Below are 121318 nucleotides of genomic sequence, written 5' to 3'. Positions count from 1 at the left end.
TCTGGAGCTCCGGGCCAAACTATCACTTTTTAAGCTTAAAATTTAGAACTAGCAAACCCACTTAGAGAATTTCACTTTTTTACTATAGTAGCACTAGATTGGGTCACACCAGTTTAAGAATTGTGTTTGAAGTTCACATAGGTTTTACTTCCACAGAGAAACATTATAGATAATTTTCTGTGTTCCTCTGTAAGAAGCAGGTGAAACCAATAAGCATTATTTAATGCATTGTAGTTTTTTCCCCCCAACTTTGATTAGGAATATTTATCACATTCACTCATCCAATCACTGTTGGTTTAACTTTGTTTGGGAATGATAAGCTTACAGATGATGAAAATTTATTATAGTTCAGATGGCTATTAGTCCAGCCGTTTTACTGAAAGAAAAATAAAAAAAATTATTTGTTTATTTATTTATTATATCTGCATTGAACTTAAATCGAGAAGAAAAATCTCTCATAAAAAAAAAATTAGTTGACCTTACTAATTCCGCCAGTATCCAACTTGTCTCGTTTGTAGTTACAATAAGACTTCCCTGTGATGGCTGATTACAGCCATCTTGTGTTGTGTTACAACAAGGCGACAATATGACAATGTGGTTTGGTCATAATCAGCCCCTATATGTCCCTACTACTGCCAAAATCATTTCCATGCTAGGGATGGACTTCTCTGGTATATGTAAACTACTGCTGAAACTTGTAAAGATATAGATTGACTCTTTGGAATTTATTTCATATCTAGCATGGCAGTTTAAAGAAATGATTCTTTTAGAAAGTTACAAGGTGAATAAGACCAGATGTTCAAGAAAGGTAAGTGTCATCTTCATCCACAGCTCACGTCTTGGACAATCAAATAAGTAATATCAAATTTGAGAATAAGAGCAAGGTTAACAACAACAGAAACACCATACATTCTAACAACCATCTTACATTTAGTATTGGCCAATAAGTTCATTGACTTCAGATTGATATAAGAAAATCGATGGACCATCAAAATAACTTGGGCTATGGTAATCTAATTATATATGCAATATACTTTTTATGTAAACAAATGGAATTTGATAGTTTTAATGAGTAATTCTGGTTCTGTTTCGCTTTATGTTGGTGAAAGTGTATCAAATAGAATTGATTATTTCATCGTGATAATATTGTGTTTCCAAGTTATAACACAGACGTTTGTAGCAGGTGTTATATACGTCTCTGGTTATAATAACCCTGCATTTGCGCTCTTAGCACACAGTATATGGCAAACGTAATTCAACGAGTTGTCTCCCTTCGTATAGATTGAAATCCCGAAAAAAAATGTTAAAATTATCAATTGTAGTAGACTTCGTTTGTAATTTAATGTAGATTTTTTTAACCACTTTGACTTTGTGTGAAACCAAAATTATTTAATTTGATAGAAAATTTCTGAACAACTGCAAACAGCACTGCTTTCTTTTTTTAATTTTCAATAGTGTACACTTTCAGTGTTTTATCAGCACGTCTCTTCTAATCAGACGAACCAAACTGCCGTCAGTACGGAGCACGTTTCTTTTATATCTACAGTTTAAGAATTTATTCATGAAATCAAACTTTAACGTTGTTTATTTTCAACTTACTTGCTTTAATTGCTGATCGTTATGACTACTTGATATACCACTGTACTAAAGAGCAGAACTTGTTTCCGATGTTTTGCTTTAATTTTCCATGTTTTCCCTCTACCCTGTTATCTCACTAGACACCCGCCCGCATATAACGTTCTATCGACTTTAATAAATAGGTGTGGTTGATAGAGCGGTTACGTAAATTAGGAATCTGCTAATCTCATTGAAAACGGTATCATTTTTGTTACCAGATGTCCTTAACTTGATAATGTTAGAGATATGTCTCCCGATGAAATGAACCCAAATATGTCAGAGAATGAAAACCTGAAATCTTAATAGTTTTGTCAGCTACAAAATATAAGAATTAATAGTAAAGAAAAAGGTTTATCCATATTTTTATAAAAAGAAAATATGCATTTCCGTCAAATTCCGTTTTAATGGGAATTGTGCGATAAACATTAGAATTTGAATTTGTCCAGAAAATATTTGAGGTTCTTCAAAGGTAACATATTTGAAAAAAAAAGCGCAGCCAGAAATCATTTGTTTGTAAGATTTAAGATAACAGATTTTTTCATGGAAAAGTCCCACAATTTAATTGTTCTCGTTAAAATCAGAGGTAAACTATTTGTGTTATTGGTGGTGGAAATATTTCTCCCTCCCCTTATTTTACACCAAAAGGCCTATGTTTGTCACAGATCCAGCTCAATGCACCCTTCTGGAATTATTCCTCCTCGTTGAGAGGGCTCTTTCATTGAAATCTGATGGGGAAAAGGGAAATAACACCCCTTCTTTTCCATCCACCCATATTTTAAAACCGTAATATGACAAAAACAGGAAAATAATGTTTATCACTTACACATGTTACTAATCTACCTGATCATTCTATTGTAGAAGATCATCATACAATGCACAAGACAATAATGTATAATTTTAAAATTTACAGCATTGTTAAACTTTGTATAAGTCACCTCCCGCTTCACCGGAACAAGGGGAATTACATAAATATGTATATATACATTACATAGTATTACGGTAATAATTCCGTAGAAAACTATCACACACTGTTGTGTGTTGTATAGCTTAAAATTGTAAGACCCACCGGGACATGTCCAATAGACCCTTTGACACAAACACAAAATTTAACCATATCTACAAAATGTCCATTGATACATCAATACACTTGTACAACAACGTCATGGACTTAGAATTCATTCAAAGTCCGCGGTATAACCGCAAGTACTGATCACAATAACTAATTAATATTCAAATGAGATAATTACCTATTTTTTAAAAATTTATAATGAAATAAATTGTGGCCGGCACCTGTGCATCTCCTCGCGGAGTTAGTTATACTCGTGTTCTCACATCTCCAATAACACAATTTTACAAGGTCACTTCCCCAGGTGCACAAACTGCATTTTATTAGTGTTTTTTGTTGACCCACGGATCCAACGTTTAATTCTAAGACATGAATAATTTCGTACTCGTTCCACGTTTCTTTAAAAACTTTCTCAGGTGTACGTTTTGAATAATAAATATTCATGCCACAACGTCATAATGAATATTCAGTAGGCAGTGTACCGTGAAGGCCTGCCAGTCGTATTTGACATGGCGGAGAAATGATGTCGGCTATATTCTACGTGTGGCTATTTCTAACCATTACACCAGGTTTTGGTGAGTATATTTTCATATTTTAACTGCAGTTTATGTCTATTTTATATTACACATCGAATTTTATTACGACGTATGTCTATTATAGAACTATATCCGAATATCTCTGATTGAAACTCGCCTCGCGAGACGAGGTGCTCGCTTTGTTTACAAGCGGGTACGGTGAGTTGAACCGAGCACTACCAATCATTCGATGGTAATGATAAGTGTACGTCGTTTACATCCGATCTAAAACTATCACGGGATGCCAAAATGTATATAGAATATGTAGATATTGAAAATTTTCTATGAATTTTTATTTTGAGTTTATGAATTGGAGATAGACTTCATGTCACCACCCCGACGTCAACGATCTGACCCGTGTAAGCGCTACATGGAAAGTACAGCATGCCATTATACTATTACTGTAACGCCGGGCATTCATGTATCATAGGGCTTTTTGAAAATTAGAAATTAATTTCAACAAAGATTTAATGAAACTAGGGAGAGAAAATGTTATAATTGTTTTAATATTAATTTAGATTTTAATTTAATAAATACACTGCATAGTGAAACACACCAAACTGCCTGGTTTGTAACCTGTAGGTACGATGTAACTATCTCACAGAGTGGTATCCTCGTTCAAAACAGTCAAAATATGTCAACTTATCAGATCCAGTTTTAGGTGTAACAGATTCGCGATATTGTCCAAGTTAATGCTCTATGGATGATACTACAAAGATTGTTTAAATATGACCTTACAAAAATCCTAAAATTCTCACATTTATAAAAATTTAACGAAAGGTAACAATGATGATATTTTGAGTTTTATACTAAAGCCATTTTTTTAGTTGTGTTCAGATTTGATCCAAGATGAAGGTCCAGCTCATATATATTTTTAGAACAGGAGTCTAGACATATTTCCCCCCATTTTCTTAATAAAAAATATGGAAGAATTAAAACAAAATGAAAAAACTTTACTGAAAATGAAGATGAAACTTTGGATCTTTAGTTTAAGCCTTTATATGAAAAAATTAATTTAATTTTTCTGTATCTTAAAATCCATACTCAGACTATTGGACTGTAAAACTATGCTTTATTGTCTATCATTATATCATGCTCTGTCTGTAGACTGCTGACTTCTCTAATTTCATCAGGTCAGCTTGATGTTGGTCACATTATGACCTGCTTAGATCGTGAAAAATGCTTAAATAGCACAGCATTTCTTTGGGTTTGATTATTTACCAATGTTTAAAAAAATAAGTATAAACTTTTGGATCTATTCAATAATATTCAGCATATCCTAGAATATCATGGAAATTATTTCAGATGTGATAACTATACATCATAATTGATTATAATGTCTTTGATGACCCTTTAATGCACCCTGTCACCTTTGATTTTTGGAAGGCTATGACCATGTATCAGATAATTAGAGGTTGGCAACACCAGTCTGTTATCTAGTGAATAAGTGACATAGGTCACTAATGTTATATACCCTGGAGAGTTTTCCATTGGCTGTTATCAGTCAGTAATTGGTTGTGATGTCATAATTTGAACAATGATATTATGTCATGTTCTGAAAATGGCACCACAAAAATGGCACCACAAAATGGCTGCCTCCGTTTGACTCTGTTTTCCACATTTTGGCTTCAAAACCTGTTAAAATATAAAATTTTCAAGTTATTTCATAAAAAGGAACTTAGATTTGTTTTCCTTTCTTGAAGTTTTAATTTTTGCTTGCCAAAGCTCACAAAAATAAAAACTTCGAAGATTTGTTTTATAAATCTGAAGTGAATGACAAATCATTTAAGATTATGTCTATTGTGTGTTTATATACAGGTACAAGATTCAAGTACTTTAGAAATGTATCAATTTTTCAAATCTTGATAATAACAAAAGATCATATTATTAAAATTTGAGAAAGGTCCATTTAGGTGGAAAATTACCACCAGAATCACATTGGGTTAGGAAGCATTATGAAAAGGAACTCTCCTGCTTAGGTTACTTTTATCTGGTGTCTGAGAATCATACTTATCCTGAAAGTAAACACAGGGGGCGGACTTCTGACTGAAAAGTCAGGGTTGGACTTATTTTACTGGACAAAGTAATTCCCCATAGTTGATAGTCCTTCATGCCTAGTTACCTTGGTTTTCTAGCTTTGTGCTGTACATCTGAAACGAATGGAAGTAACACTGGACAACGGGGATTCAAGGGTTGGCTTACTGTAGATTAAATACATAACAGATAGATTCTGTAGACAGACCAATCTGTATTAAAATTTGTATCATTTTAATGACAGCTTTTGCATAAACAGGTTAAAGGTCATGGTGGTCTTGACTTGTTTCACAGTAAATGAACCAGATATTTAAAATGTTACACGTAAAAAAAATGCACAATTTGAATTTTTCTGCCAGTGATAAATTGATCATCCAATGATAATATGTGTTTCCTTTACATCTGTTAATTCGGCATAATCTTGTTTTCTTAGATATATTTATACATCAACTTCGGTGCAATGATTTTGAAACTTGACTGCTCTCAGTCAGGTAGTTTTGGACAGGTATGGTTGGCGCTGTTGAACTGCCTGTTCCAAATATTCTGCAGTTCAATCTCGGTCCCGATCTTTATCTGAAGTTCTTGTAGGTTCAGCTGTCTGTCTCCGCTGCTGACCAGAAATCAACTTATTTACATTCTGTCCCTGTCCAAAAGGAATATTTAAAAAACTTGCAACTAAAATATCAAGTACATTTACTTATTATTGTTTAGAAGGACCTGAAATATATTTAACTGTGAATAACCCCAGGGAGCCAACATACAAGTTCTGACTCGGTCTACTGAATAGTTATAGGACAAACGACATATACTTCACTTTTCTTAAATCTCATGTTAAATAGGGAATGTTATTTGGTTGTTCTTTTAGAAGAAGATGTCCCGATGTCCTAAAATATAGATGAATCGCTGGGGAGTATTACAGCGACAGGATTATTCTGAAAAGCAATAGATACATGTTTGCCTATTACCAGCCTTGACTTAGTGCTGAATAGGTATGGTATCAGTATTGTACTGTTCACCATTCCTAGTTATACTTAATGATAATTAAATGTGCTGTACCATGGCAGCAGGAAACAAGCCGAAGAAAAAACTTTTAAAGTACGAAAATTGACTGTGATGTCACAGCTGAATTAACCTCACCGAGATTGTTATTAATGTGTAACACAGGTGTTAAACAGGTGGAAGAATGTTTTTTTGTTTGAAATTAGATTGTCAAGACATGTTTCCATGGAAACCTGGAATATTGGGTTTGTCTAGGTAATGTTGGATTAAAGGTAGGATTACTTTCAATTTCGTTCATATACTTTGCAATTAAATTTTGTTTTTACCAGTAGGAGCTGGGTTTGATTAAAAAAAAACTGAAAAAAAACTGTAATTCGATCCATGAGCACCTGTGAAATGCAAGTCAATATATCTACATTGATGTTATGCATTTGTACTGCAAAAAGTTTCAGGCTTGTAGGTTTCAAAACAACACCTGCTAGAAGTATGGCCTTCATCAATTTATAATTAAAGGTTTTACTTCTCTTCAGGTGTTTGTATACAGTTATATACTGTTTGTGTAGAGTACATATAAACTGAAGTCCCATAGTATATTCCTGGTCTTTATCAACTGGACACATTATCAAATTGTATGTTATTGCAATTACCAATTTGCCATGAATGTTGTTGGAACTGAAAAATTTGAGTCCTGGATTCATGCTCTTTCTGTAAGAGTCAGTAAAATTTTAGACACCTTTTCTTTGTAACCGAAAAGTTGCTCTGGACCTGCTAGAAAAAAAATCCTCCAAAAATCACAGAGTCCATGAAACAATTTTTTACTTTACCTGTGCCCATTCCTGCTTTTTGTTGATGAATATATGACATGGCTAGACTTCAAGGAACATGTTAAATTTCATATCATGTTTAATTGCTTGATAGGCCAACATCAATTCAATTTTGGAATTTGGAATTGTGCTCCATCAGGTTATAATATTTATAGGAATTTGTTGGATAAATTTCTGCTTCATGATTGTGATTAGTATAAATGATATTATTTTAGTTACCTGTGATAATAGATATAAAATTGTGAGTCGTCAAGATCTTGTGCAGAAAATTGATGTATGTATGTGTGAACTTCCCCGAGAAGTAAATGGGATAAACAACCGTATTTCTTCTCGTAGAGGTATAGGTCTGCATTCACTTGTGAGGATAAGGTTTTACATAGTCCTTTTAAGAGTAATGACCTTACAGTTGGGATAAATGCCTGCATTATTCCTTGTAAGAATCCAAGCTCACAATTGCATGACTATCATGAAGAAGGTCCTGCTAACTTTTGCCAAAAGTTCACAAGGATTGAAATTCTTGTGATGCACAAAAGATGTGACAGTTTTTGTGAAGTGCACAAGTTTTGACCTTCTTATGAAGCATACAAGGAGTGACATTCTTGTGATGTATATTAGAACTGACATCCTTGTTAAGTACAAAAGATCTGACATTCTAGTGTGAAGCATACAAGAAGTGCCATTCCTGTGAGTACATAAAGTGTGACATTCTTGTGCACACAAGGAGTGACATTCTTGTGAAGTACACAAGGTGTGACATTCTTGTGAAGTACACAAGGTGTGACATTCTGTGAAGTACACAAGGTGTGACATTCTAGTGTGAAGCATACAAGAAGTGACATCCATGTGAAGTACACTCGAACTGACATCCTTGTGAAGTACACTAGAACTGACATCCTTGTGAAGTACCCTAGAACTGACATCCTTGTGAAGTATACCAGAAGTGACATCCTTATGTGGTACACAAAGTGTGACATTCTTGTGAAGTATACAAAGTGTGACATTCTCTTGAAGCTCTTAGGGAGTGATGTTCTTTTGAGGTACACTTGGAGTGACATTTTTGTGAAGTACACAAGGAAATTGGCATTCTTATAAAGTACACATTTTCATGACATTTTTGGTGGAGCACACAGGGAGGGAATTTTCTGCATTGGACAAGTAGGGACATTTCCTATGAACTATGTATGATCATCCTTGTGAGATTGGTTATGGGATTAGGTGTTTTTGCCTGATCTTCTACTTCTATTGAAGAATATCTTGTTTTTTTTTATATATAAATTTTTGAATATTTTCAAGTAAATTTTATTAATCAAATGTATGTTACAGTTAGGTATCATATGATCATTTGCAGAATAAATCTAACCTTGTTTAATACACATCAAAAATTATTCTATAAAATCACGTTTTATTTCCTTTTGGTTTATGGTGAAGTTTAAAATCATTTCAACAAGCCCTTCTGAAGATTTATTTATAGAGGTATGAAAGAGGTTTGTGAATAGCGTAAATAGTCAGGTGCTGGTCTGATCAAGTAGTCGTCTTCAGTAGAAACATTTGTTGACATTAGAATACACTGTTTGATCAGTATCATGTGGACAAACACGTAACAAAGAAGGACCATGTTTGCATGAGGCAACCCTCTCTCATGGTGCTTATGTTCGTTTGTGCAATGTTCCTGTTTAGACCGTCACACTTATCAAAAGAAGTGTTCAGGTAATTTCGTAAATGTAAAGGATACATGTCATTTTTAAGTGTGACTGACAGATACTTCATATCTTTCAATATGTCTGGTTCATTAAATTTGTCTGGTGTATTTCCAAAGCTTTCTCAAATTTTTAAGAGCCAAGGATGTCTCCAATTGACATATTTGCATGTACAGCAGAATACTGATTTGTTTGATTTAATTCCCATAATAGCAGGTGCTTCCCCCGGATTTTAGGAGAATAGGTGTGGAATTGGATGATATTATCTATTGATTCCCCTCCCCCACCTGCAACACCATTCACTTCAACTTAAAAATGTTTTAAAAAAAGGATCAAGGTTCTTGCCTTATTGGTAAATTTCAGATTTCGAGAATGAATGACCAGAGTTTTAGGATGGGTGGGACTCAAATGGGAATTACTGAATATAATGTATTAAAAAAGCAGAAAGTTTTAGGGGAATTAGGACCTGGTTGTCAATCATTACAAACTTTAAAAATGCATTAACATTGAGTTTAAATTTATACTTGACCAAATAAAAAAGAAAATATGATGTGATCTCATACTTTGAAAAATAGTATGCAGATTTTACATGTTAGACAGCTAGCAATGTCTAGGTTGAAGCCTTCCCACGAAGGACTTTGTCTTTACGATTATATTCTGTTTTGTAATCAAGAATACAGCTGGGCTTGATCTGTCTTCGACTTCATTCCACATATTGCTACTCCATTGTCCTTGGTGTGTGTTAGGTCCATCAAACATCCCTTCCTTAGGAAAGTGTGCTGGGACCATCAAATATTGTTTCAGCTTGGCTTTCTAATCACTAAAAGTAGCTAACATTCTGGTACGACAAACAACTGAAAATTGTGATAGATGTTGCAACTATAGTCTAGAGCTCCATCTCCTAATTTCTTTAACATATTCCTCTACTCCTAGCTAGAGAGAGGAGGACGGGGTTTGTCCAAAAGCAGTGTAAGGACTTCAGAAACTTAATTTCTTAAAAAATCAAATGATTGAATTTAAAAGAAAATATGACAATATATACCTTAAATATTACAAGTGAATTTTAAGCATCAAGGTTCCAAGGTCAAGGTTAAGGTGATTTGAACTAGATGTAAAACAATTGTCAGATATATATATTGGTATTTAAACCTAGATCGTTCTCTAGCGGTATATCTGTCTTTTGAACATTTGAGAACTTGAACAGGATAATGCAATGTTTCTGTCATGATATTTTTATCTAACACCATGAAATATTGTCAAAAAGCAGCTGGAATCAAATCAATTTCCAAACTTAGTCTGTCCTAAAAGCTGATTAAAATGTATAACTTCTTCTGTGACATGTGCATTTGGATTTTAGTTTTTTTTCGTGAAATAAAAAGAAATAGTATGTGCATTATAGATCTTCAGAAATGTGAATTGCAGAACAAAATTTTCACTGATTTAAACTTACAGAGATTTTTAGGTAATATTTTGTCTATAACTGTTTGTAATGACATTGCAATATTACAAGGATATTAAAATATACCAAATGTAAAAATCATCCATTCTAAAAATACAGCTGTAAAGGTGTGAAGGAGGTGGATACTATTTTTCATATTACTGCAGATTAATAATTAACATTTCAAAATCTCTAAACAATTTTATATATATGTCTTTATCAAAGGTATATATTTAAAAATTACAATGACAATTCTTACTTTGAGTTGGAATCTATATAAAGAATGCAGATTTTCTGTTTTTGATATTCTGAAAAAAACCCAGCTCATTGACTAAATATGATGTCGAAAAAGGAACAAAAAAACTTCATAACATTTTTTTAATAAAAGACATTAATGACCCCTTTCTTTGCTCTCAAATATGTTTTGGTTATAAAGTTTTTGAAGAGTTTAACAATTTTCCGACAATTGTGAGATGGACAGCCTCTTTTGTATCTAAGGAGATTCCAAATTAAAACCCTGTTTGAATCATTTGTAGTAAATTGTTTCTCTACAATGTAATGTAAAACTATTAGAGGAAGTATGATTTTTCTAATTACTTTTAATAAAGAAATTAGCATAAAGTGTACATTTGCTTGTAAAAAGTTCTTAAAATTGTAGGAAATTCTATTTAAGAAAAATTATTTTTACTTTTTGAATAAAAAAATACTAAGTGATTACGTTATGTAAATGTTATAGCCACCAAAGCTATTTTTTGTGAATTCTATTTCAGAAACATTGATAAATTCATTGTTCAGGAATCCCAGAATTACAAATCCTTCTATGCAGTCTCTAAAACAGCAAGTTGATAGTTATGTAAAAATAACGTCATCTTATAAAATTATAAAAATTTGACAAAATGTTGTTTTAGAAAATCAAGATTAAGGTCTGCTGTAGGACAATAACTTTGTATAAGATGTATCTACATTCAAAAGCAAGCGTTTACAGTTTTTACCTTATCTTTATTGTACTTTATTTATAAGTTAATATCTCCATCTTATCAGTACCTTTTGTTTTTATTTTTTCTCAAATGAACACCATATACCATATAGTCCATGTTTTTTGTGAGGACAATGTTTTTTTGCTATACTGCAGTCTTTTTTGGTGATTGCAAAAAAATTTAATCTCTGAAATAATGAGACATGTTTTAGATGTTTTTATACATCCAGATCATAATATTTTAATTTCATAAAACACAATTTGATTGTTTTAAAGGAAAATCATGAAAATTTTGACCTTTGAAAATTACCAGCAGTACATATTATGGATCCAAAATAAGAATAGGTCTGTTCAAGCACTTTTTATCTAAATCTCTAGTTGTACTAGGTACATTTGTATTTTGAAAATTTCAGAACACGAAACAGGAAAATACAATGTATCTGGCATGATATTATTCTCTAAAATCAGAAAACATTGTCAAAATACAGTTGGAATCACATCATTTTCCAAACCTAGTCTGTCTTAAAAACTGTTTAAATATATATATGACTTTTTCTGTTGTGACATACGTCTCCAAAAATTTTTTTTTTCTAAATGAAATGAAAACAGAAAAGATTTATGTTACAAATCTTGAGAAATGTGAATTCGCGGAACAAAAATTTCAGTGATTTAAGTTTACTACAGAGATTTCTAGGTGATATATAGTTTACAGCTATTTGTAGTGATGTTGTGTAACAGTACATGACTACCCAGTATGTAATAGAGAAGTACGTTAAATCTTCTCAAGTTTAAAACCTACTGATATTGATTTGCTATTCTATCACGATACAGAGAGGGTTAAACTCATATATAATAATTATTTTAAACGGATATTTCTTTTGTGAAAGTAATGTAAACATCAAAATTGATGGAAGATTAATGTTTTTGTACAGAAACATGAACAGTTGATCCTATAGATGCATGTGTATCACACACTGCTGGATAAATTTCTGTTAAATTCTACCAAAACATAATTGTCCTGTGGTATATTTTGATAATTTTTTATATAAAATGATAAATCAATAAGATTGTTCAGTATGAAAATATAATGTGCATGGTACTTGTTTGAGAGAGAGCGGGAAGGGAGGCAAAGGCAGAGGGGGAGGGGTTGAAGGAGGTTGTGGGAGGCTCTGATGGTGGTAATCGTGATAGCTCAGTCCCAATGACATGGAACAAAGCAACATCAAGTTAGGTTCTGAGGTATTTAAATTGATATCTTTTGGCATTTGGTGTTTGTGTTGGTGTGTTGTGCCTTCAGCAAGATGCTTTATCCTAATTACTTTGGAAACCATGTTGTGGGCCTTCTGTATGCTGTTCAATGAAATAGTCACCAGCTACTGTAAGGATGACCCTGGTTGTTGATGGGAATAAATAAAGTATTTAAATAAACCATAATAAAATTAGCAGTGTCATTGAAAATCAAACCATTTAGGATTCCTTTCACAATTAATTGAAGGCTTGCAGCTTACTTACACACAAATGAATTGTTAGATTGATATTAGTAAAATTAATATGCTTTTTCCTAATCAAACCATTGTCATGTTGCCTAGGTGCTGCACTGTTTTTTGTCACCAGATAAAAAATACCACACAGATTCCTGCATCTTCAACAAGGTGATACAGAACTTTCGTCCAGACATATTTCAAATATTTAAAGAGAACAACAATGACAAAAAATGAAAGTTTGATATGGTTAATATGAATTTCAGTTTGTTATATATAATAAAAAAAAAATCTAAAATATTTGTTTATTGAGGTGAAAATCATGCTCAGATTTGAGGTATTGTTATTGAATGTTTTAATGTATAAACATGACAAGTATGGAAAGAGAAAACTGATTCTTATCAGAATATCTCATATGTTGATATTACATCATATATCCCAGAGAAAAGTATCTGTGTTCAACATGATATCCTGCAATAGTACTTATGTTGATGAATGTGAACACCTGGCTCCTTTTATTCAAAGGTTGGTGAGCTTATAAATTCTCTCTTACATTAGTTGTTACATTACATGTTTACAGTGTTGTTTATAACTTTGATTTGGTTTATAACAAAAAAAAGTTCTTTTAATAAATTTGTTATTTCATAAATTTGAGTTGTTGGGCATTAGCCAAAGATTCTACTTGTTAAGTCTATCTTTTCCAGGTGCTGTAAACATAAACATATGTTAGCAATAATCTCATTGTCTAGTACAAAAAATATTACGCTGAAATAAGATTGCACCGATAGCAATTTCTTAATGTTAATTTCATCTCATATTGGATGTAATGATGTACTAAAATTGGATTTTGCTTAATTAGATATGTTTTTTGGGAAACAGAATTCATTCAAGAAGGGAAACAGTTTTAATGAGGTCATTGTAAGGTGATATAAGGACATAAACTTCGAAATTTAAAGAGGAAAACATATTTTGAAGTTCTTAAGATTTTGATTTAACAATTGGTTTTAAAATATTCTGAGATTTGTCAGTTTGAAGTGATCTGGTAAACGTTACCACCTCTTTCTGTTGAGACTGTGAACAGAAAGTAGTAGGTTTATTTTGAGGTGTAATGAAGGGTTTTAAACAGGAGAGGTGTGAGGCAGCGCTCCGACATGTTATGTAATATTAGCATTTTACTTCTGTGATAAAAAGGAAACGTGATCAATATAACCTGTAAAATCGATATCAATATATAATATGTTAAAGCGTCTTTCAATTTGGCAATGTTGTGAAACCTAGTCTCTCTGATCATGACAATTGATTTCAATAGATGAATGATATAAATGACAACAACTGTAAAATTATCTTAATATGCTTAATCATCAGGGGGTCCAACATATTTGGTATATATACAAATCGTGCATAATTTGGTTTGTATGTACACATATGGCAGCAAATGTCTGCTTTGTAGGCTAGTGGTGATTAAAACATCACAGAATTCTCACTTTGTTAAGATATACTGGTAACACGGTGACAAGATTTGGCTTCACATTTAGAAGGCCAGTTATTTTCAATTATGAAACAAATTTTATGACATTGCTTATGATATTTTGCTTTTTGTATTGTATAAAATGTTTCTACTCCTGAAGAATTAGTGCAAATAATTGCAAGGAATTTCCTAAGAATAAAACATTTCTCTGTCCTAGAAGTAAGGGGAGACTACTCTCATTCAATTTGCTTTCAAATTGCAAAGAAGCATAAAAATAGGTACAAATTTTTTTGTGATTTTGCTATTAATTTGTTGGATGTATATATTGGCCTTTGTTATCACTAATTGATGCTGCTGTAAAATTTCAAATTTGTCCGCTTAATACACTGTAATACACTGAAAACTGCTTAATATCATGTGACATTAACTGACATGACATTAAGTGGTTTCCACTCTATAGTATTATACATCCCTGATATATAGCATATTAAATCCAAGCTTGTTACATATATTTAATATAGATCTGGGAAACAACTTCTGTAGGCATGACAACCATACCAGACTGCCTTGTTAAATTTGAGGTATTAGTTACAGCCTTTTGGGTCAGGTTTCTGACGCAAAGAGTTTAACATGCTGTGACTTTTCTTATCAGTTTAGTCAAACACCTTATTACTTTTCCATTGGTACATATGTACATGTAATTATACAGAATGTTATGAAGGTTTGGAGTACAAACAATATGTGTTATCCATCAGGAAGAGAGTGGTTTTCATATCTCTTCTCCTCTAAGCAAAGCCTTCTCATGCAGTAGTGAGCAATATGTCCAGTTTCCTCGTTCCACAAAGCTTGGTGATGTCAGTTAAAACTTTAAACATATGTTCAAATCATGGCCATTATTAGATATAATATATTTGTAAAACATCGTCTAATCTTTGTTCTTCTTACTTGTCCTTTACTTTTCGTAGTCTCATGTTATTTGAGTTGTCAACTTTATTTTTTCCACTGGGTAAAGTTTAATATGATGCAAGTAGCCTGGGCTTCGTGAAAAATGTGGAATTATTGAATCTCTTATGAGGATAAAAAGTAAAATCTAATGCTATAAATTAGTATTGCTGATTGTTCAGGTGTCTTATTGTCCATTTGTCTTATTTTCCGTGTGTCTGATTAGTTAATTACAGCCCTGTTTTATATTTAGAAAACTTCTTCACACTTTCCTGTATTATGCAGCAAGTATAGAATGTACCATCATTCATATATCTTAAGAATATTCTTGTACCTATTTCCAGTTACTATTTGAGAAGTAAATTATGTACATATACAAGATTTCCATTAGCCTGTTAATTTGTGAGGAATGAGAAATCATAATCTTCAATGGAAGCCAAATTAACTGAATTTTTATCACATGATCATTTTCTATGTCTGCTTTATATCTATGGTCTTTGTTCTACCCAACACAACTTAGTTTGGAGGGTGTACTGGAATCACACTCTGTCTGTTTGTTTCCTCCTAATCTGGTGAACCGATTCCAATTCATAGGAATAGAAAGGACCTTATGTAGACGTGCATGCAACTTTAGTTAATGTTAACTGGTAACTGTAATAATAATGGCCATTACTCCTTGATCATTCAACAGATTTTATTATTTGACATGGCAAATGGTATAACTGATTAAAACATAGCGGGATACATGAGGTGTTTAGAAACAGTTACTATGGCAACATAATTCTGGCCTCAGTTTAATAAAAATTTAGATACTTTCCGATTTTGACAAACTGTGGTATATTTGGGTAAATGGATTCCAAATTTCCCTGTTTGGGTTTCATGTATTGTAATTAAAACAAGGAGTCAACTGACTAAAAGTCAAGGTCACTGTGTCAAAGGTCAAGGTCAACCCCCCTGACCCCCCTTTTATGTCTTCATGTCCTTAAAATGTAGAGGTCACTAGGACTGAAACTAAAACCATGATGAATGAACTCTTTGCATTTGCAAGAGGTATAAGTTATCCTCAGGATGACAGATCTAGTTAACTGTGACATCTGTAGGGGGTATTAGTTATCCTCAGGATGACAGTTCTAGTTAACTGTGACGTCATCTGTAGGTGGTATTAGTTATCCTCAGGATGACAGTTCTAGTTAACTGTGACGTCATCAGTAGAGGGTATTAGTTATCCTCAGGATGACAGATCTAGTTAACTGTGACGTCATCTCTAGGGGGTATTAGTTATGCTCAGGATGATAGTTCTAGTTAACTGTGACGTCATCTGTAGGGGGTATTAGTTATCCTCAGGATGACAGTTCTAGTTAACTGTGACATCTGTAGGGGGTATTAGTTATCCTCAGGATGAGAGTTCTAGTTATCTGTGACGTCATCTGTAGGGGGTATTAGTTATCCTCAGGATGATAGTTCTAGTTAACTGTGACATCTGTAGGGGGTATTAGTTATCCTCAGGATGATAGTTCTAGTTAACTGTGACATCTGTAGGGGGTATTAGTTATCCTCAGGATGATAGTTCTAGTTAACTGTGACATCTGTAGGGGGTATTAGTTATCCTCAGGATGATAGTTCTAGTTAACTGTGACGACATCTGTAGGGGGTATTAGTTATCCTCAGGATGACAGTTCTAGTTAACTGTGACATCTGTATGGGGTATTAGTTATCCTCAGGATGAGAGTTCTAGTTAACTGTGACGTCATCTGTAGGGGGTATTAGTTATCCTCAGGATGAGAGTTCTAGTTAACTGTGACGTCATCTGTAGGGGGTATTAGTTATCCTCAGGATGAGAGTTCTACTTAATTATGACGTCATCTGTAGGGGGTATTAGTTATCCTCAGGATGATAGTTCTAGTTAACTGTGACGTCATCTGTAGGGGGTATTAGTTATCCTCAGGATGAGAGTTCTAGTTATCTGTGACGTCATCTGTATGGGGTATTAGTTATCCTCAGGATGATAGTTCTAGTTAACTGTGACGTCATCTGTAGGGGGTATTAGTTATCCTCAGGATGATAGTTCTAGTTAACTGTGACATCTGTAGAGGGTATTAGTTATCCTCAGGATGATAGTTCTAGTTAACTGTGACGTCATCAGTAGAGGGTATTAGTTATCCTCAGGATGAGAGTTCTAGTTAACTGTGACATCTGTAGGGGGTATTAGTTATCCTCAGGATGATAGTTCTAGTTAACTGTGACGTCATCAGTAGAGGGTATTAGTTATCCTCAGGATGAGAGTTCTAGTTAACTGTGACATCTGTAGGGGGTATTAGTTATCCTCCGGATGATAGTTCTAGTTAACTGTGACGTCATCAGTAGAGGGTATTAGTTATCCTCAGGATGAGAGTTCTAGTTAACTGTGACATCTGTAGGGGGTATTAGTTATCCTCAGGATGATAGTTCTAGTTAACTGTGACGTCATCAGTAGAGGGTATTAGTTATCCTCAGGATGAGAGTTCTAGTTAACTGTGACATCTGTAGGGGGTATTAGTTATCCTCCGGATGATAGTTCTAGTTAACTGTGACGTCATCAGTAGAGGGTATTAGTTATCCTCAGGATGATAGTTCTAGTTAACTGTGACATCTGTAGGGGGTATTAGTTATCCTCAGGATGAGAGTTCTAGTTAACTGTGACGTCATCTGTAGGGGGTATTAGTTATCCTCAGGATGAGAGTTCTAGTTAACTGTGACGTCATCCTCAGGACATCTGTAGATTAGTTATCCTGAGAGTTCTAGTTAACTGTGACGTCATCTGTAGGGGGTATTAGTTATCCTCAGGATGAGAGTTCTAGTTAACTGTGACGTCATCTGTAGGGGGTATTAGTTATCCTCAGGATGAGAGTTCTAGTTAACTGTGACATCTGTAGGGGGTATTAGTTATCCTCAGGATGAGAGTTCTAGTTAACTGTGACGTCATCTGTAGGGGGTATTAGTTATCCTCAGGATGAGAGTTCTAGTTAACTGTGACATCTGTAGGGGGTATTAGTTATCCTCAGGATGAGAGTTCTAGTTAACTGTGACGTCATCTGTAGGGGGTATTAGTTATCCTCAGGATGAGAGTTCTACTTAATTATGACGTCATCTGTAGGGGGTATTAGTTATCCTCAGGATTTTGCAGGTTATGATGTCACATGATCTGTTTTACATTATATTATCAGTGATAACAAAAAAATGTTGATGTAAAATGTATTAAATTCTTCACAGAATAAAACAAGAAGTGATCGTGTGATAAATACAGTATTAAGGATTTTGTCGGGACTGATCTTCTTTGTGCCACGTTTTGTTTCTTATAATAGGCTATCCATACCTCTATACCATTAGTACATCTATTGTATCCCCAGCTGCAGGTATATAAAAACTGAAATGCAGACACATATTTTCGACCAAGCACATGTTGAAAACATATCTTATGCAATACATAACATATGTGCAGCAGACTTAACAAAGGTTTATATTTTATGATATGTTAGCCGAACGAGTCTGTCATTATGGTTTTGTAATAAACCTTTGATAAACCAATGCCTGGAAATAGTAAGTCCATCATCAATTCTGTATTATTTAAGTAGTCACTTAATGTAAGACAGTTGATTTCTTTTAACATGTTTTTCATCCTGATTTACAACTATATGACTTAGAAAAAATTGAGCTTTTCATTAATTCTTTTCATAATTGACAGTTTTGTTTTCTTTGATATATAATTATTTTCTTTGGTATATATTTAATATTAACAGTTATATAGAAATTTTATTAGATGTGTGAATGCATGAATCTAACTATACCCTAAACAGGTAAAGCCACATGTGCATGCCTGCCAATAAGTGGGGAGGTGCAGTATTTTGTAATAGGAACTCCTTTCTGCTGAATTACAGTTTGTAGTTACAGTCTTATAAAGGGAGATTACTGACTCATCACCATCAAATCCAGGAGTAACACCAATAAGGACAAATATTATTCCGAGATCAAACATATTTATCGTCACAAGATTACAAGTGCTCCCCAATAATGTGTTTGGCTTATGGAATAATCAATACTTCAGCTTTATTTGGTACATATTTTCTCTTTCCGAATGTTTTATCTGCATGAAATGAACCTTACAGATAAAATAATTCGCAGTGTTTTTGTGTCTGATATGTACTTTACGTACAGACACATATCCTAAACCATACCACCGGTATATATGGTTGTTTAATTTACAACACGTGAGTTTCATCTTTTGTTGGATTTGATTTGAAAGTACCTAAACCTCTCAGATGTAGCATTTGGTACAGGAACACCTGGGGTTCCTCTCGTTAACAAAGGTGTTTCAAAAAGTTGAAGGGGGAAAGAAGAAGACGTGAAGCAGCCTAGAGCGTGTGTATCAGATCTAAGTCGGTGTGACATGTCTCTATATGAAAGTAATCCCATGAATTACTCGCCTTCAAAGACTACACCAAGATAGGGACAAAAGATCATCAGACCAGGACTAATCCCTACACGACTCGCACTGACTTTCATTAAATTGGTTTACACTTGGAAGTTTTATGCGAAAAGTGACGATCTGAATGAAGATGAGACCCAAACAACCGGGAACACAGGGGAAGGCGTTTTATCGTATAAGCCTTTTATACTTTCTGATTTATAAATTTTATTATTGATGCATTAATCTGGTTTTCCTTCAATTCTGAATTCAAGACCTCCGGCCAGTTTTTATAATACATCAAATTTGAAAGTCATGAACCTAAGAGGTGTGTCCGATATGAATGCTTACCTTAAATTGTATGTACCATTTAATTCAGGAGTTGGGTATGTTTATGACTACCAATTAAAACCCTATTCTTGATTGAGCATTGATGTTTTTATTGAATATGTGATTAAACTTCTATACAAAATACAGGTATACTGTAATAATGGTGCTATACAGCCTATAAAGATAGGATACCAATTTAGCAAACATTGTTTCAACCATAGATTTTATATCAAAATAGTAACAGTATGATCAGAAATGACCTGTAGTGTTGAATTTTCAAATTGGGTTATCTCTGGTATGTCTGCTTGTTACTTGTTAGATATACAGGGTTTTGATGATCATTCCAGTTCCAGCAGCAATATCATAATAAATATGACACAATACATCTTTCTCGTCAGATTGTAACAAATATTTTAAAGCCATACTGCTACCTCTGTGTGGTTAAAAGCTATGTATTTCCCCACCTGTCATTGAGGAGTGTGATGTCACATGGCTCCCCCTCGCTGTCATTGAGGAGTGTGATGTCACATTGCTCCTTCCTGCTGTCTTTGGGGAGTGTGATGTCACATTGCTCCTTCCTGCTGTCTTTGAGGAGTGTGATGTCACATTGCTCCTTCCTGCTGTCTTTGAGGAGTGTGATGTCACATTGCTCCTTCCTGCTGTCTTTGGGGAGTGTGATGTCACATTGTTCCTTCCTGCTGTCTTTGGGGAGTGTGATGTCACATTGCTCCTTCCTGCTGTCATTGAGGTGTGTGATGTCACATTGCTCCTTCCTGCTGTCATTGAGGAGTATGATGTCACATTGTTCCTTCCTGCTGTCATTGAGGAGTGGGATGTCACATTGCTTCTTCCTGCTGTCTTTGAGGAGTATGATGTCACATTGGTCCTTCCTGCTGTCATTGAGGAGTGTGATGTCACCTTGCTCAGTCCTGCCATCAGTTGGTACTATGATGTCATGTGGCTCAGTCCTGTCACTGATTGGTTTTATGATGCCACCTTGCTCTGTAGTGCCATGAGTTGGTATATATAATGATATATATATAAATATATATTGGTATATATAAATATATATATATATATTGTGAGATATCACATTTATGCTGCTACAATTTGGCTATATATTTGAAGCTGATACTGACATTAAATCAGTCTTGGTACCTTCATAGACATTTTGGTCGAACTTTGTGAAACTGATTAAAATATCCTTTCAGAAAATCAATAATTCTTATTTAATTGGATGCTTTGCATGAAGCAATTACTGTTTTTTTTGCCTCCAACAAACAAGCCATAATTGAAAGATCGTAATCATGGCAGGAAAATAATTAGAAAACTGCACTGAGTCAATTCTGCAGCCAGTTTATGCAAATAAAACTGTTGAATAATGTAATTATTGTTTGTACCACTGAACTGCTGATGTCTCTAATTACTTGTTGTCTTGATACAAGAAATGCTGCAGTTCTGTATAACAACACCGCCTAATTTGGAAATTCTACATGTTTATAGTTTTAATTTACTGACATATGTTGTAAACTGTATTTCATATGTCAAAATATAATGAGATACATTTGTATTCTCTGAACCACTCCCTGCTCCCCCAAAATTTAAAAAGTAATAATGGCATGAAAAAAATATAATGGAAATGAGAAGTTTAAAATTGGATTTTCCTGGGTAATAAATAAAATGAAAATACATGTAATTTGAGACTTGTTATAATGAGATTTCAGGTAAACTTAATAGCTTTTTTTTTACCTGTATTTCCTTTTCTTGTCAAGTATTGGTTTATTTTTCATTAACACTTGTCAATAGAAGTTTTTTACATTTCATTAAAGAAAAGAAATATGGATCATAAAAAAATACAATGTTTAGTTTCATTTCTCAGAAGTTACCAAAGGAATGAAAGTTTGGGCTGGAATCTAATATGGGTTAGTTTTCGTACAGTAAGCTGTGAAACTTCAATTATATTAATCTATGGGATATGGGTTATGAACACACTTACTAACTGCATCAATTGAAAATTGTGAGATATAGTTAATAAAGTTAATATAGTGTTATATCAATATCACAATCTGAGACAGCAAAACGTTTTACCGTTCTCGTGGAATGGCTTAAGTTATTATCCCCCATGATCAGAAGGGCTTATATTACAGTTCTGCTGCCCATTTTTCATTTTGTTTCCATTTCAAGACAATGACTTCAGTTCCTTTTAGCTGATCAAACTTAAACAATATACACAAGTACTGTCACAAAAAACAGATAATTGGTCCAGATAGCCATTTCTTGACAATATCAATGCCAGTTCCAATAGACCATGAGGAAACAAAAATATATACACAAAGTGTTTTTAGGTCATCTGACTGAAGGGTCTGATGACCTATTGTGACCGCCTTTTGTCTGTCGCGTTCATCGTACGTTGTCCATCTTAAACATTTTTAACTTCTTCTTAAGTTCTACATGTCTCATTGAGCTGAAACTTACCTAAAAAGATCGTGACATGATCCTGACCAAAGTTTGTTAATTTCGGATTGGTTCTAAATCCAACATGGCCGCCATTTTGAAAACACATTTTCGACTTCTTATCAAGTTCAAAATTTGAAGTCTTGTATTTTATGTCAGATGATTGTTAAGGCCCATGGGCCTCTTGTTATTGGGAGTGCTTGACAGGGATTGATTTTCAGGTCAAAAAGTCAAGTGTCAAGGTCACTGTTATTATAAATAGTTCTTTAAAAGATGTTGCCTAATAACTTAAGTTTCTTTTGGTATAATTAACTAAATTCTTGATACTTCACTACCGACATTACTTGCTTTCTTCAATGACCATGCTTTTAATGTTAAAATGTCAGATAATGTCAAGGCCATTTACTTTAGATAACTGATCAAAATTTTGACTGTGTTAAAGGGTCCTTGTTTTATTGTCATTAATCATCTTCTCTGTTACCTTGGTTTAGGATCTGTGTATCACAGTGGATATTCAACTACATATACATCCATTAAAGCATTACCTCAACAGGTGACCAGTATTGTGTTGTCTAGTAATTATTAAAGGTTATATGTAGACAAATCTACTTGTAATTTACACCTGGGCTGAAGTATTGTTATAAGAACTTGTTTTGGAGGTTTTAAGGTAGGTGTACTATTGACCACCTGTACATTTGAATACCTGTTGATTAATTTGAGGTGTATTGTAGACTTACACCTGGGTTTCTGATACAATGTGTATTTATATAAGCCCAGGCGTGAGTACTGTGTTATTTCTGGTGCTTACAGCTACCCTGAGGAGCCAGGTGTTAAATGCAGACACAGGTACAAAAGCCCAATTACTCCGTGACAAAGTCAGCTTTGTTCTCAAGTGTCCAACACGTACAACATGGCAAACTTTCCCCAGCATTAAAAGCTTAACACATGATTGCAAACATTCTGAAGCTGATTTTTTTTCCAGAGAATTCAAGGAAAATTGGAATAATTCTACATCTATGGTCCTTTAATGGATATTATCAGTCCATGGACTTGTGATTTCAGTAATTTTATGTTATGTATTTAGGACAGAAGGTTTGTGTTTATTCTTTTCCAAGCTAATCAGGTTTTGCATTTGGCCACACAAACATTTTTCTCTGCTGGTCACCAGAACTATGGATGTTGTTTACTGACCAAGCATTGACCAGTGAAACTATTCACATGTAAATGTTTACAGCGGTCAGGAATATGGACATTGTCCACATTTCAAACTCTTAATACATTATCTCTTACGAAAAGTTATTTTTTCTCACACCCGTTTTAAATCAATTTAAAGCAGACTGGGAGATTGTGAAGGCTCGGAACGTTTAAACTATTATCCTGTAACCATTTGAATGTTTCGGTGAATGTTTACTTAAAGATTAGTGGTGATCCCCACATCAATTCTGACACATTAGGTGTTGAAAGCCCATCTGGTGATTTATATAAGCAGGCCTGGTTTCAAATGCCTGCAGAGGGAAAACTAACATGAAAATTTGCCCAAACTCTTTTACTTCGATATATGTAAGAAATCTAAAATTTCTCCCTATGTTTTCCCATGAAAGTATACTTTAAAGGATATCTTATTTTTAAGTGAAAGTTCACTGAAACATCTTATTTATAAATTTCTGTTCTTCGTGTTTTGTCTAGACAGTTTAAAAAAAGAATTAGGAGATGTTATTAATGTAATTAAACAGTGAAAGTTGTGACAACATGGGATGTTTTCAAATGAATGGGCTATGTACTAGTCTGAACTAAATATAAACAATTTCACCATGAAATATCAAAATTTAAATGTGAAGGAAAACAATTGAATCAAGAATGTGTTGTTGTAGATTAGTCATATTCATTGTAAAAAATTGGTTCAACTTTTTCGTAATTAATTCTGCAAATGTTTGATAGCTATACAACATGTTGGTACTGTATATACATGTGATATGTACCTATTCAATAAAGAGCCAGTTATAACATTGCTATAGAAATGAGAAAAGAATCAAATTCTAGTGTTTCCTAATTATTAAAGCATCACATTTTAGTCGGCATTCACGATATCCATAAATGCCAACTGGAAGCAGTTTTATGTTTATATAATATCTTTTTGTCATTTAGGGATGCAAACTCAAATTGTCACTTACAATATTCCTATACCCTTAACTGACATAGGTAATGTTATAAGTATATCCATGATAGGATAGAACAGAGAAACAGCAGAACTGTGGCTCTCTATGTTTCATATAGCAGTAATTATATGTTTCATATATCAGTAATATTGAAATAAAATCTTTTGATATTCAATAGAGATCTCATAATGACGTGAATGTCATTTTAAAAATCACTGATCTGTAAATGGTTGTATTTGTTTAATAATGTAGATCTAGCCTTCTGAAGATTATTTTTTTTTGGGGGGGGAGGTGGGGAGGAGACGTTGGACCCTGTTCCCATTGAAATTATTTTGTATTAAAGCCACTTTACCAGACTTTAAAATTTGATTCTGGAAATTTTCTTCAGAATTCATCAATTTTCTTCCCATAATGTAGTTAAAAAAATGCAAAACATTTAGAAAAAAAGGGCCGTTAGATGACTGACGACCATTTTCAACTTGTCCTCTGAAGTGTCGATTGATCTCTTGTCTAAAAGGCATGCCTGAGAAGTCTGGTAACATTAAAGATCTATTTTGTTCCAAGTTTGTATTTAGCTGGTGATATTGGTCATCGAAATTTCTATATATATCATAATTATGATTCCCATAATGACTGCTTCTGTTGTTACAGCTATATTGCTGGAGAAGACACTTAAACACAGCATCTTAATAGCCAAGGTACAGGCAAACACAATTCAATTAGCTTGTTACAGCATCTAAAATAACCTGACTTTTCTGCCATTTTCTTGGGATAATTCAATATAGTTTTTCCATCGGGCCATTATCAGGAAAAAAATTAGCTGTTGAGATGTGGGAGTTGGCTTGTGCCCAGTCTCTAGAATGTACTTGTACTTTTAGGTAGGGTTGGGTCATCTTTTAATGGGTTGAGGTGAAAATGGGTTTTTAATGGAATTCTGAATGATTTTAAGCAGCTGGAACCTTTTGACCTAATACTGTATACATGGGGAAGACCAGTAGTTAAACCTTTGCCGTTTCGACCTTGTTCAACTCTATACATGGGGAAGACCAGTAGTTAAACCTTTGCCGTTTCGACCTTGTTCAACTCTATACATGGGAAAGACCAGTAGTTTAACCTTTGCCGTTTCGACCTTGTTCAACTCTATACATGGGGAAGACCAGCAGTTTAACCTTTGCCGTTTCGACCTTGTTCAACTCTATACATGGGGAATACCAGTAGTTTAACCTTTGCCGTTTTAACCTTGTTCAACTGTATACATGGAGAAGACTTTTGAAATAGTTGAACGATTACCGTTTCACCTTTATCAACTGTTTACATGAGGAAGACTTTCGCAATAGTTTAACCTTAACTGTTTCACCTTTATCAACTGTATACATGGGGAACACTTTTGCAGTAGTTTAACCTTTGCCATTTCACCCTTTATCAACTAAGGGAACGTAAAAGTTTGAAGTTCGAATGTACATATATGTTTATTTCGGTGAATTTATTACTGAATTAAAATGTTTCACACAAAAGTAAAATCTTGGTAAAGATTGGGAAAGGGGAGGGGGGCTATTTTTGAGTATGTAATGAAACCATGAAAAATAGTCATCTCAAAAAATAATCATGATTGTCTTTGAAGATACATTCATTTTGTTTCAACAAAAATTTGAACTATTGAAAATAACAAGTATTTATTGGTATATGCATGTAATTTTGCTGAGTAGCAATAGAAAAGGGCAGGCTTGTAACCAGACATTTGTTTCTGCTGGCTAAAAATTAAAAGTCAAATATTTGGTAGCTTACAGAGGTGATACACCATACAGCTTGTCTCCTATAGTTCATGTAATATTTTTATGCCCCCAGATCAAAAAATTGGGAGCAAGTTGATTTTTTTTTAGTCTGTCAGTTTGTTGTCTCTTGCCAACTGTTATCACGTTTTGACCATGTGACCTTGACTGTGACCTTGACCTACATTTAAAATATTTTAAGATTGGCCATAAATATTGAACTAAAACTATCAATGAAGTCATAAGTGTAAGCTACCAAATATTTGACATTTAATTCGGCAATACATATTTAGCTAGCAGTAAACGAATGGCTGGTAGGATGCAAACATTAAATTTCTTGTTTCTGGTATCATATACCATAGAATCATAAATTTATGGTGGCTCAAGTTTTGTGGGTTTTTTTACAAAAATATACCTTTATGTTGGCACTTTGTTTTCACTTGCTAAACCCACAAGTCCTAAGAATCATGTCAATTTTCATCTGCTTATTATTTCGTGGACATAAACCACAAATTGTATGAAAATGAAAAACCCATGAAAATTAATGATTTTACTATATATATATATCGCAATTTCAATATAACATAGAGAGAACTTAGCAATCCTAATGGGTGGTCCAATTCCAAAATGATAACAATTTACTTGTTGGTTTGCTATTCAGTGCCACGACCTGTACAGGTGCATGTTTAAATTTAGACTGTTTTGACTGCAGCAGATAGATAATGTAAGAAGACTGGCACAAGTGTACAAGTGTCTCGTTAAGTCTAATGGTATTGTCCCTCCAATAAATGTTGTTAATTGATTCTTTATAAAAAAAAGTTTGGCCTATTTTCCTTTCAAGACATTGAAGGTTTTAGTAACAGGTGGGTCTGTCATTAATTCAAATATATTCATACCCGAGACCATTACATCTCTGCTTTGTTCGAGACACGTCTCAAATTTGTAAAAAAAAAGTTAGGTTTTAATTAGGGGGAAATGATCTTCTCAAGCGATATTGATGTGTTTGTATTTTACATTCAATCCATTCATGGTGTTGTACTGAGATTTCTAATACCTAAAAATTATAGCACAAAGCTTTTCATAACATTTTACGGCTTGTTAAAAACAGGAAATTTCGTTTTGATCAATGGGAGAGAAAAATGTACACTTTTGAGTGATCCTATTAACACTAAGATAGAGTTTGGAGATTAAAGGTTTTTATGTTGTGTAGTTTTACATAGAACTTCTGTTTTCAATAAGTTTGGCATCAAGAGCTATCGAACCTTCTATTGAAGTGATCGCTCTGTTGCAGACAATCACACTGTCCGAGTATTGTTGATTTAAACGTGAGCAAGTATAACCTTTTAATAGATGTGTTATTAGATTTGATTGGAAATAAAGTAATTTTGAATTAATGCTAATCATTGAGATAGGAAATTACGGTAATGTTAGTTTTCTTATTTAAATTGAAAGTAAATCAAATCTATTAACTTTTAAAAAAAATTGATTGAAAGTTGACTGAGCTTTAGATGATGTGTTTGTGTGGAACAGAACAAATATATTTCTTCACTCTGGACAATGGCGATCAGATGGAAACTTGTAAACATAATACGCTGGTGCCTTCATGTCTCATCTGAAGTACTCAGCTTTGTGAGGCCAACGCATCCCCCAATTGCCTAGCGCGGCAGAATTGATACAGGTTCTCGGGAACAACACTGAGGACTCGGATCGACAAGTCGCTCCCACATTCTCTCAGCTACTTGACAGTGAAATAAAACATAGCCAAACAGGGTGGAATATATATAAAGCCTGGGCATTGATTTGCAAATAGGTAAATCAATGGGAAATAACAACTTAAGAATTAAAAACCTTGGGACATGCTGTTTTTTGAATACATTATTTTTTCTTCCTTTTTTCTAAGGAAGTAAATCCATCCATGAAAGGCGTAACTAAGCTAGAATAGTTGTCACTACTGGAACAATTTGATGGTGCTTGTTGTTAAAGCGCCTTGATCTATCTGATTTTCTCAGACGTGGTCGAGGGATATTTGTAATGTGGATACAGAGAACCGTGAGCTTGATTATTACATTATATTAAGGCTATATGCCACTCAACATATTATCAACTTCCTATTAAGAAAACTGAAAGCTGTCCACAGATTAGGATCGTTAATGTCTTTGATATTCCTAAGAGGCTTATAATTAGATGGCTTTGTTTGGGCATGGACAAAATAAAATCTGATTTACTATATGTAAGCTATGCTGGTTTATATACACTCCTCAATTTTGATCATAGTTCTACAAACAAAGAATCACTACCTTTACATATACTAGATAATATTTGTGTCAAGGCTGTAGTAGTTGATATGGAAAATCCTTTATCCCTTTCTTTCTTAACTTAAAAAATTTATGTTAGGATGTTGTTTGTTTGTAATTTTGTTTTGACCAAGGCACAGACGTGATCAATTTATAGTGGTGATTCATTTTAGTAGCTTCCTTACTGAACAACATGAGAAAGGTCCACCACATTCTATCTAAAGCAATTAAGGTTTTTAAAGTTTAATGAATTACAAAACCGCAAATAATACCACAGGACAAACCATTATTTAGCAGGTTCTTAAAAAACACAATATCTACTCCACACATATTTGAATATAAAAGGTTTCTGAGATAAACGATGTCACTGACGTAGACGTAATTTAGTGTTATTTAGAGACAAATCCTTTAACGAGACATCAAATTGTTTATGTAAAGTAATGTATAGATGTAAACATATGTAATATAAATTTTACTGTGGTCATTGTTTGGTTCTGGTATATAATTTGGTTGACAGCAGTATGTATGGGACAGAGCTTCTGAAATAAGTGTGCCTACTTACTTGGATATAAGTGATTATTTCCTGAATGGATGAGTGTCACTTAGGAAGACATTAAGTTATATACTATAATTATCCTGCCTTGCCTCAGATTCAAAATCAAGTAGCTTATTATGGGATAGTGTAAAAATGTTTAGCTCACCTGGCCCGAAAGGCATTAGGCATATCTTGTCTGTCATCTGTCGTGTCAACCTTTTCCACAAATTGCTACTAGTCATGAACAACTGAGGGGATCTTGACCAAATTTGTTCAGAAGCATCCTGAGGGGGAAGAGGAACATTTTTTGTATAAATGATGTGTCCCAGCCCCCCCCCCCCCCCCCCCCCCCCCAGCCCCAGGGCCTGAAGGGTGGGCCCAAAAGGGGAAATTTGGCTAGTCCTTTAAAATCCTACTCCTCCTTATGGAACGATTGGATTTTACCAAAATTTGATCTGAATCAGTTTTGCATAAATGGTTGATCTCGGCCCCCTGGGGTTTTTGGTGATTTTACAATGGATGGTAAGATGTAATGAAAGAACACGATTTTTACAACAATTTCTATCCGGGCTTCAGCTCATGATCTTGGAAATATATAAGCCCTCTTACTGAGAAACAGTGTAAGATGCTACCATTGTAGGATTAGCTTTTTTCCTCAAAAAAGAGAGTTTGGATGTTGTTTTAATTGGTCAATATATGATAGTCCATAACAGAAATTGTCACATACAATGTTATGCATAATAAACTTGCCATATTGCATTTTTGTGTTGTATGTACCACAGATTCAATATCCCCTGACTAATGTATTTGATGTGTAGTACTTAGTACTTACAGGAACTTCTGAAATCATGTGACCCTGTTGTCTTCTGTATTTCATGAAGTCATGTGATCTTGTTGTCTTCTATATTTAATGAGGTCATGTGATCCTGTTGTCTTCTGTATTGCATGAAGTCATGTGACCCTGTTGTCTTCTGTATTTCATGAAGTCATCTGATCCTGTTGTCTTCTGTATTGCATGAAGTCATGTGACCCTGTTGTCTTCTGTATTTCATGAAGTCATGTGATCCTGTTGTCTTCTGTATTTCAAAAAGTTATGTGACCCTGTTGTCTTCTGTATTTCATGAAGATGTGATCCTATTATGATCTATAATACAGGAAGTCATGTGATCTTGTCTTCTGTATTACACTGAAGTCATGATGGCTCTGCTATGCTGTGTAATACAGGACCTCATGCAACTGTTCTTTATTGTTTAACATTATGTCATGTGACCTTGTTTTGTTCTGCAATACAGGAAGTCGTTTGACCTTTTTGTGTTTTGTAATACAAGTAGTCATGTGACAGAGTTTTCTTCTGTACAACTTTCTCTGAGAGTGCATTATGGTACACCAATAACATATCTGTAAACGGCTCATGCCACTTCATGATTCTTGAAAGATGTATTTGTGTAAACTAAAGTATTTCATAATTTTTCTGTTTTGTAATTTGTGTATTTATTTTGAAAATAAATGTTTGTTTATCTGGAAAATGACTACATTAGTTTATATGATTATAAAGGTTATATTATCGTGGAAAAATTAACTTTGAGTAAATAGCCGCGAACGGTCATGTTTACATTTTGATACTGTCACTTTTCAACTACTAATGTGTTGATGTACTGAGATATCAGTGATAATTAGTAGTAAATTGGCTACAATATCAGCACATAACCTCTTAAAAAGTGCAAATGATGTTTTCTATGCTGATCGATGGCATACAAAACAGTCTACAGCTGTGGCCTTCATTGGTGCAGTCAAGGAAGCCACCATAGTTTTGCACAATGTCCAACTTTGACCCTAACCGCGAGGTCAACTATTGGTAGCTGTTTACTGAGGTTTATTGTGACTGTTAAGGAAAGACAACTCTTGTAGAGATTGCTGTACAACAGGAAGCCATTGTGACCCTGTAGTGATCTATAATTAGTGCTAAACTTACTGGTCGTTGTGTCTCCTATATTCTGCTCTGGTGTTCAGGGTAACCCATATAAAATCATAATTTGAAAAATCGTAATTTATATTTAATTATTTCTTGTTGTTTCTTGACAGGTCACAAACTTGGCCCACCTGATGATGCTAACCTGACTGCCTTTGCTGATCAGGAGCCATCTGAGTACAGGTGTGCATGCCTCCCGAAGAATGATAACCAATGTGACAAAAATGGCCACTGTATGACCATGAAGGGAGCCGGGGTAAGTTATTATGGTTAGGTCACTGTGAAGGGGCCGGCGTTTCTTAAAATTAAAGTCTTTATCATAATGACGAGAGTGTGATAAGTTTTATCACTTAGCGTAGATTTTATAAATAATAAGTGCAGATCTGGTTAGGAATATCCTTTTTTACCAACCTTGGTTTTGGAAGAAAATATAACCAGAACTTTTAAAAAGTTACATAATGTACTGGTGATATTAAAGCTATCTCGCTATGTCATTTATAGTCAATATGGGCAGAGTCTATTGAAGTCTTTTCTGAAATGAATTCTTCATTATGGACAGTACTATGCTTCAGGTTGGACAACCCTTTTGATGATGAACCCTTTCTGTTTCTATATCCAGGGTTCTGGTTTTCCTCAGCTAATATCTCCTTGAAAATATCTTGTATGAAAATTCCTCAAGGAATTTCAGAACATCCTAGCCGATGCCTTCCTCCTGTTCCTTGAGAAAATTTTATACAAGCCATTTTTGAGGAGATATCAGCTGAGGAAAATCTCGACTTGAGGAAATCTCAAGTTGAGATGTTTTATACAAGTGGGGCCTGATATCATAATAGTCACACCATGGATGGTATTTTTTTCGTTTTAGATAATGCATCTTTTGAGTAAGTTAATATACTGGCATTGTCACACAAATGTTTATAAAGGGCAGTCAAATAGCTTTATTGTTAACTGGCATGTTAATGTGTTACTATGGTTTTGTCTTTTTTGCAGTGCTTTACCAGCAGAAAACTGGTTAACAGTGTGGAAATAATATCTCAGGGTTGTGCACGAAATGATGAAAACCAAAATATGAACTGCCAGGGTCGGCGTCGTAAAGGATGGGAGATGGAGGGTGTCATTGCTATGGCATGCTGCGTCGGTGACCTTTGTAATGACCCAATACCCACTTTCTCGTCACACGAGTTCAAAGGGAGTGATCCAGGTAAGAGACTAAGCATCTAAATTTTTTCCAAACTTGTTGAGAATAAAACCTGCTTTAAAATCATTACGATAAATAAGCTGTTGCTGATAATAGTAAATGGGAAATCTTAGTTTTTTATCACTGAAAATTACATGGTGAGTCTACTTGGATTAAATACATCACATAACTACCATGTGAAGGTTTATATTGTTTCAATAGCATCATGACACCATCAAAGATAAGGATGTCGAATGATAATATTGCCAAATAAGATTTTATTCCAGTCTAAATATTTTCATAAATATTGGCTAAAATATAGATGTGTTTTAAACAGAACATTTCACTTGTATCCATTTCATATGAGATTTATGAAACTCTAATATTTCATTTTATCTCTCCAAAGTCTCGGAAAATGGAAAAATCTCAGACTTATTTTTTACAAACCTTGTATGAATGAAAACTTGATTAAGATTTTCTCCATATAATTTATGGTTTACTCAGAATCATCATTTCTCCCTACATGTTTCATTAATTTAGTTGTTAGGTCAGATCAAATAATGACATATGTACATGTCACAATTAACACACAATGTCATATTCCAGTAGTGAATAAGGAGGAGGAAAGCAGTTTCCATTTTGAACTGTTCCTAGCAATTGGTGTTCCCATTGTGATTCTTATTGTGGCCTTGCTGGGAGTCTGGCTTTTCTTCAAACACATTCGTAAGAGGCGCCGGGAGTTTCATGAGAATCTGCGTGTTCGAGAGGAACTTTTGCCTGAGGAATACGGAGGCATTCGTGCGACCCAGGTTGGAGATAGTACACTAAAGGTAAAAAATTATTGTTAATAAATTCAGCCCTGAGGATTTTTTACGACGATATTTCTGTTTTTGAAGTATATGAACAGATATTTTAGAAATAATGATACTTTTTGGTGACTTCACTGTTTTGCCGAGTATGATGAGTAAATAACTAATGATGAGTATCTGTTGATATTTCAGTTTACTTTTATAACTCTCTGTGCAGTTTGAGATGAAATTGATATCTATCACATGATCATTGTCAAACTCAAGTTTATATCAACAGAAAAAAAGATGTTGATCATAATTGAATTGAAAACAAAATATTTTGTGTCCAACAGGAAGTATATGATCAGTCATGCACATCAGGAAGTGGTTCAGGTTTGCCTTTCCTTGTTCAGCTGACCGTGGCACGACAAGTGACCCTGGTGGAATGTATAGGTATGGATTGATTGTATGTCTCTTATGTGACAGGGGAAGCAATTCCTATTAAAATAGACATTTAGATGATTCAGTGTGAGAAGGAAAGCAACTCATCTTAAAATAGAGGAAGTAACTTCAATCAAAATAAAATCTTAAAATTTGAAATAAATGAGGGATTATATGACCGAATTCAGTGTTATAAGTAGCAGGTGGAATAAAATTTTCCTGAAGCCAAACTGATTTCAAAGCAACAACTCAGATTCAAGATAATATTTTTAATTCTTTGAAGTGTGATATTTTTTTTCTGCTCTAACTTTTAAGATTTATGTTTAAGACCTATATCACATGAATTATTGTGATCATTGGTGGTATTCACACTCAGCAACCTTTATCATAATAAACTTGTTTTCAATAATAATTCCATTGATCTTTCTGTTTCCTGTATTACTACAGGAAAAGGAAGGTATGGAGAAGTTTGGAGGGGGCGCTACCACGATGAGAATGTAGCAGTGAAGATATTTCTGTCACGTGATGAAGCCAGTTGGTCAAGAGAAACAGAAATCTACAACACTTGTCTGTTGCGTCATGACAACATCTTGGGATATTATGCATCTGATATGACCAGTCGTAACTCGTGTACACAGCTGTGGTTGATCATGCATTACCATGAGAATGGCTCTCTGTACGATTATCTACAACGTACTATCCTTGACCATGAATCTATGCTTCTTCTGATGCATTCAGCTTCCGCAGGACTTGTCCATCTCCATACAGAGATCATTGGAAACCAGGGGAAACCTGCGATTGCTCATCGGGACATCAAATCTAAAAACATTCTTGTTAAAAGTGATGGTACATGTTGTATTGGTGACCTTGGACTAGCTGTGACACATTCACAAGAAAACAACAAGATAGATTTGGGACGGAATAATAAAGTAGGAACAAAGCGTTACATGGCACCAGAGTTGCTGGAGGAAACATTGAATCCTTATTTCTTTGATTCATTTAAAGCAGTCGATGTTTATGCTTTTGGTTTAGTACTATGGGAGGTAGCTCGGCGTTGCACAATTGGGGGTGAGTGATTTAGAATCCTTGCTATTGTAGAAAAGTGAAAAAGGTGGTGTGAAAAGAAGACTTGTAAATTGTGAATGTAAATCATATAATTGCTGTGTTAAATTAAATGTTATGATGATGAACATGTCAGACTAGGGGAGATAACTCTGTTTGCTTTGTATAACATCCAAATATTTAGTTACTAGTCATACATGTTGCACAAGTAAGCTCTTCAAATGCGAGGGACGCAAGCATTAGTATTTTTTTTTTAAATAAGACTAATCATACACAGTGAACATTAAGACTGGCTAACCTTTGTTTTAGTTTTGACACAGTCTAAATATTTACATTGACTAACATTTCTCTCAGTTTGACACAGTCTGAATATTGACTAACCTCTCTCTTAGTTTTTAAACACAATCTGAATATTTACCTTGACTTGCCTGTTTGTTTTGACATAGTCTGAATATTGACTTACCTCTCTCTCTTAGTTTTTATATGTAATCGGAATTTAATACCTTGGCTAACCTCAGTCGTAGCTTTAACATTGTCTGAATATTAACATTGATCATCTTCTCTTAGTTTTGACATAATCCTAATATTTACATTTACTATCCTGTTGGGTTTGACATAGTCTGAAGTCACCCTCTGTGTAACCAATTAAATATTGTAAATTGAAATGCTGACATGTAATTACACTAGATATGGATAATATCAGGAAGATTAAAATGTTACACTTTTTAATTTTTTAACTCTTTCTTTATCTATGACCATCAAACATTACTTTGTAATTAATGGCAGAAATAGATATAAAAATCTATGTTGCTACATGTTCTTTAGGTATAACAGAAGAATATAAACCTCCTTTCTGGGATGTGGTGCCGTCGGATCCTTCATTCGAGGATATGAGAAAAGTGGTGGCTGTGGATACACAGAGGCCAATGGTGCCAAACAGATGGACGTCAGATCCTGTAAGTAACTAATTACATTGTAATGGTGATGTTTACAGTAACTAATTACATTGTTATCATGATGTTTACAGTAATTAATTACTTTGTAATCATGATGTTTACCATTACTAATTCATTGTAATCATTATGTTTACATAACTAATTACTTTGTAATCATGATGTTTACAGTAACTAATTACATTGTTATCATGATGTTTACAGTAACTAATTACTTTGTAATCATGATGTTTACAGTAACTAATTACATTGTTATCATGATGTTTAATAACTAATTACTTTGTAATCATTTTTACAGAAACTAATTACATTGTTATCATGATTTTTTTGCAGGAGATTGATTTTAATAGATTTTGTTAGTATGTTAATCCCTAAATCCATATGTCCACAAACTGTTAGAATAAGTGTATGTGGATTTATTAAGCTATATTTATCCACAAAATAAAGTGTTCATAAAGTTTTTGTCTCACAACAGTGAAAATTGAACCCAATGGAAGTATTTGATTTTACAGTAAGTTAAACCATGAATTCAGTAAATAGTCATTCTATATGGTGTCAACATTTAGTTGTTTGTTAGCACTATCTATAGCTCAAGTATAAAAGTTGACATGTTGTCCTGTTAGGTCTACATTGTAGGTGAAATTAAAGTCAATTAAGCTTTTCTTGTGTTTGTTTACAATACTAGTGTATGTGCCAAGTTTGAGTACTCCAAAGCTAAGGATATACAATTAACATGTAGAAGTTGTTTAAAAAAAGCTTTGACAAGAAAGAAGGTATTTATATGTCATTGTTAATAATATTAAATGTTTTCATCAACAAACACTTTACAAATTCAGATATTTATGTGGTATGTATGTTTTCTCTTCCAGATTATGTTGCAGCTCTCTAGACTTATTCAGGAATGTTGGGCACAGAATCCCAAGGCTCGACATCCATCACTACGTGTGAAAAAATCTCTCGCTAATCTTATGTACACACCAAAGAAGGAACTTCTACAGAAGATACAAGATTGTAAGGAGTGCAATAACTGCTGACATCACTCATGATGTCATCATTGTATGTGCACATATATATATATTACAGCATCAGTTCATGTGCTGTATATCCTGTGATGTGAACAGCAGCTGCATCATTTGTGTACAGAAACTGTTGTGTCATTGGTTTATGTGAAATAACAGCTGCCAGATTGCATCAGTGCTATATTTGGTCAGAACAGTGTCTTCTTGAAGGCAGTTGCAGACATGCTGATCGATAGTTTGTGTGTTACCTTGCCGTTTTCATCTGCAAATAGCTGTATGATTTTGGGAAATGGTACATTCAGCACTGTTGAGCAAGAGAAGTTTTAAAATATCATTCAGGTTTTCAGAATGAAAATTTGACATTTGAGATCAACATTGATTGATTTCAGTTTTGCAACACAAATTCTGACGACAACAGCAGGATCCAATCGGTGATACTAGGAGTAGACCTTAGGGTCAGGACATGAAGTTTAATTTAAGATTTTTCCTACTTGAACAATTTGTGTTCAGCAACAGAAAATCGTGACATCATCAAATGACATCTTTAATGACAAGTGATGATATCAGATAATACACAAACATAAGAATGAGCTGGATTGAAGATCTGAAATCAGACTGGGCTTAGTGACGGTAACATACAATGTAGATGGTACATCAGAATCAGTGTTTCCAAGAGAGACAAATGTTATCAATATTAGTGGATCAGGGAAATTATCTTTAAAATTTCTTGCCTATATTCACAACAGGAAGATGCATTCTGGGTAATTACTTGTTCAAGATAAGTGGATTGTTCTAACTTATCACACCTCCACTTCTTAATTGAATGTTAAATTGCCAAAAGTAAAACTTGTCATTGAACATTATAGATTAATATCATTTGTATACTCATCATATTGTATGATTCATGATTATGTTTTTTGTTTAGGTTTTTTGTTTCATTGTTTTATATACCATGTATTTATAAAGCTTGAGTTGTGAAATTACATTCATGATTTTTTTGGCGATTGTTTTCTTCTTTTTTAAATAGGGCTAACTTTTCTTGTGTTATTCAAACTTGTGGTTTTTTCACCACCATCAGGTAATTCTTTTTAACAAAATTGAAGTGTTGAAAAGATTTACATGTTAAAAATTTGGTAAGAATATCTACATTCTGGTAATGTTAAATTACAGAAGAAAATTAACCTTTATTTATCAAAAAAAAATTTGTATTGCTTTGTCTCAGTTCATTAACATAATAGAATATATTCTATATTATTAGTTTGATACCATAATGAATATCCTGAAGATTTCTCTGAAAATGGACACGAATGATATCCTAAAAGTTTCATTTACAATGAAAGATATTTTCACTTCACATTGTACATCCCCACTACAAAAGCTCTCTTTTGTATATATAACATTATGGAAACAATAGAAATTAGGCAAACTTCCAAAATCATTTATAAAAACTGATTAAGAGAAAAAAAAAACCCAAATTGTTGGTGGGTGGGTATGTTTGTTAGTTTAACTCTGTTGATAATATTTCATAGATATTTTACAATATTTTAATATTTTGATTCAATAGGATCCCTTTGGTAGCAGGCCACAAGTTCATACAAGCCCTAGCCTCTCTTCATCCTTTAAATCAAAAGATGAGGATTGACAATGCCCGTTTTCCATAAGGTACAAGTTTGTTTCCACAACAGTTTCGATTTGCCTTAAATTGTACAAATGTCCTGCCAGTCATAACATCTAAGAATTGTTCAGCTTATTTGTAAATAACATTGAGATAATACATTTCATTGGCAGCTTATTAAATGAATGTTCTTTTAATAATTGAATTGTACTAAAATATGTTCATCACATTTTTTTCATCAATTCTAATTAATCAATCTGTTCAATGTAAGATTTATTTATAAATCAAGAGGTTATGTCCCTTTGATGTTTCATGGAGATCGTTGTAAAATCTCTCAATCCTAGCAACTTGAAAACCAGATTTTATATCAGTATACCTGGTAATTTATAGTTATTGTCATTAACTGGTGTGGAGACAGATATTAATTAAACCATTTTGAAGGCAATCCTAATCGGCAGGTTAATAAATATCGAGGTTCACTTTAAAGATAACAATAACATTACTGATAAAATGGAAAAAAATGAGAAATTATTAAGAAGAAATGACATTATTTTTAGATTCATAAACAAGTCTCGTGACACAACATGGATATAAATGGCGACTGAAATCAGTATAACAAAATATTGACCAAATATGATGGCCATCAGAAAACACAAATGTGAACTTAAACCTGTCATATAATTACAAATTCTACCCTGGTGTTGTTTGTGAACCCTGATACCATTTTACATGTATGTTTGCCTCCTGCATATTTCACCACTTGGTATCAAAATATCTATGAAAATGCAGGGACTTAAAATTTGAAAAGTAAATCTTTTCTCGATTAAAGTTAACCAGTTCATTTTCAATTAAATATTCGCCATTTCAATGCATGTTTTTGCTTATGGCAGATATAGTGACATTACATACCATCCTGATATTGCTTATCAAACAAAAGATCCCACAATATCGTTTCATATTTTTTGTATATTGTTTGTAAAACACTGAATCATCCAGACATTGTTTTTAAAACAAATATTTCTCATTGTTGTGTTGGGCTTGTCATTTAATTTCCACAGGAAAATTGATTTCATTTTGTTGATTTTATCACCCTGAGAACAAGCCAGGGTCTGAATGATGAAGAGTCTCCTTTTAGTTGCTGGAATAATTTTTGAAAACCAATTAATTGACTATCATATTTCCAAGGTGTCTGTTCTTCTTCATTGTATTTCATCCTTATCCAATGATATAACCAAACAGCCCTTAGTTTCCAGTGATGGCAATGATAAATGTAAATGGACATAAACTTAACCAGTTGCATTTCAACCTGAAAAAAAGATACATTAACCTAACAATATGCAGTTTCCAGTAATAGTAATGGAAAATGTAAAGGGAGATAACTCTATAACAGTTACAACGACTAAAACAGATAAAGATTTATGACCTTAATTTAAACTTTTTTATCAGCCGTAATGACTGTAACATAGAAAGAAACCAGAGTATTGGGAGGAAAACATATGATCTGTGACCACATATATATATTTGTAACATATAGATATTTATTGTGAGATAAAGAATTTTTGCTGTCTTTTAGTATATTATGTAACCTAGTGTAGCATGTCATTATACAAACATGTAAAACGGAATTCATTTTAATACCGAAGGTAATACAATTGTATTTGGTTTTGAGTCAGGATAAGAAATATTGACCGATGTCTTTTATTGATCTTTCAAGTTTTAAACTATTTAGTTCATTTTTCTTCCCCAAGGCGTTCTAAACTCTCATTTTGGTTTTGGTTGTGTAAAACAAGATTGATAGTCTACATCATCAACCAATTTATACAAACATAGAGGTTTTTCAATTTAATAAAAAATTCTAACACTTTTATCAACTATAAATACATTACAGTCAGTTCTCAATTCCTCAATGGTCTGAAAATCAGGATAATATTGGTGTTTATATATTACTGAAGTCTGGAAAGAAACAGTGCCAGATAAAGTCTAAGTAGAGCCTGTGTTTTTTCTGACTCAATGCGTTCTTTTAATTTGTGTACAAATAACCACAACTTCAAAAGTTGAGTGATGTAGATTGGTATGTGTCAATGTGATGTGATATAGGTATGTATAAAAGTGATATCAGTTTTGTTTGTAACTTTGTTGAGAGCTTGTGTGACCTTACACTTACATGTGTAAAAATGATGTAAATTAAAAGTTATGTTAGCTTTTTTGTTAATGAATTAAATGAACTAGTATATGTGTAAACTTGAAATGGAAATATGCTTGAATGAGTAAAAGTATAATGTAGTGATAAATATGATGTACTGTACATAAAATCATATTTCCTTCAATGTGATGTTTGACTGCAAAGCCATTCAAAATGACCATAAATGCCATACAGCTGGCATTTATAACACCCATAAATGCCATAACAGTCCAATGCTTAGTCATCCCAATTTGTTATGTCATGAAGGATATTTCAATAATATTTATTATATGATATGATATCATCAATGCTACAATGAATGTAAGATTATTTTGAAAGAGTTTGCAGACAAAATAAAAAGTTTTAGAATCTTTAGTGAGCAGATACTGATTGTTATGGTATTTGTAATATTAATGCTAATGACATTACTATCGACACCTGGCAAGAGCAGATAACTCTGCATTACAAAAAGACCGGGATTGGACAAATTAGATTGGCTGTCAGATTGAGGGGTCTATTGATTTATTGTATTGGTAATCACTTCTGTGTTGACATAATATTGTGAGATTCAGAATACTGGCATGAAATGCAGGATTATTAAGTGAGTGTGCTTAGGTAATAGTGCTTTGTGTATCAGTAAAAGTTACAGGTTTGTTTACCTGAAAGGAATAAGAAAATTGTAAGTTGAATGAGTCGATGTATCTAGGAATGGTAATGAGTCTGGTGCGTTAAAATGTTTGCTGTGATGGAAATTACAACAGTGTAAATGATGTATTTTAGATCATATGGTCAAGTCAACCATCTGAACTGTATGATATATACCAGTATATATTGGTAGCCATGATGTACACTGTTAAGTTACTGTTCAGGATCTCAAAGTCCTCAGTCAAGTTTTAATCTTCATCTTTTGGTTTCATGTTTTTTACGTACGTATTATGTACTGTATTTATATTGAAATATGACCATGATGCCAACATATGAATTCTGAATCAATGTCGAGGGGATGGGCTTTCTCTTAGGACAGTGAAATAATAACATTTGTAACTAATTCTACTTTTTGTGAAATAAGGTAAAGGTGCCAACATTTGACTCAAAATTGGGAGGAGGGTGGGCTTATTGCAGAACCGTGAAACAATATCTGTAATACCACTGAACACTATTGATAGGTTGATGACTGAATGTTACTGATTATCTAATAGTTTAACCTCATCTGATAGAATGATGGATTGTAATTTTTCAGCAAAATAAGTCAGTCTCCTTAATTTGAGTCAGAAGTAATTCATTGTCATCAGTGGCCTATATTACAGGATAAATACAATAATGCTTATTGTAACAAGAGAACTGTAGTCCTTGATTCCTCTAACTCAAACACCAGATACGAGACATTTTGATACGACAGAAAATGTCTACCATCTGGTGTTGGGGACAGCTCACACATGGTGAACTATTGTGTGAAAATATCAATATTAATTTGCTTTTAGCTCACACAAGGTGAACTATTGTGTGATTATTTCAATATAAATTTGCTATAAGCTCGCACAAGGTGAACTATTGTGAAAATATCTATATAAATTTGCTATTAGCTCACACAAGGTGAACTATTGTGAAAATATCTATATAAATTTGCTATTAGCTCACACAAGGTGAACTATTGTGTGAAAATATCTATATAAATTTGCAGTTATCAATATGATTTGTTCATGATGTTGTGTTTTACTGTAGGTAAAATACATTGCTATGTTTTTTATCCTCGGAAACAGGTCCCCTATGAAACATGTTGTAAATATTTAGTTTGAGCAGTGAACATGCTGAACAATGTCAGCATCTAATAAATAAAATGTTGACATCAATGGCTCTAAATAATGAATAAAATCTTACAATTAACATGTTTTAGTTATTTCCTGTATGAGAAGCAACTTCCATTTGTTAAAGTTGCTATTTGCGATGGCAAAAGTGTGAAAAATAGATACGCATCCTCGATAATCCAGGGGTTGCACTCACTGTTGCTGTCTCCACACCTGGAACATTTCATGCTAAAATTGAGATTTGGTTGGTCTAGATAGGGTTTCAGGAGAAAACTGACCAATCGCTGACAGATACGTTCCATTGAAGATTACAAAGGAGCAACGCTCAACTTTAAATCTAGTACAACATAATGTTATGCAACCTAGAGATTCATTTGTTGTACATCAAAGGATCAAATTTGATTTCTCATCTTAGCTACAAATTGTCCCACATTCTGCTATGAAATGTTCCAGAAATGCAGATGTGAATCGTAACCCCTGGTGTATCGAGGATGGTAAAAATACACTTATAATATCATCAACAATAGTCCATTTCATGACTTCCACTAAAAATACATTCATGATAACCAAGATGGCCACCACAGATGGTCCTAACTGAAATTCATTCAGACTGTGTTGCTTTGAAGATGGCTGCCTTGTTATGCTACTTCAGAATGGGTGTAGTTGTATGGAGAAAGGACTCCTGTTATGACAGAAAATTGGACCCGAGTGTCACATTCAACAGGGCAACCATCTTGAAGATCATATCATTATTTCTTCTGAATAAAAATTTCAACCAAAAATTATGCTGCGACTCCTTAGGAACAATATAATTACCAACATGAACACTTCTTGTTCATTTCTTACCAACGGGAAACACCTGTAAATCCCACTATCCATTTCTTTGTGTATTGAAGTTTTAACGAGTAGATTACACACGATATCATTTACATGTACATACGTGAATTTAGCCTTCAATGTAGTTCATCCCTCTACAATTTAAAGCAGTATGTGAATAGAGAGAAACTATTGAGGTTGACTATAGAGTTTTTGTATAGTGTAGTACCTCCAAACCTTTGACTGCCATCACTGCTGTCCCTCAAGGAACTGTACCACAAATATGAAAGCCCTACCTCTTAATGTACAAAAGTTACATTCAAGGTTAAAGATGACGGACAAATAGACAGAACAAACACGATATGCCCACTATCTTTCGATCCAGGGGCATAAAATTTTGTACCAAGTTAGACACTTGACAGGGCCAGCAACATTTCTTTGTAAGTCCAAAGGAGCGAAAAGGCTTACGCTGAATGGTAAACCCTGCTGGTGGGCTTCTAGTCCCCATGGTTGGCTGTAACTAATACAGTGGCACAGTTGTTTGCAACATTTATTGAACTACATGGGACTATTGACCTCGTTTAGATTTTGGATTTCTTTCTATCAATTTTGATTTCCACAAGTTATCTCCTAGGTTTCAAAAATTAGGTCCTTGGCATCATGAGTCATAGAAAGAAGAAGCAGCTGTATAATGCAGTTCAGTTAATTTGCTTGGCTAATTTATTTAATGATGAATTGGTGTTGAAATGTATATTCATTCGTGTTTTTTGTATAATCTTTACCACTACCCTTGTGATTTCTCATCTAGTTATCTCTTTATTTGTTAACATATTTTTTTATAACACCACAATTCTACAAATTAAATACTGTCTTTATCTTTAGTTCATTTTAACCAGGGACGTATCTGTTTTAACTGAGAACTGCCAAGAACAATGTTTAATTCTGTTAACAAATGAAGAGTGGTATGCTAATTATTCTCTCTGCGTTTTTAATATCATTCAAACCACCAAGGTAAAAATATCAGATATGTGCATGAATTATAAAGAAACTGGGCCCAATACCTTCTGTTTTGGCCTGTGCTGGATTTTTTTCAACAGTCATTCCATCATAGCCTACTCGTTAGATAGATTCATGGGGATGTTGAATTTTATCTTTGCATGCATTTATATAATAAGATGCAAGACAAGGTTTAATTTGGTTAAGGTCCATCTTTTTCTCTATAATTTTGAGAATTTTCTTATCACAAAAACATGATTAAGATTGTCCCGGAGCTTTGTCTATCATCAGTGGAAATTCCAACTTTGCGGGAATTTTCACGAAAAAAAAGTGCAGAAACCTTAACCAACTGTACCAAGAAATATGACCTATCAAAATGAAACAGTTTACAGTTTTACAATGTATTGTTCCTATTGTTGCAGTGTTATTTTATGTCACTTAAAAGCAACAGCATCACATAAATGTGTTCCCGATTCGGATTTCAGTGTAACCTTACAATCTCTCTTACTTAATTAAACACAGTAGTAAAATCTTACTTTTATTTCAGCCAGAGACGTATATATCCGTCTCTGATTTAAGCAGACCTCCAAGTTTATTTCATGTTCTTTGCTACGATCCTGAAAGAAGATCTATCATTTTATTTTAATTTCTTCACCAGTATTTCAAGAATCTGCTCCATTCATCAACAGTAGAGTCCGCCTTGATCGACCCTTTATTAAAATTGACCGACCACGAGTCGGAAAAGTTTTAGTAAAGCTTCAGAGTTTGTGTCGGATCGTTTAAATTAACAACACATGGCAGTCTGACTTATATTGGTGCACAATTTAAAGTGAAATACCCATTAGTATATTTGTACGCGTACATAAATATATTCTCGAAATATCATTAACGATATCGCTTTACCCTGCACATTTCCGCATCACTTCTAAACTCCTCTTCACATATTGACGAAGCGCGTGACCATGGTGATTTAGAAGTCACGTGGTATACAATTCAGTGACGTCATCTTTGTTTACATCTCCCGCCATCTGTCTGAAAGATGGTCCGTGATAGATTTTTGACTTGGATTGGTAAAACCTGAGCAGAAATGTAACAGTATGTATTTAAGGTTATTTGCTTCTGTAAATATGGAAGACGTTTTGCACTCATAAGTGTAGGCCTACATTTTCTCTGAATGAAAAAAGTACGATAGCATTGAGTATCCTCGATCATGCCTTACGTAACATGGTGATGTTTATCTGTAAAATAAACAAATAATATCTTTAAAACATTGTTTTCAGTGCTTTCGTGTATTCTCCTGTTTAAAGTGTCGAACTATTTAAAATACGAATTTAAACACGATTTAGTTAGAGATCATCCTACACCCCGAGGCACTAACTAAATAACGTATTGCCATTTCAGATTTATTGCGAAGGCTATATAGCTGTTGTAGGTATTATCCGTTCAGGTTAGCAGATTAGTGTTGTACTATAATAACATGTAACAAAGTACATTATGCATGCACTTGATACTTGTCTTTTCCATGGTCGCTCTTCCATTACAATTTAACGTTACTTCAGAATTTGAATTACGTGGAATTTTGTCAGTGGGATAAATGGTCAATGTTTATCAAATTGAAAATAAATACAATGCACTTAGCTAGCACTTGAGGATTAATGAGTAAATTTTTTGTGTATACTGGGGATTGATTTTACGGATTAGTCTTTTAATACTTTGCTTGTATTGTAGGGTTTTATATTAATCAAGATTAATTTATTCCTCAAGAATTTTACTGTTCTTTATATAGAATAGTTCAAAATGGCATTGTCTTGTTGTTTTAAAAGTGATGTTATTTCAACATATTAACACTGTGAATCCTATGGATATGAATTATCAGTGGGATTTTTACACGACCAGCCAACAAGGTATAATATTATATATAAAACAGCATGTTAAGTACTTAGTGTTATTACTGTTAACCAGTAGTGTATTTAGCCTATTGAATGCCATTTATGATCACACTGAAAAAATTGATTATGAAATCTTTCAATTTGATGATATGATTATTGATACAGATGATCAAGGCTGTATGTTATATTATATACAGCCTTTCATATGATAGGCATATTATGTATATGATTTTGTGGAATGAATTATTTTCTTGTGAGTAATAATTTGTACATGGACAAAATTGGAAATATAGTGGCATTATGGGTCATCCTAGCTAAATAAGGGGCAGGTTGCCTCGAATATTTGACAATTCGCAGGTCTGAACTGTCAATATTACTTCATTGATTATATATTATATATATATATATATATATATAAACATATTCAGTAGATACCTGTATGCAAAGTTTTGATACAATTCATTGCATTGAAACATTCAATTATTACTTATTAAACTTTTAATTCCTTATCTCATGCACTTTGAAAATTTAGCAATTCAAATTTTGTAAATTTTATAATGTGCTTGGTATGTAATATTTAATTCTCAGCTTTAAGTCCTTTATATGTGTGAGGTCATGTTAATTTACATTTTTCCTTTGTTTATGATTGGATGAAGATATCAACTTGAAAAGTTTTATACTTTTTAATTATATTTACTAATTGAGAATTCTTTAATTGATTACATTTCCCAAGTTGTATGTCCAAACTTCAATTATGCATTGTTGTGATGGTTTTAAACCTGTTTTGATATTAATGAATAGTATTATAGCATTACATCACAACTGTCAAGTTCCTGTCTTTTTTTTTACTTCTTGAAAAAAAAAATTTACAATGGACAGGGAAGTGTTTGTTTCACAATATAATTTATAATGTAATAATTTATAGCAATTAAACACTGAGTGCAATATTAACCTGGAGTATGTACTTTACCTGTGATTGAATGTGAATATTGTACTAGAGGGCATTTCCCGATAAACATTAAAATCAATTCCAGTTTTAAAATGTGTTAACTATATCAGGGCTATGTTGGCTGTGTAACTCAATTTTAAATTTCAATTCCAGCTGTGTTGTTCTGTTAATTGTGTGGACGGTGGCTAAGGTGAAAAAATGGTGACCGAGAATATGGATGGGGCCAAGTGGGACAAACTGAAGAAATGGGGCAGTGTCCAGGAGGAGATAATACAGAAACTACAGGCCCCTGACAAAATGGACCAGAACATTACTCTCAATCATGGCCCACAGGTAGGTGTAGAGAAAAACATTCCTATCTGGTACAGCAGTTCAGGGGAGATAATCCAAAAGTACAAGCCCCTGGTGAAATAGACAAGAATTCATCACTAATATTCATGATCCAAAGATAAGTATTAAGGGAAAGATTTTGAACTGATACAGTTATCAAGGGGAAACAATCCAAAAGTACAAGCCCCTGGTGAAATAGTTAAGAATTCATCACTAATATTTATGATCCAAAGATAAGTATTAAGGGAAAGATTCTGAACTGATACAGTTATCAAGGGGAGACAATCCAGTAATTACTTATATACCCAGAAGGCAACATTTAGTTATATTAAGACATCTGACTCGAGGTAAGGGGCTGCATGGGCATTGTTTACAGGCAACTATTGAGGGGATGAGCATATTGAATTTTTCTGCATTTGTTTTGGAGAAGAAATGTGAGGAAATCTCCTGTTACCAACACTTTTTTGAGACAGTGGTAATGATCATGGAACACAACAAAACTTATTCTTTCACCTGGTAGGCACATTGTACAATCTTTTGTAGTTGTTTCAAACACTTCAACACTTATGACTGGTTGACAAATTTTTACAATATTTGTATGTCTACATAAAATGATCAATATGACCCACAAAGAAAGGGTTCCTTTAAAACAGTTTTTAGTTCTTTACTTTTCCATCAATTACATGACACTGTATTTGCACTCTACAAAATGCACATATCTAAAGTTTGTTTGTTTGTTTTTAATTTCAAGATTTACCATAAAATGCGACACCCAGGGAACATCAAATGTATGACTCATTTTCCATCGAGTAGCGGTGACATATTTGTTGCACACTATTGTTTTGGCACAAAAGATCAGTTAAGTGTGTGGACAATGGATTCCAATGACAGAGATTCATCAATTACTCAGCAAAGGTATACAAGACTCCAGTTTATGTTTTCTAAGCCTGACTGCTTATTAGTCTTGGCTGGGGTGTGGATATAGTGTTATTGTCACATCGCATCTTGATAGTCTTTCAGCTGATTTTGATGGGTATTTTACCCCATAATATAAAAACATCAAGCTCTACATCTGACAAGATTCTGGTTTAAACTGCAGATCCAGGAATTGTGCAAAAATTATTTAAACTTCAACATAATATTTCAATGAAGCTTTGCAATTTGGCCTTCATACTTGAGGTCTGGGTTTTCTTTGGTGGTTTATCAAAAGTAGGTCAATCATACTTGCATTTTGACTTTTGACCTATATAAAAGAATAATTTTTCCAGGCTATATCTTCTATGCTGCATGTCACCGGAACTTTATACTTGAGGTATGGGTTTACCTTGATGAAGCAGTGTGGCATTGGAAGATTATAATTTGCTAAAATTTTGTAAAAATGTATTTGCTCTAACCATGCAGTTTTTGACCAATGTTACTGACTAGAGATTTCATGTATACCTTAAGATTTGACTTTTTTCTTTCAAATTCTCTGAATTGACCAAACCAAAATTGAAAATTTTCTCACCCTCCTTTCCCATAATTACACCCATTAAAAGTCATTCTACTCCCTGAAATTTTTCAGTTTATCAATATGATACAGAATTATCTCAGTTGCTAAAAATAGCTTGATTCTAATAGTGTATGTAATCGCTCCCATATACAGTAACTCATTAAAATGAAGATTTAATTGATAATTAGTCATATCATTTCTGTATAATTTGTTTGCAGTTGAAATGTCTTATTAAGCCAGCCATTAAACAAATGTCTGAAGTATCCTTGGCTTTGAAACCAATCAGGAAAAATTATCTTATCCTTTTTATTTCATGGTTTTTCCAGTGATTACTTGGGTTTTGCTAACAAAAACATTACAAATTATGCTCTAGAAACCAAAGAATGGAACATCCTGTAACTAACATATGATTGCAAGGTCTTAAAATGTTACTACTATCCACTTTTGGTGCATTCTGTCTTTATACAATGTATGTACAAGACATTCACAACATGATAATTTAAAAACAAATACCATAGATCTTTCAAGTTATAATTAATATAATAATTACCGTTGTGTTTTCAGATTTGAAATCCACAGTGAACTAACGTCCCTGATGTATGTTAGTAAACATAGGGTAAGATTGATCATTGAGTTGATTCACTGTAATGAAAGAGATTATATATCAACATCAGGAAACTAGCTCATACCTGGTAATCTGTGAAATGAGGACCGACGGGAAAATTTTTTCAAAATAAAACATGAATGTGTAATTGAATTTCAATATTATGTATAGAATCTATTATCCAAAAGAACAATTAGATTGGTTTTTCAAATACATTTTCATTTGTGGTTCATATACTATTCTGGTCAATGGAGGGGAGGAGGACATAGATATAGGTTTTACTCTTTTCTTCATTATTTAGTGTTCACTGGCTATGTATCTTGTCTTATTGAGATATTTTTATTTAGACCAAAGTCTCTGATTATACATAAGAATATATTTCTCATTTGTAGGTGTACCTTGGCTTTTCATCCAAACTGGAACTACATGTTTTCACCGATGCCAGTAGTCAATGTCAAGAAAAAGGCTTTGTTTCTTTATCTTCCACTGTTCTCAGGTAACTTCAGTTGTTGACGTCATTATTATACCTGTTCCTTATTAGTGTAAGAGTAATCTCCCCTTGCTTAGTTAACTCATTGAGAAATGCTTGTTTGATCTATTTTAGGCATGTGCCTTTAAAAAATTCACATGAAATTTTTGCGATGTTTACAAAATTCCATTAAGATAATTTTCAAAGGCATGTGTTGATTAGTTTTTCATTTTCTTTTTAAATTCATGAATTCAATGTATACATTCAAATATAAAGAATCACAATTTTAAGTTTTACTTATGACCTTGACCTTTCCTATTGTAGCATGGCATACAACCGAGAAATGGATGAGGTCTACTTGGGAAGAGTTGGCAAACTGGAAAAGTGGAAGGTCACCGGATCAGAGGTTAGAAGTCATCTTCAAGACTGTAGCAAAACAAATTAAATAAGATATAGGTTAAGATATGTTTGTGATCTAGGTGATACCAATTTTCAGTAACACACTTTGATGAAATTTCTAAAGTCATAAGATTTGTGTCAGTTGTTAAGGTCACATTTTCACTCTCATAATTTGATCAAAGAGAAAAATTCTGGGTTTTGCTTTATCCCTGTAGGTTTTCAGATATTTTGAGTGAACAGAGCTGACAGCGTTATGTTTATCTAAAGGCAAGCAATAGAGATGGTTTTAATCAAGAGAGAAAAATATCAGATAAATATTTGTTAAGTTTTTGTTTCAAACCTAGCTTCTGTAACATTTTCAGCATGCAGCCACTGTGAGTCGGGTGCTAGAATTTGAGACAGACATTGGACCAGACGAGGTGTGTATAGTTAAAGTATAAATACCATGTAACACTCTACACTGTCAATGTCATTAAGTAATGTAATTAAGGTTATAAGTTACCTGACACTTTGATTTGTTGAAAGAGTTAAGGGTATATGCTAACTTCCAGTGTGAATGATGTGAAGAGTTGAGGATGTGATTATCTCCCATATTTACTTGGTAAATTGCTTGCATGTTATACCTAAGAAACTTTATTATCTCCACATCTATCATTCCACAGCAGTTTCCAAAATGAGTGTTTTCACTTTAACAGGTCTTGTATAAAAAAACAACAATTATCTGCTGAAGGAATTTCAAAATAATTGGCTTCTGTCTCTAAATTTCTAACGTGTATTTAGTGAAAAAGGACACACTGTAAAATTGATGATTGATATTTCAGTGGGTGATTGATATCAAAGTGGACACAAGGAACACACAGATACTCATTCTGACCTACCACAATATATTTGTCATCAACTACGAGGTAAGTATTACCAGAGATATTCTTCAGTGTCATGAGGTTTATACAATTTAAATTCATTTCCCTCCTCTGTCCACCATCACTTCAGCAGACAAATCAAATTATGAATTAAGCTAAACCTTTGTGCCAATTTGCCCAAAAATTGATTAAATATAACATGTAGTTTGGTAAAAAAAGTTTCAAGTATGGATTAACAAAACCGGGAATATTGTTTTATTTTGAGACAAGTCATAATTTTGAGTGTCAATATTGCTTTTGACATGGAAACCACTGTTATCTCTAATCAAGCTTTGAGCAATAGTGGCCTGGTATCAAATGTGTGGAAGGAGTTTCTCTTTGATGAGGCTTAAATTTTGCTCCTGAAAATACTTCTAAAAGTCTTGCTCTCACAATGTTAGAATTTCCTGCTCCTTAAGATATTAATGTAAACCTTGTTTCTTTGATACAAGGACTCCCTATCCTCTATGTCTGGGATGTATATTATTCTCTAAATAGCAGAAAGTATTTCTCAAGTCTTTTGATATTGCTTAATATAGAATAACACAAACAAATGTAATGAAACAATAAAAAAAAAAACAAGAGAAGAACAACTGACATTTATTTCATACCCAGAAAGAAATCTTGGTCACATGACTCTTCGGCTTATCTGTTAAAACTACAAGTTTTTGTGTTTTTAATTTGTAGACACAGAAACAAACTCACCACCTCCAAAACAGGCATGAGGGGTCTCTGAAATGGTAAGTAAAAGTACTGGATAGAAGACAAACAGATTGACTGTAGATTGTAGGGCAAATGAATTAGTGGCGGTGGTGGTGGGATAATGGGACTAACAGATTAGTGGTAGCTGGATATTGGGAAATACAGATGAGTAGTTACTGGAAAGTGGAACACATAGAATGAAGTTGGTTTAAAGATAGTGTGGATTGTGAGACCACAGTTTAAATGGTGGCTGGAAAGTTGTACGAAGTTGAAACTGAAGGTGATGGAACAGAGAGAAAAAAATAGGTATTGCTGGAAATAAGGGCAATGAAATAAGTGAAAAATAAATATTAAGATAACTTGATCAGCACTGGCAGGAACAAACAGGCTAGTTTGGACGAAATGATTTGTGGAACAAACAGATTATTGACGAGATTAAAGTTTCTATGAAAGTATTACTATACTATATATTGTCCTTTACATGTAGCATTTTCACACTTACAGTACACTAGATATGTAGGTGAAATACTCAAATTATGCTTGTAGAAGAGCTAATTGTTATGATAATTATTTTTTTATCTGCATATATTTTTTCAGTTGCTCATTCTACAAACAGAGAGAGTATTTCATCACAGGAGGAGGCGATGGTACAGTGAAGGTGAGTTGTCTCCCCTACTTTTCTAAGTTTCCTTAATAAATCTGCTGGTTTAATGTGATGATTATATGAAATAATGTTTATAATTCAAGAACGATTATAATTGACTGTTGTAGGTGTGGAATGCTGTAGTATTTACTCAAGTACATGCCTTTTATGGTCACAATGCTGCCATTACAGGTATGTAATTCTATATAGACTCATGTTTGTGTAAAATCTGTAAAAATACTTCAGAATTTGATTTAACTTGACTTATTCTTCTTTTCAAATTTGTCGGATGAAAATTTATCTTAACTGCAGATGTTTTCTTCAACAATAAATTATTTTGGGTTTGTTTCACTTCGTTCAAGTTTTTGCCTTTTTTAACAGGTCTAGCTGTCCATAAGACAGACCCCTTACTGTTTTCCTCTTCATTAGATGGCAGTGTTCAGATTTGGAGAATGGATAATTTTTCTAAAGTAGGTATATTGTTATTAAGAAGGTATCATATTGTACATGTTAATTATAAATAAAGTATTTAGTTCACATGCGCAAAGTGCTAGGTGAACTTCTGCCAAGGTGTGGTGTTCTTCGTCCATATGTCTGTTATCAACTTTTACAGTTTTCAACGATGTCTTCTCAATAACAAAGAAGTCATCTTTTGCTGGTAGATCCCTGGGATGACACCACTAAACTTTGTGAAAATAAATTACCTTGATCCTTATTTAAGATCACAGGGGTTAAATTAGTTGAAACATTGAGACAGCTTGTTCTGATAAACTAAAAGGCCTAGAATCTCCTCAATAATCAAAATATGTAGAATCCTGACATTTGGCTGGACACATATTCAAGATCACAGGGGGTACAAAAATTGTTAAAATAAATCCCAACAAAGTTTGTGAAAAGAAATGACCTTAACCTATATTCAAGGTCGCAGGGATAGAATTGGTTAAATCATCAAACAAAATCTTGTGATTTACTGAAAGGCCTAGAATCATGATAATTGGTTGGTAGGCTTATAGCTGTATGTCAGTGATGGCAAATGATTGTTTTAGTGAAAATTATTGAAAATATACCAGGTGGGCAATACAGACCTTTTTGGCATCTTGTTTCAACTACAAACTGTTACTTATCGAATGGTTCTGTTAGCTTTTTTGGAAGACAGAATAAAACTGAAAAAATATGCCTTGAAAATACAAAAACACAATAGTTTATTTTGTGTTTCAGATTGAGTGCTAACTAAATAACATATCTCTTTTGAATCTTGAAAATTTAGAAACACAAACTGTTACAGCATTTGATTTTCATTTATTGATATTATGATTACTAATTAACAATTTCTAATTGATATTTTTACAGTTGATGGGGTTTGATTTATCAGAGAAAATATTTAACTTGAAACTCCTATCAGACGAACAGTTCTTCTGCCAGACAGAGAAAGAAATAAAAGTTTTTGGTCTTAATCAGGTATAAATTAATTTCTTATATCTTAACCATGTTTTCATTTATCTAATATACAGGTAAAACCTGCAGTATTGAAGATGGATTCACAGTCTTTCTTAGCAACATCTAAATGTTACAGTGCTGTATCAATACAGTGAAAAACCATTTAATATCAAGTCTTATTTGTCTGGAGAATAGTGATAACAAACAGAATGTGACATTAAAAGTTGAAACATTTTTTCCGTTGTTTCGACCCGGAAGTGAACTATATGAGGCACCAAAATGACTTGTTCTTGTTTAAAGTCAAACATATGAGATTTTCCTTGTTATTTTAATCTATGTGATTTTTTTATAACTATTTTTTTTTCCAAATATGTATGCTGCTATCATGTGCAAAGTAAGATAACATGTCTAAAAGAGTGTTATCAAATTTAAAATTGTTTTTTCTGTTTAAAAACTAGATTTTTATGTGGATAAATATATTATGAAGTTTGAGAACTAAACATTGTTATGTTGAATGACCATACTCTATTGAGTTAAACACTTTTGTAAAAATATATTGATACTGGATTTCAGTTCTATCACCTGTTTGCCCCAGTTGAGTCGACAGTGAGGAAACTTTGTCTGTGTCCAGGGAAACGTCGTCATGGATTAGCCAACCGGATCATCGCTTCTACTGAGGTATACTGCTAATACTGCTTCATCAGTCGAACGTAAAAAAAAATATTAAAAAAAGGGGTAAGTCTTTTCCTTGTTGATCTAATGGCATATTCTGTCCTAATGAGCATTATTTCATCAATGGAATGTGTAAAAAAAAAAAGAATTATTGAAAAAAGGATCAAGACATTTCATTGTTGGTCTAATGGCACAGTTGTAACGTTTGTGTATTTTTTTTGTGAATGGCACTGCCTTATTGTTTGTGTATTTCATTGAGGGGGCATATAGCATTGCCCAGGTCTGTCTCATCCTGTTCTGTCTCAATTCAATGGTAGCACCTAGTGACTTAATTATTTGACAGATTATGGTGAACCATATAAAAACGGCAGTTATGGGTATACTTTGGACTTGGTTGTAATTCAGGGGCTAAAATCACGCTTGTGATATATAGAAAATTATCAACTGGTTCACTTAGCACTTCATTGTTTTATGGAATTTGGTCAATATTTATACAAATATCAATTATGAGTGGTTTTTTAGGGTCCCAAAGGTCAAGGCCATTTTTAAAAAATGATCAACTGATTCAATTTTAACACTTAACAACTTCATTCTTTTATATAATTTGGTCGTATTTTATGCAAAGATCAAGTGTGATTATACTTTGGACATTCTTGTGTTTCAGGGGTCCAAGGTCAAGGCCTTGGCAGAGGGAGCATTTGTATCTTATAGACATTTTCTAGTTTAAATTACATGTACACTGAAATGTCACATATTTTCTATGTAATCTACATCGTTTTAGATCAACCTTGACCTTATTTTTTGACTTTGTTTGCAGGATGGCTCAGTACGTCTGTTCTCACCACTTACTGGAGTGGCCTTGACCTTAATCTATCCCATGCCATCCTTCCAGGTAAGTGACCTTGACCTTAAAGTATTCATCTTTGATGTTGATATTTATAACTTGAATGTTGATATTTACATCTTAAAAATGTATATTATGTAATTATAAAATATGATTTTTGTTAATTTTTCTCAGATTCTAACGTCTTTTGCCTATAATAGAGAGAAGGATAGACTGCACACTGTTTTAGAGAATGGGGAAGGTGAGTCGAATATTTTCATAGAGAAAATGAAAGCAACCCAGATATCTGATGCTGGTTTTCAGATTTCAGGTGATATTAAGGTTTACCAGTCTTGATTGTTACTTATCTGAAAAATAATAAAATGATGTAATTTATACTTTTTCGACTGAATTTTAATCTTACTGGATGTCGAGTCATTATGTTTGGACAATACAGCTGTGATAAAAGATCTATTTCTGTAAATTTAATTTTTGTTATGTTCCCCCCAAATTTTTGTCCATCTTTCCTTTAGTCTGAAGCAGAAAAAACAAAAAGCCCACTGTTAAGCAAGGATCATGAAACATGGTGTATACTTGGGATCATACTAAAGGGATGTGCAGTGGATCACCATCAGCATCCTCAACCCCTCAGAGTTATTGCCCTTTGTTGAAATTTCATGACTGGAGCATAACTTTGCTTGTATTCAGCCTATGATTATGAAACTTGGTGTATACATTGATCATAAAAAGGCAATGTACCAATATTACAGCCTCAACTCCTTAATTACACCATTATTGTCCTTTGTTAAACTTTTGCGTCATGGGCATAGTTTTTCTTGATACTAGAATCATGAAAGTTGTAGTATACATTGTTTATGCGAAGAGAATATGCAGTATACTAAATTCGGGGACCTGCAACCTATGAATTACAGAATGATTGCCCTTTATTAAAATTTTGTGTTCATATATTGATATGCTTGTTTTAAATACGCTTCAGCACAACTTCAGCACTAATACTTTATTTCATTGATCCCTAAACAAAAGTGTATATCTTGTACCTTTTTTCTGTTTTACCATTCAATATTTCAGTGATTGTGTTCAATTGCCGTTCCAACCCTTGTAAGGCAGTGGAAGTTTGGCAGTCAGGATTTACTGATGAAAAGATAACGCAGCTGTTACAGGTGGAACTGGTGAGTCTTTCTGTAAAAGTTCTTTGGATATTGTTGTGGTTTTAACCAAAATTTTAAAACAAAAGGGACATATTTTCACAGAAGTGATGAATTGATTTATTTCGCTAATTCTTTAGTTTTCCTGGTATTTTTTTTTATTTGTTTTTGTTACACCCTAAAAAATGGGAAGAAATGGAATCCCTAAAATAACTTGTAAACGAGCTTACCATAATTAGTGTGGAGAATTCAGGCTGAAAAAAAATCTTAAGCAAACGTAATTACATTACATCCAAGGTTTGTAAGCTGTCAATGACTTTACATCTAAGAAGTTTAAGTGTACAATGAACCACATCTTGTACTCCAAAATGACAACATTGTGTTTATTAGGTGAATTGACTTCTGTAGGCTCCAAAGAGTTTGTTCAACTAAACAAATGTCCTGAACACTTGTTAATTTTTCCATTAACAGAGCTACACTGGTCAGAATGGTGAACAGCTGACAGACATTGTCATATTCGGTGGTCAGGAAAATGGCCAGGTCAGTAACATGCAGCAATATACTAATCTCACAAAGTACATTTCTTATCCTAGTCTTAATATCGATACCTCCATTCAGTCTTAAGGCCATCTGTTACATCTAATTATTGGAATTTTTTATGTCTTGCCATTTTATGCATGGCATATAATTTTGCCTTCATTGGTACCATTTCAAGTGGCATTCCCTATATATTTACCCTTAAGTATCAAAGCAACAGGTTCTTCACCTTGTAATATTAAGATGATCAAGATCAGACCAGGTTAAAGGGTCAGAGGTCATAGATTCCTAAATAATCATGATGTACATTTAAAAGTGATTCTATGGATGTTTCCTGGGTGGTAAGATGTAAGGCTACTAAATGTGATGGATAAAATCGTAGCTACAATTCTTAGATTTCTTGATTAACTCTTTGATTTTTTTTTATATTTCAAAAGTACCATAGAATTATAATTTATAATTGTACAGCTGTCGTTATTGGATGCCAATCATTGTGAGATGGTACTGAGTGTCCAGGTACACAAGGGAATGGTAACCTGTATGGAGAGTGTCACAGAGATAGACCCTACTGGCTACCAGTTGTCAGAGACCAGCAAAACTCTTGTTACTGGTGGCAATGATAACTTTGTAAAGCTGTGGAAGATCAAGGTATCAGCTGGCAGGAGAAGTGACTATATCTCATTGGAACCCATTCTCGAGGTAACTTTTCATATTCTAACACACTACCATCAGTCTGGACTAAATCCTTTGTATCATTCTGCACTACCATGAGACTGGACTAAATCCTTTGTGTTCTATCACACTACCATCAGACTGGACTAAATCCTTTGTATCATTCTGCACTACCATGAGACTGGACTAAATCCTTTGTAGTCTACCACACTACCATGAGACTGGACTAAATCCTTTGTGTTCTATCACACTACCATGAGACTGGACTAAATCCTTTGTAGTCTACCACACTACCATGAGACTGGACTAAATCCTTTGTAGTCTACCACACTACCATGAGACTGGACTAAATCCTTTGTAGTCTACCACACTACCATGAGACTAGACTAAATCCTTTGTGTTCTACCACACTACCATGAGACTGGACTAAATCCTTTGTAGTCTACCACACTTCCATGAGACTGGACTAAATCCTTTGTAGTCTACCACACTACCATGAGACTGGACTAAATCCTTTGTAGTCTACCACACTACCATGAGACTGGACTAAATCCTTTGTGTTCTACCACACTACCATGAGACTGGACTAAATCCTTTGTAGTCTACCACACTACCATGAGACTGGACTAAATCCTTTGTGTTCTATCACACTACCATCAGACTGGACTAAATCCTTTGTGTTCTACCACACTACCATGAGACTGGACTAAATCCTTTGTGTTCTACCACACTACCATCAGACTGGACTAAATCCTTTGTGTTTTACCACACTACCATGAGACTGGACTAAATCCTTTGTGTTCTATCACACTACCATCAGACTGGACTAAATCCTTTGAATCATTCCACACTACCATGAGACTGGACTAAATCTTTTGTATTCTACCACACTACCATGAGACTGGACTAAATCCTTTGTGTTCGAACATACTATCATGAGACTGGACTAAATCCTTTGTGTTCTACCACACTACCATCAGACTGGACTAAATCCTTTGTGTTCTATCACACTACCATGAGACTGGACTAAATCTTTTGTATTCTACCACACTACCATGAGACTGGACTAAATCCTTTGTGTTCGAACATACTACCATGAGACTGGACTAAATCCTTTGTATTCTACCACACTACCATCAGACTGGAATAAATGCTCCATCTTTCATATTCTATCACTGTTTTGCATGACTTATGTAGAAAAATTCATTCCATTTTCAAACTTGATCCAATATTTTCAGACTCAGTTAGGAATCCCTCTCATTAGGATAAATTAATATCATTTCTTCATGCTGTTTTTTTTCTACCAACTATTACCACACTCTGCTATGAAAAAATGCAGAAAAAAATTCTTTATAATCCAGGGCTGATATCGACAGACCAATGATATATTGATGCTCTGGGTTCATCATATCTTTGAATTAAAACTTTGAAATCATCATTGACGTTTTTCAGATTCCTTGTGGTAATATTCCTGACCATATCAGCATGTATGAGAACACCTTGAGTATAGCAGTCACAACAGGTACACGCCGAGGGTGAGTATTATGTGTCTACTGACAATCACAACAAGTACACGCCGAGGGTGAGTATGACCAGTGTCAACTAACGGTCACAACAAGTACACACCGAGGGTGAGTATGAGGTGTTAACGAACAGTCACAACAGGTACAGGCCAAGGGTGAGTATGAAATGTCAACTAATGGTCACAACAGGTACACACCGAGGGTGAGTATGAAGTGTTAACGTACAGTCACAACAGGTACAGGCCAAGGGTGAGTATGAAGTGTCAACTAATGGTCACAACAGGTACACACCGAGGGTGAGTATGAAGTGTCAACTAACAGTCACAACAAGTACACACTGAGGGTGAGTATGATGTGTCAACTAACAGTCACAACAAGTACACACCGAGGGTGAGTATGAAGTGTTAACGAACAGTCACAACAGGTACAGGCCAAGGGTGAGTATGAAGTGTCAACTAATGGTCACAACAGGTACACACCGAGGGTGAGTATGAAGTGTTAACATACAGTCACAATAGGTACAAGCCAAGGGTGAGTATGAAGTGTCAACTAATAGTCACATCAAGTACACACCGAGGGTGAGTATGATGTGTCAGCTAACGATCACAACAGGTACACACCGAGGGTGAGTATGAAGTGTCAACTAATAGTCACATCAAGTACACACCGAGGGTGAGTATGAAGTGTCAACTAATGGTCACAACAAGTACACACCGTGGGTGAGTATGTAGTGTCAACTAACAGTCACATCAAGTACACACCGAGGGTGAGTATGATGTGTCAACTAACAGTCACAACAAGTACACACCGAGGGTGAGTATGAAGTGTCAACTAACAGTCACAACAGGTACACACCGAGGGTGAGTATGAAGTGTCAACTAAAAGTCACAACAAGTACACGCCGAGGGTGAGTATGAAGTGTCAGCTAACGATCACAACAGGTACACACCGAGGGTGAGTATGAAGTGTCAACTAATAGTCACATCAAGTGCACACCGAGGGTGAGTATGATGTGTCAAGTAACAGTCATAACAAGTACACACCGAGGGTGAGTATGAAGTGTCAACTAATGGTCACAACAAGTACACACCGAGGGTGAGTATGTAGTGTCAACTAACAGTCACATCAAGTACACACCGAGGGTGAGTATGATGTGTCAAGTAACAGTCATAACAAGTACACACCGAGGGTGAGTATGAAGTGTCAACTAATGGTCACAACAAGTACACACCGAGGGTGAGTATGAAGTGTCAACTAATAGTCACATCAAGTTCACACCGAGGGTGAGTATGATGTGTCAAGTAACAGTCATAACAAGTACACACCGAGGGTGAGTATGAAGTGTCAACTAATGGTCACAACAAGTACACGCCGAGGGTGAGTACGATGTGTCAAGTAACGGTCACAACAAGTACAAGGGATGCTGGAAAACTGGACTTCTATTTGTGCTTCTTGTAAGTACAGATACTGTTCAAAATAATAATGGGACAAAGCAACATGGTAGTACAGACACCTAAGCCAACAGTATGGATGAAATTAATTCAATTTTTTGGTATATTTTTGGGATTAAAACTTGAGAAGTCAAGATCTTTTTATACATTGGCTTGTTTACTTCACTCAGAATTATATATTTTTTTTAATCAAGCTTTTTCTCACCTTTTCTTTAAAAGACTATTTTTTGGATGAAATTGTAATTTCAGTGAAAATGGATGATTGATGAATTTTCTAAATTTGCCTCTGATTTTTTATAATTGAATGCATCATTATTTAAACATAACAACGGCACGTCTGTAATATATTATGGCGTGGTGGTGTTCGTCCATCAGTTGTAAAGCTTTATTTGTCCCAAAGTCTCCTTCCATTGTTACACTTAATCATCATGACATGATGTTGTGTTTTCCTGAATGACACTTTGATTTGATTATTTTTTTCTGTTTTGGAAGAGTTACTGTGAACTTAAATTCCAGTGTATTTAGCAGTTTAATTGCAAAAGTTTAAAAGTGGAATATGGGAGACATGTAATCATACATAGTTCTTTTTTGAGAAAGTGGGGTGTTTTCTTGTTATAAAACGTTTGAGGATCTTCTTTCTGATGTTACAGGAAGCTGTTGATGTATCGAGTGGAAGGCGATGAGACGCCCCAGTACACGCAGCTAGAACATGCTGAGGATGAAGACCATGATAAAAAGGTTCTGTATACATCTGGATCTGTAGAAAGACATTACTTATAAATACTTGTTATCTTGTTTCTTCAATTCTGTTCTGCAAATGAATTGAAGCTGTTTTATTTCATGCAGACAGAACACATTTATCAAGTAGTAAGTCAAGATGACCAAGAATTCCTCTTGCAATAATCTCAGTTAACTAAGAAATTTCTTGGCAATAATTTCAGTTGACCCAGAATTTCTGTTGCAATAGGTCAAGTCGGCCAAAATTATTTCTTGCAATAAGCCTAGTTGACCCAGAATTCCTCTTGCAATAAGTTCAGATGACCCAGAAATCCTCTTGCAATAAGTCAAGGTGACCCAGAATTTCTCTTGCAATAAGTCCAGGTTGTCAGAAATTTTTTTTGTTCCAGAATTGATCATGCATTAAGCCAACATACAGATAATGACCTGTTGTCGGGGATGGGGACTTATTGTTAGATAAATATGATAAATTTTACACTAGTATTTGTATATTGAATACACTGTATGTCTGATTTTTGCTGTTCTTTATGATAATTTTCAGCTAGAAATTTAGTCCGCATGTGAATCTAAACTTTTGCGTTAGAATTTGAAAAACAAAACAAAAAAAAAAGAAAAACGAAAAAAACAGAAAAAAAACTAAGATGAAGTAAAATTTTGGAAAATGTCTGTTCTCTGCCCTCCACAGATAACTTCTCTGGACAAATGTCCTTTACTGGGACTCTTTGCTTCCTGCTCAGAAGATGGCTATATCAAGGTAGGCAGTACATCAAATTATTTTGATACTGAGGTGTTTTACGATCTTTATACCTCTGATTTGTCTGTCTCCACCATTTAATGAGGAGTTATATTGTTACTTGTGTACGTCCTACTGCGTCTCATTCCGATTCATTGTCATAGCATGAAAACCTTTCAACAGATTTCAAGGTTAAAAGGTCAAAGTACGCATTTGACAACTTCTGCAAATTCATCAGAATGAATGCTTGAGAGTGGGACATTCCTGTCCTACAAACAAACATTTTCCTAGATGCTTTCAATAATATTTACAATAATACTTTCTTATTTTTTGTATTTAAAGTAATCATAAGGTCATCAGGTGATATGGTTGATAAAAATGCTCACCTTTCACCTAAATTCCGCAGTTAGACAAATTGTAACGGGTCATTTGAGTACCTGATCATGTAGGTTTTCTGTGTTGTGAGTTCCTTTCACAAATCGACCTCGTCTATATATCTACATCAGCAAACAAGTATTAAGAATTTTATGTTACTTGTGTTGCTACTGCTTCAAAATGTATAAAGTTGGATGAATTTTAAAAATTACTTTTCTTTAGATATGGAATCGCCACAATCAGCTGATCAGGGAGATGGTATTTGGTGAACCACTGTATGGCTTGTGTTTTGCCAATGTCCGTGGTGATCTCCTGTTTGGCTTTCAAAGCCACGTGTGGTAAGTTTATCATGTTCATGGTATGATGTATATCATAAAAGAGCAGTTAAGAACTGTTTTTTTTTTTTTTTGTTTTTTTTTCTCAGAAGAAAAACTGAGAGATTTTCTTCACAAAGGTACAGTTTTTGATTTGGGAGATTTTCTTCACAAAGGTACAATTTTTAGGGTGATCCTACTTTTTGGACCCGATCACACGCTGCCCAAATATCTGATTATCAAGTAGGTTGGATCTCTTTGGACAGTTTGTCTTACTTGATGAAATAAGATAAAAAAAAGTTTCAAAAATGTTTTAAAAATCTTAAACTTCTCTGAAATTCTGTTATACACTTTAATGTCTTTAGTTCCAGTGACTTGCTATAATCATTTTTATGCAAAAAAAAAAAAGTAATATTTTGAAATATTAAATTAAAGTATAGGTTAAGCAGTGTTATAGATTAAGCTAACAACACTTTAGATAAAATCCTGATTGTAATCGGGGATATAAGACTATTTGAGGTGATTTGATCACTGACAGATTGACTTGACCACAATAGAGCAGAGGTCAGAGGTCACGTTATACCAGGTGCTAGCGTGTGGCTGTAATAAGTAATACACACCGTTGCTCACAATTAACCATAATTTGATATTTCTGTGGAATGCCTTGTTAATCAGAGTTGTTTTTTATTTTAATTGTATACAGAATGATATTGGCATGGTGTATTAGAAGGATTCATTTTACCATTAAACTCCATAAAAGGAGATTTGATTGACATACATATCGCAGTACCTTGACCTGTTATTGGTTTTATTGAGATAGATGTTTAAAAAATCTTTTCCAGGGTTATGACAGATAAGACAAGAGACGCTTTGTCTCTGAAAACATGACGGATTTCTATAGATCAAATTTGTTTTTAAAAGGATTTGTTAAAATAGTGTCCAGTTTGTTTTCCAACAGATAGAACAATGGATTTGTCAAATTTGTCTGTGGCTATAATTTCAGTATTCTAAAAACTTGGAGGATTTCTGTGGATCTGACTTGTTTTTAAAGGATTTTAAAATAGTGTTTAATTTAACTTCCGACAGATTAATGACAATGAGTATGTGAAAAGGATTGTTGACGGGTTTTGTTTGTCGCCATTGGCTATTTGAATTGGAATATTGATTCAGAAATTTTACATCCGGAATGTCAGTAGGATTGTTTGAGCTATTCGGAGATTCCATTGATAGCTGGTACAAAACTTCTGGATGAATCTGTTGAGATCAAAATAGATATATTCAAATCTTACTTTAAAGATTTCAATCATTTATTAATTTGATCTCGTTTTGGATATAAAGCACGGTGTCTTGGATTAAAACATGCTGTAGTTGGATTATGAAATAGACAACATTGCAGGATATTGATTTTTAAAACAAGTAGCAGGTAAGATATCTAGCATACTTAATTTATTGTGAAACATAAATGTTTATATTTTTGAGTCAATTGAAAATTTCAGATTGGTACCTATCAGGAAAAAATGTTTCAATTCATCTTAATACATGTTTAATTTTTAATTGTTTCCTTTATTGACCTAATCAATTAGAGCTCTTCTCTGTTAAGATAAATACTGATTATAACAAACCTCTCCACCAAGAGGCCAATCAGAAGAATTCTTAATTCATAGTCAAAAGTAATAATTTGGAGAGCATACGAAGGACCTCCTGCATGAGGTTCAATTAAGTAATCACCAGCTATTACAAGGAGACTCAAAATGACCCTTTTTATGATGCAATGAAACAAACATTTAATGTAGCAGAATGACTCGCCCTCTTCCCATCCTTTGTAAGCTTTTTCATGGCCAAGAAGCGTACCTCATAAATATATCATTTGCTACCATTTGTTCCACAATTTTTAAAAATAAATTTAGAATTTTTTTTTTCACTAAAAAGTAAAATTGGACAACTCTATCTTATTTAATCAGTTTAAGACATCTTTAGCATTGTCAGGTTTTTGTCTCACATGTAATGAATAGATAAGTTAGAGACATTAAGGTGTCCCTTTTTTGGTGCTGACAGTGATGTCTACAAAATTTCACATTAAAGTTTTGTGTTTAGATCCATTGCTGAAAAAATCCAACTTTACCAAACTTGGTTTATAGCAAAATCACAAAGTAGACACCTCAACACATCCATCATTTACAAAATATCGTCCAGATTTTATGGTCCAGCAACTCTGAAATAAAGGACGTTGAGAAGTGGAATGTTCCACATTTGGCTGAGTCTCTAATTAAGTACAATCAAACTGCTCTTCTTGTCAAACTTTGAAGCAGATTAGATTATAGGTGTTATTTTGTGTTGCATTTCTGGGATGAAAACTTCAGATTTATAGAAATCATTATATTCCTATTCCCTTGAGATTTAGTTTATAGTCATTTTGAAATAAGTACTGTAACATATCCGATCCGTTTTACTCTACCTTTTGTGCATATTTGTGGAACAAAAATGGCATATCAGTATGTGGGTAAATTATCAGAAATTAATTGACAAAAGTTTCATTCCATGTTTTACAGTGCATCAGTATTTTAAACATATGATGATAAACATATATTGTTTAAATTTAACTCGTATTTTTTAAATTATTCTATTCCATTTTTTCTTGGAGGGGAGGGGGTATTTTTCTTTTCATTATATTTTGTTTTAAATTGATCTCACTAATAAAACAGGAGAGACATGTAATTATGTGTAATTCTTGTTACTGGTCAACAGTGTTCAAATTTGAAGGCAAATCTAAAGCACTTGTTTACAGATCTTTACACATTGTACACGTAACATTCTGTTGAGGATCAAAGATTGTCCACAAATAAACAATACATGTTTACCATTATTTAACCTGTATAAAGGTGTGCCACAATTCCCAGACATGTAGTTGGAGCCACTGACTCCAGGGAGGTCAGAATAGTTTTAGAAATAATAATTATGTAAAGTTTCAATTTTCACACAACAATATCATGATCATATGCATCGCTGCTTTTAAACTGTCAAAATAATAACTTAGGTGTCTGTTCTTCATAAACAATAACACACAGATTCTTTAACCTATTAATGATGACAGATGACAATATTCAAAAGAATAGAAACAACACACATGTTATATGAAATTACACTTTATTAAAGAGCTCATTTATTTGATTTTTTTTTCTAGTTTATGAATTTTAAATTTCAATTGTGTTTCTTTTGTGGAATCTTTACTGTTTTCTGATTTATTGATGCATAAAACAAAACCAGAATGTAAACGTCCACGAGAGCAATAAAACGTCCATTAATTTGTATTATTTATTAATATTCTTTGACCTCGATTATTTAATTGTACACTGACTAGAGTATAGCGTTTCACCATTGCTCAGTATATACAATGCATGCTATTGGGGATAGGTTTAGTTGTTCTATATTTAGGCTTTAAGTCTTTAGAAAGGACTTTAAAACAGAGGACTGCATACTTATATCAAGTTGTCTGTTTAATTATTGTGCTAATAAGCGTAAGAGATGTATTGAAATCATAAACAAACAGGGCTAATTTTTCTGCAAAATAATTATTATGTAATTATTTTTGCTAATTTAAAGATCATATTTTTTTGTTCAGTTCATGATTTTTCAGAAAAATGTCTTTCATAACATTAGAAAAGAAGAACCATGAAAAACATTATGTTTTGTGACTATGAAACATTGAGATTTTTGATAATGATAGATGCCATATAATAAAGGATGCTTAACCTAAGAAAAGAATGACATTTAAATCCACACATTAACATAAAAAATTCATAAATTGCATTTTGAATTGAAATTAAGGAATTGACAAATCAACAATGCCTACATAATTGTTATAAATTGTTGAATTTTGTTTTTTCAGTTCAATTCCCCTGACTACTTATTTTCCACAAAATTACCTGGAGAGAATAGCATTGCTTGACTTCTTGGTAAATATGATTATTTCTACTGTTTTGCATTACATTGTAATTAATGATAGTTTACACATTTAAAGCTGACCTTAAGATATTTAGTCCTTGGGCATTGTCAACAACTCCTGATATTGGCAATATGATGACCTGCTAACGTCATGGAAAATGCAAAAATGACATGGTATTTCTTTCATTTTGATCATTTTTAAAAATTTCCAGAATCAATTTTCTGATGTTATGTATTCAAAATAATTGTTAAACATCAAATAGAATATCATCTGAATACATCCAGATGTGTTAACTATACAACAGAATTGATTATGTGGCGACCGTCCTTCTCTGCAAACTTTTAAAACACTCTTGATTTTGAAAGGCTATGACTTCTATAGGTATTCGATGACTAGATGTTGTAACACTGCTTTGGTAAAGATAGTGGAGTTTTATTTCACATTGTCTGAAATTTTAAATATGAACTATCAGTAGAAATCGGTCATTATTCAGAATATTTATAATATCTAATTAGAGAACATTATCAATAGATGGGCTAGGAATATAATCTTCTCTGATGTAAAGTTTTAAATACGTAATCTCCTTCACAGAAATGTAATAAAATAGGAGGCAGTTATACAATAATTGTCATTATGGTTTTAAATTATTGGATGTTTTCTTGTGTCGGGCAAAATATTAAGATTGTTTGATATTTATACATACTTATGTTTTTGACTTATGTTTGACACTTTATTGATCTGTTGTTTTATAGGATGACCTGAGGGAAAATGCTATAGTGTACAACAATATTGTCAAACCCTGGTAAGTACAATTCTTGTAAAACTGCAGCAGTAAATAATAAAGATTGGCTATAGCCCTGTAATAAATAGATTTAAAAAAACTCTGTTTGATATAAATGTTAGTTATTGGTCATATTCTTACATGACTTGAGTTACTTCCTCTAGCTTAGTGTAAGATCTCCAGAGTAATACCTCTGTAAGACCATGATGAAGGATATGGACTCACATTTTAATGGTATCCCTGTTTTAGGTTCGACCCTCAACAACTGCCACGATACAGCACCACTTTGTCCCAGCGAGTGCAGGAAAAAACCAAGAAGGACAAAACATCAAAACAGTTAGTGGTTAAAGACCTTGAGGCTCTGCCTGAAGATACCGCTGTACAGGAGAGTTCTGAGGAAAACAAGATTGAAGGTCAGACTGGAGAAAAAGAAAATAGTAAGTAAAACTAATTACTGTTAAATTGGATATCCTGTTTTCATTGGCTGCAAATTATGGGATAGATTTTTAAAAGAAATTTTTTTGTAAGCACTTGATTTCCTGCATAGAATGTAGCTATAAGAAACCTACCACACAGTTAAGACTGACCTTATTTATATCATATTCTACACAGTTAAGGCTGACCTTGATTATATCATATATACAGTTAAGGCTGACAGTTAAGGCTGACCTTGATTATATCATATATACAGTTAAGGCTGACCTTGATTATATCATATTCTACACAGTTAAGACTGACCTTGATTATATCATATTCTATACAGTTTGATTATATCATATTCTACACAGTTAAGACTGACCTTGATTATATCATATATACAGTTAAGGCTGACCTTGATTATATCATATTCTACACAGTTAAGGCTGACCTTGATTATATCATATTCTACACAGTTAAGGCTGACCTTGATTATATCATATTCTACACAGTTAAGGCTGACCTTGATTATATCATATTCACAGTACACAGTTATATCATATTCAGTACACAGTTAAGGCAGACCTTGATTATATCATATTCTACACAGTTAAGGCTGACCTTGATTATATCATATTCTACACAGTTAAGGCTGACCTTGATTATATCATATTCTACACAGTTAAGGCTGACCTTATTTATATCATATTCTACACAGTTAAGACTGACCTTGATTATATCATATTCTACACAGTTAAGACTGACCTTGATTATATCATATTCTACACAGTTAAGACTGACCTTGATTATATCATATTCTACACAGTTAAGGCTGACCTTGATTATATCATATTCTACACAGTTAAGGCTGACCTTGATTATATCATATTCTACACAGTTAAGGCTGACCTTGATTATATCATATATACAGTTAAGGCTGACCTTGATTATATCATATTCTACACAGTTAAGACTGACCTTATTTATATCATATTCTACACAGTTAAGGCTGACCTTGATTATATCATATTCTACACAGTTAAGGCTGACCTTGATTATATCATATTCTACACAGTTAAGGCTGACCTTGATTATATCATATTCTACACAGTTAAGGCTGACCTTGATTATATCATATTCTACACAGTTAAGGCTGACCTTATTTATATCGTATTCTACACAGTTAAGGCTGACCTTGATTATATCATATTCTACACAGTTAAGACTTACCTTATTTATATCATATTCTACACAGTTAAGGCTGACCTTGATTATATCATATTCTACACAGTTAAGGCTGACCTTGATTATATCATATTCTACACAGTTAAGGCTGACCTTGATTATATCATATTCTACACAGTTAAAGGCTGACACTTGCTTTAATAGTTAATTGATTTGTGAACAGATAACTTCGTAAGAGAATCCATGATATCGCTGACTACCAATTTAATGCAAGTTAACGATTTTTTGGTTACTTACTGCTAATGTGTTCTTTTTAGTTGTTGTCTTATTTTAGCCTTGATGCACTGAATGCATTGCTCTAAAATATAAGTATACTAAGTACAGTGTCTGTATATTGATTTTTTATCGCAACGTTTATATATGCATGATTCATCATTAGGCTCATTTTCCAAATTGTGATCAAATGCTAAAATTAAGTAGGTTTTATCTGTGAATGTACTTAATCAATGCCAAGGTCATGATGTCAGTTTGACATCAATTTATTTTTGTTTTTTTCTTTGTTTTAGAAGAAAACAATCAAGATGGAGATGGAATTAAAGAAAATTTTGACATTGATGAAACAATAAAGGAAGAAAATAACGAAGATGATTTAGATGGAGGTAAGTTTGAAGGTGATGGATTGGAAAGTGTCACCTATCTAAAACATAATCACTTCATCTGCCTGTTATTGACTGAATTTACCCATGTAATATTTTTGCATATACATCACTAGTGTTATATACCCTAAAACATTTTTCATTGGCTGCACCAGTCAGAAATTGATTGTGATGTCATAATATATGGACAATGAATTCAAAATGGCTGCCAGCATTTGGTTTTGTCCCCTGCATTTTTACTTTTTCTGAATTTGGTGATGAAAATTATTTAAATTTATTTCCTTCTTATATGAATTTTTTTCTTTTTATGAAAATCATCCAAAGTTTAAGATTTCATAATATCTCATATGAAAAAAACCTGAGTTTAGACCTAAAATTTATTATTGAGAAATGTGGGAAAGGTGGGAATGATAAGTAATACGCAAAATGTCACTTGTCTAAAACAGAACATTAAATGTTTTATCAAAAAGTCTTTAGATGGAAGTAAACTTTGAATGGGGAATAAGTAGCAGGTAATAGGGAAGTGCCTTCATTTTTTTCATATATTCATTTTCCAAAAACAAATTAATTCAAATTTCAAACTTAAGATTCTTAATATTTCTTTAAACAAATTCAATGGTTACTTCATTAATGAGATGACACTCACATGTCATTTCTAAATGATTTATACTAGTTTTAAAAATTTCATTTTTTAAAAAATTTGTGTCAATATTTCCTGAAGATGATCAGATTGTGCTAACAAACCACTAATCAGTCCATTGTGAAGAATAAATGATAGCATGAAGCCTTAAACGCTTACACCATATGATCAGGACTAAACAAATTCTTGATTTTGTTTTCCAAGGCACCTGTAGTACTTGACACTCTGATATACTGTGTGATTACAGTGCATACATCCGGTAAAGGTCATAAGTTATCTTTGGGACAACATCCCATAATATTCAATCATCTTCCTGATAATCAGTTCTGGAAGATATTAGGCCAAGCAAACTGTTTCTTAGCTTATCATTAATAGCTTAACAGCCATATTTGATTACAACAACAAACAAAAAAAAGTTCCTGAAAGCTTCTTGCCATACACACAGATATAGTTTGTAAATATTTGGTCTCTAACTCCATTTGGAGCAGAGAGAACCTTTGATGGAGGAGACAGAGGAAATACTGTTAAAGGTTTGAAATCTTCCATCTTGTGTTTTGATAAAATTGAGACTGGCTTATCCTACATTAAGATGAGGACAATTTAATTTCCCATCATAAAACAGTGTGACCTCTAGGGGAGAGATAAGGACCACTATTGACTAAAGGGTAAAAACAGATGTGTTAGTAAATATCAAGTATTGAATAAAGTAACTTAATATAAAGTACGGAGAAGCAGATGCCAGAAATAGAAAGTGTTTGTAATTTTACAGTGGTCAAAATATTTTAGGATTTCTGAAATATCAGGAGGCCCAATGGTTTTTTATTTTAGTATCATTTAATCATAGTATTTGAGATCTACACCTAATCATATGAATGTGGTTAAAGGGTCAAAGGTCATTTTTGACAACATATGTATAGAAACTAAGTCTCATGGTAACCTATTTCAGCCCCTTTTGTCCGGTGTCGCCCGTTGTCCATCTGTACATTATTTACATTTTTGACTCCTTACTTTAATGATATTTTGTCAGAAACCTGCCTTATCCAAAGGTTAAAGAGAATTGTACATGTTATGATGCTCATCCTCCAGGGACCTGGGCGATGGGGCCAAAAAGGGGTCAGATAGCTGAAATTGAAGAAAATATTCTCAATACCAAAGTATGATAGAATCAAATACTCTTCATGGATGGAAGATTCTTGTTGTGCTTTACCAAAATTGTAAATTTCATGTACGTGGAGTTTCATATTTTATATAGGAAAATTATATTTTTGAGCTTAATTTGTTTATTTTTTACTAGAAATAGTCTAAACTTGGTCAGAATGATTAGAATAAGATGATAGTTTAATGCACATATTCACCTTGGCTGACCCCCAGGGGCTGATGGACAGGGCTGAAAAGGGTCAGGTTGAATTAAATTTCAAATATCATCCTCTGTATACCCAAATATGGTTATATCAAATGCTCTTCATGGGCCAGAAGTGAGCTGGTTTATGATTGAAATGAGCGTTTACTTCCAAATCTGCAAAAACATGAAAATATGAAATAAGTTATCAGCAGTAATAAAAGATATTTTGTCAAGGTTTTTAGAAGCAACGAGAATTAGATAGCAACAGACATTCTTATTGCCTTGGCCTGGTATGTTTAGACTAAGATATCAATGTATTTGTCATATACATTACACTATAAACACACCAATCAATTCTACATACATCATTATAAGGAACATCAGTGGAGATTTTACCGGCCAGAATACTTAAGCTGCTGGTGAAATATACTACAACCAAGAGGCTTGAAGTAGTTACACTGTCCTGCTGCAGAATCAAATTATCATAGGACGGAAAATCTTCAAAATGTCCAGGAATGTGATGTGTATAATTTGGAAGATTCTGTGAAATATTGTGATTTTATTTTCAGAAAAGGAAGGAAATACTTTTATTCCCTTCAACTTCTGTGTAAAATCATTTAATTATTTATGGTACATGGTATATAGACACATCCAACCTGTCGTAGGAGAATCGTTCGTCGTGTGACAAAGCAATGCTGTACCTGCATGCTTGTCAGATGATATTGTAAAGGTAAGGGGTCGGAGTGGAGATATATGGATAGCTTTTCCATTGCAGTCGTGTCTGATACATTTACATCAGATATATCGTTATTGATAACTGTTGTTTTCTTAACTTTTAAAAAAGAGAGAAATAATTTGGCAAAACAAAGTTTAACTTAGCAATGATATTTTTTATGCTTTTTCTACCAGTTTGACTTGTTTTGAAGCTTTTCCCCCAATTCATCAGACATATTTCAAATATTGCTTATAAGAAAGTCTTTAGATTCATGAATATTTCTTTTGCTCAGGATATGACTGTGATGGAAAATTTATGCACCTAATCCAGAAGTAATTGTTTGTTAAGTGCAAATGCAATCAAATATATTAAGTTCTAAAATAATTCTAATTTTTTGTTTGTTGTTGTCCCTGAACATGGAAATTTTGAAAATTTTGACGGGATTCAACCAATCTCTTTCACATTGAAAAGAAATTTTTCCTGGCTGTATTTGGAAGAGTGAATGCCCCCTTTTTTCATAATCTTTAATAATTAATATTGTCCAGAGATCTCCTCTCTCAGTTTTATTTTCATCTTGATACGCTATATGACTATAATATGAAATTTTGTTTACCTGAACAATTCATCGATTCAATAATTTTATAAGAGTTGTTACCCTTTTTTTTCTGTTAAAGTGAGGTAATCATGTAGTGATCATTGTTTGAAATTGAAAATGCTACAGTACAGTTCTATTCTTTAGGGAGCCAGCACAGTACTTATTCTATAGGGAGCCAGCACAGTACTTATTCCATAGGGAGCCAGCACAGTACTTATTCTATAGGGAGCCAGCACAGTACTTATTCCATAGGGAGCCAGCACAGTACTTATTCTATAGGGAGCCAGCACAATACTTATTCCATAGGGAGCCAGCACAGTACTTATTCTATGGGTAGCCAGCACAGTACTTATTCTATAGGGAGCCAGCACAGTACTTATTCTTTAGGGAGCCAGCACAATACTTATTCCATAGGGAGCCAGCACAGTACTTATTCTATAGGGAGCCAGCACAGTACTTATTCTTTAGGGAGCCAGCACAGTACTTATTCTTTAGGGAGCCAGCACAGTACTTATTCTATAGGGAGCCAGCACAGTACTTATTCTATAGGGAGCCAGCACAGTACTTATTCTTTAGGGAGCCAGCACAATACTTATTCCATAGGGAGCCAGCACAGTACTTATTCTATAGGGAGCCAGCACAGTACTTATTCTTTAGGGAGCCAGCACAGTACTTATTCTTTAGGGAGCCAGCACAGTACTTATTCCATAGGGAGCCAGCACAGTACTTATTCTTTAGGGAGCCAGCACAATACTTATTCTTTAGGGAGCCAGCACAGTACTTATTCCATAGGGAGCCAGCACAGTACTTATTCTTTAGGGAGCCAGCACAATACTTATTCCATAGGGAGCCAGCACAATACTTATTCTATAGGGAGCCAGCACAGTACTTATTCTATAGGGAGCCAGCACAGTACTTATTCTATAGGGAGCCAGCACAGTACTTATTCTATAGGGAGCCAGCACAGTACTTATTCTATAGGGAGCCAGCACAGTACTTATTCTATAGGGAGCCAGCACAGTACTTATTCTTTAGGGAGCCAGCACAGTACTTATTCTATGGGTAGCATACAAAGTACATTTTACTTAAATTCAGTCTGTGGACTTTATTTGAGGATGTGGATCAGCATAATTTACAAGTTTAGGTAATTTATATAGATGGGCTTATTACCAGGATAAAGGGTTTTGTTAGGTATAAATATTGTTATTTTTCCAGATTAAAATCTCCATTACTGATGTTCTGTGTTATTTTTATATATCAAACTTTCACAGTATATCATTAGACTAATTCATTATAATCAAACACATTGTTCCTTACATATCAGATAAAAAAAATGTACATTTATGAAATACTTAGAATTGACCAGCGTTCATGTGCAGTGAGTGTGAAATTGACAGGGTTAGGTAGACCAGCATTTTATACTTCCACATTACGTTACTGTGTCAGTGTTTGTCTCAAAGATTGCATGTAAGGCCGCGCCTGTTCCATCAAGACAAGAACACAATGGAGACTTATGTGAATCAGATTCTGTGTATTGGTCTCTATTTCTATGTCAACTTGATCAACATCACAAACAAATATTGCTTTGTTTATTATACAACAGTCATAAAACCTCACTCCCCTTTGTAATATAATAGGCTGGACGAACTATATCAGAAAGACAGTCTATTGTTCAATAATGGGGGTGGTGGTCAGAATTAACTTCTGGGGCTGGTTACTTTCTCTTTTATCTTGATAGATTTAGAATAAAAAAAAATGGTGTTTCATTTCATGATAAAATTAGTTTAAGATTTTTAAAAGCCAATGGGAGTGTTGTATTTTATGAATTAGTCATATGTTGGTTTTTGATTTGAGTTTGTTCGTCTAAAATGATGGGACATGCTCTTACCTAACAGCTGTGGCATGTAAATTGATGGAATATTTTATGTAATGAAGGATTTGAAACATATTCCTGTTGCACTTTAGATATTGATCTAACATACATGTAGATAATCTGTTGACATTGGTGTCTGTAAAGATAACATTTTCATGGATAACTTGTGAAAGTAACTAGGAATATTATTGTGAATTGGATTTATACATCTTTAGAGACATCAATCAATTTAGCAAAATGTTGATCAGTGGAAGAATTAATGCTATGCATAACACATGCGAGTACCATGGTAAGTTGGAGAAATTTATTTAACTTTCCTGCATGTTACCTGGGGGGATGGGGGAGGGTGGGGGGGGGGTCACCAAACAAGCACATTTTGAAATTCATTCCGCATCTAAAATCAAAATTTAGAAAGAAAAAAATAATAAATAAAATTGTTAATATTTTAATGGCATGTGTTTAGATAAATTCATCAGTTATTCCTAATTTGTTAACAAATGCCATCTGATCTGCCATGCTTTATGCAATTTCTTAAATACATTTATGCAAAATTATCTTTAATTAATTATTTATTTTACAATTTGAAAAAGGGGACACAAATTTTCTCAATCAAAAAAGTGAGCGAGAAATATTTTATTATCTTACAGTTCAAATTAATACATGTTTTGAAAGTAATTATAGCCTAGCTTTGCTTGTAAGTTTGATAATATCATGTTGAAATTTTCACAAAGTATAATAGATTGAAAGATTTAACAAGATATTTTCAAAAATTAAATTAGAGGATTAAGAGTTCTTGTTCATTTGACTTAAATAAAATATTTTGTCTGAATTGTCCCGTGGTTGTAATCATCAGGTGTATTATTAATGGATCAATGTTTAAACATTCCTGATGTTTTAATTGGTCAATGTTTTAACATTCCTGATGTTTTAATTGGTCAATGTTTAAACATTCCTGATGTTTTAATTGGTCAATGTTTTAACATTCCTGACATTTTAATTGATCAAAAGTTTGTCATTCTTGATGTTTTAATGGATCAACAGTCTTAATGATTCAGTGTATTAATAATGATTTTGACATTCCTGATATTTTCAATTGATTTATGGTTTTAATGAGTTGGTATATTATTTCTGGATTCAATGGTTTGACATCTTGATGTTTTTAGTGAACTAATATTTGGAGTCTGTTTAATGGATCAATGGTCTTGACATTCGTGATGTATAGATTATAAATCAATGACATGCCTTCTTTATTAATGGATCAAAAATATTCCTGACGTATTTATGGGTCATTAACATTGTATTTATGATGTATTTAATGGATAAATAGCTTTGTGTTTCATATGTTTTTAATGGACAGGCAGATCACTCTTGTATGTGCATTGTTTGGTAAATGGATTTTTCCTGTCGAAAAAAAAAGAGAAAAAGACACCTCCAATGGGTCTGTTAAACATCACTGGTGTTACATGCAATCCTCATCATGGTTTTTATTTTTTCTTTCTTCAGATTTTGAATTCAGTGCTGAAGTTGAAATAGGATCACCTTTTGAAAAGCCTTTGTCTAGAGCTAGCCAATCACAGAGGAGTATGGTGTCACGTGACAAAGCTGGGAGTCGCACAGACAGAAAAAGTGAGTAAGACTTCTAACTTAAACTGTGAGTGTTGGAGGTTTTCATTTGGTCTTGCCAGATCTGACATGTTTAATTCATTATTTATAAGGGTACCTTAACATACCTGGGGTCAAGATGATGTGATAAAATGAAATCATCATTTAAGTAACAGGGTTTCAATAGTTGACAGTATTTAAACAGGAATTACAAACTGCTTCTTCCATTCTTCTTCAAAGTAAGAGGACGGGCTTATTATGGCACAAACTGAGGAACCAACACATATATCTTTTTACTCAAAGTCAGGTTTGGGCTTATTACAGGACAATAAGCCAAGAAGTCCACACATAACTTCATACTTGAAGTCAGTAGTGGGCTTATTACTGGACAATAAGTCCAGGAGTCAGCTAATCACTTCTTACTCAAAGTCCGATGTGGGCTTATTAACGGAACAGTCAGCTTAACATCCAACATATATTACTTCTTACTTACAGTAAAAAAACAGGAATGAGCTTATTACAGAATAAGCAGTGGAGCCAACACATCACTTCTTACTCAAAGTCAGAGGAAAGTCTTATGGATGGTCAATAAGCCAAAGATCCAAAGCACATTATTTCTTACTCAAAGACAACTGACAGCCTTATTGTGGGTCAATAAGCTGAGGAGCCATCACATTACTTATTACTCGTGGTCGGGTAGGGTTTATATGGGACAATAAGCCAAAGATCGAAAACACATAACTTCTTACTCAGTTAAGTGAACAGCCTTATTATGGGTCAATAAGTCGAAGATCAAAAACACATAACTTCTTACTCAAAGTCAGGGGGTGTGCTTATCATGAGAAGATAAGGTGAGAAGCTTTTACTCAAAGTAAAAGGGTTAATTGGCTTAATTACCACAGAACAATAAAATGATATTGATTTATAATTTGAACTTACAGTTTTGTGTGGATGGGCTTATTACCACCCATGAACCAGAATTATTCCTAGCAATGATCATAAGATATATTTTTATCCATTTCAATTATTTGACATGTATTTATGGATGTTATTTTTCTTCTTTGTTATAGAAAGCATCATTTTGTGCTTCATCCTCATTAGTTTCATCATAATCACATGGAGGTCACATGATGATATACATGTATTTTTACTTTTAGATTATTATATCTATGACATCACAATTGTATGACATCACAATTGTGTGACATCACATCACAATTGTGTGACATCATAATTACTCTCTACCAAGTATAGTATTTCTCACCATTATATGATTCTTTCACTTGCCTCTTTGTTTGATAATAACAATGGAATTCAATGCCTGATATCATTCGGATTATCATGGCAAGGATTGTTTTAGCTAATGAATGGATAACATGGATTAATAATTAATATGGACCTCAAAGTTTCAATGTCAATGTTTCATTCACAGGTTTATATAACCAGTAGCATTACATCACCCTCAACAAAGGTGTATAATTGTTATACAAACCAAAAATCTAATGTCAAAGTAGCATGTGTGATTTGACATTTATTGAAATGAATTATAAATAATCATTGCTAGCTTTAAGGTAACAGTATGTTCCATTAATTGGTTGCTACAGACGTTGTTTACTCTACAATTGTTCACACCAATATTTCCCGACCACATAATGTGGCTTTTATCAGGTGAAGAACTGTTCATCCGTTCACTGATAAAGTATAAGGCTGATTAAACTGTGACCACACACATACACACCCTGTCGCTTAAAACCAGAAACATTTAAAAATGGTGATATTGATACTGTTGTGTCACGCTGTCAGTCTGTGTTGGGTGTAGAATTAAATGTTGCTTTCCGGATGTCAACACCTATATTTGGTTGTTAAGAGAGATTTAACAGTCAGCTTTCAAGCCTGTTTTTTGTCACTGCTTATAACTATGAAATAAATTGTTTATGCTATCATTATTGTGAAAAAAAACCCTATGAGACTGACATTCATCAAGAATAGGACGGTCAAAGAGCACATAATTTCAGAGTTTCTTGGTCAGTCCAGGGTAACAGGAAAATTAGATTACAGTGTGGCCCTGTTAAACCTAATGCAATTTCTATATCCTTAAGACACCAGTCTGGCCCTGTTAAACCTAATGCAATTTCTATATCCTTAAGACACCAGTCTGGCCCTGTTAAACCTAATGCAATTTCTATATCCTTAAGACACCAGTCTGGCCCTATTAAACCTAATGCAATTTCTATATCCTTAAGACACCAGTCTGGCCCTGTTAAACCTAATGCAATTTCTATATCCTTAAGACACCAGTCTGGCCCTGTTAAACCTAATGCAATTTCTATATCCTTAAGACACCAATCTGGCCCTATTAAACCTAATGCAATTTCTATATCCTTAAGACATCAGTCTGGCCCTGTTAAACCTAATGCAATTTCTATATCCTTAAGACACCAGTCTGGCCCTGTTAAACCTAATGCTATTTCTATATCCTTAAGACAACAGTCTGGCCCTGTTAAACCTAATGCTATTTCTATATCCTTAAGACTACAGTCTGGCCCTATTAAACCTAATGCTATTTCTGTGTCCTTAAGACTACAGTCTGGCCCTGTCAAACCTAATGCTATTTCTGTGTCCTTTAAACAACAGTGATACCCTGCTACTTCGACTATAGTGTGGCCCTGCTATTTACACTACAATGCGGCCCATTCAAACCTAATGCTATTTCTACACTCTAAAGACTGCATTGTTGATAGTTTCTGGTAAGGCTCTGTATTACTTCATTGTGTTGATTGGTCATAAATATGATTTGTATGATATATATAGCTTAGTCAGAATGATTGCCATGGTAACCTTAGGTGGAGATCTGAGGTTCATGGTTTATTTACACTTTATTCTAATTGATCTGAATAGTGTATGATGGGCCTCCTGTATGTTGTTTAGTGAGGTAGTCACCGGCTATTTCACAAAGACTCTATCTCAAACTGACCCTGGCTGCTCACAGAGTACCATACAAACAACATGGTTCTTTATGACTTAAGTTTGACTTACTGTGTTGATGCATTGATGTGTACATCAGGTTCCATGTGACCTTGTGTAGTACGATTATTTTCAGCTACATACTTACTGTAGCCCTGTGTATCCTTGATTCGTTACTGGACCGTTAAGTTTGAATTTAAAAGTTAAACAAACAAACATTATGAACTATAATCACTGTATCACTAATTATAAATACTACATTGCGTGCCAGAACAAATTAGTTTATAATCGATCTTTGGTAAGTCCGTAGAGCGGAGCTGGAGAAATTTACTTTTGACTTTAATATTTGTCAGTGTTATTGTTCCTGTTATTTTGTCCTAGAAATATTGCATTTTGAAATTTTTATAAATCTTTCCTCGAGATGTTCAGTGAGGAGAAAGCTACTTAAATTAAAGAATTTGTTGAGAAAAATGAAGCATGATTTACAAAAACCTGACTGTGTATGGAAATCAGTAATGGAGTCATGAAATGTTGTATTTAAAGTTCAATAATGAAGTAATTTAACACCAGTGAATTATGATGGATATTTGATAAAGAGCTCAGAACTGTAGTGTTTATACACAAACCCTGCTGGATAAACTGGTCATTGTTTTGTCATAGATTTTATCAGATTAAACTGACGTACGTTGATTTGTTGATTACAGCTGTGTTGATTATTGTATTCATAAACGAAAAGTAATTAGAGGCATAAATAAGTTGATCTAAAAGCCATTGACTATTTCATTGGAGAAACAAACCCACTGAATCTGTTTTATACAGGTCTGTGTTAACCTGGGTGATCTGGTAGACAACAAGAAGACCAGAATGGTACAATTTTTGTCAAATAAATGAGGGCAGCGTTGAGAAATTAATTGTCTAGTATTCTGAAATGACATTGAAGAAAGTCTATAACATGCTGTTGATTGAAGAATTATTACAGTTCTTCAGTTATCAATTGTCTGAGTGTTCAACTTCTTTATACACCATAGAGGTGGACATATAGAGTTACCCAACTTAACCTATTTTGTCTTCCAGTCCCTCCAGAAGCATTGTAACTCTAGAAAGTTCATTTCTCAAGGCATTTTTATCAAACACAAAATGTAACTATAGCCAAAGTTTATGTATTTTTTAAGGAAACCACAGTGAGGGGACCAGTCCAAATCTCGATGAACTGTTGCCATGGGAACGAGAACTACTGAAACGTCGTTCCAAAATCATTCCAAAAGATGGTAAAGATGAATTTCATAGATTCTTATTAAAATGTAGGTTAAAGTTTCACTGTTTTGGGTGATAATGAAGTGAATGGCAGCTGCACACCAGGCTAATTATAGATTCATTTGAGAAAAGAACAAAAAGAGAACTTAAAATGTAAAGAATCACAACTTCTTAATAATATACTGATTAGAATCTTCCACATATATTGTTTTGCAACTTGAATGTATATTAAAAAGTGTGAATATTAGTAAAAATGTGATTATTGTAGGGTACATTCCAAACTCTGTGATCAGGAAAAACCTTGGTTTTGTCCGACCGGTCACTCCAACGATTCGTAAGAAGGACATATGGACACTGAAACCGGTAAGAACAGTAAATGTTTCATCAAAACATTGTTTTGCTAAATTTCCAAACAATTGTCTAGTTTCTGTATTTATGAAAAATAATTATTTTTTAAAATACCTCCGTCATGGTGAGGTAATGATAAAACAACCGTAATTAGGAAGAATATATAGTAGATTAAAATTAAAAGCAAAGCAATGAGTGCAACCGATTTAAGACTACCTAATTTTAGAGAAAAAAAACAAATTCAAAAAATGACAAAACAAAACAGAAAAAAGTAGTTAATGATTCAAGATAGCTGATATTGGTTAATTGCAGGTTAGTGTTTGAGACCTCCTGGTCATTGCTTTTAGTAAAAATTTTGTGTTTTGACGTGCAAATAATATGGATTATAATTTTTTTTCAGCAATATCCATCCAAAAAGTTAACTTCCAAAACTTATTAAGGTTTAAAAATAACACAGGTCCTCAGTGTAAAAGAAAAAAAATCGGAACAGTTTAGAGAATAAAGCCTTATAACATTACCAGTAATGACAGAAAAGTTCAGGAGATTGTAATTTTTCTGTTGTTGTGTACTTGACAGGTACCAGAGCCAGATCCGCGTCACATGCCGCCAGGATGGGGTGGACTTCCTGTGGAGAAAGACAACTCTGCCATGGATATCTTTGAGGTAATGCTAAGCTATGTTTGAGGAATGAAAATATGATAAAGAATTGGTGGAACAGATTCTAGGTGAATTTAAAAGAAAAGTAGAAATTACATTTATGAATCAAAAGTTCATATTTCAAATCCAAATACATTTGTATATATGTATATTTGTCGGCTCTGTTCTGATACTGTTATTGTGTTTTGTAATGATAAATGAATTTGCTTTCATTTTTGAGGTGAAATCATAGATATCTAACTGCAAGGTTACAATGCAGTTTATTAAACACTTTAGGTTTGGAAGTTGAAAAGAGATAACTGTCGTTTAATCATTTCTTTAATTTCAAAGTTAAGCCTTGTTAGTTTGTATTTGAAATAAAATATTCAAAGAATAAAGGTGAAACAAAAGAAAAACAAAAAACAGAAAAAAAAACCCAAAAAGACAAAATAAGGGCTAAGACAAAATGCTACAGATGAATTATTGACATTTTGAAGACAACATGAAATATTACAACATGTTGGGTCGTAAATCAGATCGCTCGTCGATATCGTTTGGAAACCATGGAGTCCGACTCTCAAGACGATGAAGCAGAGGAGGAGGAGGAAGTCTCTGTAGATAAAGATGTACAACTCATGCCTTGCATGCAGAACCGCAATAAAGTCACTAAAAAGAAGCGGTCAAAAAGAAAAAATCAAGGTTACGACAGTGAAGATAGTGAGGAAGAACGTGAGGTATACTCTCAGCAACGGAGGGTCTCACTTCTTCCACCAGAAAAGGATCCAAAGGTAGAGGTCCAGAGCCTCAACAGATTCCGTTTGGTGTGCCTTGAACAGCTAATCCACTCACAGTATGCTGTATCCCAGACCAGCTGCCTGACAGGCTTTAACACTGACTTATTACTGTAGATTTCTCATCAGCCTGCTTGTGTAGCATGGTCATCATATTGACTCTGTGTGAAGTTTTCTCACAATAATCCACTGAAATGTTGTGTCACATACTAATTAACTTGCTTGCTTTTGTTTGTTGTATGCTACAACATCTTGCCCTGATTCCTCTCACTGATGTACATAACCCTTCTTATTGAATCAGTGCCATAAGTGTGTCCCTTACTGACTCACTGTAGTATGCCATGTAAATCTTATTGACTCACTATCGTTATGTGCTCCTCATTAATGTCATTAGCTCATTTTCATGCTTTGTCACTTTCATTGACTCATTATTAATCCATTTTCATTTACTCATTATCATGTTCAATCCCCTCATTGACTGGTTATCATGCTGTTTCTGAGCCACTGTCATATTGTGTCCCTAATTGACTCATTGTCATGCTGTAGCCTTCTCATCGACTCATTTAATTTTTGTGTTCTTCTCATGGACTCATTGTCATGATGTCTGTCTCATGGACTCATTGTCATGATGTCTGTCTCATGGACTCACTGTGTCATGATGTCTGTCTCATGGAGTCACTGTCATGATGTCTGTCTCATGGACTCATTGTCATGATGTCTGTCTCATGGACTCACTGTGTCATGATGTCTGTCTCATGGACTCACTGTGTCATGATGTCTGTCTCATGGAGTCACTGTCATGATGTCTGTCTCATGGACTCATTGTCATGATGTCTGTCTCATGGACTCATTGTCATGATGTCTGTCTCATGGACTCACTGTGTCATGATGTCTGTCTCATGGACTCACTGTCATGATGTCTGTCTCATGGACTCATTGTCATGATGTCTGTCTCACTGTCATGATATCTGTCTCACGGACTCACTGTGTCATGATGTCTGTCTCATGGACTCATTGTCATGATGTCTGTCTCATGGACTCATTGTCATGATGTCTGTCTCATGGACTCATTGTCATGATGTCTGTCTCATAGAGTCACTGTCATGATGTCTGTCTCATGGACTCATTGTCATGATGTCTGTCTCATGGACTCATTGTCATGATGTCTGTCTCACTGTCATGATGTCTGTCACATGGACTCACTGTCATGATGTCTGTCTCATGGAGTCACTGTGTCATGATGTCTGTCTCATGGACTCACTGTGTCATCATGTCTGTCTCATGGAGTCACTGTCATGATGTCTGTCTCATTGTCATGATGTCTGTCTCATGGACTCATTGTCATGATGTCTGTCTCACTGTCATGATGTCTGTCACATGGACTCACTGTCATGATGTCTGTCTCATAGACTCATTGTCATGATGTCTGTCTCATAGACTCACTGTCAATATGCTTGTCTCATGGACTCACTGTCATGATGTCTGTCTCATGGATTCATTGTCATGATGTCTGTCTCATGGACTCATTGTCATGATGTCTGTCTCATGGACTCATTGTCATGATATCTGTCTCACTGTCATGATATCTGTCTCACGGACTCACTGTCATGATGTCTGTCTCATAGACTCATTGTCATGATGTCTGTCTCATAGACTCACTGTGTCATGATGTCTGTCTCATGGACTCATTGTCATGATGTCTGTCTCATGGACTCATTGTCATGATGTCTGTCTCACTGTCATGATGTCTGTCACATGGACTCACTGTCATGATGTCTGTCTCATGGAGTCACTGTGTCATGATGTCTGTCTCATGGACTCATTGTCATGATGTCTTTCTCATAGACTCACTGTCATAATGTCTGTCTCATGGACTCACTGTCATGATGTCTGTCTCATGGAGTCACTGTGTCATGATGTCTGTCTCATGGACTCATTGTCATTATATCTGTCTCACTGTCATGATGTCTTTCTCATGGACTCACTGTCATGATGTCTGTCTCATGGAGTCACTGTGTCATGATGTCTGTCTCATGGACTCACTGTCATGATGTCTGTCTCGTGGATTCACTGTGTCATGATGTCTGTCTCATGGACTCATTGTGTCATGATGTCTGTCTCATGGACTCACTGTGTCATGATGTCTGTCTCATGGACTCATTGTCATGATGTCTGTCTCATGGACTCACTGTGTCATGATGTCTGTCTCATGGACTCATTGTCATGATATCTGTCTGGTGGATTCACTGTGTCATGATGTCTGTCTCATGGACTCATTGTGTCATGATGTCTGTCTCATGGACTCACTGTGTCTTGATGTCTGTCTCATAGACTCACTGTCATGATGCTTGTCTCGTTCACAGACGGTCATACAACATTTTTCCATTAACCTTCACCAATAGCTACTGTGTCGAAATCTAATTTTTAACGTGTTTTGTCTTCAGATGAATTGCCTGGCATCCTTCTTCTAACAAAGATGTGTTTTAGTACTAATTAATGAATTTTAGAATACTTAAAACAGTGACTAGATTATGCCTCCTGTCTTAACAACTGAGTCTTAGTTATGTGTTTGTTAGAAAATTGATGTGTTATGGATGGTTATGCATGAACAATATTATTGAACTTGTAAAAAATATTTTTTCATCAGGATCCACTTTTGTGCATTCTTTATCCATGCTAATAATTAAGAATCTCAAAAAAATAAAACTTCATGATTTGTTGCAACTAGGTTATATTATTATGAAATGTAAAAGATATTTTAGGTTCCTAAAGGTCCAGCCTCTGGGGAGACCTTTGAGAGAAATAGAATCTAGTATTCATGCATCACGATTAGATTATTTACTACTGCATGCTAAATAATATTTTGTCACTTTTAATCTTGACTTTGTAACTCTGGTAAATACTAGCAGAAATATGCCACTCAGCTGGAGGGAAATTCTCTTAAGCTGGATTGGTTGAGCACCAGACTAGTAAGCCAGGGATCCCGGGTTTGAATCCTAGCAAAGACAATGACTTAAACAATGACCTCTGTTACATTGGCGCCTCTGTTGGGACATTGGCCATGCTCCATAAACATCATTGTAACCACTGAAAACTCACAAATGAGTTATTACCTAAATGGGGAGTATGTTACTCTGAGGAAAATACTAGCAACAATAATTACCACAAGGCTAAAGTGAACTTCTCTATAGCTCCATCATTTGGCCATCAGATTAGCAAACCAGAGGTTCTGGGTTCGAAACCTAGCAGAGGTATTGAAATACAAATGATGTTTGTTACATAAATTAAGTTAAGATATTTTTATAAAAGTTGTTATAACATTTTAAAATTTACCAAGCATGTTCTTGTTGCCTCAGACACAATGCTGACCGTCACTGACATCATTGCTATGTCGTAACACAACCCAGTTTGGTTTGATCTTATAAAAACAACAAAATGAATGTTGCTGATAACCTGAGTGAACTGTTATAGTGTTTTACCAGGGTTACATCTATTTATCATCCTTTAACAAACTTACACAGTGTAGCTATAGTGATCTACTACAAATCACCCACACTGCTATTAATGTTAATCTTTACATTGATATTATAAAATTCTTTTTTTTGTCAAATTCATTTGAAATTTAGTAGAATTTTGTTATTTTTAGGGATTTAGTGATAAGTTTTCCACTCACACGTGTCTATATTGACCACAAGCGATCAGAGAAAAGTAGCCTTCATAGACAGGTGACCTTTATAAAGAGGCATAATGATTGTGAATTGTATTTAATCAGGATCAACACAAATGACCTTTATAGACAGGTGCCCTTTATATAGAAGTGTAATGATTGTGAATTGTATTTAATCAGGACCTTTATAGACAAGTGACCTTTATATAGAGGTTCAAGTACTATGAATCGTATAACACCAGAATCAACACTAATGGCCTTAATGTAGAGGTATGATTTCTGTGAATTTTATTTCATCACGATCAGTACAAGTGACCTTTATAGACAGGTACATGGCCTTTTAAGACAGGTTTGGCTTTACTTATTAACAGGCAATGTGTTTTGTTGAATTTTCAGACTGCAGCACCTTTTACCTGGATGGATGACGACGAAGCACGAAAGTCGACCTTGAATCCATTCCAGAAGATTACCTCTATGGTGAGGGCAGCTTCCACAATGTCCAATACCTCATCCATCAGGGGAGGTTACTCCAAAAACAGTCGAAGGTCCACACCTGTCACACCAAGATATGAATGTAAGTGATAACATTGGATGTAACATTGTGAATGCTATGTACCAAACAAGGTATAGTTGCTTTTTGCCTTTTGAAGATTAAAGTCTTACGATCGCGTAACCTTTTTATATTTTTTTTATCTATAGGGAGGAGGTTCAAGATGCTTAGGTTGGCAGAGTTGAATTTCATTTTCCATTTTGTTTTTTTTTTTTTTTTTTGAAGACTTTTTTAATAATAATGTTGATATTTGTTGATTGTCAAATTTTATTCTTGTAAAAACAATCTTCTGCACTAAATTAAACATTCTGTCTTCATATCTGTACATGTTTGTGGAATTGACCCCTTCATATACTCAGAATCCATATAGTGTATTACTTCAGAAATCCATCTACAAATAACACTCTCTAAAAAAGGGACATATTACATAACAGTACTATCTGACACAAAGTAGCTGTGTAAAGAGTATCTTCCAGTGTTTTCCTATCTAGAAACAAACCATGACAATAAAATGGCATCTTTGAAAGTTTAAACTCATTTTCCCTCTCCAGTGAAGTCTAAGAAGCTAGAGTTTGGCAGTCGTAATGATCTAGAGACTCCAGACTCCATGCGTGGAATGCGTAAAATGACCAAGTCTGGCGGAGCTCAAAGTAGAGAGCGGTCAAAATCTTTCAAATTGACCAATATGGTGGTGGATGAGGATTCGACTAATGTCAGATTTAAGGTAAAACGACAGCTGTGTGGTTTAATAATTCTTTATTGGATTGTGGGTACGTTATATATATATCAGACAGTGAAGGAAATAGGTTTATATAAGATATGACACATTTGACAGTGATCTAAAATCTGTTTTAATCTATTAGTCATTACTTTTTTAAGATATTTGAATTTTAGATATTTTCATTTTCATTAGTTATTTCTTTCATCCTTTAAACTTAGATTTTTTCCATCTTCGTTCTTTTGTTTGGTTTTTGTTTTTTTAATAATCATTCATGCTTTAATTTGTTGGACAAATAAGTAGACATTGATAAATTTTTTGATATTTTATTATCCTTATTACACTTAAAATAATTTTAAATTAGAATCCTGATTAAGGTCAAGGATCCATTATGTTTTACCTCAAATGATGGCGTCACAAAAGTTCAGCTGGTAGTGTGTTGGCTGATGTAACCTGAAGTGAGATCACAGGTGCTTGATCGATTCTCTCTGACCATGGTGGTTTGTATTTCTCAGACCTTGGTAGTTTGTATTTCTCTAACAACTGAGAAACAGACTGTGCTGTTGTTTATGTGTTCATGAGCACTTGCCTCTCTGGATGGCATGAGGTGGGCCTCCCATATGTTGTTCAGTGAGATAACCACAAGCTGCTACAAGGAAACTCTCATAAATAATCATGATGTTCATGGAGCAATAAACGAAACAAATAAACAAAACAGTCAAACCTCCAATCGTTTTACTTTTGTTTTCCCCTTGATCAGGACGCTTCAGGAAAGCGAGGCAGTATGCTGGGCGCATCAGACATGGACAGCATTCAGAAGCTATTAGAAGAGGACTGGTTCTCTGATATGAGAGGCACGCCATCCTTTGATAGTATCATGCAGCGTCTTCTCACCCTCCTCGACACGGACGACCCAGATCTTCACTCTAAAATCTGTGATTACATCCTCGACCTTCACAAGTAATAATCCTGAGATCCTTTCATTTCCTCTGTCTAATAATATAGTTAGCTTGGGCCCCACATGAAAGTTTTATAAAACATGACACTGAAATGATGCTAGTGGACACTTCTTTCGAATAAGAAGAAGACAATAATTTATAATAAATACAATTGATAATTCAGGCAATTTCATTTCCAAGTCTTTTCTTCCACAGGGACCTGATAATTTCAGAATTGCTATATTTTGGATTTTCCCCCCAAAGGGACCTGATAATTTCAGAATTTCTATATTTTGGATTTTCCCCGAACAGGGACCTGATAATTTCAGAATTGCTATATTTTGGATTTCAGAATTGCTATATTTTGGATTTCTCTTCCCACAAGGGACCAGATAATCTCAGAATTTCTATATTTCTGACTTCTTCCCCACAGGGACTTGGGAATACCAGACATGTATCTGGAAAGAATCATCAATAAGTTGTCCACACAGCTGGGAAACTCCAAAGGACCTGTAAGTTCTAAAAACCTCCGTACCCTGAAACAGATTGGAGGCAATCATCCTGATGTCCTGGCCTCCTTGTTACCACGGCTCATTGACAGCCAGGTTTGTACTTATAGATGGTAACTGACAATGAAAGTAAATGCATGAAGCTTGAACTGATGGGAGGGGCATGTGGGGGGGAGGCAATAGAGTACTGGTATATATCAACTATGTTGGTCTGTCTCATTGTGTCCCATTTATAATAATGTCATATCTTGTGAAAAGGTTTAAATTGATGATAGTCTATTTAGAAAAAATAACACTTTTGGTCATATTTTGTTGATTTTCAGAGATATAAAATGCAGTTTTGGATAGAATTATATTCATCGGATAGTATTTCAAAATATATATAAAAAAGAGTGACACTACCCCTGAGGCCTGAAGGGCAGTGGTCAAAATGGAAAATGAAAATTTGCATATATTTGAAAAATCTTCTTCTCTAGACTTAGATATTGTTGGATCAAAAACTTTTCCTACTTTTGTTTTGAAAAAACCTTCTTCTCTAGATGAGATGTTACAGTCAGATGTAAGGGATGAGACGGCCATTTTATCAGATATATCATCTTTGATGAAGAATTTTAATTGTTACAGTCAGATGTGAGGGATGAGACGGCAGCCATTTTATCAGAAATGGTAGGAGTCAATAACAAGGATGATCTGCTGCAGTTGATGCAGGACATGGGCCTAAAGAGTCAGTACAACAGCAAGGAGGAGGAGGTGAGTTTGATAATGTTCTAAACAATAATGGTGGTCATGTCATTGTATAGAAATAACTGGCATAGAAACACTGACAGCTTCACAAAAACAATGATATAATAACACAAACAACTGATCTTTGATAATGATAAAGTATTTTAATGACAATTGGTTTGACCCTATAATCCCTAAGACATGTGACTGTTTTGACTCCTGTAAGCCCTATTTAATAATGTGAATATTCTGACAGTTATGACCCCGTTAATCCCTATGACATGTGACTTTTGACCCCTGTAACCATTATGACATGTGACTTTTGACCCCTGTAACCCTTATGACATATATATACAATTATTCTGATTATTGAAACCCCTATAACCCCTAAGACATGTGACTGTTCTGACCCTTGCGACCCCTGTAACCCCAATGACATGTGACTGTTCTGACCCTTGTGATCCCTGTAACCCCAATGACATGTGGGACTATTCTGACCTCTGTAAAACCTATGACCTCTCTTGTTACAGGAGGAAGCTCTCAAAGCCTTGGCTATGAGGTTAGACATCCCATACAGAACAGACAGTTTCTCAGACTGGATTTCAAACTGGGTGGATGAATCATCATCGCTGTACTACGAGGATGCTGAACTCAAGGTAGGTTAAAACGATTTTAAAATTGTAATTTAAATTTTACTGTAAGATTTGAACCAAAAATATATTGCTTAATATTAATGAGATCTCAGATGAGTTCAGTATTGGTTAAAATCTGTAAACATTTGCCAGAGGTACAGGAATCTAAATATCTCAAAATAGATACCCTCTTCATTGCCATCAAATAACTTTAATTTTTCTTAAATGTTTGAACCAGATTTGGTAAAATGCTTCATGTAAGTGAGATCTCCAGTGATTCATTATTAGTCGAATCTGTCAACATTTACCAGAGTTATGGGACTTTCAAAAGTTAAGATATATCATGTCTTTGTTTCCGTCACATAACTTTTATTTTTCCTGATGAATTGGACCAAATATAGTAAAAAGAGTTTGGCATTGGTCAAGTCTGTTAGTCTATGCCAGAGTTAGAGATTCCGAACTTTAAATTTTTTCAATAGATGATTTTTTCATTTCTATCAAGTAAATTAAATTTTTGAGGTGAGATTTCAACCGAAAATATAATGCTTTATAATGATGAGATTTCAAATGTGTTCAATATTGGTCAGAATCTGTCAATACTTGTCAGAGCTATAAGGCTTTTAATAACGAGAATAATTATAAAAAAAAAATGGTGAAAACAATAAGTCTCCCATTTCATTTTTTCTTACTTTATTATGTATTAATTGTATTTTGCTTTCCTTAATTTGTAAAACATGTCCCATAGTTTTCACACCTATGACCTTTCAGAAAAATGCTTCCTTATATGGCATGTGTATTCCTAATGCCCTTTCAATGGTTACTTGTTTGTTCACTTACACTTCTGACATTTGCTAGGATGCCTTCCATTTGAAGGTCCTATCCTTCTCGAATGGCCTCCCCTCAGGGGCATAGCTTTCACTATCTCAAACATATCTTGTTTGATATGATTTTTTTATACTTTTCCAAGGCGGGAGACATAAGTAAAAACTGGGATGGTCGTGCTGTGAGAGTCCTTCCGGAATCTCTCTGTATCACAGAGTCCTCCAGTAGGGCATCTAATCGCCTAAGGGAACTCACCAACATTTCCGATAGATCTTGTAAGTATTACACCATACACAGGGTCACTTCTAACCAAAGATCTCTGATTGACCCCATGTGAATTTCATTTAATTCCACACTTTTGCTTGAATGGACACTTTACAGAGAGAGACTGTGTGCCTTGACAAGGTCAATAATTTCACAGGGACCAACATTTTGTCATTGTTCTGATTGCCACTATTTTTCAGGGATTAAATTCCGCACATCATTCCTTTTAACAGTAGATGGCACAGCTTGTCTATATATGTTTTCTGAGAATTCAGTTCACCGTAGAAGTACTTGCTGGGTACTTAATTTGAACTGTCTTTAATGGCCGCAAATTTACAAAAATGAAGATAACTGACTACATGTATGCAGTATTATGTATGTCCAAACACCTATTTTTGTACCAGGTACTTTTTTTTAATTTCTTGCTTTAACAGTTTTTTGGTAAGATACATAATCCTTTGCATCATTTAACTGATGTCCATTTGTCCATAACAACAGTTGGATTGTATTTGAAATATTCACTGTTCTCCTAATCTGGATCCGGTCCAAAGATCTCCTGTCTCAGTTTTCAACAAATTTCTTTTAAATGTTGGAGACTTTATTAAAATGAGGGGAAATTATGCTTTCTCAGTGGCATATGGATAAAAAAATGAACAATAAATTTCAATATTTGTATTTATTGTGATACAATAATGTATTTATCTTTGATGTGAGAACTAAGGGTGTATATCGTTCATGCCATAGTACTCTGGCTTATAACTTGGTATGAGAGAAAGAGACTTGTCCACAATTTTTTTTGTATTCATGCTCAAATCATCTTAGAAAGTCCAAATAAGGAATGTTCTCTTTTAAATGCAAATCACAACCGTTCATAATACCAGACATGACATTCAGTATGGTCTGAAAGTATTAATTTTGTTTAAGTTATAATTTTGAAATTCAAAACCTTTTGGAATGACCTTACAGGATATTGTTTACTAGATCTTTTTAAGAAATGAAAAATAGAAATAAAGAGAATTTAGTCCTCTCCCAGGACACATAGAGAATATTAAGTTGACCATGGTTGATAACATTTCAGCGATACCTCCATTGGAGAAAGGCGATTCTGTGTTAACTGATATCACATTTGACAACTTAACTCCATCAGAGTTAGATAGTCAGTTGTCGGATCGTATGGACGAGGAAGTTGTTACTCCAAACCAAGAGCTGTTAGGGGTCAGAGGTCCAGTGCTAATGCTTGACGATAATCCGTTCCCACTTCTTGACGACCCTGACCTTCATCGACCTTCATTCATTGAAAACCTAGTGCAGTCCTACTTAGATGGACAAGGGACAGAAATGGGAATGTTGGAAGAGGTTTCCGAAAATGAACAAGATGATGATATGGCAGAATATGAGAAAAGTGCAAAGTTCAAGGAACAGGTCAAGAAGCGACGGAGTGACGGCAACATGGAGAAAATTATTGAAGGAACAGGCAAGAGTGGAGCATGATTAGAATGAAAACAAAGACTAATGTTTGCTGGAACTCACTCTGGTTGACTGGAATTAATAAGGCTGCATTGACAATTTGAGACTGAATTAGCTTTCTAATTGGAATGCTGTAACTGCTCGTGTATGGCAGTGACATTTACTCATCCAGACTGGTTTATCATAAGAAGTTGATTGATGATGCGATGATGTAACCTTTCTTTCTAATATACACTTGTCATATTTCAGCTTTCTAATATACATTTATCATATTTAAACTTTCTAATATGCGTTTATCATATTTCACATATTTTTCTTTTTTTTCTTCTTCCTTGGTTTTACAGCAGCTTGTGTCTTCAAAAATTGGGAAAATATTGCATGATTTTCAGGAAAATTGAGAAAAATATTGGATTTTGCTTCATTTTTGAAAATCTAATTATGGAAAGCAATTGATGTTTTATTTTGTATCTTCTGTATTGTATTTCAGATTATTAATCATCTTCTCTTAAAAGATTGACCATATGTTTAGGAATTTTGTTTAAGTTTAGTCTGATGCATCCTTCGGGGATGATGGATCTACTAATATTGCATGAATGTCATGGAATTGACATTACAAGTTGTGCATCTGATTGAGTGTTTACTGAACTCCTGATTGACACAGTTGAGTGCGCTAAAATAACTACCTCTGCTTCCCGTTTCAAGTGTTATACACCAGTTACAATGCAGCATTAACCTGAAAGTCTGCAGAACCAATGGTCAACGACACACATTCCAATCCAATCAAGGGATACTCAAATTATTCTCCTTACATGCTGTCTTGCTGTATTAAATTTACAACAAGTTTTCTTTAAATACACTCTTCTGCATTTTGAAATTTTGAACATATGGCTCTCTATTGTGAAACATAATGTTGCAGGTATGATTCAACTTTGGAATAAAAAATAAAAATTGCTCTTTGACATTAATTTATTTCAAGAATATTATTAGATAAATTTTGGGCAAGCAATGTTACTGTTAAATGTTGAAGTTCACACTGATGCTCTAAATTATACATTGACATTAATATTTTAAGTAGATTTTAATTAAATTTGATTAAAATTCATGCAAGGAAACACAATAACTTTGAACATGTTCATTGATTAGTTCCTATAATCAAACAGTTTTATGTTTCATTCTATAGACCAATGGGAGCCCTCTACTCCAGACCAAGGTCGCAGACAGAGGAGTGGCATGTTTGATGTTAACAGGTAAGAACTCATCAGACAGATATATGTTTACTTGGACTCATTAATCTAAACAGAGAGGGACTGAACCTATTGACAAGGTCAAACAATATGTGTTATAGAGAGGGACTGAACCTATTGACAAGGTCAAACAATATGTGTTTTAGAGAGGAACCGAACCTATTGACAAGGTCAAACAATATGTGTTATAGAGAGGGACTGAACCTATTGACAAGGTCAAACAATATGTGATATAGAGAGGGGCTGAGTTCCTTGACAAGGAAAAACATGTTGTAAAGTGTGACGTCCATGACAAAGTTAAGCAGTCTCTGTAGAGAGGGACTGGATGTTTTTTTACAAGGGTAAATGGTCTATGTGTTAGAGATAGACTGGATTTCATAACAACGCCAATCAGACTATGTTGTGGAAAGGTTCCTTGATAGTCATTGAAGGTCTAATTATAGACATTTTACATATGTACAATAGGAGTGAGTTCACAGTCCGTTTTTACAAAATAATATTACAATAATACAGTTCCTAGATAAGATCAAATATCAAACACTGTTATTTGGAACAGAGGTATAAGCAGGCAGATAGATTCCTTGTTAAGGTAATTAGGTGTAATTAGGACTTAGACTCAAGGTCAGCTTCTTCTATCATTCTTTATGATTTGTGACCAGTGTAAACAACTTAACCAAATACAACTTTCTTCCTGTGTAACATACATGAAAGTAGAGAATACCTTACAGTCTAGTCAAGGTCAGCTTAGCACTTGAACTGACATTTCATCACATAAATTGCTGCCAGAGGCTGGAACAAAGATCTATAAACATTATAGCTATGATTCAGACTGTCTTGTCCTTCCCAGTAAGTCTTTTGTCAATACAAATTGTTTGATGATACAATTCCATATGTCTCTGTTGATGCTAGCCTAAAACACACAGAGATAAAAGTATACACAATGTAATGATGATATTGAATGATTACCACTGAGGCGCTGTGTAGTCATGTCAACTGACACATGACCATGTCCCTGGTGATTTATCCTAAACTCCATGGGTAAGTTTAACATTATTGTTAGAAATCATTTTTCTTTTAAGCTTATTGATACATACTTGATGTTTTCACCCCTGGTCCTTTTCGCTCTTGTTCCATTATACATGAAATTGACTTGCATTCATTTCACCTTCTGAGGACTACATCGTATATAAAGGGATTATATCACTGCAATAAATTTTTGTTGTATCTTAAATTTGCCCTCCTTGTTCAAAGACAAAATTATGATTACTCGATCATTTTATTGAAATGTTGTAACTTATGAAACATCTGTTGATAAGGACCCCAGAGTATGGGCTTTGATATGATATGTCTTTGGACAGCATATCTTCTGAAGAAATCCAATACTGTTTAGTACTTCAGGATACTGTAAACTCATCAGTAATTATTGCTATTTTTTGTATTTGAAGTTCTGGTCATTATTCATGGTCATCTATAATGTGAATGTGCTGCATCATCGAAAGACAATTGAATAATTTTGATATTTGTTCAATTAACTCATCTTTTGTCATATATATTTAACTTGAATATTTTAAATAATTGATATTTGTTTTGATTATTATGAAATTAATTTGAAATCAATTTGAATATCACCATTATTTAAGAATATCAGAAGTATTTGAAAAAACTTACGAACGAGCATATTCTAATTTATCTTTTCCCCTCTGAAAAATAAGGACAAGAAAGTTACATGAACGAGTGGATACACAAGTTGAACTTCTGGTGACCTTCGAAAGCGATATTGTTTACTAGTGCTGATGAAGTCAGCTGATTGATCTGGATCATTAATTTGCATACATGATGTTTCGACAACACTTAAGCCTTTGTTCAATGTTCAGGTTATTATATACCTTGGAGTTTTAATCAGAGTAGTACAGTCTTGTAAGTCTCTGTCACAAATCAATCAATGTAATCAATATCGCCGATGACTTTGTGCTTACCTCCAATTAATCATTAAACTTGTAGGTAAAAAGGATACAGGTAATAAGTGGAAGTTGTGTATCAAAAGTTAATGAGCCACGTACAGGTAAAAGTGAGGCTCTAGAGGAGGAACCAAAGGGATCCAGCTGTTGTAATCATATTTTAGATTTTATTTTCTAGTCTATCAATGTTTCTTTATAACCAAAAAAACCTGTAAAATTGTCATTGTATATCAACTCACCATATTTCAGTGATTTAGATAATACCATGGACACAAAAAATTGGAGCATTTGTGCTTTCAGCTTTAAACTAACCTAAACTAATATTGAAAAAAGCCTTGAAGAAATTTATTTCTCTTATATTATTTTATTGTAAAAAAAAACAAAAATTAAAAAAAAAGAAAATCTTTGGGTACCTAATTAGTATTCCAGGGGAAGAGTAGGAGTATTAAATCAAATAAAAATTGTCATACCTGAGAGTACCACCACGAGACCCCAGCCCATTAGACATATTCTTGTCCGCTGAAACGGACCCCGGCTGCCTAACATAGACAGCAGAGGATATATTTTCAGTGTGTTGGGCTTATGTTGTCTAAGTTTTGAATAGGCATGAAATCTGTATGATAAAAGCTGCTGATCTTATTGGTTGCTATGTGAGTCTACTGGATGTATTTACGGCCAGGTGTATACACACACCTGTATTCATCAGTCCGTGAACAATAGCCAGGTATATAGTACGTAACAATGCCTTGTGTTTACACTTTCACTCATTTTTCAATCACAAAGATGACACTTTTCTTAAATTGTTAGTCTGGCTGTCAAATTAGAATTTAACATTTATGGTAAATCGTGGGATGTATTTTGGCTTCTGTGCTATTTACAAAGGATAAAACAAAATGTGGTATCGTCGTGGTTTATGAAGAATCTCCAGGGAGGGAAATACTTTATCATTGAGAACACTTACTATTGAGACTTTTCAGACAGGAAAACTGTTCATTAAACATTTATACAGACTTTTCATTGAATTGTGTTGTCGCTAAGGTTCGCTTGGAAAGGAGCTATTGCATAATGCACCGTTGTTAGGTCTCTGCATCAGAAAAAGGAAACATTTTAAACGTAGAGACGAAGTGATCGGTACGTTATATATAAGTTTACTGCAGTCTGCTGTCTTGAATTTTCATTTGAAGTGCATTTTTTTTCATCTGGATGGTGGTTTAAATTTGTTCAGGGATCAAATTACTTTCCTCAAGGTTGATTTTGATGAGAATACACAGAATTAGTGTTTCTGAGATTATAACCAGAAAAAATTGTGATTTTTTGAAAAACATAAAGAGAAAGTGACTTTGATCGAAGTCTCCTGTCGTTCATTGCTCTTGATTAGCTTGGATTATTGATTTCTGCCTGGAGTTGGTTATAGCACAGACAGAGGAATATTATTATCTCATTAAAAACTTGAGATAGACGACAATGTATATGTACTTGGACGATGATCCACGACAGACTGTGTACAATGTGGAATCTCTATATACAAGTAAGAAAGGAATGGACAGGGCAACTAATGAGAAAAAAAAGTTAGTGAGGCAGTGGATGTTACGTGAGAACTTTCCGCAGAAAGATAACAGTAATGAGGACTGGCAATCCAGACTTATACTTCTCAACTGTATTTATAATAACTTCAGGTGGGTCTTTTTTTTATAAGAGCGACAGTTTCTCCACAGGGACCTCTGGAATACTAGTCTTACTATCAACATATCAAGCTTAAAGGTATACCCGTATCTATCATAGTTGCATACTCTCACTCAACTTGTCCTCGAGTTTCAAGGCTTTGTTAAAGAACTGCGAAATATTCTTTCCAAATCTGTACATGGGGACCAACGTAACAGACGTCATTATTTCCTTTTAATGCTGCCTCGGAGACATAAGTCCAGAACCTCTGGGTTAGTAATCTTATGCTCAACCAATTGAGCTACATGCAAGGAGATGTCTGTGTAGCTGAGTAAGGTATTGCAGCTAGTATTTTACCAAGGTTACATACTCCCCCTCCAGGAGATACTTGTCCTCGAGTTTCCAAGGTTACCCCCGTGCTTGTGAAAGAAACCCTCATTAAGTATTATTCCTGATTGCCTACATAGATATCAATGTAACAGAGGTCTTTATTTACTTTGCAGTGAAGTTCACATTTTAATTAGTGTATATATTTATGTTTATGATTTGAGCAAGTAGCACCTGTTACGGTGATTTATAATCTATTACATATTTTATATATAATTATATATTTAAATATCAACATAACATATTTTTCAGAGAGGCACAAGATGATGTCCCTCCTTCACCAAGGTCACAGAAATCAGATATACGGAATTCCATGTAAGTTTGATTATAACCTGCTGCCTTCATTATAAAACTCTTTATTCCTGCATCTTACACAAGTATTGTACTCCACATAGATAGAAATATTGATTATAAGTCAAGGTAAGGAAATAGACAATGTCCAACATGGTAACAATAATAAAATGTTCATGTAGGTACAGCAAAACTTGTCTATGAAGGCCACTCTAATGAGAAATGAAAAAGGGACTTTTTAGGGAGGTGACCTTTACAAAGAAGTTCAATCATTATTTTCTTTAAACTGTACTGTATTGGAATCTGAAATGAATGTCCTTTATTGACAGATAGTTGTCATATACAGGTGGCCTTTATGGACAGGTATTTGTTTTGTAGAAGTGACCTTTATGCACAGGTATTTATTATGTATATGTGGCCTTTATAGACAGGTATTTGTTTATAGAGATGATCTTTATAGACAGGCATTTGTTATGTATATGTGGCCTTTATACACAGGTATTTGTTTTGTGGAGATGACTGACCTTTATAGACAGGTATTTATGATATACAGGTGGCCATTGTATACAGGTATTAATTATTTATGAGTGTTATTTAAAGACAGGTATTGCTTATAAACAATTGAGAGGTATTTATTATTTACAGGTGTCCTTTACAGACTGGTTTGACCAGAATTAATATTTTTTGTATGGGTTTGTTAATTTCTGACAGAGCTGTTCAAAAACTTTCAGTAATGTTTATTCAACCTGGAGATGTTAGAACTGCAAGCAACATATTTAGAATTATCAGTTGCATATCATAATGTCTCAAAATTCACAGAGGCTGAACTTCTGAAGGAATGCAATTTACCAATTAAGTTTTTTTCCCATATGCTATCAATTTAATATCATTTTCTTTCAATTAGCATTGTTGAAATATTTTCATTCATGTCTTAAAGGTCAGATGAGGAGGATGAAGAGTATGATGGGTAAACTTTGTATACTTAGTTTGTTGATGTTGTCTAAAAATAACCTGTAAAAAGTAACATTCTATCTCTGACTTAATGCTCTGCAGTCTGAACGCAAGGACATCTGTTATACCTAGTTTAGATATATTGTCTGGTTTCTAACAGGAAACGCTACACCTTTAGCCTCTGATATTCTACATGCCTTAGCTTAGATCAGCTTATCTGTACAATAACATTCATTATAACCCCGTGAAAACAGTGCTATCATAAATAACCAATTAATTTTGTAATCAAGCTTTTATTATTCTGTCTCCAACTAATTTTTATCTGACCAATTTTTGCCATATTTGCATTGAGGTGCACATTATCTGTCCTCATCAGCAACTATTTTTGTGGAGTGGTCAACATTAATTGCATTAGGGTCAGGAATGTGGAGAGGGTGGTGGGGGGGTTTAATTTTGCATTGTGCCATCCTTCTGCCTGTCTTTCCAGTGTCTTATATCTCTAATACCTACACTGCTTGACAGCTGAACTTCGTGTTTGGGTTATCCATTCACCTTGGTGACACAATGTGTTGTGTATCAAAAGTAGGTCACCCTGACCTTCGGTTTGACCTTTGACCTACATAAAAAAAAATTGTCCAGTTTCTATCTCCTATGCGCTACAAGTCACTGGAACCTCTTTCTTAAATTGGGTCATGGGTCCACTTGCAATGCATTCTTGGCATAAAATTTCACTATCAGCGGGTTACTGAATGATGATTTGTAATAATACACCAGGGTTCATACTTTATATAAAATGGCATGGCCTTGTGTGGATAAATTGGGCCTGGTTTAAAGTAGAGAAATTGTTAAAAGTCTCACCATACTCCATAGTTTTATAGATAAGGGAAACAGATATAAACTGAATTTGGTTTGGAGAAGTTTTGAAGCTGGAGACCAGTATATAGATATATAATATAGAGAGTTGTTTCAGAGGATTTAAAAAGTGATTTAAATGTTGATTTGTCAGTGTGTTTTGAAAATGCTCCCCACCTCCACTCACCAAGTAGGTGGATAGAGAAAATTGAATATATGAACAGATGACTTGAATGGAAGTAGATGGACAGAGTGAAATAGAAAAAAATACTTACTGTGAGATTTATTTAGGGGGTAGATGGGCAGAGTTACAATTCAGAAAGGCACCCTTTGACCACCAGTTAAGCAGGAGAAGATATTTTAGAATAACTTTGTTTTTGTTAAAGGTAAATATATTGCAGTATATATTGAAAACTAGACCTGTGATTTAATGACAATGATTTATATTTATGTTGCCTTTATCCTTCATCAGACTTTTTGGCCCTTAACCCTCTAGTGACCACCCCCTTTAAGAGACCACTGTTATAACTTCCCAAAGGTGGTCTCTTAATACAGGTTTGACTATACCTTGATGTACCGACTTAGTTTTTGTCCCTTTTCTTATCACTGTCAGTTAAGCTTCTAACTTGTCTGTTTAGAACTAATTCTTGATTGCTTTATCTTCATTTTGTATTTAAAAGAATGTAATATTCATTTTGTGTTTTAAATTGTTCACATTAACAAGAAACCTTGAGTGTAATTCAAAACAAAAATTTCACTCATGTTTGTTATATGTAATTATTGAAGTGTAAATCTGCGATGTAAACATTGTTTATTTATTAAGTAAGGAATGATGTTATGTTGAGTCGTTAATGATAAATAGACATATTTACAATGTGATTTCTTGTAGGTGTGACCTCTAGTTGAAGTGATTTGTAGTTGAAGTGATCTCTTGTTGAAGTAATCTTTAGTTGAAGTAATCTCCTCTTAATATGATCTCAAACTGAAGTGGTTTCTAGTTGAAGTAATCTCTTGTTAATGTGATCTTTAGTTGAAGTGATCACTAGTTGAAATGATCTCTTGTTGAAGTGATCTCTAACTGAAGTGATTTCTAGTTGATGTGATCTCTTTCAAAGGAAATGCTTGGTGAAGTGATCTGATGCAGTGATATATTCCTATAATCATTTGTTATAATAATGTGAGGAAATTATCTCTGATGTTTTATATTGCAATGGTGTGTAACATATGATGTTATTTCACTTCTTTTTAATAAAAAATATTTGAAATATTAAATTTTTCCAGATTTAATCCAAAGGATCCAGCTATGTATCGTTATTACAAAAAGCGGTACCCTGCCAATATGAGACCAGGCAGTGGCAGAAAGTGTAAGTTGATAGGAGAAAGATTACACTACAATTTGCTACTTACCTTATTCTAAATATTCAAAAGCATGTTTCATTTCATTAATACTTACCATAACTTTAGTATGCATATATGGTACCTACACCCAACATTGTATCCCAAAAAGAAAAGATTAAAATATCCCGCTCTCCCTATGGTCCCATGAGCCATCACAGTAGTGACATAGAGTGATCTCCCTTCCTCGAAAAGCTTTTATCGAGCCGACGTGCACAGACAGATTCAGCTGAGTTCTTCAGAATCTACCTTACATTTCTTCTTTGTTTCTTTCATCAGAGTTGAAACAAATTTCAAATCCTTACTATGAAATAAAGAAGCATTTGAAGAAAAACCAGGATACCTTCACTGTTTCATTCTATACATATGTTTATTTTTGCATCCATTTACTTGTCAGTACTTATTACTTTTGTTTACCTGGATTTATTAAACATCAGTGATTGGTGTTAGGGATAAAGCAGTATGTCTGATACAATTATTAAGACCTTGGTTTGATATCCCGAATGTATGTGAAAAGGTATGGGGGGAAGGGGGCGGGGGTCACCTGCCTGACCATGTGGATTTTTTGTGGTACCCTGCTTTTCTTCCACAGTAACTCTCAATGTTCACCTCAATCTGGCCCAACAAGAGTGATTAATTGGAATATTTTGTGCCACATTTGTTTTAAATTTTAAAAAGTTCATATTATTTCTGTGATCATCAATGAAAGTCGGCTGACTTTAACCTTTCGGTGCCAAATATCTCTTACAATGTACAGCTCAGCGCCAAATATCTCTTACAATGTACAGCTCAGTGCCAAATATCTCTTACAATGTACAGCTCAGCACCAAATATTTTCCGGAAAATATACGAAAACAATGGCAGCATTACTGAAACAAGCATATCTTGGCTAATAATAAAGATATAAAAATTGTTGACTAAAGTCGCCTACAGCAGTCTGTCTGCATGTCGACTTTATTCGCCTACAGCGGCCTGTCTGCATGTCAACTTTAGCCGCTTACTACGGCCTGTCTGCATGTCGACTTTAGTTGCCTACGGCGCCGAAAGGGTTAATGTAGTGGCTCACTGTGTTTGTAATAAAATCTTTTTAGTGGTTGGAGATGAGTTTGGAGGTGTGCCCAGTAAACGATTACATCAGTTCCCCAAGCATGGAGATATGGAGGGTGGAATACAGGCAACCGACAGCGGTCACCATGATGATGGGGCTGAAGTGCCTGTCAGCATATCAGAGGTGAGTATAAGGGGAGACAACTTTTACTTACTTTTTAAAACCTGGAAAACAATATATCACAATGTATTATCAAATCAGAATATTTCAAAGCGATTTTTATTGTAATAATTAAATGTTATCAGCTGCCATAGATATGTTTTTGTGATTGAATTTTTTTATTTTTGTCAGGTTGGAGAAAAGGCAGCAGATACTACATTAGAGACAATGAGCACACAGGATTCTGGAATAGGGCGGGACATGTCTGAGGTCCTGAGTAATAAATCGGGGATGGAAACAGCTGTGATCAAGAAAGGTAATATCAATGAGTCAGCATTGGTTTAGACAAATACTTTAAAATCATTTATTTTAGCTGGGGGGGATGTTTTGTTGATTTCATGGGCAGTCTTAATACTGATGTCCTCAATCTGTTTAAATTTGTATAAACAGATGTGTTGGGTTTTATCTATCTACAAAATCATGTGTCAGTGAAATAATAAATGTTTGTAAATCACAACATAACATCAACGTAATGTATTATAGTCACCTATTAATTGGACAGGTAAATCCATGCTTTTTTCTAGTGTGAGATTTCCTCATCTCACCCTAGTGTTGAAATGGGGATTCCCCTCACAGGACAATAATATGACTTAACGGTAGCAATTCATTGACGTCATATCAACCATTGAATCACTTCAATGCTGCGAAGCTTTGGGTAACAAAAATATGTATGAGTATCTAATAAAGCCAGTAGGGTAAACGAAATATGTTCACCTCCTTGTTGGTGAGATATGGTGATGTCAAACTTGTGAAAAGATCTCAAACTTAGGTATTAGATTCTTCAGTTGCAAATACTTTGAAAGCCTCATGTTTGCTAACTTAGTCCCCACGGGTTGAGATCCATTTATCTTCCCTCCAACAGGATGAGAGTTTTTATTAATCCGTTTTTTTTTCTTCCTGTAGGTCATCATCGATCAAAACAGAGCTGGCCAAAACATTCCTTATCTCCTGTCAAGTCTGCTGGTTCCATCTGTCACTCAGATCTGTCCACTCCAAAGGGGCTGGAGGCTGACAAAGGTATAGCTTTAGGAATCAGATTCTTTAAAGGTTTCGCAAGGGACAGAAGGGTGAACATATTCTGTCAAAGTTACAAAGGGGTCAAAGGTAGATCACATTTAATCAAAGTTATAAGGGTCAAAGGTAGATAACATTTAATCAAAGTGATAAGGGTCAGAGAGATTCTCTCAGAGTTACTGAGAGGCTAAAGGATGATCTGATTCTCTCTAAATTGCAAAGAGGTCACAACACACATGATTGCATTCTCTCAAAATTTTGGAGTCAACAGGTGACCACATAAAAGGTTCAAAGGGTGATCACATTCTCTCAACATTAAAATGGGGTCAGAGCTTGATCAGACTAATCCAAAGTTTTGGGATTGGAGGGTGATCAGATCAAAGGGTGGAAAGGTGATCCCATTCTCTCAGAGTTACAAAGAGGTTGAAGGGTGATCGGATTATCCCAAAGTTATAAAGGTGTGGCAGGGTGATCACATTCACTAAAAGCTGCTGAGAGTTCCAGAGAGTGATTGGATTAAAGGGTCAGAGCATGACATTTTCTCTCAAAGTTATAAAGGAGTTGGACTGTGATCAGATTCTCTCAAATTTACAGAGGGTCCGAATGATGATAAGATTTTCTCAAAGTTAAAACAGGATTGGGGATTAGATTTTCTAAAAGTGATGGAGAGGTCAAAGGATGATCAAGGTCAAGACATTATTTAAGATTTTCTTTATTGTGTGTGTAATTTTGCCCTTGAAAAAAAAGCACTGTACCTTATAAAAGAAATACAATGAAATTTATTAGCCCCTCACCGAGATGGGAACTATCATTTTGTGTTGTGTCTGTCTGTCTGTCTGTCCTTTTGCTATCTTGTCCAGGCTTGATTTCCTGCACTCATTGTTACTAGGACTTAATAGTTTTGGTATAGGTTCACCATAGTGAGGCAGTGAGGTATATATCAAAAAGTGATTATTCTGATCTATATTTTGACCTTTGACCTACATCAACAAAAAAGTTTAGATATAGAATACAAAGGAGATGTATTGAATCTCAAAAGCAGCATTCTATTTTGTTATAAATTTTCACAACAATATCTTTTTCGTCTAGTATTAGAAATTGGTCAGCCTGAACGAAAAAGGGGTCGTCGTAGTAAGTCAATTTACATAGTGAAATTATTGTTTGATTTATATATAATTTTGTAACCCTACAGTATTGTGTGTTAGCTCTAGTTTTTAATAAGAAAATATTTTGTTGTTGGATTGAAAATCTTTGCTATAATAACAGATATACCTCCACTGTTTCAGTGGTATAGGTGTGGAAGTGAGATATTTGTTACTTATGTGTGTGTCCTGTTGTCTTAACTCTTTAGTCCTTCCAGAACTTTTACTGAAGAAATTTCAGTTATTTCAGGAATTTGTTAATTCTTTTTCTAAACTCATGTATAGAGATATTAATGGTTCTGTGATCAAGATTACTATTACTGTAACAGAAAATAATTTACAGATTCAGTTCCATCGACTTTATTTTTGTGATTTTTATTAAAAATATGATATACGAACGTCAATTATACAATGTCTAGGGTGAATTCCTGTTTTAGGTTGCCAAAGTTAAGTTTGTGGTTACCTTATTTTTCTTCTTTTTGATAATATTTTCAAACAAATGGTATCTAAATATACAGTAATTTTTGTCTTACAGATGTTTTACAGTTTATGTTTATTTTACGCCTTAATGTGTAATATTTATATAAAAATAATGAATGGAAAAAAAATTTCAGGTTGACAAGAAAAATATTGTAGAATTGGCCGTAATTAGGAAAACTTGTAATTGATTCAGATTTTTTCACAACAAATTGACCAGAGAGGAAAACCCAAAGATTTCATAATTAATTAACTCTAATTACAATTTGGATTAAAGGAAACATGAAATTCAAATATGATATTCCAAATGAGTTTGAGGAAGTTCTCCCAAGTTATAGGGGAGGTAAATGTAATTAGTACATATTAAGGGGAGATAAATCTTTGAGATTTCTAGTTTTGTAAAAAACTCGAGGTTTACTAAGATTTGTTTTGTGTACATGCTTCTAACAGTTTGAAGTGATACAAGATCTTTTGTGCTATGGTTGATTTTTTTTGAGGAATGGTTTTAAATGTTTTAAATGATTTTGCAAGTAATCCTCACAGTAACATGATCAATGCTTTCATGTATATCATACAACATAGATTATCATACACCAAATGACCAAAGTTCATAAAGCATTCTTTTTCACGACAGAAATATTTTTTTTGTTTCTGTTTTTTTTTTTTTTTTTTTTTTCAGTTTTGTTTTTGTTTGTTTTGTTTTTGGACTTTTTTATATCATTTTTTTAATTTAATTTTTTAAAAGTGTTGAAATTTGCTGTTCTGAATCATTTCTTTGTGAATCATTAACATGATATTATACTTCTACTTTATCTATGCTATATAAAAGTAACTGGTATCCCTACTTTTGCCTCGTCTTATAGCTCAGTGTTTCAATTTGAAAGCTCAAACACATTTGCTGTTGGCTTCACCTCAGGAAATAAACCTGTGTCAGGAAACTAGGAACTTATTTGTCTTATCCCTCCAGCACATACTCTAACTTTATTTAATCAAACATTTGTAGAAAATTGGCAACGGTTTTTCAAGACACCCACAGCCCAGGAACGACGCCGGATGGAGATGGTGAAACGAGATTTTGACACAGGAAAGGTTAAACAAAACAATGGTCCTGCTGTCATCCAGTATATTGCTTCTGACTTACCTCTACTGCCAGGCGAGGCTGGACTCCGATTGCTCCACACTGTTAGGGTGGGAGACAAGGTAAGTACAGCTAGGCAATTCTACCTTGTTAGTGTATACTTTAAAATCATTCATTTTCATGGGTTTATATTTTCCTTGCATTCATGGTTATTCTAAATCCACTATATAATAAAAACATCAAAATATGATTTAATATTCAAGGTCATTGAATTTTGTTTGCATTAATGATTACTTTTTGGTTTATTTTTCCTGGACACTGTATACCACAAGTATCAATGCCAGTGTTTATCAATTTACCAACAATGAGATTGTACCTGACCAATTCCCCAGTGGTAACTTGTCATAACATGTTTCACGATTCTTGTAATTATAAGCAAGGTAAGATAAGTGCAACATTCTTGTAATTTTTACGTCAATATAGACACTTCACAAAATTTGTGATCCCTTCGAAATTTTCAGGATTAATAAAGAATACAAATACTGAGATACAATAATTGGGTGCTGAGGCATTGCTATGCTGGACAGCACTTATATAACTGTATGATATATATGATGACTGTTTATTTTTTAGGGTCCTACAATTGGTTATGATGGTCGCCACCAGGTGGAGTCTATTCCCGGTAAACTAATGGTGCAGACTAAAAACGAGTAAGTAAGGCCTTGATAAGAAATCTTTCTGAAATACTGGAAGCTTGTATTGAATATGTTTTGTTTAGATTTGACGATATTATGCTCTGGAAAAATTTGATGATATCAAACACTCCTCTCAAAAGTTGTCTTCCATAACTTACTGGTATTTATAAAACTTACTGATAATGTGTAGCCAGGGAACTTCAAACATTTTCACAAAACTTTTCCATGGAAATGTGTATTAAAATAATCAAGCCATACACAATTAAAAGCTTGCTATTCAACCATTAATTTCTTATAGTTGAAAAATTGGACAAGATTTATCATTGTATATTTTCATTTTTGGTTATTCATCTTTAAAAAAAAGTTCTCTGCAGATCTCTTTCTTTACTTTTAGGACAAGTCATCATTTCATTTGATAGACTTTGAGAACCTAACTTGTAATTTTGTTTATCCAACAAGCATGCTGATTCAACATCTTTTTGAAGAGTTATTGCCCTTTCAACAATTTATTCTTGTACACAGGTCCCCTGTCTCAAGAGTATTTTCTGATCTCTGGGAAACTAACATTAAGCTTTCTTAGCAGAATTTTAATTGGTTAGTTGTTTTTTATACATCTTTCCGTATTTTTATTAATTCTTTTTAGGGATACTGGCAAATCAAATTTTGGAATCCTTCAAATGCAATGGACAACAGGAGTGCCTGTAGCCACATCTTTTGAAGAATACATACAATATCGTCAAAAGGCGTCTGGACAATCAGAACGCAGCCAATCACAGGCCACCAAGTCATATGACACCCTAACGGAGAGATCTTATGCATCAGCAGGGTCTCTCCCAAACCTGGAGAGTTTGAGACGGTCAAGAAGAAAGTAAGAAATAAGATATATACACTGATAATTGAGAATAAATTAAACAATGTATGAATTTTAGCAATGAGTTACTCTGATAATTTATTTTTGAAAGTTTTCATTTTTTTATATACGATTTTTCATTTTACCTAATGACCTAGATATAACCTAGAATTTCTATAACTAAGCAAGAAAAGTTTTCCATTAACAAATTTTATTCTAAATAGTGCCGTGCTCATGTAGTGCAAAGGTATATCATGATGAACCTTTATTCTTGCTGCATAAAAAAACATAATTGTTCAGCTGAAGAGATGAATAGAGGAGACAATTTTCATATTTCAATAATGAAAATGAAAAATAAGTGAGAAAAAAAATATCTGATAATATAAAGACATTAAACAAAACTTAATTCAAGGAAAAATGATAAAAATCATCATAATCCCTAATGATGGATAATTTTACTGGAGATGTGGACATTAATTTATTGTTTGAATATCAATAGGAAAAAAGAAGCAAAGAGAGAATCCCAATTCAAGTTGCCTCGTCTACACTCACGAACGACAACCCATAGTCACGACTACCAGTGGGAGCGCCCTCTACCTCCTCCACCCGCCCAAAAATCTTCATCACAATCCTCAGATGTCAGAAAACAACACGAAAAATACTGTAAATACTACGACCTCACCAAGAAAAAGATGCAACAGTACACTTCGGTAAGTAAATTAAAAAGTGCTGCTCACTTTATCAATAGCTTGGTTAAAGTTAATGGTAATTCGTTAACTTTATGATGTTTTTGTTCAGATTTCTTCATAATGAGAATCTTAATTCTGTTCATGTACAGATTTATTGAAAACAAAGTTCATGCCAGCCTTTTCTTGTAAAGCTATAAATTCTTTACTTCCCTTGTTAAGCTGTAAATTCTTTACTTTTCATATTAAGTTATAAATTCTCCACTTCCCTTGTTGAGCAATAAGTTTGTTCTTTACTTTCCTTGTTAAGCTTTAAATTCTTTACATAATTGAAAAAAAAAAAGATGAATGCCTTAAATTTGTGTGTTTTGTTTTTTTTTTTTGTTTTTTTTGCTTTTTTTTTTAAATCTTAACAGAAATGTCCAAAAGTTTCTTACTGATATCTTTTATTCACTTCATCCAGGTAAAACCAAAAAAAATATCATTTACCAGACATTGTCTGTTCTTTAAAACAATGATTTTCTAATGACATATCCCCTTTCCTTTAATCTAGATGTTATCAAATGAAGTTTTTTCTATGTTAAATTTACCACAGATTTCTCGCTATCTCAGTAACATTGAGTTGTTAGACGACTTAGCCTCCACAGGTTTGTTATAGGAATTCTGTAGCTGATACACATACAGTGCACCTTGGGTATCACCTAGAATAGAAATCAAGCAAGCTCCATTTTCATTTCAGAAATTATCAACTTAAACTTTAAATGAAATTTCTTGTAGAATATCTATGAAAAGTAAACTTTTGTGTGATTTAAGATTTATAAAATGTAGAAATGTTTTTCTCAAATATGAAAAAATTCCTGAAAATGGAGCTTCTCTTGTTAACTTACCAAAGTGTCAGTGGAGTATAAACATCAAACTTCTTTCTCCATGTTAATCATCTTTGTTTTGTTGTTCATTAAATCTGACATAAGTTTCAATGTCTGATGGGTTTGTATTACCATCAGGTGTGTCACCTGTTGGTGATACGTTTGATGGAATGCGATAAGGAAAACACAGGTGAATATTAAAAATCCTAATCCTTTTGTCCTTCAGTACTGACTCAGGAAGTAAGGAAATGTTAATCAGCTTATTGTACAGAGTATCTTCATATATTCAATTTCAAATGATAGGACAAAGGAATTAGGTTTTTAATAACTGATGTGTGTCAAACCCTTTTATAGAAGTAGTTGTAATTTCTATCATTATTGTCTAAATATCCAGTTATTCTGAGCCCCCATAAACTGTTTTATAAGTCGTTGATGTTATCCTCCACTGACAACATTTGGTTTGTTAACAAGGTATTCACATGCAGGTTTAGGGAGTATATTGCTTGTGTTACATGTTTGCAGATTTATCCTGAAAAAACAATTCAAATTATACAAATATATAATATATGTAATATTATTTGATATTCATGTTTCACAGCTACCTCTTGTTTGTGTAAGACCAGAAAAAAATTAAATAAACCAGAAACTTCCACCAAGAAGTTCCGGTAGCCATCAATTCTCTGTTAAGATATTGCTTACTTCAAATGGAAACTGTTGCCAACTTGATACAACGTAAAAGACAAAATTGTTTTCCATAGTGAAGGGTGCAGACAGCATCACTGTAAGGTGTCCTTGACCCAAAGATAGTTATAGACAAGACTTAATCAAAACTTTAACTTTAAATAAGGTCAACACCTTCTCATTGTTGGTGGTCTTCACGATGGAAAGCTTCACCAAATCCACCAGGGGCCAGTATTTATTGGTGGTCTTCAAGATGGAAAGCTTCACCAAATCCACCAGGGGCCAGTATTTATTGGTGGTCTTCAAGATGGAAAGCTTCACCAAATCCACCAGGGGGCCAGTATTTATTGGTGGTCTTCAAGACAGAAAGCTTAAAAAGCTTCACCAAATCCACCAGGGGGCCAGTATTTAATGGTGGTCTTCACGATGGAAAGCTTCACCAAATCCACCAGGGGGCCAGTATTTAATGGTGGTCTTCACGATGGAAAGCTTCACCAAATCCACCAGGGGGCCAGTATTTAATGGTGGTCTTCAAGACAGAAAGCTTCACCAAATCCACCAGGGGCCAGTATTTATTGGTGGTCTTCAAGATGGAAAGCTTCACCAAATCCACCAGGGGGCCAATATTTATTGGTGGTCTTCAAGAAACATGATCACATGCCAATATATCAGATGTTTGAGGTTAATTGCTGTGTTTCGTCATCAGAAACTTGATCCACTGGTTCCAGGATCTTGATAAGGAGAATCACCAGAGGTCCATTTACATTATCTTATATTTAGTTGCATGTCACATGCAAGCAAATGGTGGTTCAGAATATTCAAATGCATTTAATGTTCTTTTGAAATGACGAGATATATGAAAATTACAAAGTTTTTTTAATGGTGGGGTTAGTCTACCTTCCCATCTAGATTTTGACTTTTCATTTGACAAATTTTGATTGTCCAAAGTCGCTTCCTTTGGTTTCAAAAGTGCAAGTCCTTAGCACCACTAATGAGCCCTGGAAGGAAGAAACAGCTGTATGATCCAGTTTATTTTATTATTTAACTCTGTATCTAATTCCAAAAATCATACTGAACGGCAGCAGTTATTTGTGTGTTTGTTGAAAATATTGCTAAGACCTTAGAATTTGGTATTCCGTAAGTGAAAAAAAAAACACATTTTCACTACAAAGAATATGGAATCAATTACACATGATTCCACTGAAGCCAGCTTCCAACGTCTTGTGGTAGAATAGTCACTTGAGTTAAAATTGACTCTAAATCCAAACAAATTTCAAGCATTTCAATTATGCAAATCCACCTTCTCATCCAGACTTATTTCTTTCGATTTTCCTCTGTTGCTTCCTACAATTAAGCATCACTAACAAGTCATAGAAGGACAAAACAGGTATTATATTGAAGGTTTTTCATAGTATGGCGCTACTGTATCTATGTTTAATGTTAGAAATCATAACCACAACCTTTGTCACAATGTGTACATTAAGACATGTATGGACCCTTCCTGCATCTTTCATAAGCTTTTCTGTGTAAATCTTTCATTTGTTCATATTTTGCTATGGTCATATCCACTTCAATTTGAATTAAGATTCTGATGGCAACTCTTAACATTGGGAAGGTTTTAACAAGTTGTAGCGATTGCGTGAGGTCTTCCTCAGCATAACAAAGTCTTCCATTTCAATTGATACCATTGTCGTCTTCTAAACAATAATTTCTTCCTTTTTCTTTCCTAACATTACCACTGCCATTGGTTTGGCCTTTAAGTGTTTGCCATTATAAGGAAAGTTAAGTGCTTATCCAAAGACTCAGAAATACCAAATTTATCAGAATGGTCTCGATGTTTGTTGCTGGGTGCTCAGCAATGAAGTGGATGCACAATTACGTTTACGGGAATATCAAATTGGACTTGCTTCTGTTCTTGCGGCTGGCTGTGAGTTGCGGCTGCATCCTGAAAAGTGTTCAGCCTATCTTTATAAAACACATATCATACTAGTGCCATCGTTGTGCGTTTGGTTATTGTTGAAAATTTGTTTTTGCTATATTTCTTTTGTTACGGTATCATATGGTAAGAAAAACAAAATTCACTGTTTGCAAGATTTACTGGGATTCATTTCCAAACTCATCCAACTGATCTTTACAAAGCTTTGTACATATATCAGGTTCCCAAGTTGTGTAATTTGGTACTGGTGAAATTTCATTTTTGACATTTTCCCCCTTACCTTGGCCACTACATGGAACATTATTATTGACCTTTTCCTAAGGTGATACAAATGACTGCATCGGAGATGTGCCCCTTTAAAGTAAACATGTCCTCAAAATTTTCTTTATTTGTTGATAGGATAAGAAACATTCTTCATTATTCCACTTCTCTTTGTAGGTCTGATGCTTAGGCAAGCAATACACATGCTGTTTTTAAATGCAGTGTAAAATGTTTCTAATACTGGAATACCGTAAAGAATTAGAAACTTTCTTTTGTAGTCCCTACTTTGGATATAAAAACGATCAGAGTAAAACTGTATTCAATTTTATTGTGGATGCCTTTCATCTCTACAATCTAACTGCATTGAACTCTGCACAATGAATTGCAATACTTCATGTAAGTACAAACACGAAGGGGAAAATGGGCCCCACACGTCACTGATGAGAAAACATGAAGATGTATTTCATTTGAAATGTGATAATGTCTAGTATTCTGAAGACATGGGATACCGCTTTTGTGGCTTGTCATATAGCATTGACATCTTAAAAATAATGAAGACTTCGGATGGAGGTTGTCATCTGAAATGCTTTTGACGCTTCACTGAGATTGCAGAAACTATTAGCAAAATTATTAGAAATCTAGAGTGTCTCATTTGCATTGTCTCTAATCACGACATCGTTCCTCTTGTGGAAAGGATATCAATTGTTGGCAGTAAAACCATGTCATGATGCATGGTGGTACAACTCACAGACATCTACATGTTATTCTGAAATACGTTTTGGATCACCTACCATCTAAGACGTGCATTGGTGGCAATTTCAATCCCAGATGTTGCCGCTGAAGGTACTCAGACGTAAGGAGCAATATCTGACAAATGATACATGCACACAGAATACCTACATTGTATGGAAACAAATTATCCAAATCTAGCATGCAGACATTTGAAAGATTGAATGTTTTAAAATTCACAGAAGTCAAAGGCCAAGTACGTTACTCAGTTTGCCTGGAAACGAATTTTACTTCCAACGACTATGCAATTAAAATGAGAAATATTTTTGTCCCCCGTTAAATGATACTGTCATTGCTGTTTCTTTCGATGGTTCCATTTCGTTATGTAGTTTTACTTATAATTTACAATCAAAAGGACATATTTTTCAGGAAGTCATGAAAAGGATAGTTTTTTTTTATTTAAATGCATGTAGCTCTTCCCAAAAAATTAGAACCCTCGCCTGTAATAACTTTGACACCAAATATGGACATAATGATTATAAAGCGTAATGCAGCTGCATGGCTTTGCCTGTTAAGACTATAAACATCACGCAATCAATTTAAACGCATATAATTATCTGCTTGGTTTTTTTTTTTTTTTTTCCTTACAGGAACCTGAATTATTTACATTTACTGGAAATATGCATAGATTATCCGTTACCATATAAGGTCATTGAAATATTCAGCAAATGTATGATGAATATACATGTAAACTGAGAAGGTTTACTCAATTTCTTTTCGCTGATCTATTCCATGAAAGCAGTTGTTAACTTTCTTTTTTTATGGAGCAACGTTCTGCATACTTTACATACATTGTAGCGTTTTTTACATAACACATTTACACTGACATGATAATGGATGTGGTAGATAGAACACAGATGCGATTTTGAGATATGAAATGTTCAATGTTTCTTAAACTATAATAAGATATAATGTAAGACAAAACTCATTTGAATTTCTGTTGAAAGAGTTATCGAACATGATTTGATGTTAATGAATATCCTTATCAATTTACATATGATGTACCGTTGATCGAAAAAAGAGTTACGATTTAATACTCTAAATACGGCATGTTTATAAACAATTTATAGCAACCTGGGTTTTAATGTGACTAGATCAGAAAAAAATACTTTACTCCGACAGTCATTCAGTCTTACTGGAGGAGAATACTGAAAATTTACTTACAACATCATCATACATTTCGTACCACTTTACTTCCATAGAATCGTTATTGAAGTATATTCAGACGGAATACATGCACTTATCAAGTATTTCGTGTTTTTTGTAACTGGGGAAATACAAAATCACTTTTTTAAGATATAATTACTTTACCGTAATTAGTTTCTTTCTTAACCTATTTTTGACAATTTTCATGATATCTCGGACAAGATAAATTCTGTGCCTCATGTTTCTTTCTCTTCCTTATTTTGATAATTGTTTCTTTTCAGTCCAAAACAAAAGACTTATTGCTACCAGAGGTTGTCATCCGAAATGCTCTCGGCGCTACACCGAAGTTGCAGAAATCCTTAACAAGGTTAAGTAGAAATCACAGTGTTCTTCTGCCGCCCATCACGTTGAACCAACTCATCCACGTATCAACGACATAGAAAACATCATTCCTCATGTCAGCATTTTGAAAAAGTGTCTGATATAAATAGATATGTCTTCATCTACTGAAGTGTCGGTTCATCTCTACCCTATATCACTGCTGCGGTAGACATTGCAAGTACGTGTACATATGTCCTGAAGTCTGCAATTGGACATGGAAAGACAGATGATGATATAGGGATTAATCACGGGCAGCATCCTTGTCAATGATGACATGGCCCATCATCCATTTCTTAATACGTGGAAGAACCTGTCATAGGGATGAGCTTTTTGATAATGTCTAAATCTACTGCTGATTACATTAACCTGAGTGGTCTTATCAGCAACTGTGATATTTTTATAATTCCTGCATATTATAACAGAACTGATACAATGTCACAGCCCGTACAAACAGAAGAGCTTTAATTTACATAAGTTAAGAAATGATTGAAGAGTGAACTTCATTTATTTGTAGATTTGAAATAATAAATTATTTAAAGTCTGAACACCTCGTATGATGAGTTATGTGATGACCCATTATTATGCTAGACATTTACCTGCACACCTGGTAGAAAAATTCATGCGAATCATGAAATCTTGTCTTGAAACAAGGCAGTGATAATGCTGGTCAGTCATTGCCACATGATGAATTTATATCATCTGAAATTTTAGTCTTCCGCATCTCAACCTTGGAAAATAGGATACATTTTGTTATTGAATAATTCTTATTAACGTTTTGTTTTCATGTTAAGTAAAATCAATGTTGAAACAGAATAATTACTCTCTTGCTTTCATATTGGATAAATTTTGGATATTCTCCCAACAATTATTTTGATAAAAGCTGTACTGAAATGAGCAATCTTTTTTTAGCAACTTTGTCTTTTTGTAATGCAATTCGATTTACAGTTCATATTTATCAAGTCATGTGATATTTTGTTGTAAGAAACCCCCGACAATGTCAAGCTTGCATGTTATTACTAATTTCATAAGTTGAATGGCTTTGCAAAATTTACCTGTTTTCTTTCACATATTTGAGAGATAATTGTATGATAAGTCTTTCTATGTATAATGTGATGTCTGGTTTTATATCGGAGAATACATATGTAGTTTTCTTCAGAAATATTTTTGTATTAAGATAATGCTTCCCACACCAAAATTACAAGGTAACATGGAATCATATCTAACTTCTAATTACTTCTAATCCCTGCTTTACTACGTCACTGTTTTTATGAAAACCAAATGCTGATCCAGGTTTTGGGTGTGCAGTAGTTTTTCAACGTTTCTAAGTTTCAGTAATTTTGATTGATAGTTTTAGGCTTGTTTCTTTGTTTCTTCTTTCTTCTTGAAACAAATGAAATAAAAATTACGGTGTGACTATCAACCACCTTCATCATAATTATGTATACTCGTGATCAACACCTATGTAGTAAGGTTTTCAGCATAACATCTTATGATAACTTTGATTTTCTTGTAAATCATTGTATTTTGATACTCTACATTCTACACCTCGTTCATAGCTTGTAGAAAACAGTGGTATACATCATGCAAAACTTGTAGAAAAACTGTGATATACACCGTGTATTACTTGTAGAAAAAATGTGATGTTCATAATGCACACTCCACGATCATTAGATAAACTTCTTTAATATTGTCCAAATTACTTCTTTTTATGTTCTTTACAAATCTGTTCGTATAAAGAAATGAATATACGAACAGAGAAAACATTCTTCTTGCTGCAGTTCTAGCAATCAGTTCACATTAAATGTTTAAATAATACACTTTTAATGTTTTAACAATACCAGTGACTAACATTTGTATCCAATTATTTAAGAATGTACCATTTTATGTACATAAATTATTGTATCTAGCAGAAATGTCAGCTTATACACTGTATTACAGCGCATTACTACGTTATTATTAATATTAAATATGTGCTTTAGTACCGTTAAGATTATTTATTAAACTCCATCTTCAAAGTCATTTTGATTTATAAAAAATATTTCTTTTTTAAGTTATTGTTATTGAAAATGTATTTTCAAAGATATTAATAAAATATTGTATATGCATCAACATAATAAAGGATTTTGAAACAATATAATGTTTTTGATTGGTATATATCGGTTAAGAGAGTTTTATGTAGGAAATCCCTTTGATCTTTATTGATGCAATTTAATTTTTTTGAACGTGATCAGAAAAAATGGCAACCATATTTATTCGATGAGTTAAATTCATCTTTCAGTAGTAAGTATTATTTGTATGCGAGAGTGACAGCGAAGGAGAAAGGTGTGGACGAGAGAGAAAGCAAGTGTGTTATGACGATGTGTGTACTTGAGTGAGCAAAGGATAAATGAGGAAGTGAGAATATATTAGGAAGAGAGCAAGCAATTGTGGGTATGTGTGTGAGAGAATATTTTCAGGGTTTTCTTTGTGTGGTAATAGGTTGCTCTGCTTAACGAAGAGAAATTAAATCGGCATGTACGTGATATACTTTTTGAAGTAAAAAGTTTCGACGTCTAAATTGTTGTCATTCTATAATCCTCACTTAAATTTTTCTATAGATTTCAAAGAAATAGTAATATCAATTAAAAAAGAAACACAAGAGACATTTACACTTTTAATCCTATTTTCACGTTTTCCTTTATTACAATTGAAACGTCACTACAAAACTATATTTAAATTTGCGTTGCTATTGTTTATAATAAGCATCAAGAAAATACCAACATGACAACAATGATTCATGTAGACCTTGGTCAATCCAAGTAAGTATTGTCATGTTTTCAAATGAGAGCAAAATATACAACTACCCAAGCAACAGGCAAACTAACCAGCATCAAATATGTTCGAATAATAAGATTACCAGAGAAAGAAAATGTTCGTAAAGCTATGGTATCAGTACAATTCACGTACTACTTTTTATGCGTAGTAATACATCTGTCCTGTTTGTATAGAGAAAATCATCTGCTTGATTCTGTTGATTTTAGTAAATAAATACTTTCTGCATGTGGAACATAACGGTTACTCTTCAATAGCGTATGTAGTAAGTGACTCGCATAACTATTGTAGTGTTGTAAAATGGCGTATTCAATGAGCACTGAGCAACGAACTGGTTATCACTGGTTTACGTAATCATTTTTATAAAACCTCTATGTTTGCACCACCGTTTAAAATCTAATTTAGTTAGCAAAAACGTGGTTTCATGATCCTATCTATGGGAATGGTTTCAAACGACAGAATGAAATCACAACCTATCACTCGATGTTGGTGAGATCAGCTGATAGTAATAGATCAGTTCATTAACCCACTTGTTTGGGTTGTACAAGTTGCTTCGACCAGATCGAGCGTTATCAAAAATTATATCAGTTCACTGACAATTGTCTATTATTAACTCTTCACTTCGTCGTTATTCACCGGATCAAACCAACCTGGATTGTGTCGCCACATTTTGCGTCGGGCGATGATAACATTTTTGGTTAAGTATATAAACGTAACCAGCTTTTAATGAATAGTTTTTAGTTCCGCTTGACATGAAATTATTTTGTGATTTATGAAACAAAGAATAAAAATTTATATGCACGTTGTGTAGTTGTGTACGGTATTTTCATTGTTTATCGACAATCTTCAAGTAACCACATGATATACATTCCAGGGAAAGTTTTATATTATAATATTGTGGACCAGAAAAAAGAAAATATATTCATAAAACCAATTAAATTTTTTAATCTTCATAGCGGGATTCATGCAAAACAGTTGTAACCGAGGAAGCGTTTAGACGGCATGAGGACTGAAAATTCATTTATAGAATTTACATTCATGACGTGTTAATAATAATATGTCTTTTAGATAATGGAGATTACATGTACATGAATGATTAAAAGTAATTAAGTTGTTTCCCGGTAATATGTGACGATATAATATACATGTATGCTGTTTATGTAAGCGGAGTCTGCCGAGAAGTCTACACGTTTAAAATGAATGAGGAACCCGTTTGTTCTGGCCCCCGTTTCAGAAACCTCCCTTAATTCAAGGGGTATGTTCTTTATCTTAAAATTGCCCATCGAAAAATATTGTATTTCTTAGATTTGTTTTCCCCTTAACTTACGTAATGCTTTTCTAGTCAGTTTAATATTTCCAAGCGTTAAGGAGGATTTGTGAAACTAGGACCTGACATTAACAGTTATTTCACCTTCTTTTAATGATAAAATTACACCAAAGTGGAATTTTTTAACAATTTTGTATTCCGAATTCTTGGTATTCGTAGTGATCGATGTATCTTAATTAGTAATGAATCTTGTTTTTGGAATTTTTTTTAATATCCTTGTTGTTTCTATAAAATATGCATTATCTCTACATATGACATTGTTTATGAGTACAATAACATTCAATGGTCCGCTGATTGTTTGTTAGTATGGATATATGCATCCAAGTTAACAAAGAATATCTACATTAGGTACTAGGTCAACGAGCCCAGGCGTAATGAACACTTTAGAAAAAAATATCCTGTTTTTCCGCTAACAGGGCCCATGGGTCGTATAGATTCAACAAAGTGTAATATGACTGGTTGATATATAACCAGACATGAATACTTTATCATAAAATTCTTATTACCATGACGGGATTATTTGAATAAGCATTCCATTCTATAAACACATAATTAAACCCTAAGTGGAATTTCCCTACAGTGAAAAAATGGACTCTCTAATTAACCTTCATTGGAAATGCTTTTGTATTTTGTTTAAAAATGTTTGTCCTTCACTTATCCTTATATGGATATTCTGCGATTGATTTCGATTGTTAGGATAATGAGTTTGCATTGAATTTCCTGCGTCAGCACCCTGTGGGAGAAGCATATCACGTGACGCTTAAATGGAATATTTTATTCTGCCTGGTTCGTTGATGTATTGATTTGGAGTAGTCAGTCATTTTAGATTAACTGTCATTCATTGTGTTGTAACCCCCTCTCGGTATAGTTCTATGTAATCAGTTTAAACGAGTCCGTGATATTAATGTGAATAATTCGACTGGAAAGCTGAAACAACTGAATGATGACGCTCAAATGCCTTCGATCTAAAGGTTTTTATGTATAATTTGTTTCTTTTAATTACAATTCAATATGTTAGATACGTATGGAACAGCAACATTATAGAGGGGAATTTGTACTTTTCCGGCTTGGAGAACCACTCAAACTGTGTCAAATTATTTCACTGGAGAGCTACTCTTTAGTCTACTGAATTCAAGCAGTGCTTCATCGAAAATACCGAATGGAAAGCAGCACCGGGCTTCATTATCATTAAAGTTGAACGGGTATCTTCAAAATGGATACTCAACGTTATGTTTACAAAGTGCCAGCGGTGTTTATTTGTTGTTTGATGACGTTTTATGGTAAGTTTTGATTTTGTTTTGATTGATGTTACTGTTGTCTTTCCATTGCTATAATACTTAATTGTCTTTATAATATGTTATTCTGGCGATCTCTTTTACTTTACTTACTTGGATTGACTATATGTATCTGGTGGGTGTGGTCGATGAAGAAGAATATTCTTCCGGAACACCCGGCTTTATTCTCCTTATACTTTTTCAGAAGTCTCTGTGTCAATCTTTCTTTGATCACATTTTCCCCAGTTTAAGTAGATTTGAGTTAATGTTTCTGTTCACAGGTTGGTATTTTCTTGAGAAATATTATATTAATACGATATGAGGCTTAGCGTGTTCGATGTTCGTTAGTTTGCTTGTTTTTTCCGTTGTTGAACACCTTGTTTTGATTTAGGAACTTGACATCACTTAACTGGATAAACAAAAAAATACACGGAAGATGCTATCGATGAAGCAGAAGACGCTTACCCTTCTGGAACACCTTGTCTTATACTCCTTGTACTTTTTCCGAAGTCTCTGTAAATATTTCATATGTTCATGTTTTGCCGTTGTTTTACTATTGAATTTGAACTGAGCATTATTATAGTGTTCCTATGTTGGTATGTTCTCGTACCATATGTTCTTATATAAAGATAATTGCATAGATTTGTGGCGGTTTTGGTACGTGGTATGCCTTATTTCCCGTTTTGAGACTTTATACCGACCTATCATCTTTATGCTATCCGGTAATGTCAAATTTTCTAAATTTGATGTATATATAGTTAGGAATGCGTTGATTATATTGTTAATTTTTCTACCCAATCCTCTTGTCATTATTGTTCACAAACAAATAGAGTTGAAACTAATATCAACGCGTAACATTGACCCTTATCTAAACTTCTTTGTTCTTTTACAACATTTGAATTTCTATGAAAGGTAAAGGGGAAAACATACAAATTGTCAAGACCGCTAATTAGGGAATCGATAAGGTAGCTTTGATCTGAATTATGGAACATTTGGAGGATTTGGATTTAACAATTAACTAATTAATAGCCTTCTCTTTAATCGTAATGCATTGCATAACGTAACAGACAAAAACGTATAGGGACCATTCAGGATTTAGATTGGGGTTTGGTGAGAGTTTCTTCTGTCT

At 33.9% G+C, this 121318-nt stretch overlaps 2 protein-coding genes across 3 annotated transcripts; both read left to right on the top strand.

Moving 5' to 3' along the window:
* The first annotated feature begins 3205 nt into the window (after positions 1–3205).
* LOC132545933 (activin receptor type-1-like) lies at positions 3206–42186 on the top strand. Of its 2 annotated transcripts, none has more exons than XM_060209611.1 (8): positions 3206–3258; positions 31179–31321; positions 32056–32266; positions 32852–33072; positions 33384–33483; positions 33919–34539; positions 35359–35489; positions 36356–42186. In XM_060209611.1, exons 1-8 carry the CDS (start codon positions 3207–3209, stop codon positions 36518–36520), a joined length of 1644 nt encoding a protein of 547 aa, XP_060065594.1. In that variant the 5' UTR covers position 3206; the 3' UTR covers positions 36521–42186. The 2 variants fall into 2 exon arrangements, with proteins under 2 accessions (XP_060065594.1, XP_060065593.1); XM_060209610.1 differs by having other exon boundaries at positions 32849–33072.
* A 4868-nt stretch (positions 42187–47054) lies between these two features.
* On the top strand, positions 47055–114836 carry LOC132545945 (uncharacterized). Its single transcript, XM_060209627.1, has 50 exons — positions 47055–47090; positions 47839–48002; positions 49144–49195; positions 49576–49679; positions 49977–50058; positions 50414–50470; positions 50873–50956; positions 51638–51690; positions 52250–52310; positions 52424–52487; positions 52677–52765; positions 53646–53753; positions 54306–54410; positions 55222–55296; positions 55423–55489; positions 56317–56417; positions 56865–56933; positions 57399–57629; positions 59055–59137; positions 61227–61314; positions 62000–62068; positions 62645–62760; positions 66623–66689; positions 67432–67481; positions 67710–67897; positions 69629–69721; positions 76387–76509; positions 80622–80717; positions 80972–81066; positions 81628–81714; positions 82224–82475; positions 86542–86719; positions 87247–87419; positions 88174–88373; positions 88785–88956; positions 89485–89610; positions 90114–90239; positions 91183–91312; positions 93949–94015; positions 98272–98334; positions 99248–99277; positions 101395–101477; positions 102600–102739; positions 102908–103031; positions 103679–103792; positions 106412–106608; positions 107120–107196; positions 107825–108049; positions 108531–108741; positions 114678–114836. Exons 1-50 carry the CDS (start codon positions 47055–47057, stop codon positions 114834–114836), a joined length of 5604 nt encoding a protein of 1867 aa, XP_060065610.1.
* Positions 114837–121318: the final 6482 nt, after the last annotated feature.

Source organism: Ylistrum balloti, unplaced genomic scaffold, assembly GCF_031769215.1.
Source record: "Ylistrum balloti isolate Yb309-2 unplaced genomic scaffold, AGI_CSIRO_Ybal_v1 Utg369868, whole genome shotgun sequence".
In the NCBI taxonomy this organism is placed as follows: domain Eukaryota; kingdom Metazoa; phylum Mollusca; class Bivalvia; order Pectinida; family Pectinidae; genus Ylistrum; species Ylistrum balloti.
The sequence above is the reverse complement of the archived record's forward strand: the minus strand, read 5'-3'. Positions and strand labels throughout refer to the sequence as shown.

Coding starts and splice junctions, on each gene's coding strand:
- LOC132545945 (XM_060209627.1), top strand. CDS start 47,055: ATGGACCAGAACATTACTCTCAATCATGGCCCACAG. Junction 80,718..80,971: donor CAAAATCATTCCAAAAGATG/GTAAAGATGAAT, acceptor TGATTATTGTAG/GGTACATTCCAAACTCTGTG. Junction 103,793..106,411: donor GGGGCTGGAGGCTGACAAAG/GTATAGCTTTAG, acceptor AAACATTTGTAG/AAAATTGGCAACGGTTTTTC.
- LOC132545933 (XM_060209610.1), top strand. CDS start 3,207: ATGTCGGCTATATTCTACGTGTGGCTATTTCTAACCATTACACCAGGT. Junction 31,322..32,055: donor TGACCATGAAGGGAGCCGGG/GTAAGTTATTAT, acceptor TCTTTTTTGCAG/TGCTTTACCAGCAGAAAACT. Junction 34,540..35,358: donor TCGGCGTTGCACAATTGGGG/GTGAGTGATTTA, acceptor CATGTTCTTTAG/GTATAACAGAAGAATATAAA.